Source organism: Elephas maximus, chromosome 4 (assembly GCF_024166365.1).
Source record: "Elephas maximus indicus isolate mEleMax1 chromosome 4, mEleMax1 primary haplotype, whole genome shotgun sequence".
Lineage (NCBI taxonomy): Eukaryota > Metazoa > Chordata > Mammalia > Proboscidea > Elephantidae > Elephas > Elephas maximus.
Window position 1 is genome coordinate 96386160 of NC_064822.1, and position 144179 is coordinate 96530338.

Below are 144179 nucleotides of genomic sequence, written 5' to 3' on the forward strand. Positions count from 1 at the left end.
GCTTTTCTAGAAACAAATGTGTCCACGTATATAATGTCAAGTGGGCAACAGCTTAAGAGAGCTTATTATTCATCCTGCTCATTTTACAGATGAGGAGACAGACAATGAGAGATGACAGTAAATTTTAGAGCTGACACTCTAACAACGTTTTAATAATAATGGCTAGCACTTATGGAGGGGGCACCAGGCTCTTGGCTAAGTGCTTTATATGCATTATTCCATTTAATCTTGACCACAAATCTCTGAAGTAGATATTAATCTCCATTCTTACAAACTAAGTAACTGAGGCTTAGATGGGGTAAATAACTTGCCTCAGGTCACACAACTGATAGGTGATAGAGTCGGGTTTTCACCAAGTTTTTCTGACTCCAAAACCTCTGCTTTCGTTTGCTAGTTTGACATTATGTTGGCGGATGTTTCCACAAGAGGCTGCCTCATGTATGGGGCCAATTCCAAACTAAAGTTCTTCATCTTACCCATTGCTCAGTTAAGGAAATTGCTGAAGCATTTTTGGCTGCCCAGTCTCATTTCCTCCTTTTTTTTTTTTTTTTTAACAGCAGGTTAGCTTTCTCATTACTGAAACCAAGAGTTCCTGGATGCTCCTTCCACCTGAGTTCTTCCTCTCAGTGCAGTCAGAGGATGGTTATGAGCAAGGCTCAACTCTGTCAACCTCTCTTTCCTAAGACTCTAAATTACCATAGACCCTCAAACAGCATAGAAACCAATAGAGTTCGTTCATTCCAGCTCCCAGGCAGGAAAGACTGCTAACAAGTCCCATTAAGGAGACCCAATGGAGGGAAGCTGCCTGGGCCTGCACCTCCTAGGCTTGGTTCTTCACTCTTCCTGTCACTCTTGTGAGAGCCCACATCTCCTTCTGATAAAATCTCTTTCTGCCTAGCATATCCAGAGTCCTTTTCCGTGAGTTGCAACCAAATAACTGATACAACTGAGATGCTCTCCAATTCCTATGAACATGTCCCTTAAATATTCCCTTAAGCAGGACAACATATGAGTACCATAAGACAGAAAATGACCTTAGTAAAACACTCAAAACTGTGTAAGAGTAAGTTCAAGTTCTGAATGTCCTGTTATGACTTCAGCATCATAATCTTTCCTACTTTGACCACAGAATGTTCCCATCCTCCAACATCAGAAGAGAATGCCAGCATCTACCTCCCCTGGCCCCCTACCTTCTTTGCAATGAAATTTTAAACTCCTGTTGCCAGCTTCCCTGAACAGGGGAAAAACAACAGTGATGTGATCTTCACTTTAAAGGCAGATGTCTTAGGCTGTATTCTCTAGAGGGGCAAAACCAGTGAAGCATATATGTAAATATAGAGAGAATGATTTACTTCAAGGAAAAGGTGCACATAATTGCAGGGGCTGGCAAGTCCCAAATACTTGGGTCAGGCAGAAGGCTAAAGGCTGCTCCTGGCTCATGTGGTTACAGGGGCAGACGAACCCAAAATCTGCAGATCAGGCAACAAGCTTCTAACTCACAGAGTTGTAGGAACTGGTGAATCCAAAATCTGCAGGCCAGGTGGCTAAGGGCTCCTCAAGAACCAGAGGTCAGACAACGAGAAGAGCACAGGACTGAGTGAACAAACTTTGCCAGTCCACCCATTTATATAACGGAGGCAGGCCCCACCCCTAAAAACCTCCCCTTTCAACTGATTGGCTGCTCACATCGGATCACAAAACAGAAGATGATTACATAGTACCTGCCAAAACACTGACAATCACAGCCTAGCCAAGTTGACACGTAGCATTAACATCACAGGGTGGATAGGAAGAGAGAATACGATTTATATGACAAGAAGAATAAATCAATTTAGAGATCCAAAATAAGCTGAAGGGAAAAGATATCTCCAAATGTTTATTGAAAAAGTGAGGCACAGAACAAATAACCTGTGTATAGGAAGGTATGAGCCAGGAAGGGAAAGTCACTGGGTGTCAGGGGACAGCAAATTGCAGGTATGAGGGTTAGGGTTGGGAAACCACGGATCCTTCTCTGTATCAAGACATGAATTAAATGTTGCTTCCATCAGTTAAGAAATTGTTATAGAAAAAAAAATCAATAAATGAGCTGAATACAGAAAAAAATAAATTGCAAAGAATACCAACATTTTAACAGTAGTTGGTGAAATCAAAGGCAATTTTTACTTCACTTTCGATATTTTTCTGAATTTTCTCCAATGAGCACATTTTTTGGCAACTACATGATATCTAATAAACTAGTTCTGAAATTCTTTAATTTCTCAGCACATCAGGGTGATCCAGTATTTGGGGATGGTCACCACAGGTAGAAAGCTCCCTATATTAGTTTCCTAGTACAACAAATTTGGTGGCTTGAAACAATAGAGATTTATTCTCTTACAGTTCTAGAGTCTAAAAGTCTGAAATCAAGGAGTCAGTAGGGCCGTGCTCCCTGTAAGACTCTAGGGAAGAATCCTTCCTTGCCTCTTCCTGGCTTCTGCTGGTTACCAGCAATTTTTGGCAGTGCTTGGCTTGTGGCATCATAACTCTAATATCTGTCTCTGTCTTCACATGTTCTTCTTCCCTCTGTGTCTCTGTTTTTGGGGGTCCAAATTTTCTTCTGTCTATGAGTACACCAGTCACTGCATTTGGGGCCCACTTTAATCCAGTATGACCTCATTTTAACTTAACTAATTACATCTGCAAAGACCTTATTTCCAAATAAGGTCACATTCTGAGGTTCCAGGATAGACAGAAATTTGGGGGGACACTATTCAACCTGGTACACTCCCTAATATCCACTTGCCTAAAAAGTGTTTTTCTGCCACCATTCAGGTGGAAAAATAAATTATACCATAACCTGTATTCTCGCAGCCCCACTCTGCACATCTCCTCCCAGGGATCTGCTGGTGAAGTTGGCCAACTCACCCATCCTCAACTGCAATTCTCGCAATAACTATAGAACAGGGTTCTATGTGAAATAGTCATCATTCAGTACAGGAGTTGGGACTGGCTATGAACAAATTTCACTTGATTCCTATAGGCTTAATTCGTTCAACAAACCTTTACTGGGAACCTGCAGTTGTTACAATTTCTTGTTCAACTGCTACAGTTGGCTTTCTCTGCTCCATGGCATGAATGCATTGCCCATTGCCCTAAGTAAATGGGATTGCAATGGCTGGAAAAACAAATTTTAATCCTTTCACCAGAAAGAAATGGAGGACTCACAGTGTGAGATAAGAGAAGAATTCCATTGCCAAGCTATCTTGCCTCCTGGGCCTGCCCATACTCAGTTGGATATGGTAGAAGCCCTATTATCTTAATTGATACCAACATTTGGTGGTCCTGCTAATTATAGCTCTGCATCATTATTAAGCAAATCACACCAATAATGTATGTTTATAACTTCCAGTTCTGTTTTTTGAAAACGTAGCAAGAATTCAAGATATTTGCAAAACTCCTAGGTACAATGCAATCTTTTACAAATGACTATTCTACACCTAACTTAATGGACACTGCTTTATATTGACTCATCTTTAAGTCATTCACCTGTATTAAGTTCTTCAACTACAGCACTTTTTCTTTACTCTCACAGTTATCCATTTTTAATATTAAATTAAATAATATATTTATAATAATAAGCACAATGGAAATAAACAAGTTTAACCCAGTGCCGTCAAGTCAAAACTGATTCTTGGGTAAGAAACCATTTGCTAGAGTGGAGCCTACTAGCCTCCTGCATTGAGCATGCCCTGGGCACTTCTCTAAGTTTCTTAGAGGAAATGCAACAGGTCAGTCAGTCAGGAGAACTGGATAAGTGGAGGCTGGCTAAAGGAACTCCTATCTTCCATGCGTCTGGCTTTGTTGCCCCCTCCTTCTCCACTTACCTGTTGCCTCTGTACCTCTACTTCTACCAAGTAACTCTCGACCTCATAGCAACTGAACAAGGAATTGTAACAACTGCCAAGACCAGAGGTTGAAAACTCTTGTTGTTGTTGTTGTTTTAATGTGTTTTGTGTGTGTGTTTAACTATGGTGAAATACAAATAACCTAAAATTTACAATTTTAACCATTTTAAAGTGTACAATTTAGAGTCATTTAGTATACTCACATGTATAAACATCACAACTATCTAGTTCCAGAGCTTTTTCATTGCCCTAAAAGGCAACTCTGTATCCATTAAGCAGTCACTCCCTATTCCTTCTACCCCAACCTCTGACAACCACTAATTTGTTCTAATTTGCTTACTGTCTCCATAAATTTGCCTATTCTGGATATTTCATACAATTGGAATCATACAACATGTGGCCTTTATGTCGACTTCTTTCACTTAGGATAATGTTTTCAAGGTTCATCTACATTGTAGCATGTATCAGTACTGCATTCCTTTTATGACTGAATAATATCCTACTACAATGGATATGGAAACCTTGGTGGTGTAGTATTTAAGAGCTATGGCTGCTAACCAAAAGGTCGGCAGTTCAAATCCACCAGGTGCTCCCTGGAAACTATGAGGCAGTTCAAAATGTTTTCCACAGTGGCTGCACCATTTACATTCCCACTAGCAATACATGAGTGTTCCAATTTCTACACATCCTTGCCAACAATTGTTATTTTCCATTTTATTCATTATGGCCATCGTAAACCAAAAAATCAAATCCGTTGCCATCAAGTCAATTCTGACTCATAGCGACCCTACAGGACAGAGTAGAACTTCCCCATAGGGTTTTCAAGGAGTGGCTGGTGGATTCAAACTGCCAGCCTTTTGGTTAGCAGCCAAGCTATTAACCACTGAGCCACCAGAGCTCCTGGCCATCCTAGTGCGTATGAAATGGTATCTCATTTTGGACTACTGTTTCTTTTTATTAAAAAATTTTATTGGAACAGAGTCATGCCCATTGTTTACCTATTTCTATGGCTGCTTTCATACGACAATAGCAAAGTTGAGCAGTTGCAACAAAGACAGTATGGCCTACAAAGCCTAAACTATTTACTATCTGGCCTTTTACAGAAAAACATTGCCAATCCCTGGCTGACCAACCAAAATATGAGTTCTAGACAGTGGTGCACTTGTAAATGTTAAACAACTGTCTCTCTCAAGACGAAAAAATCCTGATTTGTGGCATTTGCTGATTTCTCTGATTAAATGCTCCCATCACAGCCAATTTCAAGTTACCGACAGGAGTCCACTGACTACAGAGTTAGGAAGGGATCATACAGAGGGTCGGGACAGAGCCCACCATGTGTCAGGAGCTACAAAAATGATCAAGTCTCAGTCTCTATGCATAAGAAGTGCCCAATCTGGCAGCAGAGACCAGATACATAAATGAGTATAATGTAACAGTAATAGTGCTGTGTAAAGTGCTATGCGGAGGGCATCCACATTCCTACCTAGCTTTTCTACTTTCATATTGCATGTTGATGTTGATAACTGTGCACAGGCAGGCTGCTAACCACAGCCACAGCTAGCTTTATTTTTAAAAGGCATAAACTTGAGGACATTTCTTTTTACATGAACCATTTCACCATTGTGAGTCCTTTCTTTCCTTATTGGCACCTTCTTCCAATTTGTCCCTGACACCTTGCTTGGGACACAGTCGTATGAGGATGTGATGCTTGGAATTATGGAAGCAATGCTGTGAGCATGAAGAAAGAGTAAAGGGATATCAGAGACACCAACCCAATGTCCTGACATGGTAGAGCCCCTGAACCAACCATAGATCCACCACTTTCCAGATTTCTTACGTGAGATAACTGATGTCTCTATTATTTAAGTCATTTGAGTTCTGGCTTTGCAATTTATTAACTTAGTGACCTTGAGCAAATTATTCAGTCTCTCAGTACCTATTTCTTCATTCCCAAAAATGTCAACAAATACAATACTATTTCATATGGTTGATGTGACAATAAAATTAGTTAATATATTTAAGCATTGAGTATATTTCCTGAACCATAGTGAAATACCAATAAATATTAGTTATTAATATTATTTATGACATTAGTTGGGTGTTTTGCTGTTTATAGGCAATAAGCTTTTCTAACTAATACACGCAGTTGTTGCTGTTACTTGCCACCGAGTTGATCTCTACTTATGGCAACCCCATGTGTGCAGAGTAGAACTACTCCACAGAGTTTTCAAAGCTATGACCTTTCAGAAGCAGATTGTCAGGCCTGTCTTCCAAGGCACCTCCACGCGGGTTCAAACCTCTAACTTTTCAGCTAGTAGTTGAGCACTTAGCCGTTTGTGCCACCCTGAGACTTCTAACTAATATACACATTTACTAAAAGACATAAATGATTGATAGTGACTCCCAACATTATTTTGCAAACTTATACCATTCTTTAACAGACATCAATGAGTATTTATTGAGCCCTTTAAGGTCCCTGGAGGAGTCTTGGTGGTGCAACAGTTAAGCACTAGGCTGCTAACAGAAAGGCTGGAGATTCAAACCCACTAGGTAGCACCTAGAGAGAAAGACCTGGAGATCTGCTGTGTGAAGATTACAGCCTAGAAAACCCGATGGGGCAGCTCTGTTCTCTCATATGGGGTCGCTGTGAGTTGAAATCCAACTTGATGGCACCTAAAAACAACAATAAGGTCCCTGGTGATGTAAATACTTTGTTCTCAGCTACTAACTGAAAGACTGGTGATTCAAACCAACCCAGCGGCACTGTGGAGGAAATTCCTGGCGATCTGCTTCCATAAAGATTACAACCAAGAAATCCCTACAGAACTCAGTTCTACTCTGAACACATGGGCTGCCATGAGTCAAAATCAACTCAGTGGCAACGGGTTTGGTTTGGTTTGTTTTTATGGGTAAGACCCTGTTCTAAAACCAAAGGAATGAATACGTGGAACTTCTGGATTCAGTATATTAATGGCAGAGATATTTATGAGGGATAGAAGAACCTTCTGGTAGGTCTTGATATCATATACCATACACAGTTCCCTTAGGACATGTGGAGTCAATACATGATTCGCCCTTTATTTGGCCGTAAATGAGCAACAGCAAGACTCTCCATTCATACATCACATCCATTCCACTTACACACCCAGGTAAAGGTGATAGCTCCACAGGATAGTTCATGTGTTTTCATTTTTCTATCTGAAGTTTTACTATAATCTTGGCACATACTACCATGGCATTTCCATATGGCCCCAAGATTCACTCCTGGCCCCTTAATATTGCCTTCCTTTTTTCCAACCTGCATTACAGAATATTGAGCACCAGTAGCCAGTAATCTCAAAGAGCTTCGTTCTCTGCCCTCAGGCCATTCAACTTCAGCCACAGCTATGGCCTCAGATCCCCTACTGGGGGTTGGACCAGGAGAGCTTGGCCTTTGAGTCAATCTGCTTTAGTTCAACTGCTTTAGCAGAGGAGTAAATTTAACTCCCTGGTGTAACCAGCACTTCTTATTCCCATTCCCAATGGGCATCATTGGATTTCAGTTTTTACAGACAGTGATAAAACAATGGATCTGACAGAATTTCTAAGAGGTGGAAGCTGTTAGTTCTAGATGAGACTTCTCCAAACCCCTGATAATTTGTAAATCAATTTTCATAGGAATCCTGTCAATTTTCTCCCCTTTTCCCATGGCTTTATAGCTATTTAATCAGTTCAACCTGATTCTTTCTTTATTTCCTTTGCTCCAAGAATTATTTTCCCCCTGTTCATTTGATTTTCTTCATTTTCTTTGGCAGCTGCAAGCATAAATCTGCCATGGCTCTTGTCTACTTCCCATTCTTCCCAACAGGAGAGTCACTCTAGGACCCAATGCTGGAGGTGCTCCCCTAATCACAGTGGGGTAACATCTGGGGCTGCTCATCTCTGATTTCCACAGAACGAGTCCAGGGCAGCTACTGCCCTTAACATGCCCACTGTGTCTACAGAGGTGCCCCATCCTATTACTTCCTAGGCACAGGCTCTCCTCACTCCAGCCTTCACCCATCCTTAAAGGGCATTACTCAACCCCCTGCCAGTAATTTCTGAACACCAAACTGCAGCAGGCTAGGCATTTGTACACATATCATTTCCATTCAGCAGATTCCAAAAATAAATTACTAGGCCCTAGGTCAATTAACAATTCATAAAAGAAGGAATTCCCAGGTAACTGATGACACTTTTTAGCAAAATGACCCAGTTCTTTTACAGTGTAGTTCTGAGTTTCTAGGAAGTGAGGAAAGGGTTAACACCAGGCCCGGGAAAATTACCTCTGTGTCATCTTCTTGGAGTACTGTGGGGTGTTGCTGTTGTTGTTGTTGCTTATTTAGAAGCTGGAGAGTTATAATAAAATGAATTTTATCCTGTGTCTATCTTGTTTGCCATGTGACCCCTGATACAGGGGAAGGCCCTGTAAGTTGACATGTGGGCCTTGAACCTACATGCTGAATGATATAAAAGAATGGTGAGATATCAAAGTTTCAGCTTTTCTGTGTCAAGATGGCCCACAGACTCCTTGGCTCCTGCCATAATGTACAAACACACCCCATGAGAGTGGGAGGACAAAAGAAGCAGTGTACCTAGATAGCTGCTGGGCTTCCCGTGAACTGAAGATCCTCACCTGCCCTGGACCCTTCTATAAAGCTCAGTAAATGTAGTATTAGATTAAAGCCTTCATGTCTTGAGAGTCTGATTGCCAACTTAAACTTGTATCAACTGCTATAGTGGAACAATATAAAAGCACTTTGTCAACTCTATATATTTAGAGAATTATTTATATTAGAAAAAAATTAAACACCAGTGACATGAGAACACAGTGTATCTGTATTCAGTTCCTACTGTCTTTCCAAGTTTTCTCCCAGGCAGCCATTACCTTAGCCCCACTGCCCACATCTCCACACTTCAGGTGATGCTTTCTGAAAATCTTCTCCACTTTGATCAGCAAAGCCAGGTTGCCTGGATGCCCCCTAACTGATCTGGCAGATTCTGTGTCATTCCTCAGGGACCAAGACTAATCTATGGGTCTTTGTCCCCTGTCCTGCTTATTCTGCCTGGATCTATTTCCTCACCTCTAAAATAAAGAAATTAAGAATGATACAGAAGAAAGCACAGAAGTAGATACAAGTTATTCTGGTTACTGGTTTTGATTAAATTTGATTTATGCAAATTCTTTCAACATTTCTAAACTCTAATTTGACATTTTTAGAGAGTAAGTGCCTCAAACACAAAGACTATGTATTTTGTTATTCAGTTTGTATGAACCTAATACCTAAATCAGTTGGTACTAAGGTAGTGGGAGTATGGGGGAGGGTTCATTTGGTTTTGGTTTTGGTTGATGATGGAGCAAGTGATCTCCTGCTGTTGATTTATCATGCCAGTAGTCTTTTAGGAATTCAGTTAGGTTCTTGGCCATGGCTGATGGGAGTTTTCTTCAAGACTATCATTTAATGAGAAAAAGTCAGGTGGAAAAGATTCTAGCCGGGTTGAAAATATTTGCTCCAGTTCAACAACATCAGAAAGGTTCCATTTCCCTTGGTCAATAGCAATTTAAGGAGTTCTACAGCTGACCAAATGGCATTATATCTAAGAAGAAATAGAAGAAGAGAAGGAAGCAGCCAGCTAGTTATTTCACCTAGTCTGACTTCTGTTTGATATCTACCACCTTTACTAGTCACCCACATAGATCAAAATTGTGCTTTTTGAACTTTTTTGACCACAACAAATGGTGAAAGATTTCCTTTCCATCTTGACCTAGTATTTTATGTTTTCCACTTCATTTTTGAATGCTGGTTGTGACCCACTAAATTGATTTCAGGATCCACAATAGGTTACACTCAGAAGTTTTAAAATTATTGGATCAGACCATGTGAGAACTTCTCAAAAATTATGTCAATATTCAGTAATTACTTTTACCCACTGTTAGTTTAGATGACTCAGTTTATTGGCCTCTAGGAAAAGCCCAAGGCTCCTGCCTCCTCATTCTTATCACACTCCTCCCCCAAGAAGGCAGCTCCATCTCTGGATTGATCTAATTCTAGGATATTGCATTAAGGCTCAATCAAGTGACTGAAGTGCCCTAAGGGATCAAATGGATTAGCACAGGGTTCTGTAAGAAGAAGAGGTGTTTCCCCTGGGGAAGATCTGGGACAGGCAATAAGACATCTCTTCGCCTCGGCATTTGGAGAACTCTCTCATGAGTTCCCCTCTGCTATTCTCTCTGCTGGGATATTTTGGGTGGTCCTTCTATTTTCTGGGGTATTGAAATCCAAACTTTAGAGTGGAAGAAAGCACAGGTGTTCTTTCAGCATTCTTGGGTTTTGGGCACCAGGTGGGCCAGAGTAGGTACTATCTCTTAGTATGCTGCTCTAAGTGTTTGGGAATTCCCAATAATGCCATAAATTACTTCTCTCAAACTGGCAGAGTTCTAGTAAGGAGGAGAAGCAGTCTGACTTCTGAGTTGACTGTTTGAGTTTCTATGCCCCAATACCATCCCCAAGGTCATGAAAGTTGCTGGGAACAGCATTATTGGTATATAGATATATCAGCCTGAGAAACAGTATATCATTTATCACCTTGTAATTATCTTCTGCCCTTTTGTAGTGGAGAAGGTGGCTGTATTTGATAAACTTGACTGTGTAGCCAGGACAAGCCAAAAGGGATCTTCTTCACGTTCTAGAATCTGATATCTGTGGGTTCTTGATGTAATGATGTACTATCTAAAAAATTAAAGATATATAGGTGATTTCATTACGTCATATATTTTCTCTATTAACATATCTAAAATGAGGCAGCTCTCCAGGCTCAAATATCATTCACCATAACCCAATTCCAGGGCATGAATGGGTAGTCAAATAATCCTCTTTGCCTCTGACTCATCCATAGGAGAAAATGTAAGCTCTATGAAAGCAGGGGAGCCCTGGTGGTGCAGTGGTTAAGAGCAAGCAGTTAACCAAAAGGCTGGCAATTTGAATCTACCAGCCACTCCTTGAAAACCCTATGGGGCAGTACTACTCTGTCCTATAGGGTTGCTATGAGTTGGAATCAACTCGATGACAGTAATTTTGGTTATGGAGGCCAGAAACATGTCTACTTTCTTCATTACTGAATGGCCAACTCTGCGCACAATGCTGGGTTTATAATATACACCCATTATGTACTTAGTAAGGAGCCCTGGTGACGCAGGTGGTCAAGCACTTGGCTGCTAACTGAAAGGCTGGCAATTTGAACCCACCCAGAGGTGCCATGGAAGACAGGCCTGGCAATCTGCTTTTGTAAAGATTATACCAAAAAAAACCCAGGGGTAGTTCTACTCTGTCACACGGGATGGCTATGAGTTGGAATCAACTTCACAGCATCCAATAATAACAGTTTAGTGGGTCCCTGGGTGGTACATATGGTTAATGTGCTCAGCTGCCAACCACAAGATCGGAGGTTCAAGTTCACTCAGAGGGTACTCAGAAGAAAGGCCTAGTGATCTTCTTCTGAAACATCAGCCATTGAAAAGCCTATGGATCACCGTTCTACTCTGGTACACATGGGGTCACCATAAACTGGAATTGACTCAACTGCAACTGGTTTTTAAAATATTTATTGAATGGATGAAAACAGAATGAATGAATAAAAAATAAATAAATAAGAGGTGCTGAGAACAAATGAGAGGAGCTATCTCTAACAAAGTGAAACCATAAGCAGGAAGTCCATGAGCCCTCAGCCTCTATTTGACGAGAGCCGACAAGCCCATTTCAGAGCTGCCACTTCTCTTCCTGCTCCCACCTGAGTGGAACCTAGAAATATGAAGCCAGAGGACTAGACAGATACCCTATGAGTCTCCACCAACTTTACAGTTATGTAAATAACAGCAACATTTCAAATAGCTATTAAACACTGATGACATAGTGAGCCTAGTTTCAAACACAGAGTCAGACTCAGTGCCTCCCCACACAGGAGCCCTGATGGTGCAGCAGTTAAAGTGCTCAGCTGCTAACCAAAAGGTTGGTGGTTTGAACCCAGCCTCCTACCACCAGCCACTCCATGGGAGACAGATGTGGCAGTCTGCTTACGCAAACATTCACAGCCTTAGAAACCCTATGGCACAGTTCTACTCTGTCTTATAGGGTCTCTATGAGTCACAATTAGACTCAATAGCAATGGGTTTGGTTTGATTTTTAGTTTTGGGCCTCTCCATAAAGCAAATCCCAAGAGCTATCAAAATACCGTCAAATGATGACTTTCAACCTTAATATCTTGAGACAAATATGTATATGACCATAAAGGTTAAGAGCTCTGCTCCCAATTACTAAAGGGTGTCAGTCTCCTTCATTTTTAATCAACTGCTTTATTGCTGCTACACTGTCAGAGTAGTCACCACAGTGCCTAGCACATTTTTTAAACAGTTAATACAGATCTTTATCAAGTGTGAGAAGTGTTCTCATTTCTCCTCTAATGCCAGGCTTCCTCTGTGAATTGTCTCTGATGGTTGAAATGGGACGGATGCTGTGTGGGATTAATGAGAAGCCACGGTCCCCTCTGAAATCCTTTCATTTATGGGCCCACTCGAACATTAATACGATCAAAGGATGTCAAAGAGGCCACAACCGCTATTCACCGTTAAAGCAAGAGTGGCTCCAAGGAACTCATCCAGAAGAGAAAGGGTTGTTTAAGCAGAATGGTGAATCTTAAACAGCCTCACATGCAACTCGGTATTTATTTACCAAAGGGTGAAGATTAAAAGAGAGATTCAGCCATCCAGGTTTCCAGGTTTTCTGCGCACAGCTCAAAGACTGCTTTTATGAGTGGCACTTTGACAATGGAGCTACGCGTCAGACTCAAAAGACAGCATGGTGATTTCAAATTGATAAATCATATGCATGTATTGGTACCTGACTGTATTAAATCACTAAAGCAAGCAATATTTTAATGCAAGTGCATGAGCGCGCTTTAGCGTAAAACTTCCAGCAATCAGTACTCCACACGAAAGGAAAATGTCAGGGGCAAAAATTTTTGTCCCTGAAATAAATAATAGAATTTTAGTGAAATAGGTCATGTCTTATTTCTGTCTTGACTTCTTGCTGCCTAATGGCTGCTGTCCATCTTCTAGGATTTGCATTTAACGTTTTTAGAAAAGCCCACTGTGTTTAACAGGGCGATTTAATTCCCACTGGAACCATGATACGTTTTGTGGATGAAACGTTGTTGGCTGAAGACAGGGGAAGGTGTTACTTTTAAATCTGCAAGCAGCTTCTCTGCTTGTTTGAAAAGGAAGGCTTAAATTCTTCTTTGGGAGCAAACAGCTCCTAAGTTTTAAGAAAATCTTTTTTATGAGCTTAATGGTTAGGCAAAAATTAAGCAAATACCCTATTTGGAATAGCTGTTACAGACTGCATACTGCTAAACTGCTCTAGCTGGTCAAGTGTGAGCAGTATCTTTATAGGAGGCAGTATAGTTCCACAGTTATATACTCAGACCATGGAGTCACTCTGCATAGGTTCCACCTCTGGCTTCTTTCATTTACTATCTGTGTGACTGCATACAATTCATTAATTTCTTTGTGCCTCCGTTTTCTCATCTGTAAAACTGGGTAACAGTCTTTCACCTAGGGATGCCTGAGGATTATATGAGTTGATATAGAAGAAATTCAGAGCAGAACTTAGAAGGGGATAATCACCACATGTGCACTAAGCTACTTTTATCCTCTGCAGGGCAAGTTTCACCTCACAAGTCTCCTCCTAGGAAAGAAGAGCAAAAAAGCTCAAGGATGGAGGTAAAGAGGCATGTGCAATAGGGCAGCAGTCTGGGGCCCAGGACAATGTCTCGGCAGCATCGTGGATGGGCTTGATCAACAGATCTTCTCAATTACCATACATGTTCATCAGTTTTAAGCATTATATTCAGTGAAATATCTTTAATTTTTCAGCCTCATCTCAACCATCATTGTGGGAAGGGTGGTCTTTTAAAGAAAGAAGCAATGTGGGGAGAGCCAGACCATGGGCTGAAGAGGCAAGGAACAACCAGGAAGATCTGAGGATCAAGGACATATGCCCTGGGGGGTTTCAGGAACTGGTGGATTGAAGATCCTGGTAAAAGGCTTGAATTCCTGCAAACAAGCAGGATGGGGGCTTGTATCCTAAGGATTTGGGCATAAAATGGAAGCATGGCCTTATTCTGTGCTCATAGGTGGATATTTACCTTCTTGGCTACCTGGTCCCATTTTGGATATTTGAGGAATTCCTATGAGTTGTCAAGCCCAGATACTTGCCTTCCCTACACCTAAAACCTGGGTGCCAAATTGTATGACCACAGCCAACCTGACCGCCCCCGCCTGTAACTCTTAATCTGATGACACAAAGAAGCAAAGCAAGGAAGACTCATTCCGGTAGGCATGGCAGCAACACACAGTCCCACTGGGAACCTGGCCAGTGGTGCTGATGGCCACAGAGTCGCTGGCAATGTGCTCCAGGTGTGGCATTGGCTGTGGTCCTGGTTGCCTAGCCTCCCTGCAGTCCTGTCCTTTTTCCAAGCTTGGTCCTTTAGACTTCCTGTCATTTCTAAACCCTACCCAAAGTCCTTCAAAAAAACTTTCCTTATTACTTAAATTAACACAAATTGGTTCCTGTTGTTTACATCTATGGACTTTAAACTGGATTATACTTGAAACATAAAAAGAAGTTATGTTGATGGGTCTTCTCCATAAACAAAACAAACAAAAAAACCAAAATGACAATAATAGAACATTTTTTAAATGTTCAATTTAATTTCTGTTCAAAATCACATTCTTACAGACAGGACCACAGAAATAATTATCCCACCAAGGGGATTACCAGGTCATAAAAATTTCTCCAGGCTAAATGATTTTCACCTAACTTTCCTCCCCCTTAACAAGTTTACAGGAGCCCTTGTGGCTCAGTGGTTAAGCTCTCGGTTGCTAACCAAAAGGCTGGCGGTTTAAAACCATCAGCCGCTTCATGAGACAGCCGTCTGCTCCTGTAAAGATTTACAGCCTTGGAAACCCTATGGGACAGTTCTTCTCTGTCCTATAGGATCGCTATGAGTTGGAATTGACTCGACGGCAGTGGTTTTGTTTTAATGGGTTTAGCAGGGTTACTGTGAAGAACTGTGATCAGGGCCAAGAGAAGTGTCATACAGATCATCAAATGAGTAAGCGTGTCCAGATGTAGAAGCTGGTAGTGTGTTGGACACGCTTACCCCCAGCCAGGTAGTGCCCTGTGAGCCTCAGAATACCCTACTTCCTGCCCAGGGCAACCCTCCAGCCACCACTCTGCCCCACGGCCATTCAGGCCACCACAGAAAGGCTGCCGCATACTTCCTAGTCTATGACAAAGGTTTCGTGGCTGTGAAATGAAAAATATACAAACAATAGTGAGACTCTTACAAAGCAGAGTTCACTGTTTCAAGAACTGGCCTTTGTTAAAGTAATTATGTCCTTCCTATATATTACTCCAAAAATTTCCAATCCTTTATGAAATAGTGATGAATGGAGATGGTAATTTGAACAGGAGTTAATATCTTTACTTGGCAGAGTAAGAAGTTGGAAACAATGGGAGGTTTTTCAAGAAATCTCGAAGACTTGGAGCCACTGATGTGGGTAATGCCCCAGCACTCTCTGGGTCGTCTATTTCCTGCCATTATTCACACTCCACTCATTTCTCTGGTGACCAGCACACTTGAGGAGTGAAAGAAACCTTTATGAAATACAGCAACCTTAGCAGAGCAAGGCAAAGACTGCAATTAGAAACCCCAGCTACAGAGGATCAGAGACCTCAAAAAGAGAGGGGAGAGGGATGAATGCTGACCAGATATGACTCTTGCCCTCCTTCAGAGAAATAACCATGCAGCATAGTCAGTCTTTGCCTTGAGGCACTCTTTCATTGGGACTTTTTTACTATATTATATTCTAACATCATTTCTAACAAACTTTTTTCTATTTTTTCTTCATTGGCAGATACCCCCAAGGAAGAAGCATTCAGTTCAAATTCTTCCTAGGTACGCCTCCAACACACCTAAGAAGCTACATGTTATAGGACTAAGCTCATTTCATCAAGATTTTTTCTTTCTGGTAAACACTAACCAGATTCTGCGGCTTCCTCATATTCCCAAAGAGATCAACTGTAACTGAAAGGTCAGCAGTTAGAAACCACCAGCAGGTCCACCAGAGAAAGATGTGGCAGTCTGCTTCCACAGAGATTTACAGCTTTGAAAATGCTATGGGGCCACTGTGAGTCAGAATCAACTCAACGGCAGTGGTTTATGTTCTAAGATGTTTAAGACATTTTTTGTGTCTTCATGAATACAGGTACGTGTATAGAAATTTTCCTTTGCTTGATTCTTTCATTTACTCAGTACTAACTGAGCACCTACTGTGTCGAGGCACTGTGGTGGAAGAAGCATACAGGACACAGAATCCCTTCTCACCAGGGGTTTATAGATGCTGTAAGGGCTAATCTGATCTCCCTCATGACGGTACCCTTAGAATCACACTCATGTATTATCAGTTTTAATCATAATATTAATGATAACAGTATGTGTAAATATTTAGCATTTATCACTTCTTCAGAAAAAAATCAGAACCTTTTCAGTATGCATACTAAATACAATGGTCAAAGTTTTAAAAATCTAGAGAATCTAGTAGAAAGGGTAAGTAGAATTTACTTAAAGTGTTGGGCAAAGAATACACCTTTTTTCGTCTTTAAGTAATAACCATGAGAAATTTTTCTGAACAGAAATGGCAGAGGTCAGAGAGGAACTTAGGCAGATTAAAAAAAAATATTACCATCAAGTTGATTCTGACTCATAGTGACCCAACAGGACAAAGTAGAACTGCTTCGCAGGGTTTCCAAAGAAGGGCTGGTGGATTCAAACTGCCAACCTTTTAGTTAGCAGCCGAACTCTTAACCATGCACCACCAGGGCTCTTTACAGAGATTAGGGAAAGTAAAAGGAAAAATACGATTGAATCATTATGGTTTGTGTTTGTCATAAAAAAAAAAAAAAAAAAAAAAGCCATTGCTGTAGAGTCGATTACGACTCATAGTGACCCTGCAGGACAGAGTAGAACTGCCCCGTAGAGTTTCCAAGGAGCACCTGGTAGATTCGAACTGCTGACCTTTTGGTTAGCAGCCGTCGCTCTTAATCACTACGCCACCAGGGTTTCTGTGATTGTCATCAGGGGAGCAGAAAAGGGAGGCAGGACCAGTGGTCAGGAGAGGGGTGAAAACCTAACAAAGGATATCTGCTCACCTGTAAACCTACGTTTGAGGCAGGGAAAGTAGGCATGACCCAGTGATACCCCAGAGGGTAGGATTAGGACAAGCGGTAACCAGCATGAATGTTTCGTTTGAACAACTGCCAAAGGAGAAAATTTCTCAGATAAACTCCCTCCAAAAGTGGCATTATTTCCCATTACTGGGATTGGTAAATTGAGGCTAGATGCAGCCTAGCAGGGATGTTGCTAAAGGATTCCTACTGGGGTGAGAGGGTGGGCAGCATGACCTACATTTTAAGTGGTTAAAACACTAGCAGAAGTGCCTGAAGAGTTAAACCAACTTATGTTACACATTAAATAATCTCAATATAGATTTTTTTTATAGTTATGAATAAAGAGCTAGCTTTTGATATATCATCACCAAACTTGACTCTCTCTAAGGACTCTAACAGAGCATTTCTACCCAAAGGAAGTGCAGGCATGGGTGCCCATTTATTACAATGTCATCTCTTTTACGAAACACTCTTCAGTATTCCTTTAACCGCAAGAGGCCTTCTTAGAACTAACACTTCAATTATGAGCATGTTAACTAGAGCCGGCCAGGGGCCTGAGTAGAAAATTTAATTTTGTTCCTCAGTTGCTCTATTCATTATCCCCCTCGTCACATCATTTAAACTCCTTAACAAATTAGAAAACATTCTGTAATCGGGTTAGTTACTATGTGGCTACACCTGACAGCTACAATGAATAAAAAGAGAAGCATTTCAAAGACCTGCTATGTTGCAAAGAGCTCAGCGTGGTTTAAATGAAAATGAAATGAATGGTAAAGCCAACATACAGTCCGTGTGTTGTAGAATGAGGCATGATCTGCCATTATGCATAATGTAATATAAAATGGATCAAACGAAACTGTCAGATCATTGGCCTCTCTGTTACTCTGTGTAGCTTTACATTTTACAAATCACTTTCTCTCTCACTCTATGGTTTTATAAAATTCTTACACCCAAGGTATGAGTTGTTATGGATTGAATTGTGTCCCCCCAAAATCTACCACCCGTTGCCATGGAGTCAATCTGACTCATAGTGACCCTACAGGACAGAGGAGAACTGCCCCATAGGGTTTTCAAAGAGCAGCTGGTGAATTCAAACTGCCAGTCTTTTAGTTAGCAGTCAAATGCTTAACCACTGCACCACCAGGGCTCCGTTTGTAGGTCCTAACCCCTATACCTGTAGAAAGGGGCCCTAGTGGCACAACAGTTAAGAGTTTGGATGCTAACTGAAAGAAAGGCTGCCTGTTAAAACCACTCAGGATCTCTGAGGGAGAAAGACTTGGCCATCTGCTCCTTAAAGATTTAAGCTAAGAAAATCGTATGTCTCTTGCCAAAAATCCACTCAAGCGCACCTAACAACATACCTATGGAATGTAATTCCATTTGGGAATGGCGTTTTCTTTGTTATGTTAATGATGCCAATCACTTCTGAGATATAAAAGGAGCAGATTAGGCATGGAAGTGAACACGAATTGGGGAAAGACAGAAGCCACGTGAAGATCTCCAAGGAATGCCAAGAAGACTGCTAGAGAAGCTGAGACCATGGTTTTCACCCAGAGTAGACAAAGCCTCCCCTGAGAGCCAGCACCCTGAATTCAGACTTCTAGCCTCCTAACTGTAAGAAAATAAACTTTTGTTCGTTAAAGCAACCCCTGTGTGGTATTTCTGTTATAGCAGCACTAACAAAGTAAGACAGTAGTCAAGGCAGATATTATCATCTGCATTTTGAGTGAGACATTCAGAGGCTGATGAGCCCAAGATCTCAGAATTACTGACTTCTAACCCAAAGTCCATCGTCCTTCCACTGACCTTACTTGAGTAATGAGCCAGATTTACATTTTTTAAAAAATGGATCAGAATTCGTACATCTGAATGATTAAGTCTCCTTCCCAGTGATCATAGTTGAGGACTTAGCCAGTGACAACTATGTGTGCTGAACAAACAGTTACATGTGTGTAAGCCAATGGCTCTTCCAAATCTATAGGATCATCTTTGAGGTTTTTTAATGGTTGCAAATCTTCGTCCACAGGAGCAGATATCCATATGTGTAGCTGGGCAGCCTGGGACTAAGCATGTTTTTATCGGCTGCCATCAAGTTGTCTCCAATTCATGGTGACCCCACGTATAACTGAATAAAACACTGCCTGTGCTATCTTCACTATCTTTGGTACGCTCAAGTCCATTGCTGTGGTACTTATTCTGAGTGTGTTCCAACCTAGGGGGTTCATCTTTCAGCACTGTATCAGACAATATCCTGTCATGTTCCACAGGGTTTTCATTGGTTGACTTTTCAGAACTAGATTACCAGGCCTTTCTTCTGAGGTACCTCTGGGTGGACTTGAACTTCCAATCTTTCAGTTAGCACCTAAGCTCATTAACCATTTGCACCACTCAATAACAACAGTATCTCCTATATGTTGGTATAGCAGTTAGCTGTTGCTGCAAAACAAACTATCCCAAAATTTAGCAGCTTAAAAAAAAAAATTTCTTTAGCTCATAATTACATAAATCCATATTATCAGTATTTTAGGCTGGACTCAGCTCTGCAGTTTTCTGCTGGCTCAAGTGTTCTTCTCTCTCTCTCTCATGCTCTGCCATGCATCAACTGCCAGGGCAGCTGGGAAGCTGGCTCTCTCATATTTCTGGGGCCTCATTGGGACAGCTCATCTCTGCTCCCTGGGACCTCTCATCCTCCAGTAGGCTAGCCTGGGATTCTTCAGATGGCAGTCTCAGGAGCCAAAGAGTGGCAGGACAGGGTTGGCCCCAAAGCACAAGCACTTTGCAAACCTCTAATTGAATCACATTTGTAATTGTCCCAGTGGTCAAAGCAAGTCTCATGGTCAAGCCCTTAATCCATGTAGAAGGGAACCACCCAAGGACATGAATACTTGGAGATATAAGCAAATAGATATCCATGACTGCAAAAATACTCTACTGAAGATTCAAAAATGAACAAAAAAAGACAATGTCCCTGCCCTTACATTCTCATTAGCACTTGGTACTATTCAGCTTCCTAATTTCTGCTGAACACATAGGTATAAACCAGTATAATTTGTGGTTTCAATTTCGGTGATTAATGGTAAAAATGAGCATTTCTTCATAAACTTAATAGCCATTCATATTTTCTCTACTATAAATTCCATAGTTGTACCTCTTACCTGTTTTCATATTGGATTTTCTATGTTTTTATAACAAACTCATGTGTTCACAGATGAAGGAAATTTTGAAATGGCAAAAAAAAAAAGAAAAAAACCCTCAGTCTTCTAATCAAGATTATCACTGATGTATACTTTTTCATTGTGAAATACATCATACTACAGAAGTGTGTATAAAATATCTATGTAGCCTTTAAATAATTGTTATAAATAAGCATTCATGTACCACTACCCCAAACGGTCCCTACACCATTTATTATTCCCCTCTGACCTGAGATGCCACTAGAAGCATATAATTGTCATCTGTATACTTGAATTTATTTATAGATTTTCTTTTTTATTTCTCATTTTTTGAGTGCTTTATCAAGAATAGGTATTGAATTTTGTTAAATGCTTTTTCAGGATAGATGCAGATGGTTATACGATTTTTCTCCTACTATTGAACCACTTTTGTGTACTGAAGGAATACGGAGTCACTGTACCAAAAAGAATTGGTCAACATTCAACTATTTCAGGAGGTAGCATATGATCAGGAACCATGGTGCTGAAGGAGGAAGTCCAAGCTGCACTGAAGGCACTGGCAAAAAACAAGGCTCTAGTAATTGACAGAATACTAATTGAGATGTTTCAACAAAAAAATGGGGCACTAGAAACGCTCACTCACCTACGCCAAGAAATCTGGAAGACATTTACGTGGCCAACCAACTGGAAGAGATCCATATTTGTACCCACTCCAAAGAAAGGAGGTCCAATAGAACAGGGAAATTATCAAACAATGTTAATACCACACACAAGTAAAATTTTGCTGAATATTATTCAAAAGCAGTTACAACAGTACATCGACAGGGAACTGCTAGAAATTCAAGCCAAATTCAGAAGAGGACATGGAACAAGGGGAATCACTGCTGATGTCAGATGGATCCTGGCTGAAAACACAGGTACCAGAATGGTTACTTGTGTTTTGTTGACTATGCAAAGGCATTCGACTGTGTGGATCATAACAGATTATGGGTAACACTGCAAAGAAGGGGAATTCCGGAACGCTTAATTGTGCTCATGAGGAACCTACGCTGAGACCAAGAGGCAGTCATTCAAACAGAACAAGGGGATACCATGTGGTTTAAAGTCAGGAAACGTGTAAAGTCTGTGTTACATCCTTTTATCGTACTTATTCAATCTGTATGCTGAGCAAATAATCTGAGAAGCTGGACTATATGAAGAACGGGCATCAGAATTGGAAAAAGACTCATTGACAACCTGCATTATGCAGATGACACAACCTTGCTTGCTGAAAGTGAAGAGGACTCAAAGCACTTACTGATGAAGATCGAAGACTACAGCCTTCAGTGTGGATTTTACCTCAACATAAAGAAAAAAAAATCCTCACAACCGGACCAATAAACAACATCATGATAAACGGAAAAAAGACTAAAGTTGTCAAGGATTTCATTTTGCTTGGCCACAAACAACACTCATGGAAGCAGCAGTCAAGAACTCAGACAATGCACTGCATTGAGCCAATGTAATACAAGAGACCTTTTCAAAGCAAAGATGTCACCTTAAGGATTAAGGTGCACCTGACCCAAGCCATGGTGTTTTCAATCGCATCATATGCATGTGAAAGCTGTACAATGAATAAGGAAGATCAAAGAAGAACTGATGCCTTTGAATTGTGGTGTTGCCGAAGAATGTTGAATATACAATGGACTACCTATTCCCGAGAAAGGTGATCCAACAAAATGTGGAAATTATAAAATAATATCATTAATATCACACACAAGCAAAATTTTGCTGAAGGTCATTCAAAAATGGCTGTAGCAGTATATTGACAGGGAACTGCCAGAAATTCAGGCTGGTTTCAGAGGAGGACGTAGAATCAGGGATATCATTGCTAATGTCAGATGGATCCTGGCTGAAAGCAGAGAATACCAGTGAGATGTTTACCTGTGTTTTATTGGCTATGCAAAGGCATTCGACTGTGTGGATCATAACAAATTATGGATAACATTCTGGAGAATGGAAATTCCGGAACACTTAATTGTGCTCATAAGGAACCTTTATATAGATGAAGAGGCAGTTGTTAGGACAGAACAAGGGGATACTGATTGGTTTAAAGTCAGGAAAGGTGTGCGCCAGGGTTGTATCCTTTCACCATACCTATTCAACTTGAATGCTGAGCACATAATCCCAGAAGCTTGACTCTATGAAGAAGAACGGGGCATCAGGATTGGAAGAAGATTCATTAACAACCTGCATTATACAGATGACACAACCTTGCTTGCTGAAACTGAAAAGGATTTTAAGCACTTACTAATGAAGATCAAAGACCATGGCCTTCAGTATGGATTGCACCTCAACATAAAGAAAACAAAAATCCTCACACCTGGACCAATGAGTAACATCATCATAAATGGAGAAAAGATTGAAGTTGTCAAGGGTTTCATTTTACTTGGATCCACAATCAACAGCCATGGCAGCAGCAGTCAAGAAATCAAACGATGCATTGCATTGTGTAAATCTGCTGCAAAGGGCCTCTTTAAAGTGTTGAAATGCAGAGATGTCACCTTGAAGACCAAGGTGCACCTGACCCAAGCCATGGTATTTTCAGTCGCATCATATGTATGTGAAAGCTGGACAATAAATAAGGAAGACTGAAGAAGAATTGATGCCTTTGAATTGTGATGTTGGCAAAGAATATTGAATATACCGTGGACTGCCAAAAGAATGAACAAACCTGTCTTGAAAAGAGTACAATCAGAATGCTCCTCAGAAGCAAGGATGGCGAGACTGTCTTACATACTTTGGACATTTTGTCAGTAGGGATCAGTCCCTGGAGAAGGACATCATGCTTGGCAAAGTACAGGGTCCGTGGAAAAGACGAAGATCCTCAGTGAGGTGGATTGACACAGTGGCTGCAACAATGAGCTCAAGCACATCAATGATTGTAAGGATGGCGCAGGACTGGGCATTGTTTCGTTCTGTTGTGCATATAGGGTCACTACGAGTCGGAACCGACTTGACGGCACCTAACAACAACAACAAAGGACTCCAGAAGAAGGAACAAATTTGTCTTGGAAGAGGTATAGCCAGAATGCTCATTAGAAACAAGAATGGCGAGACTTTGTCTCACTTACTCTGGACGTGTTATCAGAAGGGACCAGTCCCTGGAGAAGCACATAATGCTTGGTAGAGTATCAGCTACAAACAGGAAGGCCCTCAACCACATGGACTGACACGGTGGCTGCAACAATGGGTTCAAACATAGCAACAGTTGTGCAGATGGTGCAGGACTGGGCAGTGTTTCATTCTGTTGTACATAGGGTAGCTATGAGTCAGAATCAGCTGGATGGAACCTAACAACATTAACAACAACATTGAATCACATCTTTGCATTCCTGGAATAAACCCCACTTGATCATGTTATATCATTCTTTTAATGTGCTACAGAACTCTTCTTGCTGATTTTAACTTAGGAGTTTTGCCTCAATATTTGTGAATGAATTTAATCCAGTTTGCTTTTATGTACACTATTTGTCAGAATTTGTTATTAGTGTTATACTTGCTTTTCTATGAGCCAGAACAATTTAAACAGCTTTGAAACTAACTTCATTCTAAGTTTTAACATTGACTTCTTTCATTATGTTGTTGTTAGGTGCCATTGAGTCAGTTACAACTCATAGCAACCCTATGCACAACAGAACGAAACACTACCTCTTTTTCACTGAGGGTCTTCCTCTCTTTCACTGACCCTGTACTTACCAAGCATGATGTCCTTCTCCAGGAACTGCTCCCTCCTAACAATGCGTTCCAAAGTATGTGAGACGCAGTCTTGCCATCCTTGCTTCCAAGGAGCATTCTGGTTGTACTTCCTCCAAGACAGATTGTTCCTTCTTTTGGCAGTTCCTGGTGTACTCAATATTCTTCGCCAACACCACAATTCAAAGGAATCAATTCTTCTTCAGTCTTCCTTACTCATCGTCCAGCTTTCACATGCATACGAAGCAACTGAAAACACCATGGCTTGGGTCAGACGCACCTTAGTCCTCAAGGTGACATCTTTGCTTTTTAACACTTTAAAGAGATCTCTTGCAGCCAATTTGCCCAATGCAATGTGTCTTTTGATTTCTTGACTGCTGCTTCCATGGGCGTTGTTTGTGGATCCAAGTAAAATGAAATCCTTGACAGCTTCAATCTTTTTTCTGTATCATGATGTTGCTTACTGGTCCAGTTGTGAGGATTTTTGTTTTCTTTATGTTGAGGTGTAATCCATACTTTCTTTATACTTTCCATAAATACGTCTATTTAGATTGTCAATCTTTTCCGGAATTATGATAGGTAAATTCCATTTTCCTAAAAAGTTGTCCTTTTTTATCAAAATTTCAAATTTGCAGAGAGATGAGCAAAGTAGTCTATTTTTTTAATTTCCTTTGTGTCTGTAGCTTCTTACCCCTTTAACATTTCTCATTTAGTATAATTTCACTTTCTGCCTTTTTGATTCAATTATCTTTCAGTTTATCTATTTTATTATTCATTTCAAAGGATAAGATTTTTATTTTTCAGTTCTGTTATTTTTCTTTTTTATTACTCATTAATTTATTCCTGTATTTTTATTTCCTGTGTACTCTTCATTTTGTTGTCCTTTTCTAACTTTTTTAATTGAATGCTTAGCTCAATTTAGTTTCATTCTGTTTTTTATATAGGTATTTAAGGCTATAACTCCTTTAAGCAGTGCTTAGCTTCTGATAAGCTTAGCTTCTGAGATACAAAGCTTCTGATATGCAAAATTTTCAGTACCATTATTTTTTGTATGCTCTGTGATTTTATCTCTCTTCAAGTGTTATTTAGGAACATATATTTTAATTTCTAAGAGGTACCAAAAACCAAACCCACTGCCATCAAGTCAACTCCAACTCATAGCAACCCTATAAGACAGAGTAGAGATGCCCCATAGGGTTTCCAAGGAATGGCTGGTGGATTCGAACTGCTGACCTTTTGTTAAGCAGGCTGAGCTCTTAACCATTGTGCCACCAGGGTCTCTTTCTAAGAGGTAGAAGGTTTTATTTTCTGATTTTTTGTTGTTGTTTTTAATTTCTAGTTCTCATATATTGTGATCAAATAATATTGTTTGTATCCTTTTTACTTTTTTTTAGTTTATTTTAGTTATCTTTGTCAATATTTGATACCATTTCATCAGCATTTGAAAAGAAAGTGTGTTCTCTTTTCATGTTTCTTAGGCTGGGTTCTCTAGAGGAGCAAAGCCAGTGAAGCGTATATGACCCAAAATACATCGAGAGAGAATGATCATAAGGAAATGGCTCACACAGTTGTAGAGGCTGGCAAGCCCCAAATCTTTGGGTCAGGCCACAGGCTGGAGGCTTCTCCTGACTCACGTGGTTGCAGGGGCTGATGAATCCAAAATCAGCAAGTCAGGCAGAGGGCTGCTCACTCACACCCCAAGAACCAGAGGTCAAAGGATGACAATTCGGATGCAGGATCCAGTGCACTTGAGCTTTGCCAGAACATCTATATATACTGGATACAGGCCACACCCCCAAGGAAACTCCCTTTTCAACTGATTAGCTGCTCACATCAGATCACAAAATGGGATATGACTAGATCAGATCACAAAATAGAAGATGATTACATCATTACATAGCTGCCAAATTACGTCATAATATAACTGCCAAATTACATCATTACATAACTGCCAAACCCCTGAGAATCATGGCCCAGTTAAGCTGACACACAACACTAACCATCACATCCTGGCTACAATTTTACACAAATGCATATATAGATATAGAGTTAACATGTAACATCAGTGTTGATATTGACACGTATATACTAATTAGCTCCCCTTAATATTATTAAGGTCTTCTGTATTCTTTCTTAATTGCTGATTTTTATTTTCAAATGTTTTAAAATCCTTCATAGCAGTAGTAGTAGTGGTGATGCTGATGGTAAAGGCTGACATTTGAGAGTCTACTACATGCCATATAATGTTCTAAGTCCTTTACCTGAATTACCTCATTATCCTGCTAGCACCATCCTTCTGCAAGTCCTGATACTTCAACTGAACTATTACAATGGCCTCCTAATTTGTCTCTTGACTATGCCTGGCATAAATCATTACTCCGCACAGCACAGTGTCCAAATGAACATCTAGCTGTGTTTTTAAAACTTCAAGTCATGTTACTCAGGTTATGGTCCACCAAATCAGAGTCACTAAGGGTGAGGTCCAGGTATCTTCATTTTTTAGAAACTCGTTGGGTGATTATTATGCAGACTGACATTTTTGGAACCACTAGCCTGTAGGATAGATGCATAACATCCTTTAAATGCAGTGTAGTATTCCACTCCTAAAAGGAAATGAAAAAAGTGTTTTAATTATCCAAGTAATACATTAGTTTTCCCATATATTACTTGGGTAACACATAATACAGAATATACAGAGTAAACAGTAACAGTCCTTCACAACCTCCCGATCTCCTATTCCTCTCCCTAGAATAAACTAATGCTCATATTTAGCAGATACTCATTCAGTCCCCTTTTTGTGTATTTAGTTCCTATATACACATAAGTATGTTATATTACAGTCACATTTAAAAAGAAGTTATATCATGGATAGCTAAGACACACGCACATATATATACATGTGTATATGTATATGTATAACTCATATCCCACTTGAATGTGTGAGTAAACAAAGGACGGGGCACTACAGACTATCAGTGTTTAGGGCCCTCACATGCCTTAATCCAGCTCCACCCTAATATTTATTTCTTCCTAAAACTAATTCACCATGTTTACCAGCTTCTGGCGCAACATGCTTCATTATCTACATCTAGAAAGTAGTGTACCTTGCCCTGGAGTTTCAAACAAAAGTACTAAGACTCACTTTGATTTGATTGTCTTAGGTCACATATCCACTTCTGTGCCATCCAATCCTGCACCTAGTGGTGCAGTGATTAAGCACCCAGCTGCAATCCAAAAGGTCAGCAGTTCAAATCCACCAGCCACTTGTGGGATAAAGATGTGGCCATCCTCTTCAGTAAAGATTACAGTCTTGGAAACCCTATGGGGCAAATCTACTCTGTCCTGTAGGGTTGCTATGAGTTGGAATAGACTCCATAGCAATGGGTTGCACCATCAGTAACAGTGGCCAGAGGGATAGAATGTCCTGATTGGCTTAAGTCATAGGCCGTTCACAACAGGTGAAGCCAGCTTGCCTGGATCACTTTGATTCTCAAACAGAAATCACAGACTGTTAGATTGGATATCCATATAGTGTTTTTTTTTTTTTTTTCCTTTTAATTTGGATAGATCAAATTATCTTCCAAAAAGACTTCACTAATTTACACTACTACCAACCACATATGTGGAGTCCTGGTGGCACAGTGGTTAAGAGTTCCGCTGCTAACCAAAACGTAGGTGGTTTGAATTCACCAGACACTCCTTGGAAGCCCTATGGGGCAGCTCTACTCTGCCCTATAGAGTCGCTATGAGTCAGAATCAACTCAATGGCAACCAGTTTGTTTTTGTTTTTTTTAAAGTTTACACTACCACCAACCACATATGAAAGTGGCTGGTTCTGAATATCCCCACTGATACTTCCTACTATAAAAAAAAAAACCAAACCCACTGCCGTCAAGTCAATTCCGACTCATAGCAACTGTATAGGACAGAGTAGAACTGCCCCATAGAGTTTCCAAGGAGCGCTTGGCAGATTTGAACTGCCGACCTCTTGGTTAGCAACCATAGCACTTAACCACTACGCCACCAGGGTTTCCAAAACCACTGCTGATGAGTCAATTTTGACTCATAGTGACCCTATAGGACAAAGTAGAACTGCCCCCTAGGGTTTCCAAGGAGCACCTATGGATTCGAACTTCTGACCTTAGCAGTTTGGTTAGCAGCCATAGGTCTTAACCACTATGCCACCAGAGCTTTAGGTTAATTCATATTTACCTAAGTATTGATGATCATCTTTCACGTGTTTATTGGCCTTTTGCATTTCTTCTGTAAATTGCCTGCTTATAATTGCTATCTATATTTCTATTTTTTAATGGTTTATAGATGCTCTGTATATATTCTACACAATAATCAGTCATCCATTAAATATGCTGTAAGTATTGTTTTCAATATGCCACTCTTAACTTAATCATGCCTTTCATTGTACAGGGATGATTTTTAATTTTATGAGATTATACCTGTGAACCTTTTTCTTTTATAGCTCCTAGTATTTATGTCTTGTTGAAGAAGGTCTTTCTCACTATGAACTATATAAAAATGTGCTCCAATGTGGTCTTCAAATACTGTTATAATTTCTTTTATATTCAGCTCTTTAACATATCTGGTTTATTTTTATGGATGTTGTAAGGTAATAGTCTACTTTTAGCTTTTTTCTGAATCAATAATTTTCCTTACACTATTGCATGGAGCCCCAGTAGCTCAGTGGTTAAGCACTCAGCTGCTAAGCAGTCAGAGGTTTGAGCCCACAGCTGCTCCACAGGAGAAAGATGTGGCGATCTCCTGTGAAGATTTACAGCCTTGGGAACTCTATGGGGTAGTTCTACTCTGTCCTATAGAGTCGCTATGAGTCTGACTCGACAGCAACAAGTTTAGGTTTCAGTTTATTTATTGCATAGGTCATCCTTTCTTTCCCCCATGGATTTGAAATATACCTTTATTGTAACCTAAATTCTTACAAATGGTGTTTTGATTATGCCTTCAGCATATGTTTCAATGTCTCTAGGACATGCTTAAGACAATGTATAAAAATCTTTAAGATGTGGGTCCCATTTATTTCTGCACTCTCCTTGCCCATTACCTAGACCTTTGCCTTTTTTATTTTGGCAAAATCACATGTAGATCATTCCAAACAGACACTACTCTGGAACACAGCTTTGCGCCTGTTGTTTTCTCTTCCTGGAGTGTCCTGTCCTCCTTCATTACCTGAGGGACTCTTACACATCCTTTAGAACTCAGTTCAGCCAGAATTACCTAAAAAACCCTTTCCTGAACCCCAGTCAGGCCTTTCTGCTCTTCCTCCTCTGTGCTCCCTCCATACTGCGGCTACTTCTATTAGGCAGAAACTCTTCATACAAACGCCTCTCCCACCAGATAGTAAGCTTTTCTGTGATGGAGACAATGGTAATTCTTCTTTACACTTCCCGCACCTAGCACATAAGAAATGTTCAACAAATATTTGCTGAATTGAGCTATATTCTTCTTTTCTTCATTTTACTTATGAGTTCTACTCTTTAAAGATGCACCTGCATCAATGGAATAAATTTGTTTTCTTGGAGAAAACGTTTACAAGGAAAATTACAAGACAAATTTATTTTTGAAAATTCATGTCAGCTCCATCCACTAAAAAATATCTCATGATTGAGAAAATATTTCTTTAGCCCCTGCTATAAAAAAAAGTTTTTTTTATAGCAATAGGTTATAAATACAGCTCTAGCATCCTAATCTTAAACAATACAAGAGTTTTAGAACACTTTAATTTCAATCACTCTCAACTTGTATGATATTCTCGGGAGCCCTGGTGGAGCACTGGTTAAGCACTCAGTTGTTAAATTAAAGGTCAGTGGTTCGAACTCACCAGCCGCTCTTCAGGAGAAAGACATGGCAGTCTGCTTCTGTAAAGATTTACAGCCTTGGAAACCCTATAGGGCAATTCTACCCTGCCCTATAGGGCTGCGAGGAGTCAAAATCAACTTGAGGGCAATGGGTTTGGTTTTTGGTTTTGATCTTAGTTCTATCCTGTTGGGTTTTTTTGTTTGTTTAACTCCTCAATTTAAACATTATTTTGTTGTTGTTTATTACAATGATCTGTGTTTAAATTTACATACATATTCACCATTTTATTTACATGCCATTTCTTTTGCATCTCCGTCTTTATTGGATTATATTTTTCTCCTGAAATACACTGTTAAGAATTTGTTTTAGTGGAGAAGGATTTCAATTTTTGTTTGTATAAAAATATCTTTCATCTTTGAAAGACAGTTCCACTGGGTTTACATTTTTAGATTGACAATTATTATTTCTAAACACTTTGAAACTATTATTCCATTAACTTCTAGTGTCTATTTTTGCTGTTGAGAATTTTACTGTCAATCTAATTGTCATTCCTTTGTAGATAAATGTTTTATTCTTTCCTAGATGCTTTTAAGTTTATAATTTCTTCTCTTTAAGGCAAGGCACTTCCATGAAAATGTGCTTTTTATTTCATTGTGCTTTCTATATCTGAAGATTGTTGTCTTTATCAATTCTGGGAATTTCTCAGTCACAATCTCTTTGAGAAAACTCTGGTGGCATAGTGGTTAAGAGCTATGGCTGCTAACCAAAAGGTCTGCAGTCTGAATCCACGAGGCGCTCCTTGGAAACCCTATGGGGCAGGTCTACTCTGTCCTATAGGGTCATTATGAGTCGGAATTGACCCCACAGCAACCGGTTTTTGTTGTTGTTGTTCATCTCTTTGATGTTGCCTCTCCCCTATTTTTCCCTCTCTTTTGGAACACTGATTACATTTTCCCACTCCATCCTCCACGTCTCCTAACCCCTCTTGCACACTTCTATCTCATTTTCTCTATGGTTTTCTTTTGTGATAATTTCAAATCTCTATCCAAGTTTATTAATTCTCTCCATTCTAATTCGCTTTTTTCTAATGTCAGTTTTTAGATCTTTTACTTCTAGGAGTTCTATTTTATTTTCATTTTTTAAACTTCCTCATAATTTTAACAGACTATTTTCCTTTCCTCATGTTTGAATGCCCTCCTTTATTTCTTAAAACTTATTAATCTGGGCATCTCTCACTGTCAGAAATCTCACTATTAACATCAGGCACCAAACATATTTGAATAGGATACTTATTCAACATATCTGATCGTTTCATTAGTTGAAGTCTTTAAGAGTCTTTTTCTGGGATCTGGCTTTGTCTCATAGAAAAAAAAAAAATTTTTTTTTTTTTTTAGAACTGTTAAAATACAAGAACTAGGTTACTGAATTCAGTGATGCCACTGGCGCTTCTGTTAGCTTCCAGACTTGAATTCCTCTCTGGATTTGTGCTTTCATTTTACTTTGGCCTCTGAAGTGTCCATTTTTAACAATGTATTTTTGAAGCGCTTTTTGTTATCATCATTTAATTTGTCCAGCATTTTTAAGTGTTTTATTTAAAGGAGTATTTTTTGGAGTATTTTGTCACATTGCTGGATATGGATTTATAGTAAAAGTTCAAAGACTTGCGGAGTTTAGATCATTTGCTCTTTCTCTTGAATTTTTAATTTCCCCCCTTAAATAGATCTTTCTCATCAATGAGAAGCACACTATAATACTTACCGTCTTAAATTCCACTGATCCCTGTAGTAAATGCTGTCAAGACCCCTCCTAGTCTTTTTTGCCAAGTTGGTGGACCTATCCCTCAGCTACTATGTTGGTTCCTATACCTCACAGCTGCTTTCTTCAGAGAATTGCACTTGGCCAAATGGAAGCGGCCTAGCTCAAAAGGTTAAACAACCTCAGCTGGAGACAACTCACCACCCATGCCTGAATAATACAGGAGTACAAAAGTCCAGCCTTTTCTTCAAGGTAGGACCAACTATGTGGTGCAATTCATGCTCTAGAGTGACCCGTGGGATCAAGTTGAAGTAGATTTCAGCTGAGACCACATTCTTGATTAGCTCCCTTCTCTCCCCTCTTCTGCTTCCCTACAGAGACACTCTTTAAATCACATACATCCAAGTTTCTGTCTCAGGCTCTGCTTCTAAGGAATTCAACTTAGCATTCCCTCTATCTACTGTCACCATTTTTCTGCTGCATCAGAATTCCTTTATGTAGTTCTCTAAATTTGCTGCCTCAGTTTCTTCTACTCTTGTTCTCTCTTGAACCTACTTCAATAAAATTTTTATGCCCACCACTCCATCAAAATAGCTCTTGGTCATCAATGATTTTCACATCCCTAACCCTAAATGTTAATATTCAGTACACATGTATGCTATTAGCTATATTCATCACAGCTGAGTACTCCTTCCTTAGAACACAGTTTCCTCTTAGCTTCCAGAACACCACGCTCTCTCAGTTCTCCTTCTCCCTCATGCCTCCTTTACCTCTTTGGCTACTTTCTCCTCCACTCTCACATTTCTAAATTCTGGAGATTCTCCAGGGCTTAGTCCTTGAAAGTCCTCTACTTCATTCTGTAATCACTCACTGGGTGGTGTAATCCAATGTCATGACTGATAGCCCCAAATTCACATCTCTAATGCTGAATTTTCCCCCAAATTGCAGAATCATATATCCAACTGCCTATTCAACATCTTCACTTGAATATCTATAGGCATCTCAAATTAGTATTTCCAAATCCAAACTTTCAATTCTTGCCCCACGCCCCAGCCCAAATATGCTTCTCTCCCCACACCCCCAGTGTACCCATCTCAGTAAATGTCAGTTTTACCGTTCCAGTTGCTTAGGCTATAAACCTTGGAGTTACTCTTGATTTCTCTCTTTCTCTTACACCCTACACATAAAATCTGTCTAAAAATCCAGTCACGTCTGTCTTCAAAGTATATCCCAAAGGAATCCATATCCAGCGCCTACTGCAATCACCCTAGTCTAAGCCGCCATCATTTTCTGCCTTAATTATTAAAACAATATCCTAACCAGTCCCCTTGCCTCTCCCCATACCCATGAGAGTCTTCTCCAGAGTGACCTTTTTAGAAGTCACACCACATCATTTCTAGGCTCAAATAATAGCATAGGGTAGCAGAGTTGCATGAACTCTAGCAGCTTTGGGTCTAATCTCATTTCTCTCCCCATGCCTCAGCTGGCTCACCTGTAAAATAGGGATGACAATAATGATACCTACTTCCTATGTTTGTTATGAGGATTCATGAGTTTATATTTATATAGCACTTATGTTTTTTTTTTATATAACAGAGCCTGGCATTATATGATTATTTCATAAATAGTATACCATCTTGCTCAGAACAAAAATCTTTCTTTTCTTAGCCTCATTCACACCACTCCAGTCAAACTGGCCTCCTTGCTTTGGGAGGCAGATTCGAATGATGAACACATCAAGCCTGTCCCCATCTCCCCATCTCTGCTGGTGGCCCAAATAAATGCATGGCTCACTCCATTATCTCGGTTCAGTCCTCTGCTCAAAACCATACTACTGATGAAGTTTTTCACTCAGCACAAAGAAAACAGTAACCCTCATCCCCTGATAGTCCTTCTCCACCTTGCCCTGCTTTGTTTGTTTCCATATGACTTATCCCTTTCTGACATATTGAAAGTTTACTTGTCTTTTTTATTGCCTCTCCTTTCCCCACCATAACATAAGCTCTTTAATGAGAGGGATTTTCTTATCTGTTTTATTCACAGTTATATCTTCAACACCTAGATTAGCGCTTGGTACATAATAGACATTCCATAAAGATTTACAGAATGAACGAATGGGGGAAAAAAGGGGGCAGTAAGCAGCTCTTAAAATATCTCAACGGATTATGAAGCTGATATGAATTAGGAAAGTGGCAGTAAGAATTTAAAAGATGAAATAGCATAATCAAAGAGACACAATAAAGACGATCAACAATATGGGGTACAAGACAGAAGAAATTTTAGGAAATTATTTTGAGATGCTAGCTTATATGAAAGGCAAGATAGGACAGTGGGGCACAAAAGCAGGATAGAAAACATAAAAGGAGGAATCAGTTTGAGGGGAAAAATATCAAAACAAAGTTATAATTAGCAGCCAGAAATCTATGTGGTCCTATCCAGCTGGCAGTTGGAAATTCAGCTTTATTAATGAGATCAGAACGGTAACTGTGGTTTTGAAAGTCACCAGCATTGGCTGTCGCTCAAAGCCATAGGGCTGAATAAAGTTGCCCAGGGGAAGAGGGTATGATCAAGAAAAAAGGAACAAGACAAACCTTGGGTGACATCTAGTTCTTTTAAGTGTGCACATGAAGAAACTAGCAAAGAAGACATAGGAAGGAACGAAATAAGTACTATATCTTGAAAAACAGTGAAATACATGTAGAACAACAGTAGCTGCTGAAATGATATAAATTGCATCAACTAAAACGGAAGTGGCAGGGTACAGAATTTTCATACCTCCTGAAAGAATGAGCATATGGGGCACTTTTTTTTAATAATGTATTTTATTTAATCCAATACATCTAAAATATTATTTCAACCTTTATTCAGTATAAAAAGTTATTAATGAGATATTTTACATTCATTTTTCCATACTAAGGTTCAAAATCTAGTGTATCTTTCACACTTACAGCACAGCTCAATTCAGCCTGGCCACATTCCACGTGTTTGGTAGCCACATGTGGCTAGTGGTTACTATATTAGACAGTGCAGTTCTAAAGAGTTCATCCACATTATCTCATTGAATTCTCACAGAAATCCTCTGCCACAGACAAAATTATTCATATTTTACAGATAGTGAAATAACTGTCCCAGGACACACAGCCATAAGGGGAAAACTAGTACACGAACCCAACTCTGACATATGGGGCACTTTTGCCTGCCAGGGTAGAAACAGGGAGATTTTCTGGGCTCTCTGCCTAACTTCCAGGTCAGTTCAGCCTGCGAGCCATTTTTTCTGACCCATAGGACTTGTGTACATTTAGAATAGCCAGTTATACTTTCATTATCTCATTATCCTTTGCCTTGGCTTTCAAGACTTGCTTCTCTAATGATGTTCTTACCAGTTTTACAAGGTCTCATTTCATTAACCCTTCTTTGTTCCAGAAATGTGATTATTTTGTGGTCACTATTTTCCCACATTCTTAGCTGAAACCTTTTGTTCTCTGTGTTACTAGCAGCATCTTCAGGAATGAACACCTCTTTCTGCCTCCTCCTACCTTTTGGCATACGAAATTATCCTCTCCCCTAAAAGGACGTCCAACAATAAGTAATTCATGATGTCTAACTGCCACATATTTTGTACCTAACAAGCTATCTTAAGCAGTGATGGAAATGGTAATTATTTACTCTGGGAGCTCTGTCAAGGTTACTGTTAAATCACTGCTATGCCGTTAAATTGGACTAGGAGGTGACTCCCTTTTCCACTATCGATCTTATGGGTAAATTCCCTCTCCCCCCCGAAAATACTTTCTAATGTGTTACTGGCTAATTCATTGCCAGTGCAATATATATTAAGTTGAATACAAATAGCATGCATCTTATTTGTAATATGTTTTAGATGCACAAATTTGAAATTTATGGCAATCTTCCTAACCAATGTAACGTGGATGAAAAAAAAATACAATTTCCAATGCAATATTCAGTGTTCGTAAATATGCCACCTTGGAAATTACAACATGCAATGCACAAAGTAAGGAAATCAATAGACTCTGGGTACTAATACTATTTCTCAGGGCAGGGGTCTATTTCTTGTGGCAATTAAACACACCTCTGTTCTAACAAGGAAAGCTGTAATATGAGAGGGGAAATGATCACACTATTTATAACCACTATGTTTTAATCCCAGGTTTACAGGGATATAAGGCAGGGGCAAGTGTTCATAACTGCTGATGCGCATGTTGTCATGTGGGGGTGGGACTGTTAAAGTTGGGGCAGTGTGGAAACGGAAGTAGTGAAGGGTCTGGGGGCCGGAACAGAATGGGGACATACTGCTGCTAATGCTGAACTCTCAGCTAACAAAACACTAAGTCCATCTATCATGTTAAACTAACTTTCTTCAATTATATTTACATGTGTTATATATATACATGATGCTTTGGGCAGGAAATTATGGCTTCAGCCATTCATTCCCCATACATATATCGGGCACCTCCGTATGCTAGGTACCCTGATAGAGTTTGGGAAAGTTTCAGTGAACAAGACTGACAAAGGCTCTGACGTCACACAGCTTAAAGTCTAGAGAGGTAGCGCAAGTAACCATTGCTTTGTCTACATGCAAAACATGAATTAAAGAACTGAAGCAGAGCATTTGTATATTCATTTATTTATTCAGTAAGCACCATCTAGTTCATATGCCGGCACCCACCCACAAGTTGCTATTCAGCTGACCCTGACTGATGGCAACCCCACGTGTGTTAGAGTAGAACTGTATTCCATAGGATTTTCAATTGGCTGATTTTTCAAAGTAGATTGCCAGGCCTTTTTTCCAAGGCACCTCTGGGTTGACTCAAACCTCCAGCCTTTTGATTAGTAGCCAAGCATGTTAACTGCGCAGTGGTTATTTAAGGACGTTAATGGTGGAGAAGAAGTAAAATACACAGTCCCTGCCTGATGATTTATAATGTACTGGAGGAAAGTACTGTTCATTCAGTGGACCCAGGAATAACATATGTACAATATCTAGGGACTTGCTATGGAGATGTGGAGTAACAATGACCTTGTTTCCTCTCCCACCCTCACCCTACTGTATCCATCACTATCACTTTGCTGTTCCTTGATGACTTCAGGTATCTCCTGCATAAGGGCATTTGCATTAGCTATTTCCTCCATCATGAATACTTTTCCCTAGAAGTTTGCACAGAACAATTCCCTCACTTTAAACCTTTGCTCAAATACCTTTTGAATGAAACCTGCCCTGACCACACTACTGAATACTGTACCCTACCTTATCCTGCTCTACCTTAGGGTTTGTTTTTCTCCAGCACTTATGACCTCTTAATACACTAGATACTTTACTTTTGTATTATATTGTTTACTTTTTGTGTTCCCCCTCCACAAAGGCAGAAATTTTTGTTTAGTTCACAGGTGAATCCAAAGCAGCTACCACAGTGCCTAGCACGTATTAGGTACTCAACATTTGTTGAACAATGACACTTACACTAATGTGATTATACTATATAACAATACTAATATAATTGAACATATAATATGTGCCAGGCACTGTACTAAGCACTTGAAAGGCATGACCTCATTTAATCCTCATAATGCGTGATCTCTTTTTTAACCTCATAGTAGATGCTAGTCCCAGTCCTTGGTGACAGACAACAGAAATGGAACGTAGTGGAAGTTTAACAGGAAGGTCACAGAATGAATATGAATGCTGGAGAAGTGAGACAAAGCATCTCCAAGATTCTGCCACAGGAAAAATCTGCTCAGGACACTGTCCTTGTACAGCCACCACTGGACACTTGTAGGTGCAGTGCAGGACTCTGCCACCCCTAGAGACATGCCACCAAGACACTGGAACTCTTCATTCCTTGTTGCAGATCTGAATTTCCAATATGTTATTATTTCATTTCAGCCTGAAAAACTGCCTTTGACATTTCTTGTGCATGGGTCTGCTGGTGACAAATTCTCTCCGTTTTCTCTGAAAATGTCTTTATTTCTCCTTCATTTCTGAAGCATAATTTTGAAGATAGGAGTCTAAGTTTACAGTTCGTTTGTTTTTTTTTCCAGCACTTTAAAGATGTCACTGTATAACTGTCTGGCTTCTGTTGTCTCTGATGACAAGTCAGCCATCACTCTTATTAATGTTCTAGTGTATGGATAAGTTCTTTTTCTCTCTGGCTGATTTTCAGTTGCTTTTTCTTTTCCTCTATTTTTGGTTTTCAGCAATCTTACTATCATATGCTTAGGTAAGGTATTTGTTTGTCTGTTTGTGGGGTTTTGTTTCCTTGTTTTTTATCCTGCTTTGGGTTCACTGAACTCCCTGATATGTAGTTGAGTTTTTTATCAAATTTGGGAGGTTTGGAGGCCAATTTTTTTTTTTTTTTTTTACTCATTCTTTATTTACTGTACTTTTAGAATTCCAATTACACATATGATAATTGGCTTGAAAAATCTTGCTAGTCATTGAAGTACTGTTTCTTTTGACCTGTCTCCAAGTTGATCCTGTCTTCTGTTGGGTCTAATATGCTGTTAATTTCATACAGTGGGTTTTTTATTTCAGAGATCATATTTGTTAGGCCTAGGATTTTCATTTGGTTCTTCTGTAGAGTTCCCAGATCTCCTCCAAAATTTCCTATAACTTTATTCATCATATAGATTTAATGAAAATGATAAACTTCTAGCAAGACTCATCAAAAAAAAAAGAAAAATTACAAATTATCCATAGCAAAAACAAAAGCAAGGGCTTTGCTACGTTAGCCTTCAGACATTAAAAGGATAATATTATGAACAATATTATGCTAATAAATCTACTTAAATAAAATGTACAAATTCTTTGAGAATCACAACCTCCTAAAATCAACCAAGAAAAAATATATAAAATATAAATACAGGCAGTCCCTGGATTACGAACGAGACCTGTTCCTAACCGTGTCTTTAAGTCTTTAAGTCAAATTTATAGGTAAATCAGAATAGGTGCATACAGTTCTTTTTTAGCCTTACTTTAGTGCAAGAAAAGGAGCCCTGTGCAGTGGTTAAGTGCTTGGCTGTTAACGAAAAGGTTGGCAGTTCAAACCCACCAGCTTCTCCAGAGCAGAAGGATATGGCAGTCTGCTTCCATAAAGATTACAGCCTTAGTGAGGGCTATGGGACCATGGTCTCAGGGAACATCTAGTTCAATTGGCATGACATAGTTTATAAAGAAAATTTTCTACATTCTACTTTGGTTAGTAGCATCTGGGGTCTTAAAAGCTTCTGATTGGCCATCTAAGATACTCCACTGGTCTCACCCCATCTGGAGCAAGGGAGAATGAAGAAAACAAAAGATACAAAGGAAAGATTAGTCCAAAGGACTAATGGACCACAGGTACCACAGACTCCACCAGACTGAGTCCAGCACAACTAGATGGTGCCCGGCTACCACCACCAACTGCTCTGACAGGGATCATAATAGAGGGTCCCAGACAGAGCTGGAGAAAAATATAGAATGAAATTCTAACTCACAAAAAAAAAAAAAAAAGACCAGACTTACTGGTCTGACATAGACTGGAGAAACCCCAAGAGTATGGCCCCCAGACACACATTTAGCTCAGTAACGAAATCACTCCTGAGGTTCACCTTTCAGCCAAAGATTAGACAGGCCCATAAAACAAAATGAGACTAAATGGGCACACCAACCCAGGGGCAAGGACTAGAAGGCAGGAGGGGACAGGAAAGCTGGTAATAGGGAACCCAAAGACAAGAAGGGGAGAGTGTTGACATGTCATGGGGTTGGCAACCAATGTCACAAAACAATATGTGTAGTAATTGTTTAATGAGAAGCTAGTTTGTTTTCTAAACCTAGATCTAAAGTAGAATAAAAAAAAAAAAAAAAGATTACAGCCTTGAAAAGCCTATGGGGCAGTTCCACTCTGTCCTATTGGGTCATTGTGCATCCCAAAATTAACTCAACAGCATTGGGTTTGGTTTGGGGGTTTAGTGCAAGAAAAGGCTCCAAGTCTTTTCAATGATTTAAGAGCTGCATGTGCAGCAAGTGAAGGTAATTGTGATGAAGAATTTGTTGCCAGTAGGGGTTGGGTCAATCATTCCAAAGTGAGAGCAAATTTACATAATGTTAGAGGGCAAGTATGAGTTGTCCGCAAGCCAGATGTTCATAACGTGGGGACTGACTGTAGCCCAATATCTATTAAAGAAACTGAAGTTGTCATTTAAAATCTTACCACAAAGAAAACTCTAAAACATCCCATGACTCACCAATCCACTACAAGGCCTAGACCCAACAGTATACATCTTGGTGTTCATATGTCTACCAAAAGACAGTATAGGAACTTTCATAACAACTCTATGACAATAGCCCAAAACTGAAATCAACCCAAATGAACTTCAAGAATAGAATGACTAAATGGTGGTATATTCATTTAATGAAAAAGAAATAATTGTTAAATGCAATAATAGGAGTGAATTTCACAGCATAGTCCTGAAGGAAAGAAGTCCGTATAATTCTATTTATATAAAGTTCAAAAACAGGCAAAACTAATTTATAATGATTGAAATTAGAATAAGTGTTCTCACTGGGAGGGGGCGTAGGGGAGGTCTCTGGGATGCTGCTAATTTCCTCTATCTTGATCTGGATAGGGATTCCATGAGTATGTTTACTGCGTAAAAAGTCATCAAGCTGTACACTTAAGATTTTTGCACTTTTTTACATGTATATTTTAATTTAAAAGAAAATGCAAAAAAGAAAAAAAAGGGCAAATGGTATTTTCACTTTCCTGTTTTAGCCCTATGTAAAGCACAAAAAAAATTTTTTTTTTTTTTAAAGCACTGTAGGGTGTATTAGAAGACCACAGGGCCTTATTCTCTGAAACTTTGGTATAGTTAAAGAACTAAGGCTAACGAACGTACATACATTAAGTAAAAACTAACACAAGGCAATTTTAAATCTAAATTCACTGCTGAACTGTTTGGGAAAGATGGGATCGTTGTGATCCAAAAAAGACAGAGTCAACATCACAGGAGAGTCATGCTGGAAGTCTACTGTGGAGACTGTGCAGGATTCTGGTGAGCTGAGCACAGCATGATCTGGCAGGTGGAAGGGCAGAGGCAGAGAGGCAGGCCTGACTGACAACTAATGTTTCTGGCCAAGGAGTGGAAGAAAATAAGATTGAATAAATAGAGTGAAGCCAAGTTCTGAGAGTCCTTGAAAACCTGGCAGATGAATTTAGTCTTGACCCAATAGGAAATAGGAGACGACTGTAAATTCTTGAGCAGGGAAGTGACACGGTAAAAGCAGTGTTTCAGAAAGATTATGTTGGTGACAGTATGCAGGATGGATTGGAGGCAAAAGAGCCTGAAGGCTGATGTATTTTGTCTTTCTGTTCTGGAATAATCTATGGTAGCAAGAGATAAGAAGTTTAACTTAAAAACAGAAAAAGCACTATTACAATTACTTTGCTAAAACTTAATAAGCTTCCTAAACTCATTCTGAAATGGAAAGGTAGTCCAAGTGCCCTTGTATTTGAAAATGCTAATTGTTCTTCAGTTTGAAATTTGTGCTTGGGGAGAAAAAGGCAAGAGTTTACCCCAGTCCCTTGTTACTCAAAGGGCAGCATCAGTATCACCCGGGAGACTACTAGAAATGCAGAACCTCAGGCACCAACCCTGACCTACTGAATCAGAATCTGCATTTTACCGAGATCCCCAGGAGAGTCAGACACCTTTAAAATTCATATTAAAGTTTAAAAAGCACTGCCATAGTTAATTCCAGCTAAACTTCTGTAGTTTGTAAATATGTGGATATGTAGCTGCTAAAACTATTATGTTGACTTGAAAGAAGCGATTTTGAACCCTGTCCTCCCTGTGACTAGGCAGTGACATCAAGTCACTCACCAGTCCTGGAGTTGTAGTGCTTGCTCACCCACTTACCCGTCTCATGGGGCATAACTGTTCCACAAATGAAATGGAGACATCTGGTTGCCTTGTGAACTGTGTCACTTAGTACATGCAGTTGAAATTGAGACATCTGTTTGTCTTCCCACCATTCTGTGGACTCTTGCTCTAAAGTGACGCTTTTTTCTCGTCTGAGATGTGACTTCATACTGCAGGGGCTTTGTTTCCTTGCTGAGCAAGCGTGAGAGTTGGGCTGCAGACGAGAGTACCAGACTGGCGCAGAGCATGAAAATCAGCAGACAACCCACTCATCAAGGCTGGAACACTTGCCTTGGGAATATGGTCCCAACCTAGCTCAGCACCTTTTTCCTCTGGCACTCCGGTCCCCAAATGCAAGTGTCAGTGTTTACCTCCAGGACATCAATAGGATGAAAAATATTTGGTAACTGTCCACTCTGTGTTCAGGTTGCTAGGGAGCACTGAGTTTGCAAGGACACTCATTGGAGCAGAGCTTCTCAAGTGTATATACAAATTACCTGGGAATCTTATGAAACCACACATTCTAATTCAGTAGGTCTGGGGCAAAATCTGAGAGGCTACAGTTCTAACAAGCTCCTGGGTGATGCTGATACTGGCAGTTCAAGAATGATCCCTTGAGCAGCAAGGCCATTTGCAAGGCAAGGTTAACATCAGGCAAGTAAAAGAAGCAATAGCAGAATGGAATCATGAGAGAAATACATCTGCGGGTGGGAAGAAATAAAGATAAAAGAAAAGGTATGAACAGACTTAAAATGAAAGAAAAGATTGTTTAAAAAGTTGGTAAAAATGATCATGTAAAAGGGGTTTTTTAAATATAAGAACTGGTTAGTTTAGTAAACTAGAATTTGGTTAGCAGTACTAGAGACATCTACAGCTAGCTGCTCTTGGTGGGATTTTCAAATCCCTGGACTGGCAGGATGATGGGGAAAAAATATTGACTCTGGCAGACTAGATCGTCCTCACGGATCCTGGACATCTGGTCACTAAATCTTTCAGAAGGGCAGATTAGAGAGGGTGAATTGAAAACCCCTCCAGCAGAGGCACCAATAGTGATTTTAAATAAGTATGGAAACTAGCCAATCCTTTGCCATCAGATCTGAAAAACCACATTGCATATTCAGTCTTGCAAATAGAAACAAAAGAATTTTTTTTTTTTTAAACCGGAAAACTCTTTTTAAGATGCTGAAGGATTACAAGGGCAGCAAAGAGAGCGATATGGAGACTGACTGATTCACACAGAATACATCACAACTCACCCAGGTCAAGCAACTTTTAGTAAGGCAGATGCTACATGACAACAGGGAATCTGTGTGACACGTCAACACTGAAAACAGTTATTGTGTATCCCGAAGATGTCAATGGGATAATAATGACTTTCTAAACTGGACATTTAGCAATCAGCAGAATTTACACTTAGGTTTTTGTAATAAAGTAAATAAACAGCCACACACACTTAGCTCATAATTTGATTTGAGGTTTCATGATAGATCTCCACCAGAAAGTGAGGGCAGGGCTTAACTCTACTTACAATTTGTGTTCCTGTGGCAACACTGCAGAAAGCAGACAGAAAAAAATCAAGGATCAGTCAACTCACAAAAACGTCCCAATGCCATCATCCCTCCATCTAATGTTGTCATTAACAGAGGAGGCAGGTGATGGAATCTAATTAGTAACACAAAGTCAGATGTCAATAAAACTATTTTCCAATGGAAACAAGCTCTATTTAAGTCGAATGCTTAAATGCATTTACATGTTTTCTTACAGCCTCTGATTTTTCCTTCCCTGACTCTACGTGAAGGTTAAAAACAAAGCTTGTCCTATTGTGTTCATTTGCCAGGTCTGCCATAACAAAATAACACAAACTGGGTGGATTATAAGAACAGGAATTTATTGTATCACAGTTCTATAGACTAGAAGTCCTAATCAACATGTTGACTGGGTCACGCTCTCTCCAAAGTCTTTAGGGTAACAGTCTTTCTTGCCTCTCCCAGCTTCTGGTAGCCCCAGGCATTCCTTAGTTTGTAGATGCATTTTCATATGCCAGTCTTCCTTCCATGTGTCTCTCTGTGTCTATTCCCTTTTATAAAGACACCACTCAGATTGGATTAGGACCTATCCTACTTCCAGTATGACCTCATATGAAATGATAACATCCTCAGAGAGCATATTTCCAAACAAGTTTATGCTCACAGATACTAGGGGTTAAGGGGTTGAGGGGTAAAAGTCAATCTATAACATGTATTTTACCCTAAGGAGCCTAACATAGCACTATCCTGGGCCCCTCTTCCTGATCCTGCCCCATCCCACCCATGGTGGTGACTCCATGCCTATATCTGCTGGCAGAGGGGGCCTGCTCCCCTCCAACCCCTACTCACAGTCTCTGATGGTGGATCTTTAATGGTGAAGGCCAGACGTGAAGAAAACACGATGGAAAAAAGAACCATGAATTGTATCTTCTCTCTCTCTCCCTTCCACTTTGTCCCCTGGCAAAGGCAGGATTCAAGACCACCAGGGCATTCAGGCAATCCTGTCCTGTGACATACCGTGGTTTTAGTTTTGGGCTAATGGAGAGTCCAGGGACCATGTCTTCTGAGGTCCCTCCAGTCTCAGTCAGACCATTAAGTCCGATCTTTTTACTAGAATTTGAGTTCTGCACCCCACTTTTCTCCTGCTCCATCAGAGATTCGCTGTTGTGTTCCCTCTCAGGGGTCATTGGTGGTAGCTGGGCACCATCTAGTTCTTCTGGTCTCAGGCTGATGGAGTCTCTGGTTTATGTGGCCCTTTCTGTCTCTTGGGCTCTTATTTTCCTTGTGTCTTTGGTGTTCTTCATTCTCCTTTGCTCCGGGTGGGTTGACACCAATTGATGGATCTTAGATGGCTGCTTGCTAGCTTTTAAGATCTGAGACACAAGACTGTAAATCTTTACAGAAGCGGATTACCACCTCTTTCTCCTGCAGAGCGGCTGGTCCGACTCTAGTCTACTTGAATGCCTCCTTAGTCTTCCCCCTTTCTCACCTCTACATAAACTCTATTGCCAAGTTCTATCGACTTCAAATTGCCCCTCCTTATTTTCTCTCTGCCACCAAAGTCAATGCACTGCTGCAGAGCACATCCGAGGAATCTAAGTTTAGTCTAGTGACACCTAACAGTCACTATTGCCAATCTTATGTATGTCCTCTTGCCAATCTTATGTATGTCCTCTTGCCAATCTTATGTCCCTCAAATCCATTCTTGACACAGCCACTTTTGGTCATGTTACTCCCCTTCTTAAAATCACACTTATTGTTGTTGCTGTGTGCCATCGAGTCAATTCCGACTTATAGTTGCCCAATGTGACACAGTAGAACAGTCCCATGCAGGTTTCTCGGCTGTAATCTTTACAGGAGCAGATCACCAGGTCTTTTCTCCCACGGAGCCGCTAAGTAGGTTCAAACTGCCAACCTTTCAGTTAGCAGGTGAGCGCTTAACTTTTGCACCACCAGAGCTCCTATGAAATCATGCTAGTCATGCACAAATGCCTAACCTGATCTCTCTGTACCCTGGCCCCCCACCAACCTCTCCAACTTCATCTGTGGCCACTCTGTGCAGGGCCTTTTACTGATACCTAGCTGCCATTCTTTCCCCGCCCGCACCATGCTGTTTCACATGACAGCCCCTCTGCCTAGAACACCCATCCCTCCCACTGACCCCTCAAGACTCAACTCAGGAGTCTTCTCCACTGAGAAGCCCTCCTCAAAACACACCAGCTGGGCCAACTACTGGGCAAAGTGACCCACGTCTGTGTTCCCTTGACACCCTGTGTACTGGTGGCTGGCACTGAAATCAATAAAAAAAAAAAAAAATTAATAACCACATCTAATTCATCTTTGCATCCCCAGTGCCTAGGACTTTGCTTAGTAAATGTTTGTTAAGTTGCTATATTCTACATTTGCCTTAAGCCTTGCTGAGCTCAGTTTAGGTACTGATTTCTGTGGAGTTGATTCTGCTCATGGTGACTCATATATGTCAGTAGAAATGCATTCCATAGGGTTTTCAGGGCTTAATTCTTTGGAAATAGGTTGCCAGGCATTTCTTCTGAAGCATCTCTGGGTAGATTTGAACCTCCAGCATTTTGGTTAGCAGCCAAGCATACTAACCATTTTTACCACCCAGGGATTTCCAAGCCCAGTTTACCTAGACTTCAATTGACTTACAAGTCCATCCTGTCTTAGGATCTAAAGCTCCAGGTGAATCAGACCAGTCCAGAGACCTGGAATTTGCTATCTAAGGAGGATAACATATTTCCTACCTGACACATTAACAAGGATCACCTTACATAAGGCAGCAAAGTCATTAAGAAGCTAGTTCTCTGGGTTTATAATCCAGTTTCACCATTCATTAGCTGTGCAGCCTTGAGCAAGTTGCTTACCATCTCTCTCTGCCTCGGCTCCTCACAACTAAAATGGTAATTCTCCCTCATAGGGTGTTGTGAGAATTAAGTAAGGTAATACACGTAGAGCACTTAGAACAGTGCCTAGTAGAAATGAAGCACTCAACATGTGTTAGTTATTGTTGTATTTCCTATGACTATTTATTGTCACTAAGGATCCTAAGGAAAAGAAACAGATGTGGGAGAACTGATTTCAAGTCATGTCCCCAAAGTCCAAAAAATTACATAGTAGTAGCCCTGGTGGAATCGACTCGACGGCACTGGGTTTTTTAGCCCTGGTGGCACAATAGTTAAGGACTTGGCTGCTAACTGAAAGCCAAGCCACTCTCAATCCACCAGCCACTCTGCAGGAGAAGGATGTGGCAGTCTGCTTCTGCAAAGACTGGAACAATCTTGGAAACTCTTTGGGGCAGTTCTACTCTGTCCTATAGGGTAGCTATGAGTTGCAATTGACTCAACGGCAACAGGTTTCATTCTTTGGTTTTGGTATCAAGCACGGAAAGTGGGAAGCCCCAAGAAGTACAGCTCTGTTGTAAGAATGTTCAGATTGAGCCCTAAAATCTGGGTTCAGGTTTCAGTTCTGCCACTTTGTAGTTCGGGGAAAACTGCGGGATACATTACTTCTCTGAGCTTCCATTTTGTCTTTTGAAAAAATAGAGACACTTATGCCTATATCGCAAGTATTTGAGGATTAAAGCAGCTGACACATGGTCAACAGCTCTATAACATTTACAAAATGAGTCCAGTGCAGGAAATGAGAGTAGGTACAATTGCAATCAACAAGTGTGCACATATTGTTAAAAAAAGAGAGCCATCTTTGTCTTAAGACTTTTTTCTTTAAAAGATAAAATGTCTATAACATCTCTGATGTTCTATACTTCAATGAGGCTAGCCTTAATTATTTAGGTCCTATATCTAAGGCCATAATTTCCTTAGATCCTTCAACAGTTTCTGTTTGAGAATTTTATCAATCTTAGAATTTCTGTGAACATATTTGATGGATTAAATTAATGATTATTGCCAGCACTTAGGTGTCCTCTTAACTAGTATATGAATTAAACTCTACTTCTAAAATAATTATTGAGGAGTTTTTTTTTCTTTCTTCCTCATTTTTCAAAAGTAGGATAGTAATCTTTCTTTCCTTGCAGTGCCTCCATAGATAGTGAATCACAGCTCCCCCACCTTCCCCCAAGCACACAGGCAGCCCTGAACAGATTGGGAAGGCTGCTTTGGGGGAGGAAATTAGCAAATTGCAGCCTCACGGCTTAAGGAGGGATTCAGGCACTCATGCTGGAGGCTACGCCTTGCCAGAAATGCATCAGACACACTGGTGGCTCCAGACAGAAGCTGCCCAGCATGCCTCCAGTGTCCTACATGTGGGCTTCCCTCAGGCCGGCCTGCTCACCGCACACGTCCCTCATCCCCATCCCCATATGGCTGCTCTTCACAACAGCTTTGCCCCCATCATGCTCAATGTCGTGGACCTTCCTTCTATGGGCCATGGGACCTTATTTAGAGCCATTTCTTCCCACCAAGGAGTTAATCATATGTGTTTTCAACGATACTACCATCTGGGCATCTAATGCCAGGCACCAAATAATTAGTGGAAAATTTTGCAACATATCTAGGGATATTTAATAAATATTTCTGGAATGAACAAATGAGGTTCAGCCACTGCACATTTGTTCACCCTATGAGGGAATGATGGAGAAGCTTCTTCTTCTCCCCTGCTCCTTCTCAGTGTTCTCCATAGAAGGTCCCCATGTCTCTGTCCACACTGTTAGCTGTTCCCTAGGGGCCATCCTTGAGCTACTGTTATTCTCAATCTCCCTTCAGCAATCTCATCCATTCTCTCTGCTCCAAGTACCACCTGTATGTCACTAATGGCCAATATTTATTTCTAGCCCACCACACTTCCTTCAACAGACCTGTAAAATCAGACTTGCTAATAGTTATTTTCATCAGACATTCAAGGGCACCTCAAACTCCACACATCCAAAACTACATTCATTATTGTACCTCTACAGTGCACCGCCTCCTTTATATTCTATTCCAGTTTGGCACCTGACCGTCTTCACTAAAACATCTTGGAAGTTATCTTCAACTTCTCTAGCTTCTGCCTCCATTCCCATGCAATCAGTTTCTGAGTTCAGCTGATTTTACTTCCTAATATTATTTGAATTCGTCCCTTCTCCTGCCTTCCAATTTCCCTACATCTGGTTTAGGCCCTCATCACCTCTATTCTAGAGTATTGCATTAGCCCCCTGACTAATCTCTGCCTCTCTGCTTCAAGTCCCACAGAGAAGTAAGAGTGACCTATACAAACCCAAATCTGACTCTATTATTCCCTTGTTTGAAAACCTTCAATAGTTTCCCTTCAATTACCTGTAAAGCTCACAATGGTGGGTTATATACCAGGTATTATATATGCTACATACAGCATACATTACTGGACTCTCAGTTTTTCTCAAAGACTTGGCTGGACAAACATCATTTCCATATGAAAATAAGCACAGTTGTATAACAGAGTATAAATCCCTGGGTGGCACAAATGGTCTACATTCAAACCCTAACCTGAAGGCTGGCAGTTCAAATGCACTAATCAGTACCATGGAAAAAAGGCCTGGCAATCTGCTTCTATTGAGATTATAGTCAAGAAAACTCTATGAAGAAGTTCTACTCTGTAGCACATGGGGTCACCATGAGTTGGAATCAACTCAATGGCAATGGGTTTTTTTTTTTTTTTTAGAATAGAGTCAAAGGCAAATTTTTCATTAAGTGTAACTGTAACACTTGGAACCTAAAAGTCCACTTAACCCACTACTGTCTAGTCGATTTCAACTCACAGCAACCCTACAGGACAGAGTAGAACTGCCTGGCAGGGTTTCCAAGGCTATAATCTTTACAGAAGCAAACTGCCACATATTTCTCCTGTAGAGTGGCTGGTGGGTTCGAAACTGCCGACCTTTTGGTTAGTAGCTGAGCACTTTAACCACTGAGCCACCAGAGTTCATAAAAGTCTACGTAGCGGTCCATATTTGTTCATGACATAACCTCAATCCCCTCTACCCCCACAAAGTTTTCTTTGATTTATTTGGCATTTTTCCAGGGATATCTCCCATGTATTCCATAGAAGCCAAGACTTTAAATGCTTTGTTCACTACTGTATTCCTGGAGCCTAGAATAGGATCTGGCACATAGTAGGCATTCAATAAATATTTACTTAATAAATAAATGAGCCTACAAACCAGTCTTCCAGCTGAAGACATCACAAGATTAGATGGTGTCTGTCATGGGTTGAATTATGTCCCCCAAAATATGTCTGTATCAACTTGGTTAGGCCTGATTCCCAGTGTTCTGCAGTTGTCCTCCATTTTGTGATTGTAATTTTACATTAAAGAGGATTAGGGTGAGATTGTAACAGCCTTACCAGATCACATCCCTGATTCAACGTAAAGGGAGTTTCCCTGGGGTGTGGCCTGCACCACCTTTTATGTCTCAAGAGATAAAAGGAAAGGGAAGCTAGCAGAGAGGGTGGACCTCACACCACCAAGAAAACAGTGCCAGAAGCAGAGTACATCCTTTGGACCCTGGGTCCAAGGTTCATGAGAAGACGGACAAAGAGAGAAGCCTTCCCCTGGAGCTGACACTCTGAATTTGGACTTTTACCCTACTTTTTTTTTTTTATTATTATTGTGAGGAAATAAACTTCTCTTTGTTAAAGCCATCCACTTGCGGTATTTCTGTTATAGCAGCACTAGATGACTAAGACAGTGTCTTAGGCTGGGTTCTCTAGAGAAGCAAAACCAGTAAAGCTTTGTCTTAGTCATCTAGTGCTGCTATAACAGAAATAGCACAAGCGGATGGTTTCAACAAACAGAAGTTAATTCTCTCACAGTCTAGTAGGCTAGAAGTCCAAATTCAGAACATCGGCTCCAGAGGAAGGCCTTCTCTGTTGGCTCTGGAGGAAGGCCCTTGTCATCAATCTTCCCCCAAACTAGGAGCTGCTCCATGCAGGAACCCCAGGTCCAAAGGATGCGATCTGCTCCCAGTGCTTCTTTCTTGGTGATATGGGGCCCCCATGACTCTCTGCTGGCATCTCTCTTTTATAACTCAAAATAGATTGGCTTAAGACACAGTATAATCCTGCAGATCTCATCAATGTAACTGCCACTAATCCATCTCATTAACATTATAGTGATAGGATTTACAACACACAGGGAAATCACATCAGATGACAAATCGGTAGACAATCATATAATACTGGGAATCATGACCTAGCCAAGGTGACAGATTTTGGGGGGGAGGGGGGGCAGAGGGGGCACAATTAAATCCATGACAACTGTATAAGTATATATAGAGATTTATATCAAGGAAATGGTTCACGCAGTTGTAGAGGCTGGAACATCCCAAGTCTGTGGGTCAGGCTAGAGGCTTCTCCTGGTTCACGTAGCTGCAGGGGCTGGCATACCCAAGATTGGCAGATCAGACATCAGGTTCCTTGTTCACAGGCTGGGAAGACCGTCAAATCCCAAGATCAGCAGTCAAAATCGCAGGTAAACTGCTGGCTCAAGTCCCAAGAACCAGAGGTCAAATGAACAGGAGCCAAATGCAGGATCCAGAGTGAGCAAAAGCCTGAAAGCCTTGCCAGAAAGTCCACTTATATTTGATGCAGGCCACATCCCCAAGGACACTCCCTTTCAACTGATTGGCTACTCGCAGCAGATCCCATCATAGAGGTGATCACATTATATTAAATCTCATCATGGAAGTGATCACATCATCATACGACTGCCAAACTACATCATAACTGCCAAACCACTGAGAATCATGGCCCAGCCAAGTTGACAAACAACCTTAACAATCACAGATGGTCACCTGTTCTTTCTCTCTGGCTCTGGTTCCCACTGATCCTCCTCTACAGCCTGCACAGTCACTCAAGAAAGCTTCCTGGGTACCACCCACCATCTAGGTTACACCATTGCCCATGCCAAGAAGGCTGAATCCAGAACAATCCTGGGTTCCATGAAGAGGCAGAAAGATAGTCACCCAAGCTCTGAAATAGCTCTGGTTGGAGTCCCAAGCACCCTTGAGGTTCCACAAACTCCTGGCGCTAACTACCTTTCTCCATAAAAAAAAAATAGGGCTCTCAAAATCAGTCCATGGGACCCTGTAGGCTCCATACCAAAATTCCTCTCTCCAAGACTAAGAAGAAATTCCAGAATTTGAACAAGCTTCTTTGCAATTTGGAGGGTTTATCTAGAAAGCTCCGTCTCATCCTCTAGATCTCAGCTTAAGTGGTCCCTCTTTAAGGATGCATTTGATCACTGCCTTTCCCCTACCACTCTCATTCAAAACCAGGTGACATGGTCTTTCCTATGAAGTTTCCAATAATTAGTGCCTACCTGTATCACTGCCAGGTACAGATCCAGGTTTACCGAATCTGAAACATAAAATTCCAGGCAGCCTCTTTAAGCACGACTTGAAGAAAACAATATAAAATTAGGTGCAAAAGTGAATTTATTTATAATGAGAAAAATCACATCAAATTAAAAATTTTTTAAAAGCTGAAAAACATAACATTTGTTGAAAAAAAAATCATATTTACTTAGTTAACTGCCTGATTCTTCTAGAATACTTTTTCCTACTTGTTTCCCTACTTGTTGGCTGCATACTCTCTATCACCTCTTCATATGGTAATTATTTTATAATATTTTCCATAGAAAGAAGGGAAATATAATTCAGTCTTTCTTCACCATAGTTGACGAAATCTGTTCATTATTATAGTTGGGGTTCATAAGATATGCTACATTATACATAATTTCTCTCTATTGCTACAAACACAGAATTTCTGATAAAATATATTTCTAAAGATTCTCATCAAAAAATAATACATGGGGACTAATAGGCCACAACTACCACAGCCTCCACCAGACTGAGTCCAGCACAACTAGAGTCCAGCCCAGCTACCACCAACACCTGCTCTGACAGGGATCACAACTAAAGGTCCCAGACAGAGCAGGAGAAAAATATAGAACAAAATTCAAATTCACACACACAAAAAAAAAGACAACGAAGATGACCAGACATACTGGTCTGACAGAGACTGGAGAAACCCTGAGAGTAGGGCCTGTGGACACCCTTTTAACTCAGTACTGACATCACTCTTGAGGTAGACCCTTGAGCTAAAGATTAGACAGGCCCATAAAACAAACAATAAATACATGTAGCTCAACCACATATACGAGACTAAACGGGCACATCAGCCCAGGGCAAGGATGAGAAGGCAGGAGGGGACAGGAAAACTAGACAAATGGAAATAGGGAACACCCAAGGTCAAAAAGGGGAGACTGTTGACATGTTGCAGGGTTGGCAACCAATGTCGCAAAACAGTAGTGCGTTAATTGCTTAATGAGAAACTAATTTGTTCTGCAAACCATCTAAAACACAAAAATAATAATAATATATGGTATGTTTACAATTACATATGAAAGATTTTTCATTCTAACTAAACGTCCATGAGAATGAAAGCCTTTCCTTACAGTTTTACACATTGGATGATTAGAAGAGTTTCCACAGACTAGTTTCTGACTTCTTACATTTCAAATCTTGTTTTTTGTTTTTCTCCACTCACATTCTATTTGTAGCCAGGTACTTTGGAAAATATTCATACCATCTTACACATTCTGGTTCTGCATCTTCATGCCACGATGCCAGGTAAGTTGGCACAATGGGGCCATTCCTATACCAAGACAATTAGCAACAGCTTAGCTATACATGGAAGTGATGCAAAACATATAAATATACCCCCATTAGACCCAAACAAAATATATCCTTAAGTTCTCCTTAGCCAAATCCCAAAATGCTTACTAGTTGAGGTTTATGAGATATGCTACATTATACACAAACTCTATATATTGCTACACAGAATTTATGATAAATGGTTAAGGGCTTAACTACTACTAGAAAGATTGGTTGTTGGAATCCACCCAGGGATTCCAACACCTGGCAGTCTGTTTCCCAGAGGCCACAGCCTTGAAAACCCTATCGAGCAGCTCTACTTTGCACACATGGGGTTGCCGTGGGTCAGAATCAATTCAACGGCAACTAACAACAACAGCTGTATGCTACTTGGCACAAGGGGAAGTGAGACGTAAGAGAACTCAGTAGTAGAGACTACACACTCTTACCTGAGTAGAGTTAAAAGAGCTAATATTTGTAAAATTTACAAAAAATATGACCATGTGACATTGCCAGGGCTTTGGAAAGGGCTCAACAAGTGAAGCTCTGAAGCTTAAACATCAGAAAATCTATCTTCACAGAAAATCCATTTCTAATCACCACACTTACCAGATAATGCATTAATTAATTATGTGTCTGTTTCTCCCACCAGACTCTAAACTTAAGAGCAGGACTATGTTCTATTCATCTTTGTATCTCCAGTACTTAACACTGTCTGGCATATAAACCAAAAACCAAACCCACTGCCATCGAGTCAATTCTGACTCACAGTGACCCTATAGGGCAGACTATAGCTGCCCCACAGGGTTTCCAAGGAGCACCTGGTGGATTCAAACTGCCAACCTTTTGGTTAGCAGCCATAGATAGCTCTTAACTACTACACCACAAGGGTTTCCGAATAGCATATAGTAGGCACTTAATAAACATGTGTTAACTGAGATGTGTTAACTGAGCTGAGCTGAGGTGTCAAAGAGGCCACAACATTTAACAGTGCCCATCTATGGCATTTTTAAGACAATAAATCCTTTCCTGCCTTAGAAATAAAAGCATGTTGATGTCAATCAGACATTTTGCATTTAGTAAAAGGTGACTGACCAAGCACAAGTTTACAAGGGAAGATCAACGTAGTTACCAAAAAATGGTATCAGGGAATCATGAATTTCAAGCAGTCTTACCAACAGGCAATATTATTCCCATCCAAGTCAAAGTACAGAAGCTTTTGTCAGCCTAGGGAAACAGCATATGCCCAAGCCAAAGATAATAGTGTGAGAAAGGAATCATGAATTATAAATAAAATTTGGTAAGTGTTTTTGTGTCCTTTGGTCAAATTTTCAGTCTATGTATTCATTCAGCAGATATATAGTGAGTTCCTACTATATTCTAGGCATTGTGTGCTAGGGTCTAGAGATTCCACCGTGAGTTAAATTGCATATAGAGTAGAAAGTTTTATAGAGGAAACAGACATTAAATTATCATACTAAAGACAGAGTAATTACAAGCTGAGACAAGTGCTGAGAAGGAAAGGAACCAGGCTCCATGAGAACATAAACTGAAGGCCTTAACCAATCAGTTGGTTACAGACGGCCTCTCTAAGAGACACTAGAGTTGAGATTTGAAGGATGAAAAGGAAATAACTAATTGAAGAGGATTAGCATCAATGAGCATCCCAGACAGAGAAGAAGCATGTACAAAACTGCAGTGATGAGAAGGAGCCGAAGATCATGTATTACCCTTCCAAATTTGCTTTCATCCTCTCTATCCTAACCTGCACCCCCAGAGGCTAACCTCTAAGGACTGTACCAACCAGGGTCCCTTGCCATTTGGCTTCTGTTAGTTAGCTTTAGCTAATCATTTAGAGTATTTATTCCTCTGTCTCTCTCCCCGCTGGGCTTTAAGTTGGCAATAGCTATGATCTTCTACCTAAGAGCACAGCTTCCATTTGGTAGCCTTTTTATAGCTACAGCGGTCTGAAGGACCATTCCCTTCTTTCGCACCTACAGGGACCTACATTGTTGGTAACACCTCTCAGATGCTCCATCATCTGCAGGTTTCCCTTAACCCTGCCCTTGACCCTGCCCACATCTTCACAAGGAGACACTCCTCGATTACCCAGTTCAAATGCACGAGCTATTTTCTGCTGCAAATGTTATACAATATGTATGAGAAACTCAAAGAAGACAGTTGAATGTGAAATGAAGAGCGGGGTGCAATACGTAGCTTAGGATCTGTAGAGATGCCAGACTATCTAGAGCCTTCTAACTTATTTTGAATATCTGAATTTTTATTTTAAGAGCAACCAATATACATTGGAGAGTTTTAAACAGAAAGGCCATAACACGGTTTGCTGTTTTGGTGAAAACTAGGCTAGACTGGGTGAAGGAACAAGTGGAAAGTGAGGAATGGAGATAAGAATTGTCATTGTTCACATGGACTTTGGCTGTGAAAGAAGGAAAGCTTTATGGTAGTAGCTATAGGGAAGATGGAGGATCAATGAAAAGTTTTATTAGAAGTAAAAAAAAAAAAAAAACAATGGAAATGTTCCAGGCAGGTAGAAGAATATAGTATAAAGTTAAGAAGATGGGGGACTGTTGGTATGTGAGTGTTACAAGTAAAAAATCAGTTGCCATTGAGTCAATTAGGACTCATGACAACCATATGTGCTGCAAAGTAGACTTGCACCCCATAGGGATTTCACGGCTGTGACTTTTTGGAAGCAGACTGCCAGGCCTTTCTTCTGAGGTGCCTCTGGGTGGGTTTGAACTGCCAACCTTTTGGTTGGTAGCCCAGAGCTTAACCATTTGCACCCCCCGGGGACATAAAGCACAGATGATAGCACTGGCCATAAATAGAAAGAGGAGCCCCTCTTACATTATAAGACAATGGTATAGTATGGAAGCAAATGTAAGCATGTATATATACATATACCTGTGTGTGTGTGTGTGTGTGTGTGTGTGTCTGTTGCTGTTGTTGTTAGATGTTGTCAAGTTGGTTCTGACTCACAGTGACCTACGCACAACAGAAAAAAACACTGCCTGGTCCTGTGCCATCCTCACAATCATTGCTATGTTTGAGCTCATTGTTGCAGTCGCTATGTCAATCCATTTCATTGAGGGCCTTCCTCTTTTTTGCTGACCCTCTACTGAGTATGATGTCCTTCTCCAGGAAATGGACCCTCCTGAAAATACGTCCAAAGTACATGAGATGAAATCACACCATCCTTGCTTCTAAGGAGCATTCTGGCTGTATTTCTTCCAAGACAGATTCTTCTGGCAGTCCATGGTATATTCGACGTTCTTCGCCAACACCAAAATTCAAAGGCATCAATTCTCCTTCGGTCTTCCTTATCCATTATCCAGCTTTCACATGCATATGAGGTGACTGAAAATATCATGGCTTGGGTCAGCCGCACCTTAGTTTTCAAAATGGCACCTTTGCTTTTTACCACTTTAAAGAGATTTTTTGTAGCAGATTTGCCCACTGCAATATGTCCTTTGGTTTCTTGACTGCTGCTTCCATGGGAGCTGACTGTGGATCTAAGTAAAATATATATGTGTTAGGTAGCAGGAAACTGAAGGAGGGGCTTTCCATCTGTTGACTTCAGATTTCTTTGTAAGACAGACGTAAAAGTCATTCACTGAGAGTCAGAGAAAAAGTTGGAATGAGGTGGGGAGACATTAGAGGTTTCAAAACAGTGAAAATGGTCTACAATATTTGTTGCTGATGGTCGGACTGAGACTGGAGGGACCACAGAAGACACGGCCCCCGGACTCTCTGTTAACCCAGAACTAAAACCATTCCCAAAAGCCAACTCTTCAGAGAAAGATTAGACAGGACTATAAGACATAAAATGACACTGGTGAAGTGTGCTTCTTGGCTCAAGTAGATACATGAGACTAAACGGGCAGTTCCTTTCTGGAGGCGAGATGAGAAGGCAAAAGGAACAAGAACATGTTGAATGGACATGGGAAATACAGGGTGGAGAGGAGTGTGCTGTCACATTGTAGGGGGAGCAACTAGGGTCACATAATAATATGTGTATAAGTTTTTGTATGAGAAACTCACTTGAACTGTAAGCTTTCACTTAAAGCACAATAAAAAATATTAATAGTAATAATCCCCCCCAAAAAAATATTTATTGTTAAGAGTAGAAATATAACTCAACCAGGTCATAGCAGGAGTGCCAAGCAGTTTTGAGAATTCTTTTTAGTTTATTTATTGACATGGATTTTCCTTTCATCCACTTTACTGTAAGCCTGCTCAGTCCAAGAGATTTAAGAGGATCTAGCCTGGACCATGACCAAGGAGTAGACATAAAACTGAAAAAACCCAAAAACCCACTGCCATCAAGTCGATTCTGACTCATAGTGACCCTATAGGACAGCGTAGAACTGCCCCATAGAGTTTCCAAGAAGCGCCTGACAGATTTGAACTGCTGACCTCTTGGTTAGCAGCTGTAGCATTTAACCACTACGCCACCAGGGTTTCCACATAGGACTGAGACTTGAGTAATTAGTCCAAGGATGGGCATATGACCCACGTTAGGCCAATCAGAAGCCAGCCTGAAATGTTCACTAGCATTATCAGGAAAGATGTTCTTTCTCTTTAACTGCTATTAAAAGTGGAAAGATAATGTAAGCTTAGTTAAGACTGCTAGATGTCATTTTTTCATCAAGTCAGAGACAAAAACAAAGCCCTTAAGATACTCATTGAATGTTTAAATCCAACATTCCTAAAGCTAGACCACTTCTTTAGCTTTCCACTTGCAGAAGCCAATAAATTTCCATTTTTGCTTAAGCTCATTCAAGTTCGGTTTCTACTATATAGATTAATTACATAGGAGCCCCAGTGGCACAGTGGTTAAGTGCTTGGCTGCTAACCTAAATGTCAGCACCGGCTACTCTTCAGGAGAACGACGTGACAATCTGCTTCCATAAGGATTACAGCCTTGGAAACCCTATGGGGTAGTTCTACTCTGTCCCAAAGGGTGGCTACGTGTCAAATCAGCTAGAGGGCACACAACAACAACAATCTCTCATTTTGCTTTTTCCAAACATGCTTCTCTGCTTGACTGTAGGCATGGAAAACAGTAGGTGACTACTAGGGTTTATCCAGGAGAAGGGTTTTGCAAAAAAAAAGCATAATCATAACCAGAGGAGGCAAGAGAGTGAGCAAAAGCCTCATGGCCAACTTTGTTTCCATATGCTAGTCTCATGTGCCTAAGGTCAGGGCTACAACTGGATGACACAGATATTTAAGGTTAGACCTCTGTTGAGAAAAATATAATCTGATCACACCTCCCACCCCCACAACCCCTATTTTCCTACCACTGGCCAAGGAAAGGAGATTCTTGGCAATACTACACTCACTGCAGACAAGACTTCTAGAGTGAGATGCTACTGATATTATACAAGAAAGAATAGGAGAGGGAACCAAGAGGTGGAGGATAATTAAAGAAAGTAAAATAAGTCTAACAACGACAACAAAAAAAGAGCTCAGCCTATTGTATTTCCAGATATACCAGAAGTTAACAACCAGCAGTTGTTGAAATCAAGGCAAAGTGTAAAGAAGCTCAGTTTTTCCAACTTCATACTCTTTGTATCTTCTTATTAAAAGCAGAGCAAAGTGCCATAGGTCCATGAATCATCTACACTTGTGCCTGGTAGGAAACTTCTAATAATTTATACATTCCATCTGGTTGCAACTTAAAAGACTAATTACCAGTGATATCAACTAATACCTAGTAAGATTAATGGATGAGGGTCTTAAAAATGAGGCCAACAGGAGCCCCAAACTCAGCATGACTATAAATAGACAAAAAGTTTGCCTGTGACATAAGCAGATGATATTTAGAGCTTCCAATTTGCTACAAGTGAAAGGCAGTCCCCTTCCTGAGTAAATTATTTAAACTTCACCCCAAGATCAACAATTTAATTTAAAATGTCACCTGTGTCTTTGCAGTATCACCTCTACCTTTTGAAAGTAGGAGCATAAAGAAGTTTCTAAAAGAAGGAAAGGCCATCTGGCCTACCCTAATTACCATTTATGGTTAATTATTATTAATATTAATAATTTTACATAAAAGCATACAAACCTAGAGGTTCCTGAGTCCTTTAGTAGACATTACAGATCAAGCAAATCTCACCAAGCCACAAAACGGAGCAAGTAATTAGCTAGTAAATCCCATTGAAAAAAGTATTTAATCAAAATAAAAGTTGAGCTTCTGTACAGTATGTAATGACCTTTTCCTGAAAGATCATATATTTCCTAGTCTCATTTTCATACCAGATCCAATTCCCATTGCCCTTTGAAGTCAAAGTCATCTTTGCACAGAGAAGATACAGATGGAAACTTGGAACCAACAAACAGTGCTGGTTTTGTCCTAAGAAGCATCACCCATCCTTGAAAAACATATATACGCTCATTCTAAAATAATAATTTGTCTCATAAAATGCCTTTTCTCACAATTATGTTTTGCTTTCACATATGTTTTGATTTATTTTCAAAATAATTTTGTAGAGTAGATAATGGCAGATATTTCATCCCATCTTCCACTGAAAATCAGAGAACTTCTGTGCTTGGCTGAAATTATACTACTAATAATCAGGGTTAAGAACAATATACTCTTAGTTCATTATTAAAACCACTGAATCTGCAATTCTCAAACTTTTTTTATTCCATAGGTGGTTTTTATTTCTCTTTAACTCATATTCCATTAATAACAAGTATTTTAAAGTTCTAAAATTCATCACACTACTATGTTCTTGCAAAACAATTTAGAGCACATAATGAGGACTAGATAATTTCTTAAACTGTAAAATGGAAATAATAATAATCCTATGAGATAATACATGGAAAGTACAGAACAGAGGAGCCTTCCAGAACTTTTAAGAAAAAAGCAAAAAAAAAAAAAACAGTTGTCGTAAAGAGGGCTCCAACTCAGTAACCCCATGTATGTCAGAGTAGAACTGTGCTCCACAGGGTTATAACTGGTTGGCTTTTTGGCAGTAGATCAGCAGGACTTTCTTCCAAGGCATCTCTGGGTGGACTTGAACATCTAACCTTTCCATTAGCAGCCACGTATGTTAACCATTTGCGCCACCCAGGGACTCTGCATGACACATAGTGTTCTTTTTTTTTAAAATCATTTTTTTTATTGTGCTTTAAGTGGAAGTTTACAAATCAAGTCAGTCTCTCATACAAAAACTTATACACACCTTGCTATGTGCTCCTAGCTGCTCTCCCTCTAATGAGACAGCACGCTCCTCCTCCCCACCCTGTATTCCCCGTGTCCATTCAACCAGTTCCTGTCCCTCTCTGCCTTCTCCTCTCGCCTCCATACAGGAGCTGGCCACATAGTCTCATGTGTCTACTTGAGCCAAGAAGCCCACTCTTCACCGATACCATTTTCTGTCTTAGAGCCCAGTCCAACCCTGTCTGAAGAGTTGGCTTCAGGAATGGTTTCAGTCTTGGGCTAACAGAGGATCCAGACCATGACCTCCAGAGTCCTTCTGGTCTCAGTCAGACCATTAAGTCTGGTCTTTTTATGAGAACTTGAGGTCTGCATCCCACTGTTCTCCTGCTCCATAGGGATTCCCTGTTGTGTTCCCTGTCAGAGTAGTCATTGGTCATAGCTGGGCACTGCCGAGTTCTTCCAGTCTCAGGCTAAGGTAGTCTCTGGTTTATGTGGCCCTTTCTGTCTCTTGGACTCGTATTTACCTTGTTTGTCTTTGCTGTTCTTCTTTCTCGTTTGCTCCAGGTGGGTTGAGACCAATTGATGCATCTTAGATGGCCACTTGCTAGCATTTAAGACCCCAGATGCCACTCAGCAAAGTGGGATAGAGTGTTTTCTTAATACATTTTGTTATGCCAATTGTCCTAGATGTCCCCTGAAATCATGGTCCCTAGGTCCCCATCCCTGCTATTTGGCCTTTGAAGCATTTGGTTATAGTCAGGAAACCGCTTTGCTTTTGGTTTAGTCCAGTTGTGCTGACCTCTCCTGTATTGTGTGTTGTCTTTCCCTTCACCTAAAATAGTTCTTGTCTAGTATCAAATTAGTGAACAGTCCTCCCCCCCACCCACCTTGTAACCATCAAAGAATATTTTTTTCTGTGACACAGTGTTTTATAAACAGTAATGGTTATCACATAGTTCTTTTTCTTACTTCCTTTGGTGCAGTTTTTCATATTTCCTTCACCGTATTGACTGTTTCTTACACTTAGATTTTGCACACCTCTTGGCATCTCAGAGAATTATTATTCCTATGATCATTGTTATCTACTTCTCCTTCTTTCTCTTAACAAGGTCCCACATAGTCTTTCTTTAAAACCAAATCTTGTTTATTATTGTCAAGCCTCTTTAGTTTGCAAATGACCTCCAAAAGTGTTCTGCAAGTATGTCCTCAGTGAATATTTGCACTGTATCACTGCCCTCATACACCTGCCTTTTTGCTGTGTCCCATGTGGGACCTAGTGGCTTTTCCCCATCTGCATAACCTAGAACACCTACTAAGTACCCTCTCAACTTGTCCTTCTCTTAATAGCCGACACAATGGAAGTGAGGTTGAAATTCATCTCACATAAGGAGATTCTACATCTTTCTGAGACCAGCACAGCCCCAGTCCATGCACTTCTGGCCCCTACTGCTTTCGTGCTGTTTAAAATGGAAAAGGAAGGGTGCCGGATTGCTGAATCAAAAGGAGGCAGCATCTAAGCCCAGTTCTGATTACAAGTGTCAGTTCTTTCTGAAATATTTCTGAGGAGTGAGAGAACAAGCAGATTTATAGGGCACATACTTCACTGGTTTTTATTTTGGTGGTGCGTGTAGATGAGAAATGATTAAAAACCCAAACAAATGTCTAAATCACCGTACGCACTCCCGCAGTACATTTCCCGGTCACCAGCACCATGGACAGCGGTCTACAAGGGAAAATTGTCCCCAGGCCTGCTTCTCCAGAACTCTAAGGGGGAAAACGATCCCAAAGAATTAGGAGGGATGTTGCAAACTGTCAAAGATGTATTTCATGTGAAAAAGTGATTCCATTTTTATTATGAGTTTTCTTTGAAGTTTTAAGTACCAAAAACTTCTAGCTTTCAAAAGATTAATTCAAGAGTTTCGGTATGGTGCAATTCAAGGTGTGATTGATACTGATGATTTAAGAGCCTCAGGTGTTACTTCCATTAATACAAGTGTCTAGACGGTAAATAGGAAACCCTGCTGGCGTAGTGGTTAAGTGCTACAGCTGCTAACCAAAGGGTCGTTAGTTTGAATCCACCAGGCGCTCCTTGGAAATTCTATAGGGCAGTTCTACTCTGTCCTATAGGGTCGCTACGAGTCGGAATCAACTTGACGGAACTGGGTTAGAGGATAAATAACATAGTGATTAGAGGACAGAGTTTCATATCTCATGGCTCTGGGTTCAAATCACCAGCTTGAACAATTTCTAAAATCAGGCAAGTTACTTATCCTCTCCAGCCTCTCTAAGCGTTACCTATTAAGTGGGGGTCTTGGCACCCTACTGTTAGATTTAAGTGGCGCAATCAATATAATGAGTATTATTTGCAATGCTTAAACTAGTTGATAGCTATTAGTATATGAAATTTTTTTCAAAAGGAGATAGTGCTCATAAACAAAGAAATGGACGCCTATGGATTCACTATTTTACTAAGAGTAATGTTGGAGGCAGAGGAGCCTTCCAAACTTCTCAAATGATGCCAAACAAATAGAAGCTACTTTCCCACCCAAAGCCTAGTCTTTCTTCTCTGTCTCTGCATCAGTTCCATTCACGCCTAGCATCCAGTTCCTTCCCACTTTCTCTCCTTTCCAATGAATGATGTTCCTGCCCTTGGTGCTGGTTTGTATTTCAATGCTTAAATACTGGGGCCCATTGCTTATACAGCAACTTTTCACACCCAAAAGAATTCAACACTCAGTATGCAAGGGAAAGATGTTTATTTCAGGGGCTTTGGGGACAGTGTAATAATAAGGGTCAGATTGCATGTATGATCAATTTTGGCCTTTTGCATGTCAATTAACATATCGCACTTGGATATTTTATTGATGGCAGATCCTATAGAAGGATGTTATTATGCTCATATTTTCAATGTCTTAGAGGTCAGCATCTTGAGCACAGATATCCACTGGCATATATTCAAATGCAGAATTGCTAGCTTTATCATTTTCAATGATTTAAGCCAATGAAAGGACACTCCATTTGTTTGCTCAATAGTCAATTGACATGGAAACGGTTAGCTGAGTGCATCTCCCTTGAAAGTGTCTTCCCCTCTAGTGCCAATTACCGAATATGAAAGGCAGACTCTGCACAGCTTGCTCAGGATAATAAATCACTAAATTGGAAGCTTCAGTTACCTTGCTGATTTTGATAAGAAAATTAATAGAATTAGCAGCTTATCTGCTCAACCAGGAGATTCACATTATGAAAAAGAAGAGAAAGAAAGAAAAGATGCAAAAAGGCAGGAAAAGAAGAAAAAGAAATGTCTGTATGGCTGGGGCTGCCTGTATTTCTTCCTGGTGACAAGGAGACTGTTTGGATAGTTTCTTCTGGCCCCCTTATGGTGATAAAGCTCTGTCGAAAACAATGCAAGAAGCACCATCAATTATTGTCTACTTTTTCTGTTTTCATGCATAATTAAAGCTGGAGAAAGCCAACATTGGATCAGACATTAAAGAAGGCTGCATCAGGCAAAGTCCAGCAGCAGCCCTACTACCACTGATAAAAAAAAAAAAAAAAGAAAGAAAGAAACATCCCAGAAATTGCAAAGTGGTGAGACAGGTTATTTGCAACAAGAGGATTTACTATGCAGCGTTTTCTTGAGAGGGGCTGTTGTGGTGATTTTGTTCTTTTTGTCCAGGGAATGTTAATAGTTTACAATAAAGCTGCTGCTCTCAAGAAAAAATGAAAAGACAAGAGTTGTTTGTTAAAGAAAACCCTTAGTAGCCTTCCCCCTGCTCTTTTTTTTCCTTAAATATATAGGAAAATCTGTAATTATTTCTTTGAGGCACATTTTCAACAGCTGTAAATGATAATGAGCCAATCACTGTGTGCTCCTTTTTTTCCCCAGCAGCTGCAGAGCTTCCCATTCAAAGCAATTAATTGATATTTGTAAAGTGCTTTGAAACTGAGAAGTGGAGCCTCATAAGTGCTAAGTATTGTTATTACGACCGCTGCATTAGGAATTAGGAAAACCGGCTCCTCTTCAGACCAACCTCAAAAGAACGGCTGTAATTCTACGTGTCTAAGACAATAACCTAAAACTCCAAGGCACCCAAAAAAAAAAAATTCAGATTAATGGGCTTTTTAAAGAAATATCAGAGGTTAATTGCTAAAGACAACTTCACTGAAAATTATAAACTATCAAGTGTTGAGCAGAGTAAAGCTTTAACTCTCTGCTACATTTATCATTTTCACACATTTATACCAATGTGTCAGTTTGCACCACACTTTTTTTAAGAATGCACATCTCAAGCAATATATGTTTGAGAACATAGTGCTTGTTTGTACAACATGTCTAAATAAAGGCTTTCATGGATCATCAGGCTGACTTACAGAATATTTGGCACTGCATTACTCTTTAGGCAGGAAAATCACTCTACCAAATCAAAAGATACTCTAGATTATTTCAAATTTTTCTTGTTTCTTTGGCAGTATGTAGATATCGGAAAATGAGCATTGGCTGTTGGTAAGGTGTCCAGCTGACCTCACTGTCTTCATTCAATATTTCAATTTAAAAAAATAATCTTAATTTATATACCTATACCTCTGCCATCTACATCACTGACAGCATTGGTCATAAGAAGGGATGGTACAATGACAGTATGTGTTTCAAAGCACAAAGTAGAAGAAAATCTTTATAGAGATATCTCGCAGAGATAGCTACAATTGAAATATTATTTCTTGGGGGCACTAACTCTAGGAATGGAGTCATAAACCTGCTGGCATCCATTGCTGTTAAGAAGAGCTATGGGTAGCAAAATTCCTGTTCCAATCACAGACCAGGTACACGGGTAGGTTTCCTTTTCCCTGATCCTGAAAAGCAGCAGTTTGCCTGAAAGCCCTATGTTGCTAAGCAATTAATTGTTGGACATTCAATGCCATTTCTTTATTAAGGAATAAAGAAAAATACAGATGGTGGTTAGCACAACCCAGCATTGCTTACACACACATTTTGAAACCAAAGATCGATATTTGTGCATCAAACAATGGAAATAGTGAACAAGCACACAGAAAAATTCTGCAGGAAAAAATAGCACACAATACTACATGATAGCCATACACAAAGCAAGCAGTTAATTTTGATGCCATTATAACAAAAATTGCAATCCATGCAAAGTTTGTTTTTAAAGGCTGTACCCAAGCTGGGTGCTCTCAAGTATAATTTTTTTTCTCCAAAATAGATGACTTCGACAAAAACTTAGAACACTAGGAAATTTACAATTTCAAAAAAAAGTTCCTATTATCAATGTATTACTAGTCAAAACAGAACCACTAACAGTTAAAAGTATATAATACAAAATGAATTTTTTAATTCAAAAAATATTTTATGGTGTAGAAATTAAAGTTTTCAAAAACTAAAGCAAGGACCTGCGGGCTCTTTCTTCCTGTTATTCTGAATATTCCAAATTTGGCAAACAAGGCCAAATTTAACAAATTCTCTCTAATAGTGGAGTAGCCAAAAGCCCAATGAATGGCCCTTCCAAAGTGCGCACAGACTGAGGCAGAGAAGGAAATAATACAGAGCTCCTCCAATTCCACATTACTTAAGGAACCTAATGTAGCTCCCCAGAACAAGAGCTCTGGGCCTGAATATTTGCTTTTAGAATATTTAGGTGCTTTTTCCTAGCATATCTGACACTAATGTCTCTCCTGCAAAGAGGTAGTTTTATTTAAAATGCTGAACCTAAGCAATTTTGACAGTTCCCTCATCTACAGAATCATGGAAGAGAAAAAAGAATCACCTAGCCACCTTTCCCTTCAACTGGAACTGGTTTTAGTTTAATATGATGGAAATAGGAGCACACAATCATATAAGAAAATCAGGAATTTTTGTGAAAGGATAGGAAACTCATTTTTGTTGCAGGATTTATTTGAGGCCAAGCGCTTCACGATGATAGACCGATTTAATCCTTGCAATATTGCAAGTGAGGTACCAGTGCCCTCATTTTATCAGGGAGCAACCTGAGGTTCAGCTGGATTAAGAATTTTACTCAAACAGCTCATGGTGGCATTTAAATTTGGACTTAGGACTGTGTAACTCCAAAGTACACCGCACTCTCACTATGCCATGTAGTCTCCCAGCCAGGATTATGAGTTCGAGCCCAGGACTAGCAAAAAAGTGCACCATGACTGCTTAGTTATAGGTGCAGGAGGATACACATTGTATTATGCCACATATTTGCTGTGACTACAAAACCCTTATTAGTCATCAATGCCTTAGCATAAGCTCTTTTGTCAGAGTCTTTCCAACATAGACCAGAAGAGAATAGAATTTAGTGGAGACAGTTAAAGACAGGTTCAGTGAAACAGATATTGCCCCAACCGGACATTTTAAATTAAATGCCTGTATAGCAACCCACTTGCAGAATAAGAGACTTCAATGTGCTACTGTGATTAAGAGACTGTACCATGAATCCATGAACTTACTGTGTGACCTTAATGTAATTTTTTATCTTTTCTATAAACTGGGATAATAATAGTATCTACCTCAGATGTCAAGTCGGAGGATTAAATAAAATAATCCATGTAAAGCCCTGGGCAAAGCACCGAGCATATAATGAGAGCTCAATAAGTGTGTACTATATTATAAATTATAACTGTGTTACTGTGGATAACACAGAGCAAAACTTCTGTCATGATTTCCTTGAGAAAGAAACAATACTGAGTTTATTTTTGACTAATAAAGAAGCAGCAAGCAGCTGGCCAGGTGGTGTCACTCAGGTGTCTTGACTAACAAAGCACCTGAATCATTTTCCCAAAAAGCATCTGATAAGTTTAACCTCAAGGGTGAGCACACCTTTCAAGACTTAGCATGCTGGTCCTGCACTAATAATAACATTAGATTATACTTATTTCATATAAGCAATAAGAAGCTAATTCCTCATAAAGCACAGCTTATTACCTTCTTTTATGAACCACGAATTAACTTCTCTGCTGACAAAGCACACACACAAATGCCTAGTGAATACTATTCCTTTCCTCATAATTTACTTCCTGCCTTTGTCCATTTCCCATAGATGAACTCTAATCACACATGAAGTATGTTGAGCTTGTGCTCATAAATTTCAGTTGACCTATAATTTGTGATACCAAAAAGTCAATACAGCAAAACTAGGTTCTTCCTTCTGAGCTCAAAAACTTTCTAGGTTCATTTTTAAAAAGCAAACACACACAAAAAAACCTGTTTTAGAAATGTGTCAGTGTGTTCATAACTAGGTCTTATTTGCACTGTTGTGTCTACAGTGAAAACACACTGGAAAAATTTAGTCAGGCATATACTTTGCCTCAAAAATCCCTTTAAGAGAGAGCTAAATAGGAACAAAGATGGGATAATCCTGTTAAATCCTCAGGAAATTGTGAAAGGTTTAATTTTAGATTGTGACTCTAGCCCAAAATCTCTTTAAACATACAAATAATAATGGCTATCTGCAATGCTATTCCACTATCAGGCAATGTTATATTTTTAGCACAGGGCTGGTTGACCCTAGAACGGCTGTTCTTATACATAGATGCATAGGTTTCCATCTACTTTATTTGAATAGCCCATCATGGCTCCAGTTCTTTAATGTCTTTTTTCCCTGGGAAAAGAAAACTTCATTTCAGGGGTGGAAAACTAATTCCAACCCACAAGTCAGTTCTCTTGAAGTGTTAGTGACTCCCTGGAATGCTGTGCTGAGAAGGATTCTGAGGTCAAGCTGAGAAGGATTCTGAGGTCAAGCTGAGAAGGATTCTGAGGTCAAGCTCAGAACCAACAAAAAAAGTTTACTATGGCTGCTTAGTCACAGGTACAGGTGGATATACATTGTATTATGCCACATATTTGCCATGACTACAAAACCTTTATTACTCATCAATACGTTAGCATAAATTTTTTTCTCAGGGTCTTTCCAATATGGACAAGGAGAGAGAACAGAATTTGGTAGAGATGATTAAAAGACAGGTTCAGAGAAACTGATATTGCTCCAAGAAACAGGCCTGGGGAAGAGCCCTGTGTAGCCTAGGATTGCATTAAGACCTTGGAACCCTGGAGATCTGGAAGGGGAGTTCAGGAGAAAGCACCACCACAGTTTTTTCCAGAAAGCCCTGCTGCATCTCTCTACCAGGCTATATGTTTGATGACTGAGGAGCCAGAAACATCAGATTCCCATCCAATCACAACGACCCATCATTATAGAACATAAGACAAGGTTTTCATGCACTGCAGTTCCAGATGAATTATAGTATATTGCAGCAGTTAATTCAATTGGGGTATTGACACAAGAAAATCCTTTATTGGGAAAAATATTCCCAAAACAGACCCATATTTACTATTATGTGAGAAGACTGTATCTCAACCCTGAGGAAAAGGATAAGTATTCATTAAGTAGAGGTGAGTCAATGAGCTAATCACTTCAGGAAAAAAAAAAGTCAGAACTTCATACAGCACAGAACAACAGATCTGAATGAAGAGTCCAAATTTTTTTCTGAAGGGGGGATAAAATTATCAGAAAATATTTTTATAATCTTGGTGTGGAAGGCCTTCTAAACAAGACTCAGAAAGTCTCAAGGAAATAGCTGATAGATTCAACAAATCAAAAAATTAACTATAAGAATATGAAAGATAAATAGCAGACTGAGGAAAACAGCACATATATTTGTAAATCTAAGCAAACACTAACTGTAAATAAAATTATTATTATAAGACAATAACAATAATGTCTTCTACAGTTTAAAATATATACAGCATTAATACATGATAACGATAGCAGGTAAGTCACGAGTGGAAATAAATGCAGATGAAGTGTCCTAAATTTCTTGTATTGTCTGCAATAAGGGTAAGAATATCAGTTAACATTAAACTTTTATAATCCAAGTTTGTATGTTGAAATATGTAGGGTAAGCACCAAAAGGATCACAAAAGAATATATAGCTTCCAAACTACAGGGAGAGCATGAATGTAAAAAAAGGCAAGGAAAAGGGAAAATGGAACACAAGATGTAAGACAAATATAAAGTATATAGTAAGATGATATTTTTTAACACAAGTATATCAATAATTACATTAAATATCAGTTAACTAAATAGTCTAATTATGAGCAAAAATTATCAGACCTGACTATAAAATCCAGTAAGACTAATAAGGGGGAAAAAAAGGAACAAATAACCAATATCAAAATAAGAAAGGAAACATCACTATGGATTCTACACAGATGCTAAAAAGATATAACAAAAGAAAGTTATGAATAACTTTATGCTAATATTTTAGAAGATAATGTACAAATCCTAGAAAAACACAACGTATTTGCTGTAACAGAAACAAGAATAGAAATCAGAGTAGTCTTATAAATAGTAAACAAATGGAATCTGTAATTTAAACCTTCCCTTCCCACTTGCCCGCCCCCTCCAAAAAAGGCTCTAGGCCCAACAGCAAATCTTCCCAAACATTTCGAAAAGAAATAATGCCAATTTTAAACAACTCTTTCAGAGAGTAGAAAAAGAAGAAACACTTACTTACTCATTTTTATGAGGCCAGCTTTTCCTTACTATGAAAAACTGACAAGGACATTATAAAAAAGGAAAGTGACAAGCCAGTTTTATTTATAAATGAAATTAATAAATAAACTATTAGCTAAACATATCAGCAACTTCTTCTAAAGAAAAAAAAAATACACCATAACCAATTTGGATTTATCCCAGGAACATAAGCTTGGTTTTAAATTAAAAAAAAAAAAATCAATGTAATTCAACACATTAACGTAATAATGGAGGAATATCATTTCATCATCTCAACAGATGCATTAGAAGAATTTTATTACATTCAATAGTCATTCACGATTTTAAAACTCTTAGCAAATGTGGATAGAGGGAACTTCCTTAATCCAATTAAGTATACTTACAAAAAACCCAACAATATGCAGCATATTAAATGGTAAAATGTTGAAAGTATTCTCTTTAAGATACAAATGAGACAAAGATGCCTATTGCAACCATTTTTATTATACATTATATTGGAGATGCTAACTACCAGAGTAAGGCAACAAAAAGAGATAAAATATCTATGTATTGCAAAGGAGGAAATAAGCTTTTATTTTCTACAGACACTATGACTACGTATATAGAAAATCTAAGATGATGACGAGACAAATTATAGCAACAACAACGAAAAGTAAAAAAACAGACAAAATATATGAAAAAAGAGGTTTTCAAGACAGTTGACATCAAACAAAGGAGAACGATCCCTGACAGAAACAGACAAGGTATGTCCTATGACTGCCCCAGCTTATGGCCTTAAGAGAGTTTCTAAGCCATGGGGAACAGGGTGGGGAAACCCAGACGGAGCCCAGAGGACTCTCTGAACTGAGAAGAAAGCCCTGAGAGTCCAGGTAGAACACGGCAGACAAGGCAGATTCACAAAACATAGTACTAGGGAGAAGAAAGCTAAACAAGAGAATCCTGGAAATCTGCAGAAGGTCCCCTTGAGTATTTAGCAGAGTACTAATCAGCACATGTGTGACAGGAACCTACTCAAAGCTAAGGAAAGAACCATCCAAAGATCTAGAGGAAATAGAACCCAGTACTCACACAGGGCCAGGAGCAGTGCCTGTTCCCACCAAAAAGAATGAAAAACATACTCAGGGTACTGGCTAGAGTACTTAGAAGAGTCTTGCCCCAGTAGCCAGAAATAGCCCAAGACCAAATGCTAGTCTGGCCTTGCGTAACAAATATGTTTGAAAGAATCAAACCATTTTAAGAAACTTAACTGCATCACAGAATAAAGTTCAGGACTATTCACAAGAATACAAAAATATCCAGCACCCAAAAAGGTAAAATTCACAATATCTGGCATCCAACCAAATATTACCAGGCAGAGAAAGAAGCAAGAAAATATGACCCATAATGAGAGAAAAATCCATCAAAATGAACTGAGAACTGACACAGATGTAGAATTAGCACACAAAGACATTAAAACAGTTCCTGTAACTCTGTTCCATATGTTCAGAAAGTACAAACATGGAAGATATTTAAAAGACCCAAACGGAATTTTAGAGATGAAAACTATGGTATCTTAGAGGAGAATAAACTGGATGGAATCAACAGCAGGTTAGGTATTGTGGGGCGGGGGGAGGATTAGTTAGCTTGAACATATCATAATGGAAACATTCCAAAATGAAACACAGAGAAAAAGAATAAAAAAAAAAAAAAGTGCTTCAGTGTGTTGTAGGACAACGTCAAGTGACCTAATAAACATGTAATTGAAGTCCCAGGAGAAAAGTTGAGAGAGTAGAGAGAAAAAATATTTGAAGAAATAATAGTTGAACATTATCTAAGTCTGTTGAAAGCTATAACCCCACAGACTCAAGAAGCTAAAAGAAACACAAGCACAAGAAAAATAAACTATACTAAAGCACATGATAATCAAATTACTTAAAACCAGTAATAAAGAGAAAATCTTAAAAGCCCACAGAGGGACATTGACTCATGGGGCAATCCAGTCAACTGGCATAACATAGTTCTTAAAGTTCATGGTCTACCTCCCAGTATGGTAAGTAGTGTCTGGGTCTTACAAGCTTACAAGCAGCCATCCAAGATACAACTATTGGTATCTATTTGTCTGGAACAAGAGAAAGAAGGAAGCTTAAGAATCAAAGAAGAACCAGGCTACAGGACTAATTTTGTCTCCATGAACCACTTCCTCCTCTACCTGGAGACCAGAACTAGATGGTATCTGGCTACCACTACCAAACATTCTGATCAGGGACACAACAGATGAATCCTGACAGTAAGGGAGAAAAATGTAGCACAGAACATCAAATACTTAGAGAATTCAGACTTACTGGACTTATCGAACCCGGAGGAGTCCCTGAGACTATGGCCCTGAGTTGCTCTTCAAACCTTGAATTGAAAGTATCCCCTGAAGTCACCTTTAAACTAAGTAACAATATAGCTCAAAACGTAGATTATCACCCTTGAGTACTGCGTTCTTTTAAAAAAATTATCTGTATAAAACTATGGTCAACAGCTATTTTAAAGCACAGATGGGAAAGTTGGGGGGCAAGGAGTTTAAGTTAATAGCACTGAAACAAGAAGAGAAACTAGAATGTTGACACAATGTCAAGAATGTAATCAATGTCACTGATCATTACGTCTAGAAACTGGAATGATAGCAGGTTTTGCTGTGCATATTTTCACCAAAAATAAAATATTAATTAAAAAAAAAAGGCAGACGGGGAAAAAGTATATGTTACATAAAGAGGAACAAAGATAATGACCACAGATTTATCACTGGAAATAAATGCAAGTGAGAAAACAGTGGAGCAATGTCTTTGAAGTACTGAGAGAAAAAAAAAATTATCCACCTGGAATTCCCTACCTAGTGAAAATCTCTTTTAAAAATGAAGGCTAAAAAGACTTCAGACATTAAAGAATGTGCTTTAGACAGGAAATGATACCAGATGGAAATACAGACCTATGCGAATAAAGACAACTGAAATGGTGTCTGTATTAGTAAATATATAACATTTTATATTATTTATCTGTTTAAAAGATAACTGGTGACTATCAGCAGTATGGGGCTTCATTTTGGGGTGATGAAAATGTCCTGGAGCTAGATAATTGTGATGGCAGTAAGATCTTGTACATACACTAAAAACCTCTGAATTATATACTCTAAAATGGTAAATTTTATGGTATATGAATTATATCTCAATAAAAAACAATAATTTTTTTTAAATACTAACCGATTAAACAAATAATAACAATGCACAATGCAGTTTTATAACATATGAAAAAGAAAAATCTATGGCTATAATAGATGCTATTTCTCCCTAAATTTATGCATTCGCAATCAAAATCCCAGCAGGTTATTTTTGTAGAAACTGAAAAGCAGATTCTAAAATTCATATAGAAATGCAAAGGACCTAGGAGAGCTGAAACAAATTTAAAAAGGAAGAACAAAGTTGTAGGGCTAACACTACCTTATTTCAGGACTTATTATATAAAAAAAAAAGTTACAATAATTAAGATAGTGTGGTATTGCCATTAAGATAGATAAATAGATCAATGAACAAGAATAAAAAGTCCAGAAAGAGACCCACACCTAAATGGACAACTGATTTTTGACAAAGGTACAAAAGCAATACAGTGGAGAAAGCATAGCATTTTTTTTTTAATAGTGCTGTAACAGTTGGATCACCATAATTAAAAACAACAACAAAAGAACTTGGATCTGTACCTCACACTACATACAAAATTTAGCTCAAAATGAATCATAAAGGTAAAGGTAAAACCTGAATTAAAAATTGCCTGGAGAAAATCTTCATGACTTTGAGTTAGGCAAAGATTTCTTAGGTAAGACAACAAAAGCATAATCCATATATATATGGAGCCCTGGTGGACCCGTGGTTAAGAGTTACAGTGAGCAAAAAAAAAAAAAATTTTTTTTTTTTTATGGTTGCTAACCAAAAAGGTCAGCAGTTCAAATCTGCCAGCCACTTCTTGGAAACCCTTGGGGGCAGTCCTACTGGAGCCCTGATGGCACAGTGTTTAAAACCTATGGCTGCTAACCAAAAGGTTGGCAATTCGAATTCACCAGCTGCTTCGTGGAAACCCTATGGGGCAGTTCTAGTCTGTCCTATAGGTCACTATAAGTCAGAATCAACTCGATGGCAATGGGTTTGGTTGGCTTTGTATATATATGTATACATATATATATATATATTGGACTTCATCAAAATCAAGAACTTCTGCTTTTTGAGAGAAACACTGTTGTGGAAAGAAAACACAATCTACAGAGAGGTAGAAAATATTTTGCAAAGTATATATATGATAAGAAACTTGTATCCAGAAAATATAATGAACTCTCAAAAGACAATAATAAGAAGGCAAACCACCCAGTTAAAATAAGGGAAATTCCTCAAAAAGTTAAAGATAGAATTCCCATTATGTCTCAGCACTTCCACTCTTAGGTATATTCTCAAATGATTTGAAGGCAGGGACACAGATACTTGTACACCAAGGTTCATTGCAGTATTGTCTCCAGTAACAAAAGGAAGAAACAATCCAAATGTCCATCAGAAATGAAAAAGATAAACAAAACTTTGCATATACACACAATGGACTATTGTCGTTCATCTAATGGGTTCCAGCTCATAGGGACCCTATGTACAACAGAACAAAACACTGACTAGTCCTGCACCATCCTCACAACTGTGGTTATGTTTGAGTCCATTGATGCAGCCAATGTGTCAATCCATTTCATTGAGGGTCCTCCTCTTTTTTGCTGACCCTCTACCTTACCAAGCATGATGTCTTTCTCCAGGGACTGCTAGCCCCTGATAACATGTCCAAAGTATTTAATACAAGTCTCATCATTCTTGCTGCTAAGGAGCCTTCTGGCTGTACTTCCGAGATAGACCTGTTGGTGCTTCTGGCAGTCCATGGTATATTCAAAATTCTTCACCAACACTAACTCAAAGGCATCAATTCTTCAGTCTTCCTTATTCATTATCCGACTTTCACATGCAAAGGAGGCAATTGAAAATATCATGATGTGGGTCAGGCATACCTTAGTGACTCAAAGTAACATCTTTGCTTTTCAACACTTTAAAGAGATCTTTTACAGCAGATTTGCCCAATGCAATCCGTCGTTTGATTTCTTGACTGCTGCTTCCACGGGCGTTGATTATGGACCCAAGTAAAATGAAACCTTGACAATTACAATATTTTCTCCATATCATGATGTTGCTCACCAGTCCAGTTGCGAGGATTTTTGTTTACTTTGAGGTGTAATCTGTACTGTAGTCTTTGATCTTCATCAATAAGTCCTTCAAGTCCTCTTCGTTTTCAGCAAGCACAGCAGTGTCATCTGCATATCGTAAGTTGTTAATGAGTCTTCCTCCAATACTGAAGCCACGTTCTTCTTCATATAATCCAGCTTCTCAGATTATTTGCTCAGCATACAGATTGGATAAGCATGGTAACATACTACAAACCTAATGCGCACCTTTCCTGATTCTAAACCACCCAGAATTCCCTTGTTCTGTTCAAAGGACTACCTCTTGGTCTATGTACAGGTTCCTCATGAGCACAATTAAGTGTTCTGGAATTTCCATTCTTCACAACGTTTTCCATAATTTGTTATGACCCACACAGTCAAATGCCTTTGCATAGCCAATAAAACACAGGTAGACATCTTTCTGGTATTTTCTGCTTTCAGCCACAGTCCATCTGACATCAACAATGATATCCCTCATTCCATACCCTCTTCTGAATCTGGCTTGAATTTCTGGCAGTTCTCTGTTGATGTACTGCTGCAACTGTTTTTGAATTATCTTCAAAATTTTACTTGTGTATGCTATTAATGCTATTTCTGGATAATTTCCACATTCTGTTGGATCATCTTTCTTTGGAATGGGCAAAAATATGGGTCTCTTCCAGTCAGTTGGCCAGGGAGCTGTTTTCCAAATTTCTTGGCATAGATGAGTGAGCACCTCCAGCACTGCATCCATTTAGTGAAACATCTCAATTGGTATTCTGTCAATTCCCAGGCCTTGTTTTTCACCAATGCCTTCATTGCAGCTTGGACTTCTACCTTTAATTCCATTGGTTCTCGATTTTATACTATCTCCTGAAATGGTTGAATGTTGACCCAGTCTTTTTGGTACAGTAACTGTGTGTATTTCTTCCACCTTCTTTTGAAGCTTCTTGGATCATTCAATACTTTGCCCATAGAATCCTTCAAAATTGCAGTTTGAGGCTTGAATTTTTTTTTTTTTTTTTTCAGTTCTTTGAGCTTGAGAGATGTCAAGCATGTTCTTCCCTTTTGGTTTTCTACTTCCAGGTCTTTGCACATTTCATTATAATATTTCATTTTGTTTTCTTAAGATGCCATTTGAAATCTTCTGTTCAGCTCCTTTACTTCATCATTTCTTCCATTTGCTTCAGCTACTCTGAGTTTAAGAGCAAGTTTCTGAGTCTCTTTTGACATCCATTTTGGTCTTTTCTTCCTTTCCTGTCTTTTTAATGACCTTTTCCTTTCTTCATGTATGATGTTCTTGTTGTCATCCCACAACTCGTCTGGTCGTTTGTGATTAGTGTCCAACGCATCAAATCTATTCTTGAGATGGTCTCCAAAAAAATACTTAACGTCATATTTTGGCTCTCATGGACTTGTTTCAATTTTCTTCAGCTTCAGCTTGAACTTGCGTATGAGCAATTGATGGTCTGTTCTGCCGCCAGCCCCTGGGCTTGTTCTGACTGATGATATTGAGCTTTTCCATCTCAGTATCTTTCCACAGATGTTATTGATTTGATTCCTGTGTTTTCCATCCAGTGAGGTCCATGTGTACAGTTTCCATTTATGTTGTTGAAAAGGTATTTGTAATGAAGAAGTCTTTGGTCTTGCAAAATTCTGTCATGCAATCTCTGGCATCATTTCTATCACCAAGGCCTTATCTTCCAACTACCAGCCCTTCTTCGTTTCCAACTTTTGCATTCCAATCACTAGTAATTATCGATGCACCTTGATTGCATGTTTGATCAATTTCAGACTGCAGAAGTTGGTAAAAATCTTCAATTTCATCCTCTTTGGCATTAGTGGTTGGTGCATAAATTGGAATTATAGTTGTATCAACTTTCTTGTAGGTGTATGGATATTATCCTATCACTGACAGCTTGTACTTCAGGGCAGGTCTTGAAATGTTCTTTCTGATGATGAATGCAACACCATTCCTCTTCAATTCGGCATTCCTGGCATAACAGGCCACACGACTGTCTGATTCAAAATGGCCAATATTAGTCCATTTCACCTTACTACTGCCTAGGATACTGATGTTTATGCGTTCCCTTTAAATTTTGATGAGTTCCAATTTTCCTAGATTCATAGTAATTCTATGTTCTGATTATTAATGGATTTTTGCAGCTATTTCTTCACACTTTAAGTCATGCAACATCAGCAAATGAAGATCCTGAAAGCTTGACTCCAACTACATCATTAAGGTCAACTCTACTTTGAGGAGGCAGCTCTTCTCCAGTCGTATTTTGAGTGCTTTCCAATCTGAGGGGCTCATCTTCTGCCACTATCCCAAATAATGCTCCCACTACTATTCATAAGATTTTCACTGGCCAATTTTTTTTGAAGTAGACTGCCAGGTCCTGCTTCCTAGACTGTCTTAGTCTAGAAGCTACACTGAAACCTGTCTACCACAGGTGGCCCTGCTGGTATTTGAAATACCAATGGCATAGCGTCCAGCATCACAGCAACAGGCAAGCCACCACAATATGACAAACTGACAGACAAATGGTGGCAATGGACTACTATTCAGCCATAAAGAGAAATGAAGTTCTGATACATGTTATGACATTTAGATGAATCTTGAAAACAGTATGCTGAGTGAAATAAATCAGACACAAAAGGACAAATATTGTATAATCCCACTTACATGAAATGTCTAGAACAAGCAAATACATAGAGACCAAAGCTTACTAGTGGTTACCAGAGGCAAGAGAGAGGAGGGAAAGGAACATTATTGCTTAAGGGGCACTGAGTTAATTGTAATGAAAAAATTTGGAAACATATAGTGGTGACCATTGTAAAATATGGTGAATGTAATTAATGTCACTGAATTGTACACATAAAAATAGTTGAAATAGCAAATCTTTTATTATATATATTTTACCACAATTTTTAAAAATGGATTTAAAAAAATTGAACAGATCCTTAACCAAAGAAAATAATATGAATGGCAAATAAGCACATGAAAAGATGCTCAATATCAATAGTCATTAGGGAAATTCAAACTAAAACCACAGTGAGATACTACTATACACCCAAGAAAATGTCTAAACTTAAAAAGATGGATCATAATCATTTTTGGTGGGGACTGGAGGAAACAGAATTCTAATGCACATTGGTTAGAATATAAAATGGTACAATCATTCTGGAAAACTCTTTGGCCGTTTTTTAAAAAGTTAAATGCACATCTACTATATGCTCCAGTCATTCCATACCTAGGTGTTTATCCAATAAAAAAGAAAACCTATGTCTATACAAAGTCTTCTACAGGAATGTTCACAGCAGCTTCAATTGTAATAGCTATAAAATGGAAAAATCTAAATGTCCATCAACAAGTGAAAAGATAAATTGTAATCTATATATACAATATAACACTGTGTATAAACACGTGTGCATACAGGTACATATACACACAGGCTGTACCTCTAAATTCCAAGCAATCATGAGACTCTGGAATAAGGACTTTACTATCCAATTTGATCGGCTTTCACATACAAAGACACTTTACAAAGTGTTGGCAATTAGAAGCCATTATTATTATTCATAAAAGGTAAACAGTAAACAACATGAGCAGATTACTTACAGAAAACAAACAGTAAACAACAGGAACAGATTTTAGGTGAACTGGTCCCCTCCACCCCTACAAGCACCCCACAGAGCACTGTAGAAGAGGGCCCTTCCCGAATTACCCAAGTCCATTTCTGTGTCACTGGGTGGGCACGCATTGGACCAGGTATCTCTCTCTCTCTCTCAGCAAATATGTCATCAGCTCAGGTTCATTCTTTCTTTCTCTCTCTCTTTCTCACACACACACAGCAGGTATGCCATCAGTTCAGGTTAGGTATGGTGTGGCTGTGTTCATTCTCTCTCTTTTTCTCTCCACAGCTTTTCTTGGCTGGGTCTGGCTCCCTCTTCTAACTGGTCCAGCTCTCAACCAGCAGATTCAGGACAACCCTGGATCAGTGCCCAGGTTAGGCCTGCATTACAACAGGTCTCGAGGTAAAACTTTTTTATGGGCAACCCCCTACAATGTGTGCCCATGCCTCTGAGGGCAACCTCTGGGCGCCCCCCCCAGACACGCCTCCTCTTGGCCTTAGTGTTACAACTCTCAGCAGAGTAGGGGTGTCTGCTGCTGCCAAAGGCAGGCCAGCTCAGCCCCCATGCTGCCACGTGCTCTGCTCAAGCATCTGCCCACACAGACCTGGACTGTGGATGCTTCCCCTTTATGGGGTGCCCAGCTCCATCAGCGACCTTGTGCTCAGAAGTGCCCAGCTCCTTTGGCAACCTCACCCACCACCGCCGTATGCCAGTCTTGTTTCCCATTGCTCTCACCGCTGCCCCCATTTCTCTGCCTACCACTCAGTTCCGCTGTGCTTGCTGCCATTTCTCTAGGTCTTCGGTGTTACCAGCTCATTGTTACCAGCTTGGTACAGCCTTTTCATGCAGATCTAGGAGGTTTTCAACACCGGGACCCCAGGTCCAAAGGATGCACTCCTCTCCAGTCTCCTGTTGATCAGGGTGGTTCTCAAACAACCTCTGTGAGTTGGCCACTTATATAGTCACCTTGTCAGTTTCAAGGTATGGCTGTGATAAAACTGACCAATCCTTTAGGCAGACTGTAAACCTGCCAATCCTACTGGATTGATTGCAAGCCACTTATGCAGATAGCAAACTGACCAATTCTTGCAAGCCTACTTATATGGATAGAAAACTCACCAATCCTTGCAAACTACTTGTGCAGGTAGCAAACTGACCAAACCTCTGGCAGACTGTGGCCCAACGAATGATTTTGGCAAAATTTTCAAACCCAGGGCCTGAAAGGCCACATAAGAGAAACCCGCTCCACCACAATGACTCTGCAGTTAAAAATGGACTACTGATAAATGCAACAACATAAATGAATCTTAAAATAATTATGTTGAGCAGGCAGAGCCAAAATGCTGGAATAGCCAGATGCTTCCGGCAATCCCTCTTACAACAAAGACCTGAAAAATCAAGTGGAACAATTATATTTATGACAAGCTAGAAACCCTGAACACCAAAGTTAGAAAACAGACTGAGTGGCAGGGGGAGAGAAAAGCTGTTCAGAAGCAGAGAGGAGTTGCCAGACCTGAATCACTGGGATCCCTCAGGCACCATTCCCAGCAGCAGCTGCAATGGGCTAGTGGTAGTATTTGGCTGCAGTTTTCTCATGGAGAATCAGCCAGCTGCACAGCCCACTCACACCTCCGGAACCAGAGAAGAACGGTGCTCTTAGCAAAAACTAAGTACTTGCATATATTTTAACACATCCCCAGCACCCAAGCCGACTTCAGGAGCTATTGATTTCCCTGGGCCTGACATAGGCCCATTTGAGTGCCCTAAGCCATGCTCCCAGACTTGGAGAAGGAATAAATTCACAACAGGGGGAAAGATAATTTGCCAGCTCCACTACACCAGGAAGCTCAGGACAGAAGCGGCTCCTGTCCAGGTATAAATGGTCTGTGGACTTTGAATACCTTTCCCCTCTGCATGGACTTGTATGGGCCTATTTCAGGAAAACAGGCCCTTGCTGGCAGACAGCAACTGTTTCAGATGTGCAGTGGAGAGGTAGGTGTTTGATATTTGACACCGCTTTGCCTATTAAACAGGGTCCTCTCCTACCCACATCAGGGGCTTAAGGACTGGTAGCCCCACTCAGGTCACCCAGCCACCTGCGACAGGGGTCCAAGGATAACTGGTACCTCCCAGCCCTTAAAACAAAAAGCATTGGGTCCCCATGGTCCATCTGCAGAACCCACCCACCTGTACTCTCTAGGAAACAGGGATGCACTTTCCTCAGAGACACTCGGGGGCAATTCTCAGCCCCGTGCCTTGTTCTGAGTGTGATCCCCTGCTGCAACCAGATACCAGTACGTATACCAAACACCCCTGCCCCCTAAGACTGTAGGACAGAGCCTGTACCACACACTTGATGACAACCTACCTGGACACCTGAGCTGAATCCACACAAGAAAAGTGAATGGATTCATAAGCTCATATACCTGGAAACAGTTCTAGCCATCTGGTGACAGGATGTCAGAGCCCCAAAGGTGAAAATAATCAAGCTGGATCATGAAAGCAACCCATTTGGGCATATTAAAACAAAACAAAGCAAGAAACTAGGATACAGTAAGCAAACATAAAATAAGCTAATACAATAACTTACAGATGGCTTGAAGACAACAGCCAACATCAAACCACATAAAGAAACAGACAATGATCACTTCAACAAGTTCTCAGAGCAGAGAATCAAAGGATCTTCTGGATGAAGGTGCCTTCCTGGAATTACCACATGCAGAATACAAAAGATTAATATACAGAATTCTTCAAGACATCAGGAAGGAGATCAGGCAATACGCAGTACAAGCCAAGGAACACACAGATAAGACAGGTGAAGAAACTAAAAAGGTTATTCAAGAAAAAAGTGAAAAATATTTAATAAGCTGAAAGAATCCAGAGAAAGACAGCAATCAGAAATTCAGAAGATTAACAATCAAATCACAGAATTAGACAACTCAATAGAAAGTCAGAGGAGCAGAATTGAGCAAATGGAAGGCAGAATTGGTGACCTTGAAGATAAAGCACTTAGCAACAATATAATTGAAGAAAAGTCAGATAAAAGAATTTTAAAAAATGAAGAAACTTTAAGAATCATGTGGGACTCTATCAAGAAAAATAACCTACAAGTGATTGGAATACCAGGACAGGGAGGGATAACAGAAAATACAGAGAGAATTGTTGAAGATTTGTTGGCAGAAAGATTCCCTGATATCGTGAAAGATGAGAAAATACCAATACAAGATGCTCATCGAACTCCAAGTAAGGTGATTTTAAAAAGAAAGTCACCAAGACATATTATAATCAAACTTGCCAAAACCAAAGATAAAGAGAGAATTTTAAGAGCAGCTGGGGATAAATGAGAAGTCACCTACAAAGGACAGTCATTAAGCATAAGCTCAGACTACTCAGCAGAAACCACACAGGCAAGAAGGTAATGGGATGACTTAAGTAAAGCACTGAAGGAAAAAAATTGCAAGCCAAGAATCATATATCCAGCAAAACTGCCTCTCAAATATAAAGGCTAAATTAGGACATTTCCAGATAAACAGAAGTTTAGGGAATTCGTAAAAACCAAACCAAAACTAAAGAAAATTCTTTCGTTAGAAAATCAACAATATCAGATATTAACCCAAGACTCGAACACTGGGCAGAACAATGAGATGTTAATCCAGACAATGAAATCACAAAAATAAATCAGGATAAAAAAAAGTGCTCAAAACAGGGAAACACCAACGTCATTATGTAAAAGCAGACAACATTAAAATAATAAAGAGGGACTAAGAAATGGCGATATAAAGAAATAAAATTTAGCTTTAAGCCTAGAAAAATAGGGGTAAATATTAAGATAACCAGAAAGGAGACTAACTCTCCTACTCATCAAAATAAAATACAAGAAAAAAATAGAGACTCAGCAGAAATAAAATCAACAACAATAAAAAAGACAATATATAAACTACTCAGCACAAAAAATTAAGTAGGAAAAAGAAACCGTCAACAACACATAAAAAAAGACATCAAAATGACAGCACAAAACTCATACCTATCCATAATTATGCTGAATGTTAATGGACTAAATGCACCAATAAAGAGACAGAGGGAGGCAGAATGGATAAAAAAAAGATCCATCTATATGCTGCCTACAAGAGACACACCTTACACTCAGAGGCAAAAACAAACTAAAACTCAAAGGGTGGAAAAAATATATCAAGCAAACAACAATCAAAAAAGAGCAGGAGTGGCAATATTAATTTCTGACAAAATGAACTTTAAAGTAAAATGTACCACAAAGGATAAGGAAGAACACCATATAATGATTAAATGGACACTATACCAGGATATAACCATATTAAATATTTATGCACCCAATGACAGGGTTGCAAGATACATAAAACAAACTCTAACAGCATTGAAAAGTGAGATGGACAGCTCCACAATTATAGCAGGAGACTTCAACACACCACTTTCGGTAAAGGACAGGACATCCAAAAAGAAGCTCAATAAAGACACGGAAGATCTAAATGCCACAATCAACCAACTTGACCTTATAAACACATACAGAACACTCCACCCAGCAGCAACCAAGTATACTTTCTTTTCTAGTGCACATGGAACATTCTCTAGAATAGCCCACATATTAGGTCATAAAGCAAGCCTTACCAGAATCCAAAACATTGAATATTACAAAGCATCTTCTCTGACAATAAGGCCATAAAAGTAGAAATCAATAAGAGAAAAAGCAGGGAAAAGAAACCAAACACCTGGAAACTGAAAAATACCCTGTTCACAAAAGGCTGGGTTATAGAAGACATTAAGGATGGAACAAAGAAATTCACAGAAGCCAATGAGAATTAAAACACTTCCTATTAAAACCTTTGGGACACAGCGAAAGCAGTGCTCAGAGGTCAATTTATATCAATAAATGCACACATACAAAAAGAATAAAGGGCCAAAATCAAAGAATTATCCCTAAAACTTGAACAAATAGAAAGAGACAAACAAAAGAAACTCTCTGATACCAGAAGAAAATGAATAATAAAAACTAGAGCAGAACTAAATGAAATAGAAAACAGAAAAACAATTGAAAGAGTTAACAAGACCAAAAGCTGGTTCTTGGAAAAAATTAACAAAATTGATAAACTATTGGCCAAACTGACAAAAGAAAAACAGTAGAGGAAGCAAATAACTCGAATAAGAAATGAGATGGGTGGTATTACAACAGATCCAACTGAAATTAAAAGAATCATATAGATTACTATGAAAAACCGTACTCTAACAAATTTGAAAACCTAGAAGAAATGGATGAATTCCGAGAAACACACTATCTACGTAATGTAAAACAAAGAGAGGTAGAACAACTAAATAGATCCAAAACAAAAGAAGAAATTGAAAAGGTAACCAAAAAAACACTCAACAAAAAAAAAAGCCCTGGCCTGAACGGCCTCACGGCAGAGTTCTACCAAAATTTCAGAGAAGAGTTAACACCACTACTACTAAAGGTATTTCAAAGCATAGAAAACGATGGAATACTCCCAAACTCATTCTACGAAGCCACCCTATCACTGATAACCAAAACCATCTAAAAAACCATCTAAAGACACCACAAAAAAAAATTACAGACCTATATCCCTCATGAACTTAGATGCAAAAATCCTCAACAAAATTCTAGCCAATACAATTTAACAACATATCAAAAAAAATAATTCACCATGACCAAGTAAGATTCATACCAAGTATGCAAGGATGGTTCAACATTAGAAAAACAATTAATGTAACCCATCATAATTAAAACAAAAGACAAGAATCACATGATTTTATCAGTTGATGCAGAAAAGGCATTTGACAAAGTTCAACACCCATTCATGATAAAAACTCTCAGAAAAATAGGAATAGAAGGAAAATTCCTCAACATAATAAAGTGCATTGATACACAGCCAATAGCCAACATCATCCTAAATGGATAGAGCCTGAAAGCATTCACCTTGAGATCGGGAACCAGACAAGGATGCCCTTTATCACCACTCTGATTCAACATTGTGCTGGAGGTCCTAGCCAGAGCAATCAGGCTAGATAAAGAAATAAAGTGCATCCAGATTGGTAAGGAAGAAGAAAAAGTATCTCTATTTGCAGATGACATGATCTCATACACAGAAAACCCTAAAGAATCCTCAAGAAAACTACCGAAACTAATAGAAGAGCTGAGCAAAGTATCAGGATACAAGATAAACATACAAAAGTCAGTTGGATTCCTCTACACTAACAAAAAGAACATTGAGGAGGAAATCATCAAATTAATACCACTTACAGTAGCCCCCAAGAAGATGAAATACTTAGGAATAAATCTAACCAGAGATGTAAAAGACCTATACAAATAAAACTACAAGACACTACTGCAAGAAACCAAGAGACCTACATAAGTGGAAAAACATGCATTGCTCATGCATAGGAAGACTTAACTTTGTAAAAATGTCTATTCAACCAAAAGCCATCTATAGATAACAATGCAATTCTGTTCCAAATTCCAACGATATTTTTTAATGAGATGGAGAGACAAGTCACCAACTTCATATGGAAGGGAAAGAGGCCCCAGATAAGTAAAGCATTACTGAAAAAGAACAAAGTTGGAGGCCTCACTCGACCTGATTTTAGAACCTATTATACCGCCACAGTAGTCAAAACAGCCTGGTACTGGCACAACAACAGACACATAGAGCAATAGAGCAGAATTGAGAATCCAGACATAAATCCTTCCACATATGAGCAGCTAATTTTTGACCAAGGCTCAAAGACAGTTAAATGAGGAAAAGACAGTCTTTTTAACAAATGGTGCTGGCATAACTGGATATCCATCTGCAAAAAAATTAAACAATACCCATACTTCACACCATGCACAAAACTAACTCAAAATGGATCAAAGACCTAAATATAAAATCTAGAACAATAAAGATCATGGAAGAAAAATTAGGGACAATGCTAGGAGCCCTAATACATGGCATAAACAGTATACAAAACATTACTAACAAAGCAGAAGAGAAACTAAATAACTGGGAGCTCCTAAAAATCAAACACCTATGTTCATCCAAAGGCTACACCAAAAGAGTAAAAAGATTACCTACCAAAACCCCAAACCCAGCGCCATCAAGTCGATTCCGACTCTTAGCAACCCTATAGGACACAGTAGAACTGCCCCATAGAGTTTCCAAGGAGCACGTGGCAGATTTGAACTGCCAACCCTTTGGTTAGCAGCTGTAGTACTTAACCACTATGCCACCAGGGTTTCCAAGATTACCTACAGACTGGGAAAAAGTTTAACTGTGACATTTCCATTCAGCACCTGATCTCCAAAATCTATATGATACTGCAAAAACTTAACTACAAAATGACTAATAACCCAATTAAAAAATGGGCAAAAATATGAACAGGCACTTCACTAAAGATGACATTCAGGTGGCCAACAGATACATGAGGAAATGCTCATGATCATTAGCCATTAGAGAAATGCAAATCAAAACTACAATGAGATTCCATCTCACTCCAACAAGGCTGGCATTAATCTAAAAAACACAAAATAATAAATGTTGGAGAGCTTGTGGAGAGACTGGAACACTTATACACTGCTGGTGGGAATGTAAAATGGTACAACCACTTTGGAAATTGATTTGGCACTTCCTTAAAAAACTAGAAATAGAACTACCATACAATCCAGCAATCCCACTCCTTGGAATATATCCTAGAGAAATAAGAGCCTTTACACAAACAGATATATGCACACCCACATTTATTGCAGCATTGTTTACAATAGCAAAAAAGTTGGAAGCAACCAAGGTGCCCATCAACGGATGAATGGATAAATAAATTATGGTACAGTCACACAAAGGAATACCACACATTGATGAAGAACAATGATGAATCCATGAAATATTTCATAACATGGAGGAATCTGGAAGGCATTATGCTGAGTGAAATTAGTTAGTTGCAAAAGGACAAATATTGTGTAAGACCACTATTATAAGAACTCGAGAAATAGTTTAAATAGAGAAGAAAATATTCTTTGATGGTTACAAGAGGGGGAAGGGAGGGAGGGGGGAAGGGGCTTTCACTAATCAGATAGTAGATAAGGACTATTTTAGGTAAAGGGAAGGACAATACACAATATAGGAGAGTTCAGCACAACTGGACTAAACCAAAAGCAAAGAAGTCTCCTGAATAAACTGAATGCTCTGAAGGCCAGAGTAGCAGGGGTGGGGGTTTGAGGACCATGGTTTCAGGGCACATCTAGGTCAATTGGCATAGTAAAATCTATTACGATAACATTCTGCATCCCACTTTGGACAGTGGTGTCTGGGGTCTTAAACCCTAGCAAGTAGCCATCTAAGATGCATCAATTGGTCTCAACCTACCTGGAGCAAAGGAGAAAGAAGAACACCAAAGACACAAGGTAATTATGAGCTTGAGAGACAGAAATGGCCACATAATAGAGACTACATCAGCCTGAGACCAGAAGAACTAGATGGTGCCTGGCTATAACCAAAGACTGCTCTGACAAGGAACACAACAGAGAACCCCTGAAGGGAGCAGAAGAGCAGTGGGATGTAGACCCCGAATTCTGGTAAAAAGACCAGACTTAATGGTCTGACTGAGACTAGAAGAACCCCAGTGGTCATGGTCCCCAGACCTTCTGTTAGCCCAGGACAGGAAACATTCCCAAAGCCAACTCTTCAGACAGGGATTGGATTGGACAATGGGCTAGAAAATGATACTGGTGAAGAGTAAGCTTCTTGGATCAAGTAGACACATGAGACTATGTTGGTATCTCCTGTCTGGAGCAGAGATGGGAGGGCAGAGGGGGTCAGAGGCTGGCTGAATGGACATAAATAGAGTGGAGGGAAGGAGTGTGCTATCTCATTAGCGGGAGAGCAGCTAGGAGTTTATACCAAGGTGTGTATACATTTTTGAATGAGAGACTGAGTTGATTTGTAAACCTTCACTTAAAACACAATAAAAATTAAAAAAAGAAGATGGAAGGAATACACAGAGTCATTATACCAAAAAGATTAGTCGATAGTCAACCATTTAAAGAGGTAGCATACGATCAGGAACCGATGGTAATGAAGGAAGAAGTCCAAGCTGCACTGAAGGCATTGGCAAAAAAACAAGGCTCTAGGAATTGACAGAATATCAACTGAGATGTTTCAACAAACGGATGCAGCACTGCAAGTGCTCACTTGCGTATGCCAAGAAATATGGGAGACAGCTTCCTGGCCAACTGATTGGAAGAGATCCATATTTATGCCTATTCCCAAGAAGGTTATCCAACTGAACACAGAAATTATTGAACAATATCATTAATATCACATGCAAGCAAAGCTTTGCTGAAGATCATTCAAAAACGGCTTCAGCAGTATATCAACGGGGAACTGCCAGAAATTCAAGCCGGTTTCAGAAGAGGATGTGGAACCAGGGACATCATTGCTGATGTCAGATGGATCCTGGCTGAAAGCAGAGAATACCAAAGGATGTTTACCTGTGTAAACTGACTATGCAAAGGCATTCAACTGTGTGGATCATAACAAATTATGGATAACATTGCGAAGAATGGGAATTCCAGAACACTTGTGCTGAGGAAACTATACATAGATCAAGAGGCAGTTGTTCGGACAGAACAAGGGGATACTGATTGGTTTAAAATCAGGAAAGGTGTGCATCACCTTATATCCTTTCACCATACCTAGTCAATCTGTATGCTGAGCAAATAATCCAAGAAGCTGGACTGTATGAAGAAGAACAGGGCATCAGGATTGGAGGAAGACTCATTAACAACCTGCATTATGCAGATGACACAACCTTGCTTGCTGAAAGTGAAGTGGACTTGAAGCACTTACTAATGAAGATTAAAGACCACAACCGTGAGTATGGATTACACCTCAACATAAAGAAAACAAAAATCCTCACAACTGGACCAATGAGTAACATCCTGATAAATGGAGAAAAGATTGAATTTGTCAAGGATTTCATTTTACTTGGATCCACAGTGAACACCCAAGGAAGCAGCAGTCAAGAAATCAAATGGCACATTGCATTGGGCAAATCTGCTGCAAAGAACCTCTTGAAAGTGTTGAAAAGCAAAGATGTCACCTTGAAGACTAAGGTGCGCCTGACCCATGCCATGGTATTTTCAATCACATCATATGCATGTGAAAGCTGGACAATGAATAAGGAAGACCGAAGAAGAGTTGACGCCTTTGAATTGTGGTGTTGGCGAAGAATATTGAATACACCATGGACTGCCAAAAGAACGAACAAATTTGTCTTGGAAGAAGTACAACCAGCATGCTCCTTGGAAGCAAGCGTGACGAGACTGCATCTTACATATTTTGGACATGTTGTCAGGAGAAGGACATCATGCTTGGTAAAGTACAGTCAGTGGAAAAGAGGAAGACTCTCAACGAGGTGGATTGACACAGTGGCTGCAACAATGAGCTCAAGCATAACAATGATTGTAAGAATGGCTCAGTGTTTCGTTCTGTTGTGCACAGGATCACTATGAGTCAGAACCGGTTGGACAGCACCTAACAACAATACACCTTAAATATGTGTGGTTGATTTATGTCACTTTTGCCTCATAAAATAATATCATATATGTAGAAATAAATCTAAATAATATGACAGAAAAACTGTAAATCATAAGTGAAAGAAATTTTAGAAGATCTATATAGATGGAGAGGCCTATCATGCTTGTGGATTGGAATTCACAAACTTTTAAAGATGATAATTCTCCCCAAATTCTCAATGTATTTAATAAAATCCCAAATAAAATCCCAACATGTACATGTAGCGGGAAAGATGGGTGTCTGTCCTTTTGAGTGTAATTTGACAAGCAGATTATAGAAATTAAAGTAAATGCAAGGGGTTACAAGTAGCCAAGGCAATCTTGAAGAACAGAGTAGGAGGACTTACTTCACTGGATTGTAAAACTAGTAAGTTTTGATAAAACAACAGTAATGAAACAGTATGATATTTTTACAAGGATAGGCAAAGATTAACGGACAAAGCCTCACATATATAGCGTTTGATTTATGACAAACGTGGCAGAGTGCAGGAGTAGTAAAATGATTTCAATAAATGTTTCAGAGACAATTGGATATCAATTTGGAAAAAAAATGACTTGATCCCTACCTCACATAATACGCAAAAGTCAATTCCATATGAATTACAGCCTTGGATATGAAAGACAACGTTACATTCTTTTAGAATATAGAACACCTTTATGACTTTGAAGCAAGGAAAGTTTTCTTAAACAGGATAAAGAAGGCACTAATCATAAAAAAACCGACTGAACAACCTGACTGTATTAAAGTAAAAATCTCCGCTCATGAAAACACAATCTAGAGACTGAAACACCAAAATGGTTAAGATGTTAGTAATATATATAACCCACAAAAAGCTCATATCCAGAAAAATAAAGCTCCTACAAATGAATAAAAAAGGCAGACAACCCAAGAGAAAAATGGGCAAGATACCTGAAAAGGCTCTCCAATAAAAAACATACAAAAATGTGCTCAATCTTTTTAATAATCAGAGAAATTAAAATTAAATCAAGGAGACACCACTATATATCCACCAGAATATAAAAATTTGAAAGACTGAAAATACCCACTTTTGGCAAGGGCAGGGTGCAGCAGAGACTCTCTTACGGTGTTGTTTAGAGTACACATTACATACCTATGACCCAGAAATCCTACTCCTAGCTGTATGCCAACAGGACCACATGTATGTGTCCACCAGGAAGCTTGTACAAAAATGTTCATAACAGCATTAATCATAATAACCAAAAACTGAAAACAATCCAAATGTTCATCAACAGTAGAACACATAAACTGTGATACATTCATACAACGGAATTCTAAGCAATGAAGATAAATGTCATGGATAAACCTCATAAACATAAATACATATGAAAGAGATCAGACATACCTTATGCATAATTTGATATAGTTCAAAATTTGGCGAAACTAATCCATGGTGTTTATAGATGCCTACATAAATAGAAAAGTATAGAGAAAAGCAAGGAAGCAATTACCACAAAAATCAAGAAGATGCTGGTTATGTGTAATGAGGAGGGAGGAAATTTTGATCAGGAATGGGAACCCCGGGAACCTTCTACAGTACTGGCTGGCAATGTTCACTTTCTTGATTTGGGTAATGGTTACATGGCATTTGTTTTATAATAGTCCATGAATTTTTGTATTTATGTCTTAAGCTCTTCTTCATAAGTGAGGCACATTTCAAAACAGAAACAGGGAAAAATTGTTTTATTTTCACTGTAGTGGAGTTGAGAATCTCCTTTGTGTTTAATCTACTATCTTTAAATGGAATATAACTTCTCACTCTATATAATTATATACTATTTGAATTTTTGAAAATAATCATTTTTGTGATGAAAAACAATAACTAATAAAACATGGGGAAATGAAAGATTCTGGGATTTCTAGAAGTAAACAAAAGTGGATAAAATGATTGAGAATGGAAGTTTAATCAAAAAGAAAGAGATAGCTCCTATTCTCAGCTATCTTTGGAAGAGTGGTGGTAAAGAACAAACAATCCTTATGCTTCTCTCCTTCTTTACTCAATCAAAAGCACTTAAGACCTTTCCAGGAGTATAATGTAAATATGAGTAATGGAACTGATTTTTTATCAAGCATGCAAGAATAAATCCGATGAGTCCTATCCCTTCAAGGTATTCATCTCAGGAAGTTAGACACTTTTTCCAGTGAAGCTTTTACTAACGCAAACATTTTGGCATGCTTCTTGGAGAATTGTTTTCAGTGCCTATGGCATTCTTTTAATAACCTCAGAGATGGTAAGTTCAGCCTTTGAGAATGGACTGAAAAAGTTATTTGGAACTATGCCTGATAAATTTTGTGGGTAAACTCATTTGTTCAGAGTATACTGATGTGGCCTAAAAATTGAAATATGGCTGGAAAAGGATAAGGCTAGTCTTAAAGGAAATTTCTGAGGAAAGTTCCTTCCAAAAAATAGTTTGAGCACTGACAACACTATTGAAATAAGTATTTTGCACCTTAAGTAACTACTCTGGAAACCAGCACATATTCCATTCACTTACTCAACAAATGTTACTGAAGGCATTACATGCCAACATTGTTCCAGACCCCCCAGAAATACAGCATGGAATAAAGTGGGCAAAAAGCCCTGTCTTCATGTGGCTGATTTGAATATACGCTTACTAATAATCTGCCTCATAATTTATAGTTACACTTTTACTTCCTGAATGTATTTGTTTAATGGTTATTATCCACCTCTCTATATCATTGTTGGAGCCCTGGTGGTACAGTGGTTAAGATTTGGCTGCTAACCAAAAGGTCAGCAGTTCAAATCCACCAGCTGCTCCTTGGAAACCCTGTGGGGCAGTTCTACTCTATCCTATAGGGTCCTTATGAGTTGGAATCGACTCGATGGGTTTGGTTTTTGGTTTGATATAGTTGTTACAGTATTTTTATTATTAAAAGATTTCTGAGGGCAAATCAGGATTCAATACAATGCTACACGTATGTAATTACACATATCCAAACCCCTTTTCCAGTGGAAAATCAAGAATTACATTTAACTTCACAGCTTTCAGTAAAGAAATATAGTCAGTACTCCATAAATATATGTTGACTTCTTTGGGCTCCTCAAGATGAACTTTAGAAATTCACTAGTGCCGTTCCTGAATACAAGAATATGATCTGCTGGATTGAGCCTTGTAAAAAGGATTTTGTCAAGCAGGTTCCCTGACTGTATAGCAATCAAAGCAAGAAAATTTTGCAAGGTGCCAAAGGAGGAGAGGGTGGCACCAATCAAGCAGTTCACAAATCAGCATCCTAAATCGCTAAATGGAAACAGAAGCCAGCATCTGGAGATTGCTAGCTACACACTTCAGGCTCTGAAAAAGAAGGCAGCCTTTTAACCAAACTCTCAGAGTTGAGGTGTTAGAATTTTGTGAGTCCTAAACCTACCACCACCACTACTAGCACCTCCTCATCCCCACTCCTACACCATTAAAAACCTTTTATTCCACTTTAGCATGAATGGTAGAGGTTTTGCTGAACATTCAGACACTGTTGCCCCAATCTCTCTGGCAAAGAGGCGCAGAGTTTTGTTTATCAGTGTAATTAGCACTGCGTTTTACCAAATCTGAGGTGAGAAGGAAATCAGCAAGAAAGCGGCACTCTGCAGGCTTCAGAGAGTCGGAGCTTGTCAGTCGCAGGCTCCCGGTGGCTCACTACTGCCGTGGCAGCGGGAGGAGCGGGGACGTGGTGCGCAAGGTGCTGGTTGATCCCGGGGCCAACCCAGCAGCCCCTGCCTTGCTGGCGCCTTGCCCAGCCGAGCTTGGCCTCCCGCCGCGGGGTTCTGCTTCCTGCTTTCCAATTGTAAGTGCTTTTTAATTAGCCTTCATCACTTCCCCAATTTGACGACAACCTTTGCGGGCCCCTTGGCGACATCACGCCCACCTGACATCCCCAGCGCCAAGCCTTTGCGCACGCCAGCCCACCCGGCCCAGTTCCTCAAGCATCCGTATATTTGGAAAGCTCCTGAACATCCAGTGACTCCATGTATCCCGTTTACATTTGTCCCTCTTTTTCTTCGTGCTTTTGAACAGCAAGTTCCCCCAGGCAGGTTATCCTTATATGTCTGGCAAAATTTTATTTCTAGCCAAGTCTCCTGAATATTTTCAACACTGTATGGTGGAGGGAAGGGGGAAAATAACTGGCAATATGCCTAGAAAGCCAAAATACAATGTGTGGAATTGATTTTTAAATTCATGTGCTGAGGTTTTGAAACATGTGATGCTTTTTTCCATCTTTATTGTTTAAAAAAAAAATTTTTTTTGTTGTTGTTTTTTTAAATTTTGGAGGAAGAGAAAGTATGGGCTGCTTAAATTCAGGCCAAAAATCGTGATGTAAAGGAACGCCTCCACCTAGGAAGCTTCCCCCGCCCCTCCCCCCATTCAGTCGCCAGAATTGCTGAGCACTTCCTCACCTTGCTGTCTCTCACCTGCCCCCTGGGGCTGACCATCCCTCAGAGCCCCAGAATTGCATTAGGTAAGGTCTGGAGTGCAGAGGCCTCGATTAGAATAGTTTCTGTTGAGCCACATCAGTAGAAAAGAAACACATACACACGCTGCTAGTCCCTTAAAAGCAAGGACCCTGTCTTTGAGGTGCTGTCAAGTCAAACCTGACTCCTGGTGATCCTAAAGGACAGAGTAGAACTGCTCCATAGGGTTTGGTAGGCTGTAATCTTTATGGGAGCAGATTCCCAGGTATTTTCTCCTGAGAAGCCACTGGTGGGTTCCAACTGCAGACCTTCTGGTTAGCGGCTGAGGGCTTAACCACTACACCATCAAGGCTCCTTGTCTTTGAGGTAGAAATCATTTATCTTGGTGTTCTTCAACATTCCTGGGAGACGAGATGCTCTATAATGCTTGAGTAATGGATGAATTGACTAATTCATGATTTTAAAAAAATGAATGAAAAGATTCTTGTCCATTTAACAAATGCCCAGCTTCTGGTAGCCCCAGGCATTCCTTGGCTTGCAGCTGTAGCATAACCCTATAGTCATATGGCTGTTTTCCCTCTGTCTGGCTTTCTGTGTCTCTTCTCCCCTTTTACAGGACATCACTCAGATTGGATTATGATCTACTCTACTCTAGTATGACCTCATGTTAACTGATAACATCTTCAAAGACCCGATTTCCAAACAAGGTCATGTTCATAGGTATCAGGGGTTATGACTTCAACATAAATTTTGGAGGCATATAATTCAATTCATACCACGTCTTCAGAGCACTTATCTTTTATTTTATTTTATTCCTGTAATTTAGGTGAAAGTTTACAGAGCAAATTAGTTTCTCATTAGATAGTTAATACACAAATTGTTTCGTGATACTGGTTGGCAACCCTGTGATGTATCAACAGACTGCCCTACCCCACCCCAGGTTCCCTGTTTCCACTCGTCCAGTTTTCCTGTCCCTTCCTGCCTTCTCATCTTTACTTTTGGCCTGGATGCCCATTAGTCTCATATACATGATTCAACTATGAAGCACGTTCCTCACATGTGTTATTGCTGGCCCTATGGAGCTGTCTAATCTTTGGCTGAAGGATGAACCTCAGGAGTGACTTCAGTACTGAATTAAAAGAGTATTCAGGGGTCATACTCTCGGGGTTTCTCCAGTCTCTGTCAGACTATCAAGCCTGGTCTTTTTTTTTTTTTTTTTTTTTCTGAATTCAAATTTCATTTTACATTTTTCTCCTGCTCTGTCTAGGACCATCTATAGTGATCCCCGCCAGAGCAGTCAGTGGTGGTAACCGAGCACCATCTAATTGTTCTGGGCTCAGTCTAGTGGAGGTTGTGGTAGTTGTGGTCCATTCGTCCTTTGGGCTAATCTAAAAAAAAAAAAAAATTTTTTTTTTTTTTTATCCCTTGAGACCACTATTATAAAAACACATGAAAATGTTGCTACATAGAAAGAAACAATCTTTGATGGTTACAAGGGAGGGGAGGAATGGGGAGGGAAAAACACTAACTAGATAGTAGATAAGTGGTAACTTTGATGAAGGGTAAGACAGTACACAATACTGAGGAAGTCTGCACAACTTGACCAGGACAAAGTCATAGAAGCTTCACAGACACATCCAAATGCACTTAGAGACAGAGCTACTAGGCTGGGGGCTAAGGACCATAGTCTCGGGGACCATCTAGCTCAACTAGCATAAGATAGTCTATAAAGCAAATGTTCTACCTCCAACTTTAGTGAGTAGAGACCGGGGTCTTACAAGCCTGCGAGCGACCATCTAAGATACACCTACTGGTTCCATCCCAGCTGGTGCAAAGGAGAACGAAGAAGATCAGAGTACATACCTTATTTTGTAATTATGCTTTTAGCAGTGTGATTATTTGATTAGTGTTTTTCTCCCCACTTGTTAAAAAGCTTCAAGAGAGCAAGTACTATGGCGATATTCGCCACTGTATTCCATCCATAAGTGTCTTAAAGAATTTTAAATATGAAACAATCCACTGTTTTGGATGCTAACAGAAGAAAAGCTTTAAGATTAAAGTCACAATTGCATTACCACTTTTGTAACAACAACAAAAAAAGCAATCTACCTAAGCCATCATTATGCAAAAAAAAAAAAAAAAATTTGACACAGATGAAGTTCTTAGAAAATGTAGCCTTATTGCAGTAACTGGTACCTAAAGATAAAATTCTCGTTAGCAAACAGAAATGCAAGTAAGGTACCCTCTGAATTGTTCATTGATGATTTGATTTAACAAAATAACTAAATACACAGCCAAGTTTTCAGTTTGGGTGAGGGTAAATCAAGATAAATTGTTCAGTGTTTTAAATTTTTATGCATAAAATATGAACAGGGAGGAAAGAATATGAATTATCTAGCAAAAAATAAAATTGGTATGAAAATATACAGTAAAGGGAGATTTTTAGAAACCACTAACAAACAGGAAGGCTTGTAAAAATAAGCTTGCTTCTTATCTGAAATCATCTGGATAATCTCAAGGCTTTACATAAAAAGAATTAGAGGTAGTCAAGTCACATACGATGCTGGTGGAATAGTAATACAGTGATACAGCGAATAGTAAAACAGTGATTCTGGGATGCAATTTGGCAATCTAGATTAACTGCCCTAAACATCTTCGTATGTCTTTGAACCAGAAATTCCACATTTAGGGACTCAGCCTAAGAAAATAATTACATAAATAAATATATATGTACATATGTATTATTTAATATTTTATATGTTAAAATAGAGGATATATATTAAACATATATATTAATATAAATATATATAATATACCCACTGCCGTCGAGTCGATTTTGACTCATAGCTACCCTATAGGACAGAGTAGAACTGCCCCACAGAGTTTCCAAGGAGTGCCTGGTGGATTTTAACTGCCGACCTCTTGATTAGCAGCCGTAGCACTTAATCACTACACCACCAGGGTTTCCACTATATATAATATATAAAAAAAAAAAATGTTTAATACAATGGTGTTTAAAATAGTGAAAACTTAGAGACAACCAAAATTCCCAGCAATATGGAATTGGTTAAATACATAAATTATTAAAATAATGATTTTGGTCTGTATTAGTAACATGTAAAGATATCACATACTAGTCACTGAGCTACTGGGCTCGGTGATTAAAGGTATATTCACTGCGAGGGAAAACCAAGTTTAAAAATACTATGTAAATTTATTAAACTATATTTAAGAGTTGTGCATTTCACTGTGTGTAAATTTTACCCTAAAAAGTGAAGAACCAAAAAATTATATATATTGAACTTTAGTTTATGATATACATGATGAATTATTTATGGCTTAATTTACCAATATCTTCAACTTTGAAATGCTTCCAAAAATAAGATGGATTGATAGATGGACAGAAAAATTGACAGACAGAAAGATTTTTATTAGAGCATATGTAACAAAATTTTAATTGTGCTAGTTGTGAAGAAACACCTCTATCTAATAGTAGCCCAATTTGCTTATGTGTGTTTTTAAAATTATGTATATGATCCAACTGTTCTTTCAAGTCTATAAAATCAGAAGTTATGGAAGTGGAGTAAAAAGAGAAAGTAGGAAAAACTGAAAGACTACCAAAATGTTAAGAGAGCTTATATTTGGGCATACTTTCCTTTCTACTTCCTGTATTTTCTGAATATTTATACCAGAAGCATATCGTTGTTGCTGTTTAGTTGCTGTCGAGTCAATTCCAGCTCACGACAACCCCATGTGTGCAGAGTAGAAATGCTCCATAGGGTTTTCAAGGCTGTGACCTTTCAGAAGCAGATCACCAGGCTTGTCTTCCGTGGTGCCTCTGGGTGGGTTTGAACTGCCCACAAATGAAATTGTGGCAGAAGCTGCAAGTTGCCTTCCAATATCCATTTACCTTTTCCTCCTTGATAAAAGAACCCCTGTGTCTTAGGTTGGCACATTACTGGCCAAGCAGCAGAGAGCTCAGTGTGACCATGTGAGGAATTCTGCCCAATGAGGTACAAGTGGAAATGTTGTATAGGACTTGTAGGGGAGCATCTTTTTTTTTTAGTGGAGATAACGTACGAGAGACAAAAGAAAAGCAGCCTGGCTCTCTGACAACCTGGAATCACCTTTCCAATCCTGGACCACCCTCTTCTAGAATTCTTTTGCATGAGAGAGAAATCGCATGCATCTTGTTTTAATTCATTATCTTTCAGATCTTTTTGCTCACAGCTGAATTAATTCCTAATTAATTCCTAATGCTATAAAAAAAGCATCAGTGTTCCTTACAATATAAATTTCTTAACATTTAGGTTCAAGAGCTGCAAATACAATTGAAATAGAATAGATGTAATATCTGAAAATAAGGCTAAGCCTAAAGAAAAAAGGTTAAAATTTGAAGGTAAGCTTAGGCTCGTGTGAACAAATGTCTACTAGAAATGATATGAGAGGTTGTATGCATGATGTTGTGTTATTGTATCAATAACACAACATCAGTCACCTGTAATTAGCCCTATATTAATTTATCTACATTAAACTTGAAATCAGTAGTAGAGTCGTGAGGAAAAAATCTGATTGGTCAGCAAAAGATGAGGTAGGGAAAGACCAAGACTACCTGATTCGGATAGCTCAGCCGCTGAGGTGAGAGCAGTGGTGGAGATGCAGGGGAGGGGGGGCAACATGAAGGCCTGGGTGCCTGGGGAAAGAACCAGAGAAAAAGAAAGAGACAGAGAGCGGGCAGAAGGGAGGGAGGAAGAGAAGGAATGAGAGAGAAAAAAAAAGGAGGGAGAGGGATAAAAAAAAAAAACAGTTACCACCTTTACATTTTGCCCAAGGCTTTCTTTTTCATTAAACCCCATCACAACCTCTGTGATAAATAATATAAAATTATTTACTCAAGATTTCATGGTCTAAAGGCATAAATAGTACAATAAAGGAGAGTCATGAAATAATAGAAAACAGTACTGAATATAGAGGGGAAAGGATACATTGTAAAGAAATGCTGCAAAAGACAGGGTTTTCATCAGTTAAAAGGATTTTCAACTTCAATAATAGAACATCTTATAATCTGAATTAGAGGAGGAAATGCTAATATAAACTACCATTTGAGGGCCTAAGCATCTCATTTAATCCTCATATCAACTCTATAAAATGGCAACTGATGAATAATTTTGAAGTGTGTCCACGTGTGCGTGTGTGCACGTGTACACAAACACACACACACATACTCCAAATACACAGCGATTTATGCCCCAATGTGAAGTCACCCAGCAACTTAAGGGACACGTATGGCACATCTTCGAATCAAATTCAAGCATCAACTACAATTCCGTCAGTACTATTGGTATTTGTATCTCTCAAGAATGGAGCAAAGAGGATGAAGCATGGATCATACTATTGGAGGAGCCTCACTCCTAGCTGCAGAGACACAGCCAATGATAGGAAAAGGTGAAAAAGAATAGGGATAGGGTCCAGGAAAGCATGAGATAAGGACTAACAAAGAAGCCATGTGGGAAGTCTTATGTGGAAAAGAGAAAGAATATCACGTAGCATATCAACGTAGGTTAGAGAGGTGTGAAAGGGCCGGGCAGTGAGTAGAACCACTAGGTAAGTGTTTGACTGTATTTAACCTCACAGAAAAAGTGGGTCCCTCTAACTAGCTATGTTTATGATGCTGACTGATGCGTTAGCTTGAAAATCAGTAGAAAAAGCTACCGATCAGTAGTTTGCTGCCAATAAGAAATGAATCATTACAAGTGATGTTACATTTGTGTTTAACCAAAATAATAACTCTATAACTTCAGGAGTCCATGAATGGTGCAAAGAGCTAACACACTTGGCTTCTAGCTGAAAGGTTGTAGGTTCAAGTCCACTCAGAGGTGCCTTACAAGAAAGGCCTGGGGACCTACTTCCCCCAAAATCAGCCACTGAAGACTCTTTGGAGCATAGTTCTACTCTGACACGCGTGGGGTTACCGTGAGTCAGAATCGACTCAAAAGCGACTGGTTTTATTATATCACTTTAAAGAAGAAGGTCTAAACTCTAACTAAAAAATCTATAGTCAATAAGTTTGGAAAACATTAAACGAAATTAAGCACTTTAAAAAGACTTCTTAGAGTACATATTGGGTGGGGGGAGTATCTCAACAGATAAGGGTTTCATAGTTCACTCTGTTTAGAGTGTGAAGAAAAAATGCAAACTTTCTTCAGAGCTTACTGTGTTTAAAAAATAAATACTTAACCCAATAACAAAGACGAGAAGGCAGGAAGGGACAGGAAAACTGTACGAATGAAAACAGGGAACCTGGGAACAGGGAACCTGGGACGGAGAAGGGGAGAAAGTTGACACATCACAGAGTGGGCAACCACTGTCACAGAAGAGTGGGCAACTGTTTAATGAGAAACTAATTTGTTCTGTAAACTTTCACCTAAATCACGATTTTAAAAAAGGCAAAAAAATAAGTAAATACACACTTAAAAATCTTTAAAGTACCTGATGATTTTTGTGCTTTTCCAATACCCAGGCCACAAGCTTCCCAGGAAAAAAAAAAGTGCAAAGCTCGTGTTCTTCTCAGAAGACTGGAGGAGGGCCTTATCTGGGGGAGAATTCTTGGTCAAATATCTAGGAATATCCAGAGTTTAACAATAGATTCCATTTATATATCAGTGAGTGAAAAGTAAATACTTCAAAGAGACAAACATCAGAAGGATTTTTTTCAGTAAGTTCATCTCCCTGGAACACTTTTCCCCAAATATGTGCACACTCACTCCCTCACTTCACTCAGATTCCTCCTCAAATGAGATCTTCTTGGAGAGGTCTTTCCCTGTGTTAAGATGGCAAGTCCAGTAACTCTCTAGCCACTGTATTTATTTTTATGGTGTTTATCCACCTATGTATTATATATCAGAGCCCTGGTAGTGGTTAAGAGCTCGGCTGCTAACCAAAAAGGTCAACAGTTCAAATTCACCAGCTGCTCCTAGGAAACCCTATGGGCCAGTTCTACTCTGTCCTGTAGGGTCGCTATGGTTCGGAATCAACTTGACAGCAATGGGTATAAAAAAAATACTATATGTTATATATGTATTTGTTTATTGAAGTCTTTGGGTGGTGCAAACAGTTAAGCACTCAGCTACTAACTGAAAGTTTGGTGGTTCAAATCCACCCAGAGGTGCCTTGGAGGAAAGGCCTGATGATCTACTTCTGAAAAGTCAGCCATTAATACCCTATGGAGCACAGTTCTATTCTGAAACACAGGGGGGTTGCCATGAGTTGGACTCGACTCGACAGCAACTAGTTTTGTTTGTTTACCTGTTTATTGACTGTTGTCTCACTAGACTGCTAGCACAGTGAGGCCAGGATTTTGTTTAGTTCACCTTTGTATCCAAGTGCCTCTGTCACATAGCAGGCCCCCAAAAAATATTTGTTGGCTAAATGAACACTCAAAATAATACATGCTGGTTTCTCCAACCCTCTACTAGTGATATTTTTATTTGAAATATTTCATACATTCAAGCATTTAAAATCTCTTCCACCATTCACAATTAGAAAGAGTGAAGAAAAAGAGATTTGTCCATGGTCAAGCTCTGTAGACTTGGTAGAGTTATTGTTAGGGTTGAATCTTTAATTCTTGGAAAAACTGGCAGTGCTAGCATCCAATGGATCTTTGTATTTTTATTTGGGAGCAATGAGAGGTGGTGACATTATTTTTTTCTCTAATTAAAAATATTATAAGTAGCAAACAAAGCTTCTCAGTACATAGAGCAAGACACAAAAACTACAGAGCATCACAATATTGCTTTGCCTCTCTTTGTTAAAATTTATGCACATTTTCTTAAGCTCTGCAAATCCAAACTTCCCTCCTGAGGATTTGTCTAGTAGTCCATCTTTTCACGGATGAATGAGTATGTTACATGGTGGTGTTGCTGTTGTTGTTAAGTGCCGTCGAGTCAGTTCCGACTGATAGCAACCCTATGCACAACAGAACGAAACACTGCCCGGTCCTGAGCCATCCTTACAATCGTTGTTACATGGTAGATGACCCAAAGTCTCAGCCATTTAGGCAGGACTGTTCAGGGCAGTTTGTTTCTCAGCACCAACTGGAACCATCCAACATGGCTATACAGGGAAACCTCTGACGGATTCATGTTTTGAAAGAGCGTGTACCAAGGATAGCAAGAAGGGCAAGTGAGTAGCATCTGTAAGATTAGGACAGGAAAGTTAAATAGCACAGTGAGCTAAAGCTTAGGAGAAAATGCTAAGACAACACAAAGGTTAACCATGTTCAGAGAAATCAATGAAAAAGAGAAGAATAACCCTACCTCCTGAGAAAGACTGTGTAATAGTAAAACCTGGTGAGAAAAAAGAGAATACAGGTCCTTGATGGCCTCTGCCTTCATGAAAAATAAAGACGTTCAGGTTGGGGAGAGAATAAATACGGTTAAGAGAAAATTGAACAGCTAATTGCAAGTTTTCCATCTTTAGCATATTAGGCAGCCACTAAAAATTATGTTCATGAAGAGTTTTTAATGACATGGAAAAATGAGGCATAGAATTAAGTGGGAAAAAAAAGCAGTATGCAAAATTGTATTCTCAAATTATCTCCATTTATGAAAATAAGAATTCAGAGAAAAAAATACCAGATGGAAATTTGCAGAATAACAATGGTTCCTTCTGAATGGTAATATTTGGGGTATTTTTTTTCTCTATATGATTTTTTTATGAACCTTCAAATAATGAACATGTGTTGCCTTTATAATTAGAAAATAGAAACAGAAAACTGAAGGAAAAGCAAAAATAGGAGCCCAAGATAGTTAAGGCTATTATCTGACAGCTTAAAACCAGTATTAAATGAGGTTCAAGATTCCAGACCCAGGAGTTGCAATGAGGGAATCATACCAGTAATCTTTGAGGACTCGTAAACATTAAAAAAGAAAGAAAGAAAAGGCCACAAAGCTCTGATTTTCATAATCGTGAGAATCTTAAACCCTTGAGCACAGTATCTCAGGAAAACTCTTGATCTGATAACTTCAAAAACATATCTTTATTCTGCCTGTTATTCCGCTAGATGTGAGCTTTATCTTGGTCATGGCTGTTTTTAAAGCCTGGTGAGAACAAGATGCAGCCCCTCCCCTCCCCACACCAGGACTGTGGTCTGTGCGTCCCAACACAGTCTACTGTTGATGGCCTCTGGGAGTGGGACATAGGTTCTCTGTTTCATCCTAGCCCAACTTTTTCTCCTGAATGCCCACTCCTCCCGGTCCTCACAGCGTTCTACAGTCTCCCTCTGCTGGCCTTTTGCCGTCTCAACAGTCTTCTCATCTGCCCCGAGCCACCCCTTCTGTCAGTTTCTTCCAGTCTCTCTCCATTCATCCATAGCTCTTTTTGGCCATGGGCCGCGAAAAGCCAGTCGTGACACATATTAGGATGTTTCCCAAAGCCTGCTCCTCGTGGACCTGCAAGGCACTCCATGATCAAGAGAATTGATGGTACACATTTTGAGAAATCCCCTCTTAGGAGAATCATAACACCAATTAGCATATTAAAAGTTTTTAACTGCCTACAATAAACAAACTTGTTTAAGTTTGACCACGTTTAACAAACTTCCCTTATGATGAAAGCTTTTTTTTATTAATCTATCACTTGATAAATGTAATAAATTAGTAATCAAGAACTATATTAGAAGTTTCTTTCCTATAACATGTATGGCCTAAAAGTGATCTGCAGCTTCAGCGCCTTTGTCTAATATCCTGATGTTGGAATTAGGGCACCACAGGATCTAGGGGAGCATCAAGCTGCAGCACCTGCATCAAACCTCATGATGGGTATCCAACCTGCCCAAATGGACATGAAATCTACTCAACAGACTGGGGTCCCAGTCCTTTCACTCGATTCCCTTTGGCCCTTTCTCCAAACTATATTCTGCTTCTCACATCTCTCATATTATCCACCAAAGGCCATCCTGTATAAAAACTCAGACAACCAGAATAGCAAACAGACAATCAAACAACCCTTACCCAGCCTTGCTTTCTACCTATGTTTTCCAGGGATTTTTTAGAAAGGTTCTTAACATCTGTATTGTTTTTTCTAATAATTAACTCGTATCTAGCTCAATCATCACTTCTCCAGAAGTGCCTTCCCAACCTCATCAGATCCCCCATCCATAGGCTCTTGCACCCTCTCATTGTCCATGTACCTCTCCATTGAGTACCTACCACAGTTACCGTTTTACATTTATTAGTATGAACATATAACTAATACCTGTATCCTCCACTAATACTAATACACAAATTATTATGTTCTACACGGGGCAGTTCTACTCTGTCCTATAGGGTCGCTATGAGTCGGAATCGACTTGACGGCACTGGGTTTGTGGGTTACACACTATGTTAAATGTTTCACTTTTTTTTTTTACATTTAATCCTCACAGGTAAGCATGGGGTGAGGAGGTTCACTTATCATTCCCGTTTTATAAATAAATAAACTAAGGCATAAGGAAACCCTGGTGGTGTAGTGGTTAAGAGTTACAGCTACTAACCAAAAGGTCAGCAGTCAAGTCCACCAGGCACTCCTTGGAAACCGTATGGGGCAGTTCTACTCTGTCCTATGGGGTTGCTATGCGTCGGAATTGGCTCGATGGCAACAAGTAAGGCATCAGGCATAAAGTGAATGAGGAAGTGGACTAAGGTTACATAGCTAATAAATAGCAGGCTGGAATTTGAATCCAAGAATTCTGATTTCAGAACTCTTACTCTTAACCACTAGGCTATATTGTCTTGCCACGAGCACTAATTTCCATGAGGGAGTGAACTGTATCTGACCTAGCTCACCACTGTATCCTGAGTTCCTAGCACATATAATCTTTCACTATATTTTTGAGTTAATAAATGAATGGATGGAGAAACATAAAATTCAAACATTTCAGAAATGTACAATATATAAAGTAAAAGTCTTCCATAATCCTACCATCAACCCTTTCCAGAGAAAATCATTTTCTACAGTTTTCTAACTGCCCCTTACAAACTAAAATTTCACTGGGCAGGGTCATACAGTATATTAGGCATCTGGCTGATTTCATGAATCTTTGAGAGTTCACGAGAATAAGAATTCTCCCACCTCGGAACATTGCTATTATATTGGTATGTTGTTTACTCATGCTGCCTCTTCTATGGCCACCACCACCCCCACCAGAAACACTCACGTTTTGCTTAATATTAACAGATGATAGATAAATAGATGTTTATCACCAAAGTAATAAATAACATCATTTACAATATCTTTATGATCAAGAAAACGAATCTAAGCCAGATAAGAGTACAGTTATACAGAACCAGAACTGAATGTGAGTAACAAAACCCAGAAAGGAATCATTAACAGATATTAAATCTGGAGAGAGGTCCACAGTAGCAAGCCACAAAGCCCTGCCCTGTTTCTGACCTGTTCAACATTTCTAGCGACCATTTCAAGGAAAAAAAAAAAAAAGCATGCTGATCATTTCTTAGATAACACTAAGCTAGGAAACATAATATTTCAGATGACAAAATCAGTCTTCAAAATTATTTTAATTGGCAGGAATAATGAGTCAAAACCAACAAAATTAAATTCGGCAGGATTTACTAGAAACTCTGAATTTGAGTTCTACAACTCAATAATATAAATTTAGAATGGGGCTCCATTTTCTTGTTAGCTTATAAAAAAAGCCTGGACACAGCCAAAGAATGATTAAGCAAACCACACTTAGGTAGGTAGCAGACATAAATGTCAATCACCAAACTCAGCTATACAGGAAATGTGTACTCATTTTCTGTAACTCAGTTTAACTTCTGACTTTGAGACCTCAGCAGGCCAAGCAAGCAGAAAATGTAATCCCAGTCATTCTTCTTGTCACCCCAGAAAGGTTCATGGCAAAATATGCAGGAGGGGGTAGCCCCTCCTGTCCCTGGTCATCTGTCCGCTCAGCCTCCATGGTCACTGCCAACCCTTGGGCCATTGAGATCTTTGCCAAGGCCAGAAAATCTACGCCTGAACTCTTTCTACTCTCCACCTCCCAGCTCTGCTGCCAAGATGTAGGACTGGATCCCCACAACTTAGGAACTCACAGACCTGTTTTTCCTCCTTCCATCCTTTGGTCTCTCTTCTGGTCTTAGTAAAACCCCAGAGGCACTTTCTTTTTTCTCCTTAGCAAATTCCTTTGGCCCTTCTACCTCCTCAGTAAACATTCCAACTTCCACTATGGACTCAGGCTTTTGGAAACCAAGTCCAGGAGGTCTACATACATTGCTTCTCCTTTATCCCTGAACATGTACTTTCACGGAGGCCACAAAGAGTGTACAGGCTATCTACCTGAACTGGAGGAAAAAGCCTGAAAAAATACAAAAAGGGACAAATTAGTATCTGAAAATACGCCATTATAAAGACAATGGAATACTACTATATTTCAGTAAAAACAAATATATGACCGTAAAATTAGAATATTACATGTTAAGTGAAAAATATACACACATAAGAGTGACTAGAATATATAAATACTTTTATTAGAATTGGAACCTATTCTGAAGAGATATAAATAGGTTTTATGTCCATTGTAATATTTTATATAAAATTTAGTGCATAATAACTTTTGAGGAAATAAGCCATACCCCAAAAAATATTTTTAGTGATAGTTAATTATAAACTCAATGTGAGCCCATGGACACAATGTAAGGCTACTGCAATTTTGAGATATGTGGCGGAAACTGCTAGCTGTCTAATAAAATCCATTCTTCCCTTCCTCCATTGTAACTGAATTGTAGCAAGTTACATGGCTGCCCCACTAGACTACATTTCCCAGCCTCCCCTTTAGTGGGCGTGGTCATGTGACTAAGTTCTTGCCAACAAACCTAATTGGAAGTGAAGTGTGCAGTACTTCTCAGTCCATGATGGGCCTGCCTTCTCCATGCTGTCTTCTCTCTGGCTAGAACCCATATGCGACTGCCACCCAGCTTCAAGAAGATGATTACAAGGCTTGGGTGGGGGGGGTGGCAGAAAAACACCCCAGAAGTAACCTGGATCCTTGAATGACCACATGGGGCACCAGTGCCCCAGCACTGCCCACTAACCAGGAATGCTCACCTCAGATTGTTAAATGAGAGGGAAATAAACGTCTTTATTCTTGAAGCCACTGATTTTTGGGATCTCTGTTGCAGCAACATAGCCTACCCTACCTAAACCAAACATATTGCTATTGAGTCAATTCCGACTCATAGCGACTCTACAGGACAGAGTAGAGCTGCCCCATAGGGTTTCCAAGGAGCGCCTGGTAGATTCGAAAAGCTGACCTTTTGGTTAGGAGCTGTACCATGCCATAGCTCTTAACCACAGTACCACCAGGGTTTCATAGCCTACCCTACAAAAAACTAGAAGCCTTATATTCACATCTGTTGAGTTGATTGTATCACTGCACTTTTTCAACTACCAACTCTCTTTTATTGATGCCCTAAAGAAATAGCTCAATCCAGGATGCCATGTTTTGAAAGGAACTTTAAAAAAACAAAAGAAAGATCCAAAGGGAAAGACCAGGGCAGGCCCCCTTCTGGTGCCAGAGGGACATGGAGAGAGGGATGGAACAAGCATTTATTTAGGGCCTATGACAAGCACTTTATAGGGCATTTTGCATTTATTAAGCCATTCAATTCTCAAAGCTAGGCTTTAGTCTACATCTTCAAATATTTGAAAAGCTATTCTAAGGGAGAAAATTCTTTTTTAATCTTTTCATGTACTTCTTATTATGTATTAATATATTTTCACTATAATATGTTCTTAACATATATAAGGACATAGAATGAACTGTGGTAGCCCCTATACAACCCTGTCATGGATTGAATTATGTCCCCCCAAAATATCTGTCAACTTGGCTAGGTCATGATTCCCTTGTATGATTGTCTACCATTTTACCTTCTGATGTGATTTCCCTAAATGTTGTAAATCCTATCACTATAGTCGGAATCAACTCGACAGCACTGGGTTTGGTTTTTTTGGTATGATGTAATAAGATGGATTAGTGGCAGTTACTGGGTTAGTGGCAGTTATACTGATGAGGTCTGCAAGATTAGACAGTGTCTTAAGCCAATCTCTTTTAAGATATAAAAGAGAGAAATGGGCAGACAGACGTGGGGACCTCATATCGGGCTGAAATGCTCCCAGACCAAGAGAAGACTGATGGCAAAGATCTTCCTCCAGCACCAACAGAGAGAGAAAGCATTCCTCTGGAGCCGACGCCCTGAATTTGGACTTGTAGCCTACATGACTTTGAGAGAATAAACTTGTCTTTGTTAAAGCCATTCACTTGTGGTATTTCTGTTATAGCAGCACTAGATGACTAAGACAAACCCTCTTACCTTTCTTTCTCCAGCTCCCCTTGTCCAGAATAACCCACGTTAATAGCTCCAGGTGTATCCATCCATAGATTTATTATTTTCAGCTTAAATAGAAACCTAGGACAAGGCAGTTCAAATGCTGTGACTCCTAGGAATCCTTTCTTTATCTTCTGCCCCCAAAATAAGCTAAGGAAGCTTCTCTTTTACCATCAAAACACCCAGTATCATTCTCTGTCCCTTCACTTAAAAATGATACATAAATTTATCTATTTACTTATCTTTCTTGGCCATTAGACTGTGAGCTCCTCGAGGGCAGGAAACCTTTATCTCTGTTCCCAACATGGAGGCTACAAAGGAAGTATTCAACAAACTATCTCTATACCCAACATGGAGACTACATAGGAAGTGTCCAATAAATGTTTGTCAAACTGAATAGAAGTAAAGTTAAAAAGAGGCAAGCTTTGTTGAATAAAGCCAGAGTCAAAGCTCTAAGCAATCACTGTGCAAAATAGGACCTTTAGGTTTTCAGTCAAAAGACTTGTTACCCGATTAGGGTCCGTGCCCTGGAGCAGTCCAGCCAATGAAACATACTCCAAGTCAGAAAGAGTGAGAAAGTTCATTCAGGAGATGTGTACGTTACCGGGACCCAGCAACACAGGCTGTCTCTATGAAGTCCCAAAGAGCAATTTTACATTACAGCTCATGTAGAATCTTAACAAGGGTTACAAGTGTCTTTGTAGTCCGCCCGGCCGGAGGAGTTATTCATTACAAGACAGTGACAAAAGACTCTTTATCAGGCTAAAGAAATACTTATCAGATACCTGGGCTCTGATTTTCCTGTAGAGGGTTGTAAGTCACAGGTGGTTGGACAGAACAAAACAAACTTACTTGCATCAGATTAAAACAAAGAACAAAGTCATTAACATTAGGTCAAAACCAAGTCATTAACAGAGGTACACGAAGGAGGAGGCAGGCAGAGCAAGGAGAAGAACTTAAAGGTTCATCATGGCTTTAGTTATGTCAAGCTCTCAGTCCCCCATTTTGAAAAGGAGAAAACATGCTGAGGAGTACTGGGGTCACAGACTTCTTACATTGTGATGGAATCTGGCTCATCTATGACCAGTAATATCTTATAACTCCAAAATGTTAATACTCTATAAATCTTTGTTCCACTTAAAACATTTTTTGTGCTTTGTGAGCACTAAGGGAGAATATAAAAAATCTCACATTCTCTCTTTCTTTAATTTTGGCTCTTCTCTTTCATGATTCTCCCTGGGTCTTTCTTAAAGATTCTAAGAAGAGAATAGAAAATAAACCCCTCCATGTGAAAAACGAGACCTGGTGGTGCCGTGGTTAAGAATTCTGCTGTTAACCAAAAGGCTGACAGTTTGAATCCACCAGCCGCTCCTTGGAAACCCTATGGGGCAGTTCTACTCTATCCTATAGGGTCGCTAAGAGTCAGAATCAAAAAAAAACTAAAATATCTAGATCCTGTTTTCCTTAAATGGTTTAAGCACAGTTTCCTCTTCAGTGGAAGAGGGTGAATATGGTTAATCAGCAGGAGTTTTTTGACATTATTCTTATAACATATGTAGAAAAATAAGCATGCTTTTCAATGCTTATCAAATTTTAAATGTTAATAATTTCATTTCTCTAACCTAGAGTACTTCACAAGAAACTATAACAAAAGCCATGCTTAAGGTGAAACATGGTCATGTTTCTTCTCTGATGGGTAAAGAAGAACCAGGTTTTAGTAAATTTAGTATTTTTGTTAAATAATTTGCTCTGTTATGTTCTTCTAAAGCTATTGTTCCCACTGAATTTTCATAATATCCCTTTAACTCAATGAAAAGAATTCTGCATGGTATTATGGTTGGAAGGAAAGTATTTCCTTTCATTGTTATCAGGAGACATTTTTTGGTAGAAGATTTTTTTTTCTTTTTCCTTGGGATCTTTAGTTTGTTCTCTTTCAGGGCTTTCATAATTATTCCACCATTATCAGTTCCCCCTTAAGGGCAAACTGAATTGCTTTGAGTTTATCTCCAACCTTTTAGTATTACTTTCAAATTATTGGCTATCTAACTAGAGAAGGTTCCTTTTATAAATAACATTTCAAAACCACACCACTGAACAGCTAAATACCTGCTGTTAGCTTCTCAATCTTTTCTCTCAGGTACTCTCCAAACAGCTTTAGCTAAACAGTGAACGCTGTTGCAGTGTTGCAAAGATGAAAGCAAAATTCCATGTGTGGAGCCCAAATTGAAATCACAGAAGGCAGAATTCACACTGCTAATTGTTGCTTAGCAATAAAATGTGCAAAACATGCTGATGGAACAGGGACTTCAGGCACCAGAGGCATCTGCAGCCATACTGGCAGTAAATCAGGGAATTAAAAAGCCAACAGGAACAGCTAGCAAAGAAATTCCATCCCTTAGGACCCCAGGAGGTTTCTGCCCTCACTCCTGCTTACTGTTCCATTAAAAAGAGAGGAAGACCTTTTGTCCATGAGATACTACTGTTGTGGTACTTGGTGACTGCAGGGAAATAGACACACCGAGGTTCATATTATACTTAAGGAGCCCATGATGGAGTTGTGCATACCTACAAGAAAGATATTTTTTTCTTTTCCCTGTTAAACAAAAATATTCTCAGTAAAAACTGAAGTTTGATTTCCAGTTCCTTTGTTAACTAAGGGAGCAGAGTAGGGTTAGCAGCTTCTGTCACTGTCAGCACCCATGCTCTCTGGGCCGTAGTAATGCCTCCAGTATGAGACCGTGTCTAAAGCAAACAACAAACAAAAATGCCCACAGTTGTTATGGATTGAATTGTGCCCCACAGAAAGATATTCTGAAACTCTAACACCCCATTGGAGCCGTGGTGACCCAGTGGTTAAGAGCTTGGCTGCTAACCAAAAGGTCGGCAATTCAAATCCAGCAGCTGCTCCTTGGAAACCCTGTAGGGCAGTTCTGCTCTGTCCTGTAGGGCCACTATGCGTCAAAATTGACTCGATGGCAATGCGTTTGGTTTTTTTGGAGGCCCCTCCCCACGTATGAATGTGACCTTGTTTGGAAGCAGGGTCTTTGAAGATGTCATTTAAGTTAGCATGAGGGCATAATGGAGTAGGGTGAGTTCTAATCCAATATGGCAGATGTCCTTATAAAAGAGGAGGAGGCACAGAGAGACACAAAGAAGACAGGCATGTGAAGATGCAGCTACAAGCCAAGGAACACTGGGGGAAGAGATGTGGATACCAGAAGCTGGAAGAAACAGGAAAAGTCCTCCCCTAGAGCCGATGGAGAGAGCACAGCCCTGCCAATACCCTGAATTTAGACTCCTAGACTCCAGAAAAAGGAGCCCTGGTGGTGCAAATGGTTAAGCAGTCAGCTGCTAACTGAAAGGTTGGTGGCTCGAACCCACCCAGAGGTTCCTCAAGACCTGGTGATCTGCTTTCATAAAGATTACTGTTGTTATGTGCCATCAAGTCAGTATTGACTCATAGAAACCTTATATACAACAAAACGAAATGTTGCTCGGTCCTGCACCATCATCACAATCTTTGCTATGTTTGAGCCCATTGATACAGCCACTGTGTCAATCCGTCTTACTGAGGGCTTTCTTCTTTTTCACTGAACCTCTACTTTGCCAAGCATGATATCCTTCTCCAGGGACTGGTCCTTGCTGATAACATGTCCTATGGGGCAGTTCTACTCTGTCACATGGGTTTGCTATGAGTCAGAATGGACTCTTTGGCACCCAACAATAGCCTTCAGATCTAGGAGACAATAAATTTCTGTTCTTATAAGCCAACCAATTTGTGATATTTATTATGGCAGCCTAGGAAACTAACATAACAGTGTACAGGAATAAACTAATATGGATTCTTAATCTAAGAAGGGACTCCAGATTTTTCTTTTTTTTTTTTTTTTGACTTTTGTTCTGCCTTCATTTGTTTCTGAGAAGGTTTCCAAGGTAAAATTTTCCAAGTTGCCTTAAAGGAATGTGAATTTACATATCATCTTCACCCTCTCTGGTGATATTTAAGAGGACAGTATCATGGTCAGGCAGGGATGCTTGAGGATTAAGAGCCTTGCTTCATATTAAATCAGTCTTAAGGAAAAATCATAGTAAAACAAAATAAAACAAATGAACAAAAATCAAAGGGTTTTCAGAAGGAAACATTCGTGTATACCATGAGATGAGTTCTGAGCAACAGCATGTCGACAAGCCATACCATATTTGCCTTTCCTTAGTATCTCTCATAGGAACCTCACTGGGTCTATACATGTGTTTGCCATTTGCTGGGTGCTTTGGGCTATACAAATATATCGCACATGGTCTAACTTGTTAACAGTGTAGAAAAAATAATATACACGGGCTAATTCGGGACATACAAGAAACTACATTAAAGCTAAAAGCCTGCATGCTGAAAAGCAATTCATTTATGTTGAAGAGTTAGGTAAACCAAAAACCTGCTGCCATCGAGAAAATTCAGACTCATGGCAACTCCATGTGTTACAGAGTAGAACTGCTCCATAGAGTTTTCTTGGCTGTATTCTTTATGGAAGCAGATTTCCAGGTCTTTCTTTTGCAGCGCTGCTGGGTGGATTCGAACAGCCAACCTTTAAGCTAATAGTGGAGCGCAAACCAATTGTGCCACTTAGGGACCTCTGCAGAGTTAGGTAGCCTTCTTTTAATTATAATTCCTAGATTGGTTGATAGAAAAAGCCAGGATGCTTAGCACTCAACTTTATTAAAAACTTTTTTATGAAGTATAACTTACACACTGTAAAATGCACACATTTTAATGGTGTAGGTCAGTGAATTTTCACTTATAGTATACCCTCATTTAAGATATAAGATATAATGCTCATCCATGCTCCCTCCCAATCAACACTGCCCCAAAGATAATCACTACTCTGACTTCTACCACCACAGATTAGTTTTGCCTGTTGGTGAATTCATGTAAACGAAGTCATAGAGTATTTTACTCTTTGATCTCTGACTTCTTTCACTTAACACTATGTCTGTGACATTCATCTATATTGCATTGCATGTAGCAGTAGTTTGTTCTTTAATTGCAGTGTGGTATTCCATTGTGTGGATATACCACAGTTCATTTATCTATTCTCCTTTGATGGATATTTAGTTTTTTCCACTTTGGGTGAATATGGAAACCCTGGTGATGCAGTGGTTAAGAACTACAGCTGCTAACCAAAGGTCAGCAGTTTGAATCCACCAGGCACTCCTTGGAAACCCTATGGGGCAGTTCTACTCTGTCTTTTAGGGTTGCTATGAGTCAGAATCAACCTGATGGTAATGGGTTTGGTGTTTGGTTTTGGGTGAATATGAATAAAGCTGCTATAAACATCTTTATACCTGCCTTCTGGTAGACATAAGCACTTCTGTTAGGTATATACTCAGGAGTGGAATTGCTAAGTCATGAGTAGGTACATGTTTAGCTATGGTAGATACCGCCAAACAGGTTTTCAAACATACCAAAATTTGCTTGTACCAAATTATACACCCACCAGAGATGGAATTCCAGATACCCCACAGACTTTCCAACGCTGGGTATTGTTAGTCTTTTCATTGTAGCGATACGGGTGATATAACTTGCACTTTCCTAATGCCCAGTGATGATGAACTTTTTTATATGTTCTTTAGTAAAAGAGCTCCACCAGATCTTTTTGAGAAGGGCTGAAGTTTCATATGATCAAGATTTAGGTCTGCTGATGTTGTGGGCCTCAGAGAGTCTACCTAAGCCCTAATTAGCAAAAAAAAAATGCTAGGGGCCATGACTTTTGTACAAGGGGAAACCCCAAGAGTGAGCTGCCTGTCACTGGAGCCATTTAAGCAGAAACTGTAGATGAAAAGGAGATTTGTAGAGGAATATAAATACAGTTGTAAGGTGAGACTAAATAAACTTAAATGTCTCCTACAACACTGGTAAGTGCTATAAGGATTCAACCATTGGTACAGCAGTGAGAACGGGAAGGCAGTTGGGTGGAAGTAAGAGGATGGAGCTTTTACTTCTTATCTATTATGTGCCAGCATTGTACTAAGCTTTTACATTTCATTTGATAATCACAACAATCATATCAGGTAGATACCACCTATATTAATTATCTGTTGCTGCATAATAATATCAATTGCTGCATAATACACTTAGCAGCTTAAAACAACACACATTTATTGTCTCACAGTTTCTGTGGGCCAGAAGTCCAGGCACAGGTTAGCTGGGTCTTAGGCTAAGCTGCAGTTAAGGTGTGGGCCAGGACTTGGTTCTCATCTGAGGATCAACTGAGGAAGGATCTGCTCCCAAGCTCATGTGGTTGTTTGCAGCTTTGACTTTCTAATAGGCTGTTGGACCGAGGACCTGTTTCTTATTGGTTGCCATCCACTCTTAGCTCCTTGCCCTCTCCATATGGCAGCCCACACATGACAGCTTGATTCTTCAAACCATCAAAGGAGAGAGTTTCCTAGCAAGATGGGCATTACAGTCTTATGCAGCATAATAATATATATACACACACACACATATATATATGGTCGCTATGAGTCAGAATTGACTTGATGGCAGTGTTTTTGGTTTGGTTTGGTTTGGTTTCATATATTATATAAAATCATGTATATTCTGTAACCTTTGCCACATTCTACTGATCAGAGGCAAGTCATACTCAGAAGAAGGGGGTAGGGATCACAGAAGCCACCTTCAAGTCTGTCTGCTATACTACTGTTATCCTCACTTTACAGTTGAAAAATAAACTAATAAAGGCAACAGCTAAGCCAAGTTTTGAACACAAGTGTATCTAAATGCTTCTTAACCACTATACTACCAGGTATGTTAATAAGGAGCCCTGGTGGCACGATGGCTAAGCACTTGGCTGATAACCAAAAAGTTGGCAGTTCGAACTCACCCAAAGGCTCTGTGGTAGAAAGATGTGGCAGTCTGTGTCAGTAAGGGTTACAGCCTAGCAAACCCTATAGGGCGGTTCTACTTTGTCACATGAGGTCACTATGAGTCAAAAATTGACTTGATGCCACCTGTTATGGATTGACTTGTGTCCCCAAAAATGCGTGTCAACTTGGCTAGTCCATGATTCCCAGTATTGTGTGATTGTCCACCTTTTTGTCATCTGATGTGATTTTCCTATGTGTTGGAAATCCTACCTCTATGATGTTAATGAGGTGGGATTAGTGGCAGCTATGTTAATGAGACAGGACTCAATCTACAAGATTAGGCTGTGTATCAAGTCAATCTCTTTTGAGATATAAAAGACAGAAGCAAGCAGAGAGACATGGGGACCTCATACCACCAAGAAACAAGAGCCAGGAGAATAGCCCATCCTTTGGACCTGGGGTCTCTGAGCTAAGAAGCTCCTCAATCGGGAAGATTAATGACAAGAACCTTCCTCCAGAGCCAAAAGAGAGAGAAAGCCTTCCCTTGGAGCTGGCGCCCTGAATTCGGACTTCTAGCCTATTAGACTCTGAGAGAATAAACCGTTTGTTAAAGTCATCCATTTGTGGTATTTCTGCTATAGAGGCACTAGATAACTAAGACAGAATTTGGTACTGAGAGAGTGGGGTGCTGCTCTAACAGCTACCTAAAATGTGGAAGCAGCTTTGAAATTGTGAATGGATAGAGGACTCAGAAGGAAATGAGGAGAGCTGTTACACTAGAGAAGGCGCAGATGGTGAGAAGTGGCAATTGCAAAGAAGCGGCAGAGGCAGAAACATAAGACCAGCTGAGGCAGTGCTGGAGCCAGCCCGCAGAGCAAGAGAGCTGAATGGCTTTTCACAGGCGGCTTCCTGGCATAGTGAAGTGTCTCCAAGCACTTATCAGTGGATCTAGGCTTGCCAATCCACAGAGTAAGAGAGCTGAGTGCCTTCTGGCTGAAGTTTACTGGCGGAGTGGGGTGCCTCTAGGCACTTATTGGTGGCACTAAAGAGGTTTGGAATGCTTGCCCTGCAGGGCAGTGAGGCCCAAGGTGCTAAGACGGCAAGTAACCAGGAAGTAGAAGTTGAAGAGACAAGGAACACAGGAAGCAGAGCAGTCTCGTCTCAAAGGGTGGAGTCACCACTCAGATGGACTAGGAGATTGGGGCTGCCCAAGTCTGAGGAAGAAGAGTTGCCATTCTAGTGAGCCTGGAAGATGGAGCCTCCACCCAGAATCCAAAGAGTGTGGCCAACACCCAGAGTCTGGAGTGCAGAGCCATTGCCTAAGTGGTCTCAGAGAACAGAGGATTATTTTCAAGCCTTGAGAGTTAATGTAATGTGTTCTGCTGACTTGCTTAGTGCCTGTTACCCCTTCTTTCCTTCCAATTTCTCCAATTTGTAAAGGAAATGTCTAGTTTGTGCCTGCCTGTTGTACCATTGTACTTCGGAAGCAGATAACCTATATTCTAGATTTCATAGATGAAGAGAAATTTTTAGATTTTAGGCTTGGAGTTAATTTAAGACTTTTTGCTATGATATGATGGGGTGAATGTGTTTTACATGTAGCAAGGACATGAATTTTGAGGGACCAAAAGATGGAATGTTATGGATTGAATTGTGTTGCCCAAAAATGTGTGTCAACTTCACTAGTCCCTGATTCCCTGTATTGTGTGACTGTACAACATTTTGTCACCTGATGTGATTTTCCTATGTGTTGTAAATCCTACCTCTATGATGTTAACGAGGTGGGATTAGCAGCAGTTATGTTAACAAGGCAGAACTCAATATATAAGATTAGGCTGTGTTTTAAATCAATCTCTTTTGAGATATAAAAGAGAGAAGTGAGCAGTGAGATGAGGGACCTCATACCACCAAGAAAGCAGCACCGGGAGCAGAGCACATCCTTGGAATCTGGGGTCCCTGCACTGAGAAGATTGATGACAAGATCTTTCCTCCAGAGCTGACTGAGAGAGAAAGGCTTCTCCTGCAGCTGGCGCTCTGAATTCAGACTTCTAGCCTATTAGACTATGAGAGAATAAACGTTTGTTTGTTAAAGCCATCCGCTTGTGGTATTTCTGTTATAGCAGCACTAGATAACTAAGACATCACCTAACAACAACAATGGGAAAAAAGGCTAGATAGCTAAAGCAGTACCAGATTATGGGAAGTCTAGAAAGTCAAACAGATACAGCTATCTGCTGCAGTATTCAAAAGGGAATTACTGTAGGTTTTTAAGTACATAGAAGGTTAAACATATTACAATGAATCAAACATCACAACCTCATTTTAATCAATATACCTGAAATTTCTTAGAAGAATAAATCTTGATGTTAACCAAAGTAGATATCCATCCCTACTTGGTAATGCCTTTTAAAGCACGGCTATAAACGATTTAAACAAATAGTTATAAACGATTTAAACAAATAGTAATTGTTAGGTTAAAAAATATTTTGCACGAAAGAATCTTTGTTTAGATCTAAATGGAAGAACTTACAATAAAAAGAGCAATTCCTCAAGTCATAAATCCCATGACCTGCGCTCTTGGCCAATCCTCTCAACAGTGAGCTGTGAGACAGGATACTACAGAAATCAATATTAAATATATCCTCCACTATCTATCTGTCAGTTTTTGTATTGTGCTATCTTGAGTGTTGTTATGATACTGAAAGCTATGCCACCAGTATTTCAAATATCAGCAGGGTCACCCATGGTGGATAGGTTTCAGTGGAGCTTCCAGACTAAGACAGGCTAGAAAGAAAGGCCAGGTGATCTACTTCTGAAAGTTAGCCAATAAAATCCTATGAATCACAACAGAATATTCTTCGATATAATGCTGGAAGATAGACCCTTAGCTTGAAAAAAAAAGGCAATCAAAATACACAGTGGCCACAAGAATGGACTCAAGCATACCAATGCTCACGAAAATGGTACAGGACACTACAACATTTTTTTCTGTCGTACATGGGGTCACCATGAGTCAGAGCCGTTTCAGCTGTAGCTAACAATGGCAAATACACCCTTTAAGCATTGACTTATACAGCCCTCCAACCCAGAGGACAGCCAACCAGATGAGGCCAATCTGACTCTATGGTGGTCGTAGAGTATAGTATGGAGGAAAAACTTGAGATTCAGAAAAGAAGGCTGTTTAAAAGAATCACTGGAAATTATAAAAACAAGTGCTTGGTCAGTCCAACATTTATGTTACTTGTCCTCATTTCTAACTTTCACTCCTGAATTAATGAATTGCACCATAATGTCAAGTTTGGTATAATGAGATTTAGATGATTGTAGCTGTCCACTAACATTCCAGAGGATGGGCTTCAGAGTTGGTTGCTTAGGTTGGAATCATCTCGCAGCTTGCAAAACTGTGTGATCACAAACAAGCTACTTCTCTTCCTCAAACCTCAGTTTCCTTGTATCTAAAATGGGGAGTAAAAATGACATAATGCATAAGGTTTTCAGAAGGATAAAATGAGACCATGCATGTGAAGAGTTTAGTATAGTGACCAAAATGTATTACAAGTGCACAGTGTAATGATTTGATGATTTGGTAATAAAAGCATGATGAATTTTGTTGAACAAAAAATCCAATGTAATGAATTGATGTAAAAAATCCAATGTAATGAATCCTTGTCTGCTAGGATTGAATTGTGTCCCCAGAAAAAGATAGTCTGACGTCCTAACTCCTATATCTGTGAATGTGAACTTGTGGAGGAAATAGAGTTTTTCTTTGTAGACGTTATCTCATAAATTAAATGAAGTCATACTGGAGTCAGTGGATCCTAATCCTAGTCCCTTCTGAGTGGTGTTTTATAAAAAAGGAAGAAGAGACACAGAAAGAACAGAGTCACATACACGGGGAAAGATGCCAGGTGAAGATACATCTACAGGACGCAAAGGAGCACCAAGAGCCGGCAGCTGCTAGAAGAGAGGAGGGAGGCGTGGAACAGTTCCTTTCGCAGAGCCCTCAGATGGCTGTTACTCTCATTTGAACTTCTAGCCTCCATAACGCTAAGAAAATGAGTATCTGTTCTTCAATCTTTCTTCCGTATCCTAACGTAAAGGTCTTGTATTATAACTTGTAAAGCCACACATATTATTTCTCAACTGTGCACTTAAAAGTAGGCTTGTGTTTTAATCAGCATACTGGGAATATAGTAAATGCCTATTAAAAACACAAGCGGGCTGCCATAGGCTGGGTTCTCTAGAGAAGCAAAACCAGTTTAGAGTGTGTGTGCGTGTGTAGATGTATATATTTATATTATTTATATTCATATATGCATATATAAATATATATATAATATAGAGAGAGAAAGAGATTTATCTCAAGGAAATGGCTTACACAGCTGTAGAGGCTGGAAAGTTTCAAGTCCATGTGTCAGGCATCAGTCTGGAGACTTCTCTGGATTCACGTAGCTGCAGGGCTCATGAGCCCAAGGTCTGCAGATAAGACAGCAGGCTGCTGGCTCACAGGGTGCAAAGGCTGGTGAATTCAAAATCAGCAGGTAAGACGGCAGGCTGCTAGTTCAGAGGCTGAAGGGGCCAATGAATTCCAAGATCAGCAGGCAATACAGCAGGCCACGTGGCTCAAGTCCCAAATACTGGAGGTCAGATGATGATGAGCCAGATGCAGAATCCAGAGACAGCAAAGGCCAGCGAGCTTTGCTAGAAGGTCCATATATATTGGATGCAGGCCACATCCCCAAGGAAATGCCCCTTACAACTGATCGGCTGATCACATCAGATCACATCATGGAAGTGATGACATTGTATCACAAAATAGAGGGTAACGGCATCATTACCTAACTGCCAAACTACATCATTGCATAACTGCCAAACAACTGAGAACCACGGCCCAGCCAAGTTGACGTACAACCTAAACCATCACACTTGCTTTTAAACAATATGTATGCTTTACAAGTTATGATATGAGGCTTTACATTAAGGATAAGAAGGAAAGATTCAATTCAAAACAAAGCCTGCTTTATTATATACATGTTTTTCTCTGTATTTTATTTTCAATGCATTAACATTTTAATTCCCTCATTTTATTCATCTGATAGTAAAATACTAGTGTACCTTTTTATCAAAGCAAAATTTACCACAGATCATAAGCAATTTTTTAAGTTACCTTTTTATCAAGGCCAACGAAAATATTGAAAGTAAAAGTGCGCCTGAATTTTTAAGATAAAGCACAAGATACCAAAGCTTCCCATCTAATACCTCCAACAAATTCCTTCTTGTCAGGCATTAGGAAAACTTAGGAACACTTTTTTTTTAATCTGGTTTATTTACTTTAGTTGTACTTAAGTATGTTTAATAAAATGCCACTAAAAATGTCATCATTTCTAGGAGGAGACAAGGCCCTACTATTCAAAAATCTACTCTTAAACACCCAAAGTGTCAAAAAATTGTCAGAGTATCTTCTAATTTTAAATACATCTAAAGTAAAAATAATAAAGCCCAACAGCATTCTAGACCCCCCAAAACATCTCCTTTCCTGCGCACATGCACATATCCTTAATTTTCAACTACTACTTTAAACTATAGGTGTCCTAGTGGTGCAGCGGTTATGCACTTGGCTGCTAACCTAAAGGTTAGCAGTTTGAACCTACCAGTGGCTTCATGGAATAAAGGACCTGGCAATCTGCTCTCATAAAGATCTCAGCCTAGAAAACCTATGGAGCAATTCTACTCTGTCCTATAGGGTCACTATGAGTCGGAATTGACTCCATGGCATACAACAATAACTTACATTGTAGGCAATTCATGTTTAAATCAATGAAGACTATAATGTACATTTCCACATCAACAGGTTCCTTTTAAATGCATTTTGAACACTTAACAGACCTTTATATCCCTCAAACTCAAGCATGATTCGATCTGATTTCTGAAAAGTTTAGCCTTCTTGGAATTCCTCACCCCACCCCAAAGCAAACAGGTTCAGGTTTTTTTTCTCCAGATCTTTTTTCGCCACCCAGAAAGAGGGAAGTTTTCAACAGCTACCAAGGTAGATACTTGAAGAGAATTCCCCTACTCCCATCTATACCCATCTGTATATATACCTTCTGAGAGCAGTAAAGCAAGGTCGCCTTTGCCTTCTCAGATATGATTACTGAGGCTTCCCCAGATAGCAGAGAATCCTCAACCAGAGCTACTTAACACTAAGCACATACCAGGATGGTGGCACCTCTGTTATTGTCACTTATCTGTAATAATAAAATATACTCTATGTGTGTGTGTACTAGCACTCGTCTTTTTCCTGATATCATCCACAAATGTGATCTCATTTTATCCTTGAAATATGATGGCATAAATCAGGCAGGTCTTGTTATTACTGTTTAACAGATGAGGAAACTGAACCACATAGCAGTTAGTTGGCCTTCCCTGGCTGGCGCCAACAGTTCAGCACTCGGCTGCTAACCAAAAGGTTGGCAGCTCAAATCCACCCAGAGGTGCCTGTGAGGAAAGGCCTGGTGATCTGCTTCTAAAAGGTCACAGCCATTGAATACCCATGGAGTGTGATTCTACTCTGAAGGTCATCGGGTAAAAATCAAAATCTACTTGACAGCAATTAGTTTGGTTTCCTTTTTTTTTCCAAGGGGTTAGTCACATGGATGTGAATATATTCGAAATATTTCCTCAGTCACTTGGGAGGAATCCTGTCTAAAGAGGAAGGACAGGGGAGTGTAACAAGGAAAAGGGGAGGGGTGGTAGGAGGGCAACATTTATTAGGCACTTTCTATATTCCCGGAAACCCTGGTGGCATAGAGGTTAAGTGCTATGACTTCCAAGCAGAGATTCCCAGTCAATGCATCTCATATACAGCTATCACCCATCTGTCAGTGGAGGCTTGGGTGTTCCTATGATGCTGAACAGGTTTCAGCAGAGCTTCCAGATTAAAATGGGCTAGGAAGAAAGGCCTGGGGATCTACTTCCAAAAATCAGCCAACAAAAATCCTAAGGATCATAATGATCCTATCTACAACCAATCATGGGGATGGCGCAGGCCTGGGCAGCATTTCGTCCTGCTGCACATGTGGTCACCATGAATTAGGGCAACCCAAAGGCAGCTAACAACAACATATTCCAGCCCTGTGCTAGGCATAAAACAATCAAAATGTTTGCAAACATTGTTCTTGCCCCAGGAAGCTCACATCTTAATAGAAACTGAAGCTGGGCATGGTAAATTTATCTGCCCACTTTCTCACAGATAAAGGAGCTCAGAAGAGATGTGAATTTGGGTTTCTGATGCCAACACCTGCATTGTTTTTATAATGCCACTTCCCCACTAAGAATCCACAGAGAATCTTAAGAGCCACATCAATAGTCAGGCGTTCCTTTTGGGGTCTGCTTCTTGCCCCTCCCTCCTTGACATAGAAAGACTCAGGCCACATCCAAGCTTATATGCAGCTCCATTTGCTCAACATCCACCATCACTGAAAATTATTTTTAAGTTATGATTCAAGATACCCTGGGAACAACCAGCAAAATTTGGGACAATTCTAGCTTCAAAAAGAATAATGACCATATTGATTGCAGTACATTAAATAAATAAAACTCCATTACACCAGCGAGAAAGGGAGAGGAATAAAAGGAAGCTCTCCTTTACAGAAGATTGCCAACTGATTAAAACACCAGGAAAGACAGAAGTAGGAAATAACCCCCGATGTAATAACTGATTGAGGCAGGGGTCATCAATGATATAAAGCCATCAGTTTTTTAAATGGTTGATAAACAGGGTGCCGAAATGTCACTCCAAAGATTTCTTACTAACTGTAAGGAAGGAAAGGTACTTTCACAATGGAGAGATCTGAGAGCGACCACCAGTGGCGGATGACCCAATAAGCAAGGTAGGCACTTACTTACTAATCTGTAGTGAACAATTTCACATGGGCTTCCCCACATCTTTTTTTAAATGTTTAAAATTTTCATAATAAAGAGTGATTTTTTTTAATTTTAAAAGAAAAAAACACACAAAAAGTAGGCTAGCAATGTCATTTCCTCTCTGCCCTAATTTTGATGTGGTGAAACCCACGTAAAATTGTTCATTACAGATTAGTCAGTAAGCTCAAGTAAACCCATGCTTACCTTGCTTATTACCAGGTTATTCGCCCCTGTCAGGGACTGTAAATTTGAAAAGAGGTTTTGATTCTACAGTAAGGTGCTGTGGGCTTGGGAGAGAGATAGATGTCAGCCATACCTAGAAAGCAGAATCTCTAATGTGGTGAAAAATTATAAAATTGTTCACTACAGATGATCTGGTAAGCAGGGTAAGCACCATGCTTAACTTGCCTATTGGATAATTTACCCCTGGTCATCACCTGGATCGATCAGGATCCAGTCAGGAACACAGAAATAGTAATAGTTTTTTCCAACAGAGGGGATTTAATACAGAGAATTAATTAATTACAGGTGTGAATGGCAGGTGGAGGGAGGAACACTGAGGTAACCAAAAAAAAAAAAAGTACACAGGGGAGATAAATTCAGGGAGCAGCTATCTTACTGAGTGCTATTGAAACAAAAAGGAAAAGGGGGTTACAGAAGTGAGGATGTCAAAAGAGGGTACAATGGAGTTGGTCCTCTTAGATTTGAGACTTCTCAAACTCAGCTGCTGCTCATACCTCTGGGCGGTCATGAGGAGGCTGGGTCTGGGAATCCTAAAAGAAGCTCAAAGGAGGCTGCAGCTAATTGTGCTCTGCTAGAGCCACTACTGCTGCTCAGACAAGCTGACAAAGAGGGGGAAAAGGAGGGACATCTCTTCTAGCTTCCTCCCATCTTCCAAACTCCCCTAATGTCTCCTTAGCAGAGCATAATAGAAAGCCACTTGGCAAAGGAGTCTGGAAAATGTCGTGTATAGAATATCAGTCTCGGCATCACAGAACAGAGCCTAGAAAGGTAGTTTTGGAGCTGAGAGACAAAGGGTCATTAACTCAAGTGATCAAACTTGGATGCGTTAATAGTGGGACAAGCTGGTATTTATCATGTGCCTCCTAGTTTGGTGGAGGAAACCCTGGTGGCGTTGTGGTGAAGAGTTATGGCTGCTAACCAAAAGGTTGACAGTTTGAATCCACCAGGTGCTCCTTGGAAACTGCACGCGTCAGTTCTACTGGGTCGCTATGAGCTGGAACCGATTCAACGGCAACGGGTTTTAGTTTGATGGAATATGAGATACACGACAACAACAATGCAGGATTCTTGCCAAATAAAGTATTTAATTGAATCTAATCACACCTGTGGGCCTGACTTCCAATTACAAAAAATGCAGGCTAGAAAGGAAAAAAGTTAAATGACTCAGTAAGAAAAAAATTTGATAAATCCAAGAATATGGGACATTCCTCAAGAAATCCATCCTGAACTCTCTAAAAGCCAATGTTATTAAAATAATAAAAGTAATAATAGTCTATATTTAAAGAGGTATAGAGACCAAATGCAACACTTGAAATTGGATTGAATTCTCACTCAAAAAATTCATTGTTAATTATAAAAGACATTCTTGGAACAACTAGGGATAACTTAATGTGAACATGATATTAAATGATATGGAATTATTAATTTTCTTGGCTAAAACCGTATAATAAAATGATAACAACTGTTGAATCTAGAGAGAAGATAGATGAATATTCATTATGCTATTCTTTGAACTATTCCGAATGCTTAAAATTTTCATAATAAAGAATAATGTAAAAAAAAAATACACAAAAAAATAGGCCAGTGATGTCATTTCCCCCTGCCCAATCTGTTTATCTGTTATTCCCATAATGATAGCCAGGTTCTCCAGAGTCTTTTAATGCCCAAATACTCCCATAAATTAAAAAATTGAGCATGCTGTTCCCCAAAATATATATTTATAAATTATTACACGTGCTTCTGAACAAACACTAAGTTTCATCAAACCTAAAATACCATTTCTTCACACATTAACATCTCAGAAATTAGAATGCATCTTACAGTAAATGGCATATTACTTAGACTTTTTTTTTCTTTCTTACTGGTGCAACTTATAAACAATAGCGTACTGACTGAATGATTGAATGAAATGAGGTGTGCAATGCAATTTATAAACCTATCCAAAATATAAAATGGTTAAAAATTAGGGTAAAAGTATGTCAAAATTAAAGTTCTACTATTTTCCCTCGTCTGTAGCCTGGTGAGTCGTAAGCGCTTTCCAAGGGTGTGCACACCCTGTTGTGAAGATTGCTGGGTTAGGAAGCTGTCATCTGGCTTGGTTTGGTTTTCAGGGTTTGTTGGGGCTTTTTAGTGGTTTGGTTTGTTGTTGCTATTCTGCTAGTGTTATTTGGGCAAGTGATTTCCTAAACCTTGGCTTTTTTACTATGAAAATATGTCAGGATCTTCTTTTTAATAGCCTGCCTATTTTAGAGAAAATGGCTGATAAAACTGGCCACGAATCCAGCTTCAGCTTTTGAGGCAGGTATTTGGTGTCTCCAGCAGACACGCACACTTTGCTGTGAACTTTAGTGAGCCTGGTGGTGCAATGAGTAAGAGATTGGCTACTAACCAAAAAGTAAGCACTTCAAATCCACCATCTGCTCCTTGGAAACCCTATGGGGCAATTCTAGTCTGTTCTATAGGGTCACTATAAGTCAAGATTGACTTGATGGCAACAGGTTGGGTTTTTTGTTTCGTTTTTTTTTTATTTTTAGCTAGGGCAGCAGCTTTATGGCATCACTTTGACACCTTATTTTACCAAGTAAGTAAATGGAAGAACCATCATTAAGTGGAGCACAAGGCAGAGGCCGACCATGGTTTCCTGTCAGTTTTTGCTTTAAAAATCACAGAAATACTGTGAACAAAAAGATGACTTCACCGACATGCATAGATTGCCACAGCCAAACCCTATAACACTTCCCTATTTACATTTTGAGACAGACATAGCTATTCTAGATTAATTTAACACTTGTCATTCTGATTAGATTAGCAGCACTCCAGAGAGTGAGAATATTTTGTCCCTTGGAATAATAGTTTTTTACCCTCTCCAAATGAAAATTTTTTCATCAATTATCCTTGGCATTTCCTCTTTACATAAACGAGGTATATCTTCCTCAGGTCTTAGCTGTGAGGGAGTTTAGCCTGGGCTGTTAATGTGCTCACAAATCAGCCAATAGCCATTCTAATGACCAGATTCAAAATTAATATTGTTACTGGAATGCAGAGTTTAAATTTTCTTCGGTTTTCCAATTTATCTAAGTCCGGAGCTATTACGAGATAATTTATACTCTTCACAATAATAACAATAGAGAAAAGCAGTAATTTTATTTATCCAATGAAATATACCAAAAAAACCAAACCCGTTTCCATCGAGTCGATTCCGACTCATAGCGACCCTACAGGACAGAGTAGAATTGCTCCATAGGGTTTCCAAGGAGCAGCTGGTGGATTCAAACTGCTAACCTTTTGGTTAGCAGCCGTAGCTCTTAACCACTACGCCACCAGGGTTTCCTCATTGAAATATAAAAAAAAATATATATATGCCCCCACAATTCTGACCTGTGCAACAATGACCCAATAAAGAAGTAATGTGGCATAAAGGACAAATACGGTATGATCTCATGTATATGAAGTATCTACAACTGGCATATGCACAGAGACCAAAGTTAGTAAGTGGTTACAAAGGACAGGTGGGAGGGGAAACAGGAAATTATTACTTTTGGGACACTGAGTTTCTACTAAGAGTAACAAAAAATTTAGAAATGTATAGTGGAGATGGTGAACATAATTAACCTGTATTGTACAGGTAAAAATGGTCAAAATGGAAAGTTTTGTTATTTATGTTTCACCACAATTAAAAAGGAGAAGGAGGAGGAATAGAAGGAAAAGAAGAAAGAATTGTGGTATTAAGGGGAGCTGTGTGCTCAAAAAAAACAAGATCTTTTGAGCTCTCTGTTGCTCAGTTAGTTCACCTCAGAAGCCTAAACTCATTTAGGTGTTCCCAATAATGCCCTCGACATTGTTTCTAGTGAAGAAAACAACTGGGATATTGTTTTCTTCACTGGAGGGCAGAGTAATAGAATAAGCAGACAGGCCTTCCCAAGAGCCAGAGTACTTAGCCTGCAGCTAAACGAGATTTGACAATGGTTAGAACTCTCTGAATTTCGATTTTAAGTATATGACCTACTTTACAGAAATGCTGAGAAGTTGAAGTTAGATAATGGCTGTCAAGTACCACACCGGAAGCCCTCTAAAAATTTAGCTCCATTGTCCAGCTTCAAACTTCCCCACTTCTCACTTCAGTGCTTACCTACAAACATCAACCTGATGTCTCACCAGCCATCAATCAGTATGTTTTTGCATTTTTATAGAATCTGAATGTTATCTGTTTTTTTTTTTTTTTTTTACTTTGTTATTTAATATGTAATTTAAAAAAATTTAATGGAATAGGCAAGCCGCAGACTGGGAGAAAATGTTTGCAAAATATATGTTTCACAAAGTACTGATAGGCAGGTATGTAAATAACTCCTAAAAATCAATAATAAGGCAACCAATAAAGTAAATGGGCAATACCTTTGAATAGACACTTGAAAAGAGAAGATATATGAATGACCCAATAAGTACATGGAAAAGCGTATGACATTAGTCATCAGAGAAATGCAAATTAAAATCATAATGAGGCATTCTACACCCCTAAACTAATTGTAGTATTAAAAAGACTGACAACTCAAAGTGTTGGCAAGGACTCTCATATCCTATGAGCCAGCAATTCCACTCCTAGGCATTCACCCAAGAAGAACAAGGCATATATTCACTGAAAGACCTGGACAAGAATGCTCATAGCAGCTTTACCCATAGTAGCCAAAAACTGAAAACAACCTAGATATCCTTCCATAAGGGAATGGATAAACAAACTGCGGTATGCTCATACAATGGAACACTGCTTAGCAATAGAAAGGAACCAATTACTGACATGTGCAACAAAATGAATGAGCCTTAAAACTTTATGCTGAGTGAAAGAAGAACAGTACATGCTATATAATTCCATTTATATAAAACTCTGGAACTAGCAAAGCTGATTAAAGTGGAAAAATTGAGAACAGTGGTTGCCTCTTGGAAAGTAGGGCAGGGATTGTCTAGGACAGAGCATGAAGGACCATTCTGGGGGTGGTAATGCTCTATATTTTGACAGGGGTTTGCATTACATAGAGGTTTGATTTGTCAAAACTCCATAGCTAAGATTTATGTGATTCTCTGTGTGTAAATTTTACATCAAAAGAAAAATAACTGTAAGCAAATAGTTCAGACACATTTAGAGAGAAATGTATTGATACCTGCTCTTAACTTTGGAACGTGTCAAAAAATAAGATGGATTAAAGGATGAGAAAGGGATAGCCAAACTGATACATGTGAAAGAAAATAGAGTAAAATATTTATGGTAGAATGTAGGGGGAGGGTACACACATGTTCGTTCCAAAATTCACTGCTGTATGTTAGAAATTTTTTGTGATAAAAAATTGGAAAAATTGTTTGAGATGATGCAAAATTGAATTGTAAAAACTCAGTGATGAGAAAAACATCACGGTTAATTGCTGAGGACATTCTATGAATGGCACAATTTTTTTAAATCAGAGACACACACACACATATACAGTTTTTTTTAACTGCAATTGGAGCTTCATAAAGCATTTACTTTGCATATGTTCCTTTGAATATTTTTTTCTTTTACAGTACTACTATTTTCCTGTTTCCCTCCAAAGACACAATAAAAGGTTTTTAGAAGTTACAGAAATCATGAGATAAAAATATAATTGAAATATTAGCACAAAATCTCAATCCCAGAAAGAGCATGATGAGCCCACTGAAAAAAAAAAAAAAAAGACTACCAAAAATACTGTATGAGGGTGAGGACCCCTAAGAAAAAGAAAAGAATATGAAGATTTTTTTCAGATTGCATTAACATCTGTTTCTCAAGTCGGACACCATGTTTTTAATGTTTTTGCCTGAAGTTTACTCTATTGTCTGTATCAGAGTTCTTCCATGTTTAATCCCGGACCTCTTGCATTAGAATCTCTGGAAGTATTTCTTGAAAATCCCGATTCTTGGGCCCACCATTCAAACTGAATCAAAAACTCAGAAAAGTAAAATAAATGTATTTATTCATTTATTTTATTTTTCATATGTGATTGAGGCAGAATTGAGAATTATGGATCAAGCCCATGCCATTATTATTAGATATTAAATATGCTCTGCAAACAACGGACACACAATACTCACTGTTTGGCAATCTACCCACTAACTTATGCCAACTTCCGAGCAGCTCTAGAGAATGTTCCCCAGTTACTCCTCGCCCTCTTCATTAACACGCTTCTTAGTGGTTTCCTGTGTGCTAGACACAAGCTCCTTAAGTGCACACTCATCTTCTGACTGATTTATAGAGTAAGGCTGATGGTTGTTCTAGAGGGTTATATGGGATCACTTATGGTGTTACTGAGCGTCCCCGGCTGCTAACCAAAAGGTCAGTGATTAGAATGTCCCAGGCTCACTGGGGGAGAAAGATGTGGCAATCTGCTCCCATAAAGATTACAGCCTTGGAAGCCCTATGGGGGCAATTCTACTTTGTCCTATAGGGTCACTGTGAGTCAGAACCACTCAACAGCAGTGAAGTTAAGGTGCTATTTGTATAACTCCCAGCTAGAGCTGGTATAATGGGATATGCAGAGCACGCTGTGCATAGGAGTCTCCAAAGGGGAAGGGACCCACAGTCTGACCACTGCATTCATTCATTTAGTAACAGATGTTTTTGTGCATTTAAAGTACAGAGGCCAAGTCGTCCCCTTTTTTGTATCTCTTAGCTGTTATCCTTCCAAAGTTTCCATGGGAGACATGTACATTGCAGATTCCTATACATGATTTAACAGGCATGTATCCTCTAATCTGTCATCAAGGTAAAAATGGACTAAAATGTAAGTTTAAGGGCAATCTTAATAAGGAACAGGAAGGAAAGACATGACCCGGGAGGCATTTGAGGGTAGGGATAGGGATAAAGTTAACCCCAGACCCAGGCATAAAACAATGACTCTGCACTATCACTAGAAAGCAGTGATCCTTTCTTCTTCTACTATGCAATCCACACATGCCTAGTTCCCGAATCTGCTGGGGTGTGAATGAGGATCCTCATTCCGGGAACCTGGAACTAATGTCCCCATTTGCCAAGCTGTGTTCCAAAACTGTAATCCAGGAAAAACAGTTCCTCTAGACCAATAGGAAACCCTAGTGGCATAGTGGTTAAGTGCTACAGCTGCTAACCAAAAGGTCAGCAGTTCAAACCCATCAGGCACTCCTTGGGAACTCTACAGGGCAGTTCTACTCTGTCCTATAGGGTCGCTGTGAGTCAGAATCAGCTTGATGGCAACAGTTTTTTTGTTTTGTTTTATAGACCAATACCAAAAAAAAAAAACCAAACCCAGTGCCATCGAGTCAATTCCGACTCATAATGACACTATAGGACAGAGTATAACTGCCCCATAGAGTTTTCAAGGAGTGCCTGGTGGATTCAAACTGCCGACCCTTTGGTTAGCAGCCGTAGCACTTAACCACTACACCACCAGCGTCTCCTTATAGACCAATAGCCATGGTTAAATGAGTTTTGGAAATGCTGCAGACGACAGCCCATTTTGGGTAGTCACAATGCTGGTCATCAAATTAAAGACTGAGGGGTGCTATCCTAATTAAACCTTTTTAACTTTCCTCAACACATTTATGAAATTTTTCTGGCGACTAAAGTCTTTTTTATGCAAGCAGGTAAATGGAACGTCCAAAAGAACAATATTTTGGAATTACTGTCTCCAGGATGGCTTAGCCTCCTTGTAGTCTCTTTCTTCTCTCCCCAAGGTATGTAGTATTCTTAGACCACACTCAGGCTGTCCAGAATCCCACAGAGATACTGTCCCCATACCCAGAAGCAGCTACATAATTTACAGGATGCAGTGTAAAAAGAAAGTGCAGAGCCCCTTATTCAGAAATTATTAAGAATTTCAAGATGGCAACAACAGAGCATTAAACCAAGCATGGGACTCTTCTGAGTATTTGATCCTATATGACTACACCATAGGTTGCACACCAATGAAGCCATCCTGCCCATCCTCTTTCTCTCATCTTCCCAGTTACCCATTAAAAGAGAAAGGCAATCTAATTAAATCAATCCTGTGAGCTGAAGGAATTAATCATACTAATAGAGGAAATCTTCAATTTCTTCATGAAGAAACCGAAGATTTTTACCAACTTCTGCAGTATGAAATTGACCAAACCTGCAATCAACATGCACTGATAATTACTGGTGATTACAATGTGAGAGTTGGACACAAAGAAGAAAGATCAGTAGCTGGGAAGTATGGACTTGGTGATAGAAACGACACCAGAGATCATATAGCCGAATTTTTTAAGACCAATGCCTTATTCATTGCAAATACTTTTTTCAACAACATAAGCAGTTACTACACATGCGAGGCTCATTGGATGGAATACTCAGGAATCAAATAGACTTCTGTGGAAAAAGACAAAGCTGATGCTCAATATCATCAGTCAGAACAAGGCCAGGGGCTGACTGTGGAACAGTCCATCAATTGCTCCTGTGCAAGTACAAGTGGAAGCTGAAAAATTTAAAAAAGCCCACAAGAGCCAATGTATGACTCTGATATATTCCACTTGATTTAGAGACCATCTCGAGAACACATTTGACATTAATGACTGAAGACCAGATGAGTTGTGGGATGACATCAAGGACATCATATGTGAAGAAAGCAAAGGGACATTAAAAAGACAGGAATCAAAGAAAACGCAAAAATGGATGCCAGAAAAGACTCTGAAACTTGCTTTTGAACTTAGAGTAGCTAATGCAAATGGAAGAAACGAGTATAAGAGCCGAATAGAAGATTTCAAAGGGTGGCTAAAGAAGATAAAGTATTGTAACGAAACGTGCAAACAACTGCAGTTAGGAAACCAAAAGGGAAGAACACGCTTAGCATTTCTCAAGCTGAAAGAACTGAAGGAAAAACTCAAGCCTCGAGTTGCAATCTTGAAGGACTCTATGGGCAAATACTGAACAACACAGAGAACACCAAAAGATGATGGAAGGAATACACAGGGTCGCTGTACCAAAAGAAATCGGTCTATGTTCCACCAGGAGATAGCATACGATCAAGAACTGATGATACTGAAGGAAGAAGCCCAAGCTGCACTGAAGGCATTGGTGAAAAACAAGGCTCCAGGAATTGACAGAATACAACCTGAGATGTTTCAACAAACAGATGCAGCACTGGAAGCTCTCACTCATCTATGCCAAGAAATTTGGAATGCAGCTACCTGGCCAACTGACTGGAAGAGACCCATATTTGTGCCTATTTCAAACAAAGATGATCCAGTATAATGCAGAAATTATTGAAAAAATCAATATCACACACAAGTAAAATTCTGCTAAAGATAATTCAAAAATGGTTTCAGCAGTATATCAACAGGTAACTGCCAGAAATTCAAGCTGGATTCAGAAAAGGATGTGGAATGAGGGAAATTATTGCTGATGTCAGATGGATCTTGGCTGAAAGCACAGAATATCAGGAAGAGGTTTACTTGTGTTTTATTGACTATGCAAAGGCATTCAACTGTGTGGATAACATTGCGAAGAATGGGAATTCCAGAACACTTAACTGTGCTCATGAACAACCTGTACATAGACCAAGAGGCAGTCATTCAAACAGAACAAGGGGATACTGAGTGGCTTAAAACCAGGAAAGGTGTGTGTCAGGGTTTTATTCTTTCACCATATTTATTCAGTCTGTATGCGGAGCTAATAATCGAAGAAGCTGGACTATATGAAGAAGAACAGGGCATCATGATTGGAGGAAGACTCATTAACAACCTGCAATATGCAGATGACACAACATTGCTTGTTGAAAGTGAAGAGGACTTGAAGCATTTACTGATGAAATTCAAAGACTGGAGCCTTCAATATGGATTACACCTCAACATAAAGAAAACAAAAATCCTCACAACTGGACTGTTAACCAAGATCATGATATGGAGAAAATATCGAAATTGTCACGGATTTCATTTTACTTGGATCCACAATCAATACCCATGGATGCAGTAGTCAAGAAATCAAATGGTGTATTGCATTGGGCAAATCTGCTGCAAAAGACCTCTTTAAAGTGTTGCAAAGCAAAGATGTCACCTTGAGGACTAAGGTCCTCCCGACCCAAGCCATGATATTTTTAATCACCTCAAATGCATGCAAAAGCTGGACAATGAATAAGGAAAACTGAAGAATTGATGCCTTTGAATTATATAGTGTTGGCAAAGAATACTGTATATACCCTGGGCTGCCAGAAAAATGAACATATCTCTCTTGGCAGAAGTAGAGCCAGAGTGCTCCTCAGAAGCAAGGGTGGTGAGGCTTTGTCTCACATACTTTGATCATGTTATCAGGAGGGATCAGTCCCTGGAGAAGGACATCATTCTTGGCACAATAGAGAGTCAGGGAAAAAGAGGGAGACTCTTGTCTTAGTCATCTAGTGCTGCTATAACAGAAATACCACAAGTGGATGGCTTTAACAAAGAGGAGTTTATTCTCTCACAGTCGAGTAGGCTACAAGTCCAAATTCAGGGCGTCAGCTCCAGGGGAAGGCTTTCTCCCTCTGTCAGCTCTGGAGGAAGGTCCTTGTGATGCATCAGTCTTTCCTTGGTCTGGGAGCATTTCAGCACAGGAACCTCAGGTCCAAATGACATGCTCTGCTCCCAGCGCTACTTTCTTTGTGGTATGAGGTCCCCATGTCTCTCTGCTTGCTTCTCTCTTTTATATCTCAAAGAGATTGGCTTAAGACACTATCTAATCTTGTAGACCTCATCAATATAACTGCCACTAATCCATCTTATTACATCTTAGTGATAGGATTTATAACACATAGGAAAATCACACCAGAAGATAAAATGGTAGAAAATCATACAATCATACAAGCGAATCATGACCTAGCCAAGTTGACAGGTATTTTGGGGGGACACAATTCAATCCATGACAACTCTCGACGAGATGGATCAACACAGTGGCTGCAATAATGGGCTCAAATATAGCAACAATTGTGAGGATGGAGCAGGACTGGGCAGTGTTTCTTTCTGTTGTACATAGGTCATTATGAATCAGAACTAACTCAACAGCATCTAACAATAATAACAATAGAGGAAAGACTTGAAGGGCTTTGTCAACAATGCACACACACACACAATCTGCTTAAATAACTTGCTGATTGTTAGAAGTAGAGAGAGTATGTCTAGAAGAAGGTTATAAATTATGAAGCATTTTAAAATCATTTCCTAAGAGAAAGAATGTGTTTGAGCTAACTGAAGAAGAAAAGTTACGGGGGTCAAGAAAGCACAGCATGGTAACTATCTGCCATGAGGGCCTCATGGAGATGAGGCCTGAGCTAGTCCCTAATATCTGAATAAGACTTGATAAGAACTAGATATTGGGGGAAGGAGCCCTGGTGGTGCAATGGTTAAGCACTCAGTTGCTAACTGAAAAATCAATAGTGATATGCTCGCATAAAGATCACAGCCTAGAAAACCCTATGAGGCAGTTCTACTCTGTTTTATAGGGTAGCTATGAGTTGGAAAGGACTTGATGGTACTCAACAACAACAACAGACATTGGGGAAGGGCACCATAGGTAAGAGACGAACAGGTAACGACAGCAGGGAATCTACTTGCCACATACAAGGGAAATAAGGATCTTATCTCCCTTCATGCACTACTCAAAGGTATTCCACACTCAAACTGCTGAAAATAAAAGGCAAAAATTTTTAAGGTACCCAGAGAAAAAAGACACATTACATAGAAAGGAATAAAGATGAGACTTCTCATCAGAAACCATGCAAACCAGAAGGGAAGGGAATTGCCATCTTTAAAATGCTGGAAAAAAAAATGGCCAAGCCAGAATTCTATACCTAGCAAAAGTATCTTTCAAAAATGAAGAAAAAATAAAAGACGTTCTCAGATAAATAAGAACTAAGAGAATTCATTTCCTACACACTACTGTATAAGAAATGCTGAAGGAAGTGCTTCAGGCAGAAGAAATATATCAGACTGAAACTTGGATCTACACAAAAAAATAAAGAGGACTAGAAATGGAGTAAATGAAGCTCTGATAAGGAGGAACATTGCCTGTTTTGTTTATTGCTAGATCTCTATCAGCTGAAAAAGTATTGGGTTTACTCAATTAATATTTGCTGAATACTTGAATAAATGTCAGAAAAAATGAAAAAAACCCAGTGCCATCGAGTCGATTCCGACTCATAGCATCCCTATAGGACAGAGTACAACTGCCCCATAAAGTTTCCACGGAGCGCCTGGCAGATTCAAACTGCTGACCCTTTGGCTAGCAGCTGTAGCACTTAACCACTACGCCACCAGGGTTTCCAAAAAAGTGAAAGTACGTCTAATTAATTGATGTGGGTTTTGAGGAAACTGGTCAATGATAAGGAGCCCTGGTGGCACAGTGGTTAAGAGCTACATCCAGCTATGGCTGTTAACCAGACGGTCAGCAGCCCGAATCCAGCAGCAGCTCCATGGAAACCCTATAGGGCAGTACTACTCTGTCTTATAAGGTCACTATGAGTCGAAATTGGCTCTACGGCAATGGGTTTACAGGGGTCAATGATAAATAGCACAGCGATACCATTAAAAACACAGTTTTATATGCAGTTTTATACTGTTGTTGTTAGGTGCCATCAAGTCGGTTCCTACTCATAGCGACTCTATAGGACAAAGTAGAACTGCCCCATAGGGTTTTCAAGGATCAGCTGGTAGATTCAAACCACCAACCTTTTGGTTAGCAGCCATAGCTCTTAACCACTGTGCCACCAGTGCTTTTACACTGGGTCATGTAAAAATTAAATCCCAGCCATTCAAGAGTTTCAATTTAGGATCAGTAGGATTCCATTCTTTCGAGCCACAATCTCTGTGCACTAAAATTGCTTTAGCAAGCCTGCTAAATAGGGACAGAGTTTTATTTAAATATGAAGGTGATCAGTAAAGTTTAGAAATGATGGTGCAGATCTACACTATTATAAAAAATGCCAAAGGAAGTTCAAGGGAAATAATTCCAGATAAAAACTTAGATCGGGAAGAAACAAACAGCACCAGAAAAGAAAAATATGTGGATAAATATAAAATACTACATATTTTTCTTCTCTTATTTTCTTTATATGACACAGGACTGTTTTAAACAAAAATCATAACATTGTATTGTGGGGTTTATAACATTTATTTCACGACAATAGCACAAAAGATGAGTATAGGTAATGGAAGCTACACTACTGCAAGATTCTTATACTTTTATATGAAGTAGTCCAATAGTAACTCTAAATAGACCGTGACGAGTTAATAGTGCATATTAAAACCTCTAGAGAAACAACTAAAAAATAACAACAGTTCAAAGAATTATAGCTAAAAGCCAAGAGAAGAATTTAAAATTGAATATAATATATATATATATACTTGATTTCATTTATAAAGCAAACTATAGTAAAAACATATGACAATTAGCTTACTTTGGAGGAAACTGACCAGAAAGGAGTGTGAGGGAACTTTCTGGAATGATGAAAAATGTCTGTATCTTTAAGGGATATGGGATACATAAGTATATGCATTGTCAAAGCTCAACAAATTAGCCTCTTAAAATTTATGCCTTTTGGCAGTGGTGTGGGTTAACAATTCCAATAGTAGTTTCTGTGCGTTATGGGTTTGAGTAAATGGGTAAATGTTTCAGAATAATGGGAGCCAGGTTCATCACTGTTGGGGAAGGGAGCTGATGACATGAAAAGAAGACTAGAGCAAACCCTGTGATGTCCAATTGGAGGTATCAGAAATAACTCATGATGTTTAATATATAGATGCATAGATAGAATAGAAATAAATATAGATGTGTGTGGGTGTATGTTTCCTAGTTCTTTACACCAAGGGGCCTAGAAGATTTATATTTTCATTGAATATGAATACATATACATATACACACACCAAACCCACTGCCATCAAGTTGATTCCAACTCATAGCGACCTGATAGGACAGAGTAGAACTGCCCCCATGGAAGCTTCCAAGGCTGTAATCTTTACAGAAGCAGACTGCCACATCTTTCTCTTGAGGTGTGGCTGGTGGGTTCCAACCTCCGATCTTCTGGTTAACCGCTGAGCACTTTAACCACTGCACCACCAGGGCTCCTTTGGCAACAAGCAGGTCCTCCCTTTCTCCTGACAAGCTTTGAGTTCTTCTACCGGTAACAAGCATAGTTAATCCAACACACGGAGCCCCCCAGATCAAAGATAACTAAATCTGTCCTTGTTGTTGTTAGGTGATGTCGAGTCGATTCCGAGTTATGCTGACCCTATAGGACACAGTAGAACTTTCTCATAGAGATTCCAAGGAGCAACTGGTGGGTTTGAACTGCCAACCTTTTGGTTAGCAGCTGAGTTCTTAATCACTGTGCCACCAGGGTATGTGTGTGTGTATATATATATATATATATATTTAATAAAAAGATATTATTTCTTTCAGACTATGGGTTAAAAATCTTCATGGAAGGGGCCAAAGAGCTGTTAATTGTTGCATTCCTACCATGTGGGAGGTAACAGAATAGAAGTCCATACTATGAAGATCGTAGACCCAGATTTGAAGCCCAGATCAGCTGTTTATTAACTATACAACATTAGGAAGTTACTTAACCTGTGATTTCTCATCTATAAAATGGAAATAAGAATATCCATCTAATAAGAGTTGAGCGAGGAGTAAAAATAACATATATAGAAAGCACAGAACAGGTACTCAATAATTGTTACCTATTTTTATGTATTTTTTTTTTTATGTATCAGGCATTTCTATGCATTATCACATTTAATCTTCACAACCACCCTGAGAAAGGCATTATTACCTTCATATATGCATTTTAGAAAGCAGACTCATAGCAGTTAAGCATGTCATGAAATCTATAAGTGAACTACCCTAGCTTTGAACCCTAGTGTGACTGACTGCAGAGTCCCTGGCACTCTGGAGCCCCTGGGTGGTACAAATAGTTAAAGTGTTCAGCTGCTAACTGAAAGGCTGGAGGTTCAAGTCCATCCAGAGGTGCCTTGGGAGAAAGGCCTGGTGGCCTATTTCTGAAAAATCAGCCATTGAAAACCATATGGAATCAATTCCGTGGCAAGTGGTGTAACTGGTTTGATGACTGACTACGAAGCCCATGCTCAGTGTACTACACCGTGCTGGTACACAAGGGGCACGATGTGCGTAAGTGACAGCGTGGAACAAGGCGACCAAAGGTAGCCATAAGGCAGCTTCTGCACCACACTGTAGTTAACACGACCCTGCACAAAGAACACCTATTGTGATCTTAGCCTGCATCTTGAGGGCTTCATTTGATTCTTCTTAATAAATGACAGAATAACTTGAAATGACATTTTCATTATTACCTCAAACTGCAATGCAAAGCACTGCAAGTGACATGTTAATTACTATGCCATTATAGTTACGAGCCTTTTTCCATCTAGTTCTCCTGACATCACTACCAGCCTTCCCGTTATTAAGGGATGTCAATGATAGGGCTAGAAATCTTTGCTATCAAATTAGACACACGCAGTTTTTAAGGAGGATTACCTAGGCTAAGGTTTTGGCCTTAAAAAGCCATCAACCAAAAGTTACAAAGTACATTTCAATTCATGTATTTCAGAGAATGTTAATACTGTCATTTCGCAGAGGAGAGAACTCAGTCTCAGTGATCCTGTTTCTGAAAGCTTCCTGCCTATAGCTCCCTGAGATTCAAATCTGGAAATCATTAACCAGGCTAGTGTAAGCTACCTTAATTGTCATGGTAGTAGATGAGGGAGAGAAGACCTAACAAAAATGGGTCACAAACTATCTAGGCTTGTTTTAATCAGTTATGTAAATTATTCAGACCCACAAACCAAATGTGTCGAGAAAAAGAAATCAGCTAGTTGGAAAGATACATGGCTATAAGCAAAAATATTTTAAATTGAAAATATATTTTAAAAGCACATCAATCTGAACATTTCTACCCTTAGCTGCATACAATGAAAGCCAAATAAATATCTGGGGAAGGTTGGGAGAGAGGGAGGGAGGGAGGGAGAGGGAAACGGAGGGAGGTGAAATGGGAGGGAGGAAGGAAAAGGCTGTATTTTCTCAGGCTGTCAAAGCTGGTTGAAGGTCAGTGGACCACTTCTAACAGGAAGAATAAACAGAAATGGTGAAATTTGGTAATTCCAGTGTTGACGGGCTTGATAGTTTTTAACTAATCTGCAGTCCTGATAGTAGCACAGATTAAAGTTTCCTCCAAATTGGAACTCAAAAAAAACTCACTAAAAATTTTAAAGCATAGTGCAATCTTGCTTATTCTCATAAAAGCTGTTCGATCCACATTTGTTCAAAAGCAGTTATACAAACCTAATTAGTTCAATCCAGAGGATGGGAGAAATAATATCTGCCCTGCCCACAGTTACATGACTCCTCGAATGGGGAAATGACCTCCACACACACACACACACACACACACACACACACACGCACACACACACGCTGTCCAGCTGAGTTGTAACACTAAGGAAGGCCAGGGGTAGCCTGGCTCAGAGCTCTGCGGTATTCAATTTTAAGGACGTATTTATTACTGTTCTTGTTATTACTAAATAAATCCACAGCTATGCCATGAGTGAAGTGACTGTGGTTCACTCAAAGGGTACAGACATTACCCACTAGACTCCCTTAATGCATTGCCATCTATCTGATTCTGACTCATAGTGACCCTATACATAAGGTTTCCAAGGAGCAGCTGGTAGATTTGAACTGACGACCTTTTGGTCAGCAGCCTAGCTCTTTAACCACTGTGCCACCAGAGCTAAACTAGTACAGGATAAAGCTCTTTGTTGATAAGAAACTTCCCTGACCAGCAAAGTCCTTTCCTTTGCACACATAGCAAGTGTTCAATAAATGTTCAGTAAGTAGATCTAAACGGAAGCACTCCCTGACTATACTTAACCTTTCCTCAAACTTCGCATCCACAGAGCTATAGGATAAGAACAATAGTAACAGCAATTTTTTGCTGTTGTTGTGTGGCATCCTTTCAATTCCAACTCATGCAGTAGAACTGCCTCATAGGGTTTCCAAGGCTGTAAACGTTATGGAGGAACCCTGGTGGCACAGTGGTTAAGAGCTCGGCTGGTAAGCAAAAGGTGGGCAGTTTGAATCACCAGCTGCTCCTTGGAAACCCTAAGGGGCAGTTCTACTCTGTCTTATAGCGTCACTGTGAGTTGAAATCAACTAGAACGCAACAGGTTTGGTTTTTTGCTTTGGGTTTTTTTTTTTTTAAATCTTTATGGAAGCCAAGTGTCACGTGTTTCTCCTATGGAGCAACTAGTGGGCTCGAACTGCTGACCTTTTTGATTAGCAGCCAAGCACTTAACCACTGTGCCACCAGGGCTACTAGTAATAGCAATAAAAAACCAAACCAAACCAAATCTAGCGCCATCAAGTCGATTCTGACTCATAGCAACTCTATAGGACAGAGTAGAACTGCCCCATAGAGTTTCCAAGGAGTGCCTGGCAGATTCGAACTGCTGACCCTTTGGTAGGCAGCCGTAGCACTTAACAACTGCACCACCAGGGTTTCCAGTAATAGCAATAGGAACTGTTTATTGAACACTAACTATGTAACAAGCCAAACATAATAATCGCTTTGCATCCATTGCTTCATTTAATCCTCACAACTGATATATGAAGTACTATCATTATCCCCATTTCACATATGAGAAAACTGAGGCATGAATACATGAAGTCATTTGCCCAAAGGCAAACAACTGGAAAGTAACAGAAATGAGCTTCCAACCTGGGTTTCTCCAACTGTAATGTCTGTGCTCTTAACCACTGGGCTGTAATGTCCTCATCTATACTTCATGTTGGAGAAAGAAATATAGCCCCAAAGAGGCTAATAAAAGAACAGCTAAAAGGATGGCAGACAGTACCAGGTTCCCTTGCCCGGAGCACCAAGTTTGCTTTATGTACGTGGGAATTCCACAGGACATGCTAATCCACCAGTTCTGTGAAATGTGCACTCACAGAGAAACCCCCGATGTCTGCAGTCCTTGTCGATGGTGTATTTATCATGGTTTTGAGGCTTGGACTTAAGCTCACTCCAGTTTAACAGGTTTCTACTTTTTGCACATTGCTAATGGAGCAAGATCTTTCCCACTTGACTCAGGAAAGAGAACCCTGAGCAGAAGAGAGGCTCTCATTGAGCTCCTTCAAAATAACTTTGAAGGTGGCCTTTGAATGGATCTGATTAGAGAGGCCTCAGGCAGACACTGCCCAGAGTATCTCCACCACCCACATCCTTTGGAGTCCTGAAGATGACTCTTTTCAAGAATCCACGATTAAAATGCAGAAGTCTTCATCACTGGCAGACAGAAAATGTATGAGCGCTGCTGGTTGCTGTTGAGTTCTGGACTTGGCCTCTGGCCACTGGATTCACAGCTCTGCCAGCACCTCTCCTTTCCAGCCACATTCCCAGCAGGGCTCCCTGGCAGGTCCAGGTCTGTCAACACCCAGTCAGAACCTGACAGGACTTGCTCCCTCATTATGCTTATTCAGTATCAAATCCTCCATTTCGTGCTCTCTCCACTGGATCACCTCCCTCAGCCCTCAAATACTGCAGCACCAGGAGAGCCATTGTCCACACCAAGATACTTGGCAGAGTGAAAGGGAACACTGTATCAATAATACCTGGGACAGCAGACTTCAATCTGCAAGCCTAGATCTGGTCAGTCCGTCAAAAGCCCACAGAACTTCCCTATCTTAAAACAAAATTACAGTTAAGTCTGGTGCCTTTTCTGGGGACTGATTCAATTTCTTCCCCACATCTCCCTGCCAAAATTCTACAATTTATTGTCTACAACCATGGCTTCCATGTTTTCACTACCCATTTCCTCTCCAATCTCCAATCAATTAATCTTCTGCTTCCAACCCTCGACTGAACTGACTTTATGGCTACGAAATCTAATCACATTTTTTCAATCCTCGTTCTCCTACAACTCTCTGCACTCTTTGGATCTATTCAACCCTTCCACGCCCCAGCCTTTAGGTTCCTGAAGCTCTCATCATCTCCTTGATTGTCCCCTATTGTAAACGACCAAGCCAAAACCAACCAAGTTGTCTTCAAGTCTACTCATAGCGACCCCACATGTGTTGAAGTAGAACTGTGCTCCATAGAGTCTTCAATGGCTGATTCTTTTATAGCAGATTGCCAGGCCTTTCTTCTAAGGTGCCTTTCGGTTAGCAGCTGTGTTAACCATTTGCACTACTCAGGGGCTCCTTGTAAATGACCGGTACCAGGACCAGATTCTGTGGAATCACTTCCAACTCATGATGACCTCATATGTGTCAGAATAGAACCATAACGTTTTCAATTACCAATTTTTCAGAAGGAGATTGCTAGTCACTTCTTCCAAGGCACCTCTGGGTGGATTCAATCATGTTAAACATTTGCACCGCCTAGGGACTGCTTATAAATGACCTATACCCATTGCTATTGAGTCAATTCTGACTCACAGCAACCCTATAGGACAGAGCAGAACTGCCTGCAAGGCTTCCAAGTAGCAGCTGGTGGATTAGAACTGCTGACCTTTCAGTTAGCAGCCAAACTCTTAACCACTGTGCCACCAGGGCTTCTTTAAATGACAGTGACCTTCGAATATTTGAAAAATCTCTTTTTTCTGAGTTAAATATCAGTTACCCTTCATATAGGATAATTATGAGATCCTCTCATCCTGACCTATTCCTCTAGCTGAGCCCTGGTTCATGAACATTCTTCTTGAAATGTTTCATCATCGGAAGCACTGCCCTGACCGACATGGAGACAAGAGTGCTTCTCACTGCCCCGCCTCTCTCTAACACTCCAGCCTCACATTGTCTTAGCTTTGTTGGCAGCCTCTTCACTGGTGCCTTCAGGGTCATGGGCAACAAGGTCCTCTTTTGTAAATTCTTCCTAAGTTGCTTTCTTCCATCTTGACCTTGTGCAGAGGATTTTTTTGTTAACCCAAATATAGGATTTTACTTTTATCCCTGTTACATTGCAACATCTTAATTTCAATGCTATTCACAGCCTGTCAAGACCTTTTTGAGTTTTAATGCTACCATCTATCATGTTAACCCTTCTTTCTACTGAGATGTCTACAGATCTGATAATCATCTCTGACATGATTTTCTGTATTCCATATCAATTTCAGCTGGGAGATGGCTGATTTTTCAAATCCAACTGTTAAAGACCTCTTCACTGCCTCTCAGCTGCTCTGTGTAAGTGTGTCACCAGACACTCCTGCCTCCCTAGTCGAGGGTCATTAGTCCTGTCATTTAGAACAGTGGTTCTTAAATTTTAGTGGGCATCGGAATTTCCTAGTGCATTTGTTACAATGCATGTCCCCAGGCACCAGCATTAGCAATTCTGACTTCGTACACTGAAGAGTCCAAGAATATGTACCTTCAACAAGCACCCCAAGTGACTGACAAATAATATGCAGATCATATTTAAACACTTCTTTAGGACCACAGCAAAAACAAGTTTTTAGAGAGAAAAGAAGTACTATGGATTGAATTGCGTTCCACCAAAATATGTGTCGTAAATCCTACTATGTTGTTGTTGTTGTTAGGTGCCATTGAGTCAGTTCCAACTCATAGCAACTCCAGGTACAACAGAACAAAACACTACCCAGTCCTGCGCCATCTTCAAAATCATTGCTATGTTTCAGCCCATTGTTGCAGCCACTGTGTCAATCCACCTCATCAAGGGTCTTCCTCTTTTTTGCCAACCCTCGACCTTACCAAGCATGATGTCCTTCTCCAGGGACTGGTCCCTACTGATTACATATCCTAAGTACGTGAGACAAAGTCTCGCCATTCTTGCGTCCAAGGAGCACTCTGGCTGTACTTTTTCCAAGACAGATTTGTTCACTTATCTGGCAGTCCATGATATATTCAATATTCTTCACCAACACCATAAGAGGCATTAATTCTTCAGTCTTTCTTATTCATTGTCCAGCTTTCACAAGCCTGTGAGGTAATTAAAAATATCATGGCTTGGGTCAGGGGTACCTTAGTCCTCGAAGTGACATCTTTGCTCTTCAACACTTTAATGAGGTCTTTTGCAGCAGATTTTCCCAATGCAATACGTCGTTTGAGTTCTTGACTGTTGCTTCCATGAACATGGATTATGGATCCAGTAAAATGAAATCCTTGATAACTTCAACATTTTCACTGTTTATCATGATGTTGCTTATCAGTTCAGTCATGAGGATCTTTGTTTTCTTTATGTTGAGATGTAATCTATACTGAAGGCTGTAGTCTTTGATCTTCATCAGTAAGGGCTTCAAGTCCTCTACACTTTCAGCAAGGAAGGTTGTGTCATCTGCATATTGCAGGTTGTTAATGAGTCTTCCACCAATCCTGATGCCC